General features: G+C 43.5%; 1 protein-coding gene across 1 annotated transcript; it reads right to left on the reverse strand.

The window, feature by feature from the left end:
- Positions 1–51,516: 51,516 nt before the first annotated feature.
- AVL9 (AVL9 cell migration associated) lies at positions 51,517–107,632 on the reverse strand. The gene is made up of 16 exons (XM_075826951.1): positions 107,261–107,632; positions 90,765–90,885; positions 82,635–82,720; positions 82,188–82,259; positions 79,283–79,372; positions 78,512–78,578; positions 71,739–71,779; positions 69,802–69,840; positions 67,936–68,005; positions 66,365–66,876; positions 65,200–65,334; positions 64,724–64,943; positions 62,466–62,583; positions 52,267–52,320; positions 52,076–52,164; positions 51,517–51,963 (listed from the first exon to the last, which is right to left on the reverse strand). Exons 1-16 carry the CDS (start codon positions 107,354–107,356, stop codon positions 51,857–51,859), a joined length of 1,917 nt encoding a protein of 638 aa, XP_075683066.1. The 5' UTR covers positions 107,357–107,632; the 3' UTR covers positions 51,517–51,856.
- Between the last annotated feature and the right edge of the window lie 36,547 nt (positions 107,633–144,179).

A 144,179-nucleotide genomic window follows, 5' to 3' on the forward strand; every position in this document is an offset into this window, starting at 1 on the left:
AAAATTTTGAGGCAATTTTGAAGTTGTATAGGGCTGTTTTCACACACACACACACACACACACACACACACACACACACACACACACACACACACACACACACTAGCGTTTTTGCTAGTGGCGTTTTTATTGCATTTTTCTGGTCAGTAGCATTTTTTTCCAAATGCAGCATGCTTTGGGTGTGTTTTTTTCTTCTGCCGTTTTTCCCCCCCTAAAGGCTACTCTACAGGGTTTCTAAAATGGCAGAAATAATGTATGTAAAAAATTACACTATATGAAAAATGCAGGTGTTTAAGTATATGTAGTATAAAACGGCAGAAAAAAAAAAGCCTAATGCTTGTTCCACATACCTAAAACCCTGCCTTAAAACAATATTGTATTTTAAATGCGATATCCATCATATTACATACAATTAAGAATTATTCTATTTTGATAAACTTTTACAGCCCTCTTTAAAGCTTATGGCTTTTTTCCCCAGTTTTTGCTAATATTCTACTAGTCTGCTTAGAATTTACTTTATCCATGTCTTTAGAATGCACATTGTTCCAAGTCTTACTAACAAAATCCTTATGAATACGTGGGAACATTTTTCCTGTTCTATCAATTCATAGTACATAATACACTTCACAGTGGGAAGATGCAATGGTCTGTCTTAACATATTGTATTAATTTAATTTCTGGACTGCACAAACCATATGAAATATGTTTTACATGTATATCTTCATAACTGATCAAATACACACAAAGAACACATTAAATCAATAAATTATAGCAAAACTGGCAAAGGATGATTTTAATTACAGTTAAATAGATAGGATACTTGCTAGGATATAATAATAGGAAATAATTAATTATATTCAGATAGTTACATACAAGCATATTACCTCTCTGTGTCCATAGATATTTATACAGATTTGTCAGATTCAATAAATAGTGATTCACTTATTTAATGGTGTACATATGTTATATCCTTAAGATTATTCACAGTACAGAATACAAAACAAAAAACACTGTCATCCTGAAATAAAACTTTTGCTACGGTTTAACAAGTGTTGTAGTACGAGTTGCCTGTTCATAAGGCGGGATTCACACGACCGGGTCCCGCCCGAGCCCAAGTGTCGGCCGGTAAAATCGGCCATTTTTCCCGGTCGGTTTGCATTATTTTTGCATCCGTTCCGGGCCGGGCAGATATGGACAGTGACATCAGCGGCAACTCCTGAAGGGGAATCCCCATGTGTTCGGGGATTCCGCTTCAGGAGTTTCCCCTGATGTCACTGCCCAGATATGGACAGAGACATCAAGCGCTCTGTCCAGGAGCGGATTCCCCAAACACACGGGGATTCCGCTCCTTCAGGGAGCTAAAATGGAGCTAGCACATAGCAGAGCGGGGAGATACCTCCCTGCTCTGCTATAGTGGCGTCGCTACAGCAGCCGCAGCAGCAGCAGCAGCTGCTAGCGGCGTCATGGAAGGTGTCGCCGGGCCAGGGCGCTTTTAAAACAAGCAGGGGAAGGGAGCCAGCGCAGCGCTCCCTTCCACCGGCTGTACACCCCGGCCCTGCCACACAGTGTACAGCCATTCGTCCGAATGGCATAAACTCCTCCTCCTCACATGCACTCTGCGCTGTGAGGAGGAGGAGATAGAGCGCAAGCGACGGAAAACCCGGCCATCACTCGGGACACATTCCGGTGATGGACGTGTATTACCCGGCCCCATAGACTTCTATGGGAGCCGGGCGGCCGGGTACCCGGGCGAAAATAGAGCATGTCCTATTTTTTGACGGCCGGTTTTCCCGGCCGTCAAAAAAATCGGTCGTGTGAATAGCCCCATTAGGGGTCTATTATTCCTAATGCAGCCGGGTGCCGGCCGATTTATGGACGGCCGGCACCCGGCCGGGAAACCCTGTCGTGTGAATGAGGCCTAAGGAGTTCATAATGAGTTTTTTTTATTATGCTTGGATCCAGGGCTGGCCTTAAGGATAGATATAACCCCTTCAAGGACACAGTATTTTGTCCTCTAATTGTGAGCACACAATATTATGCCCCCTAAGTGCCACACACAGTATATTGCCCCCTGTAGTGCCCCTATACAGTATGTCCACATAGTGGCTTTCACACAGTATAATGCCTCCCTCCCCTGGCTGCCACACACAGTCCCCCCTTTTAGTTGGAGGCCCCCCTGTAGATTGTGCCGTATAGCCTCCCTGTTGACAGTGCCATACAGCCCCCCACATTCCCCTTGTAGGTAGTTCCACACAGCAACCTTGTAAGTAGTGCCACACAGCCCCCTTGTAGGTACTGCCACCCCCCCTTGTAGGTAGTGCCACACAGCCCCCTTGTGGGTAGTGCCCCCCGTCCTGTACATAGCGCCACTGTAGCTCCCTGAAGGAACGGAATCCCCCTGTGGCCGGGGATTCTGCTCCTGGTCGGAGTGCTTGATGTCTCTGTCCACATATAGCGTTGCCGATGCTGTGACCGGGGATTCCACTCCAGACAAAGCCCCTGACGTCTCTGTCCATTTATGGACAGTGATGTCAGGGGCTTCTCCTGGAGGCGAAATCACCATGGCAGCAACCTTGTGGAAGGGGATTCTGCTTCAGGAGTTGCCCCTGATGGCATGGTCCATATATGGACAGAGACATCAAGCGCTCCATCCAGGATCCTTCAGGGAGCTACAGTGGCGCTATGTACAGGAAGGTGGGGTGGGGGGTGCTATCTTCGGAGGCTGCAAAATGTCTCCTCCTCCCCACATGGATTTCACGTTGTGAGGAGGAAAGTAAGCAAGTCCGTCAGATACTATTGAATATGGAGTCACTACCGGTGTAGCAGCCACAGCGGCAGCTAGCAGCGCCGCCGGCCATGAGGGAGGGACCATCCTGCAGGGCAGCACAGAGGCGCCCTCATGCCTAGTGTATCCGCTAGCAGCTGCTTTAGCTGCTACAGTGGTAGCGACGCCACTGAGAGAAGAAGCACCCAGGTGGAAAGGCAGCTGCTGAGTCGCCAGGACCGGGCGCTTCTGAAACACAAGCAGGGGAAGGTAGCCAGCGCAGGGCTCGCTTCCACCTGCTGGAGTGATGCGCCCTGTGCAATGGTACAGGTCGCACACCCCTAAGGCCGGCCCTGCTTGGGTCAGCAGAAGAGAATGGTGAGCTGTTAGTACTCACCCTCCACCTCAGCAGATTCCCTATCGCAGAAACCTTTTAAGTGAACCTCTAGTTATAGGAAACTTCTGATACCTCATAGAGACATATCAGAATTTTTGTTTTATAATCTCATACAACACAGGTTCTAGAAAATAAAGTCTAGTAGACCACAATCATTCAGATCAACAATTTATTAATATACAAAGATTTATCAAAACTAGTGCAAAGGAAAAGCAGGGGGGCTATACGGCACTATCTACAAGGGGGAGGTGGGGGATGCTATCTACAAGGCGGGGCTGTATGGCACAGTTTACAAGGGGGCAGTATGGCACGGTCTACAAGGGGGCTATGGCACTATCTACGGGAGGGCTGTATAGAACTGTCTATACGGGGGCTGTGTGGCATAATTTACAGGGGGGCTGTATCTACAAGAAGGGGTTGTGTGAGGCACCCAGGGGAGGGGGGCAGTCAAAACTTTGCTATGGGGCCCAGTCTTTACTAGTTACGCCCCTGGTCCTCATCCACCCATTTCAGGAAAAGAGCCCAATGGAGCCTTACATAGTTACATAGGTTGAAAAAAGACAGAGGTCCATCAAGTTCAACCTTTCTCAATCAATTGCACTGCATTTATTGCTTGATTAATTATAACCTCCAATGCCATTTGTCAGTAAATGATCATCTAGCCTTTTTTTAAATGCTGATATAGTATCTGCCATTACTACCTCTTGGGGTAGGGCATTCCATGGTTTGACTACTCTAACAGTAAGTAAACCTTTCCTATGTTAGTTTCTGAGATGTCTTTCTTCCACACGCAATGAATGTCTCCTAGTCCCAGAGACCTTAGAAAGAACCGATTATGTGCAAGTACTTTGTATTAATCACACATATACTTATACATGTTAATAAGATCACCTCTAAGGCTGGGTTCACACGACCTATTTTCAGGCGTAAACGAGGCGTATTATACCTCGATTTACACCTGAAAATACGGCTCCAATACGTCGGCAAACATCTGCCCATTCATTTGAATGGGTTTGCCGACGTACTGTGCCGACGACCTGTAATTTACGCGTCGTCGTTTGACAGCTGTCAAACGACGACGCGTAAAATGACTGCCTCGTCAAAGTAGTGCAGGACACTTCTTTGGACGTAATTTGAGCCGTTTTTCATTGAATTCAATGAAGAACAGCTCAAGATTACGGGCGTCAAAGACGCCTCGCAAAATGCGAGGACGAGCAATTACGTCTGCAACTACGGAGCTGTTTTCTCCTGAAAACAACTCTGTAATTTCAGACGTAAATGCAGTTTACGTGTGCACATACCCTAAGGCGTCTTTTTTCCAAGCTGAATAAGCCCAATTTCTCTTGCCTTTCATTGTAAGGGACACCTCCCATCCCATTTAATAATCTAGCTGCCCGCCTATGAACCCTCTCTCTAGTTCTCCTATATCTTTTTTACAATTTGGAGCCCAAAACTGAATTCCATATTCAAGATGTGGCCTTACAAGGGATTTATTAAGGGATAATATTACATTTAAATCGTGGGTTGTTGTTTTTTTTTTTTATACACCCTAAAATCTTATTTGCTTTTGTAGCTGCTGCTTGACATTGAGTACTGCTGCTAAGCTTATTTGTAACCAGAATACCCAGGTCCTTTGATTGTTCCAGTTTTATTTTATTTAATGTATACGCATTAATACTATTATTTATTATAACTTAATTTAATTTTTTACCTTTCCTCAGCCTACAATGTTTTGAATGCTTTTTGTGTTTGTCTTATTATATTCAGTACTTCCCTATTCTTCCATATTGGTCTCTTTTTATTCCTAGAGATTTTGTTACCAGAGGGTATAAACTTACTACACGATTCATGTAATATACAGTGCATTCGGAAAGTCTTCAGACCCTTTCACTTTTTTCACATTTTGTTATGTTGAGGCCTTGTGCTAAAAAAAATAAAAATCCCCATCATTCTGCACTCATTCCCCCATAACGACAAAGTAAAAACAAAATGTTAGAAATTCTTACAGATTTATTAAAACTGAAAAACTCAAATTTAGCATGGGCATAAATATTCTGTAAAGGATCTGCCAGACACAGCTTCTGTGTCGACGCCCGTGGTTAATCAGTCTGCATCTGCTCCTAGGTCTGATAGAGTGACTCGATCTGCTACCACTCAGGCTGGTAGGCTGAGGAGTGGGAGAACCTATCACAGCCTGGCCAGACGGAGCTAGCTCCCGCCCTCGGTCTATTTATACCTTCATTTCCTGCTCTTCCTTTGCCTGTGATTCTGTCTGGTTTCCTGGCTCTGCTGTACCTGCTGTACTATTGACCTCTGCTTCTAATTGACCCTGGCATTACTGACTCTGCGTTTGGTACCTCGTACACTCCTGGTTTGACTCGGCTCGTTCACTACTCTTGTTGCTCACGGTGTTGCCGTGGGCAACTGCCCCATTTCCCTTAGCTTCTGTGTACCCTTGTCTGTTTGTCTGTCGTACACTTATTGAGCGCAGGGACCAGTTGTACGCCGTCGCCTAGGACGGGCCGTGCATGTAGGCAGGGACTGAGTGGTGGGTAGATTAGGGCTCACCTGTCTGTCTCCATACCCCGACATTACATTTTCAGAATCTTTTCTATGACACTTGAAATTTAGCTCTGGGGGCCTCCCATTTCTTTAGATAATCTCTTAAATGTGTCTACACCTTGATTGGAACCCACATGTGGTAAATTCATTTGATTGGACATGATTTGGAAAGACACACCCCTGTCTATATAAAGGTCTCACAGCTGACAATGCCTATCAGAGCAAAAACCAAGCCATAAGGAGAAAAGTAGTGCCTGTAGAGCTCAGAATTGTATGGAGGCACAGATCTGGAGAAGGGTACAATAAATTTCTGCTGCACTAAAAGTTCCCAAGAGCACAGTGGCTTCCATAATTCTTAAATGGAAGAAGTTTGGAACAACCAGGACTCTTCCTAGAGCTGGTCGTCCCACCAAACGAAGTAAGAGAAGGTTCTTCGTAAGAGAGGTGACCAAGAATCCAGTGGTCACTCTGGCTGAGCTCCAAAGATCCTGTGTGAAGATGGAAGAAACTTCCAGAAGGTCAACCATCACTGCAGCACTCCACCAATCTAGACTTTACGGCAGAGTGGCCAGAAATAAGCCTCTCCTCAGTAAAATACACACGAAAGACCACCTGGAGTCTGCAAAAAAGCACCCAAAGGACTCTGACTGTGAAAAACTACATTCTATGTGTCCATTTGTAAGTATTGCCTTTTTCGGTGTTTTTGTATATGTCCCCTTGTTTTCATCGGTTCTGTTTGTGCATCAGGAACGTTCTGTTCCAGGTTAGGAGTTAGGGACTCGCAAGTCTGGGGATCCTTGTCGTGGATTGCGAGCTTGCGTCCTTTTGGCCAAAATGATTACCAATGCCCCAGGTATTTTTCATTATTATGTATATTCGCTTCTCTTGGACACAGCCGGGTCTTTGATGCTGGGAGAGCATGGTGTGTTGTTGTTTGGCATAGCAAGCAGGGTAGCCCGCTCTATGAATTATCAAGGCGTCACAAATAGGCTTCTACCTGGCTATACACGTTGTGCCTCATGACGTACACACTATCCCTCCATGTTTCACTCACTTGCACCCCATTATCCATTTATTTCTATTGAGGCACTTCACTCATTACTGCCCCCTATATTTCACTTATAGTATTACACTTGCACACACACTATTCATTTATTATTTCTTACTACACATCCCATGCACCACACACCACTCCCCTCAAGACTAGTGGGAGTGGCTATTATTATTTAAAGCACCTGCTCGCCCTTTCATCAGCGTTTCTGACCTGGCTGTGTCCATTTGTAAGTATGGCCTTTTTCGGTGTTTTTATTCTATGGTCTGATGAAACTAAGATTTAACTTTTTCTCAATTGTCTGGAGGAAACCAGGCACTGATCATAACCTGCCCAATACCACCCCTACAGTGAAGCATAGTGGTGGCAGCATCATGCTGTGGACGTGTTTTTCAGCAGCTGGCACAGGGAGACCTGTCAGGGTTGAGGGAAAGATGAATGGAGCAAAGAACAGAGATAGCTCTCCACATTAGGTACCCAATTATGGCTCTCAACCAGCCGGGCTTCTGTTATGGCCACTACATCATAACTCTAGAGCCACAGACTTAGAGCTTTAACCCCTTAGTGTCTAAGCCTGTTTTGGCCTTGTGGACACAGCCGATTTTTGCAAATCTGACGTGTTACTTTATGTGGTAATAACTCCAGAATGCTTTTGCCTATCCAAGTGATTCTGAAATTGTTTTCTCGTGACATGTTGTACTTTATGATACTGAAAAAATTTGGTCGTTAAATTCAATATTTATTTGTAAAAAACACCAAAATTTAGAGAAAATTTGCAAAAATCTGCATTTTTCTAAATTGTAATGTATCTGCTTGTAAAACAGATCGTAATACTACACAAAATATTTACTAGTTAACATTTCCTATATTTCTACTTTATGTTTGCATCGTTTTTTGAACGTCCTTTTATTTTTCTAGGACGCTACAAGGCTTAGAATTTTAGCAGCAATTTCTCATATTTTCAAGAGAGTTTCAAAAGGCTATTTTTTCAAGGACCAGTTCAGTTCTGAAGTGGCTTTGAGGGCCTTATATATTAGAAAGTCCCCATTTTAAAAACTGCACACCTCAAAAGTATTCAAAACAGCATTCAGAAATTATTTTAACCCTTTAGGCATTTCACAGGAAATAAAGCAATGTAGAGGTGAAATGTACAAATTTCAAATTTTTTTTTACGAAATTCATTTGTAATACAGTTTTTTCTGTAACACAGAAGGTTTTACGAGAGAAACGCAACTCAATACTTATTGCCCAGATTCTGCAGTTTTTAGAAATATCTCACATGTGGTTCTAGTGCGGTAATGGACTGAAACACCAGCCTCAGAAGCAAAGAAGCCATTTTGGGGCCTCTATTTTATTAGAATATATTTTAGGCACCATGTCAGGTTTGAAGAGGTCTTGTGGTGCCAAAACAGTGGAAACCCCCCAAAGTGACCCATTTTAGAAACTACACCCCTCAAGGAATTTTTCAAGAGGTATGGTTAGCATTTTTAGCCCACAGGTTTATTGGAACTGGTCTGTGAAAATGAAAATCGACTTTTTTTTCTGAAAAAAACATACAATGTTTTAGTTTTTACAAGGAATAAAGGAGAAAAAGCACCCCAACATTTGTAAAGCAATGTCTCCCGATTACGGCAATACCCCATATGTGGTAATAAACTGCTGTTTGGACCCACGGCAGGGCTCAGAAGGGAACGAGGGCCATTTGGATTTTGGAGCGCAGATTTTGCTGGAATGGTTTTCGGTGCCATGTCGTGTTTGCAAAGCCCTGGAGGGACCATAACAGTGGAAACTCCCAAAAAGTGACCCCATTTTGGAAACTACACCCCTCAAGGAATTTTTCTAGGGGTATAGTTAGCATTTTGACCCTACACGGTTTTTGCTGAATTTATGGGAATTATGCTGTGAAATTGAAAATCTAAATTTTTTCTAATAAAATGTAGTTTTAGCTCAGATGTTTTCATTTTTACAACAGATAAAGGAAAAAAAACACCCCAATATTTGTAAAGCAAACTCTTCTGAGCACAGCAATACCCCATATGTGGTAATATACTGCTGTTTGGACACATGGCGGAAGTTAGAAAGGACGGAGCGCCATTTGACTTTTGGTGCTCAAGTTTTGCTGGAATGGTTTGCGGCCCCATGTCACATTTGCAAAGCCACTGAGGGGCTAAAATAGTGCAAACCTAGCAAAAGTGACACCATTTGGGAAACTATACCCTTCGTGGAATTTCTCTAGCAATATAGTGAGCATTTTGACCCCACAGTATTTTTGCTGAATTATTGGAATTATGCAGTGAAAATGAAAATCTACGTTCTTTCCACTAAAATGTTTAATTTTTTTCATTTTCACAAGGAATAGAGGGGATAGAGCGCCCCAACAATTGTAAAGCAATTTCTCCCGAGTCTGGCAATACCCCGTATGTAGTCATAAACTGCTGCTTGGATACACCGCAGGGCTCAGAACGGCAGGAGTGCTACTTGGCCTGTAGGTTTTGGTTGATTGTTTTTTGGGCGCCATGTCGCATTTGCAGAGCCCCTGAGGTACCCGTACAGTAGAAACCCCTGAGAAGTGACTCCATTTTGGAAACTATACCCCTCAGGTTAATCATCTAGGGGTGTACTGAGCATTTTGAAACCATAGGTGTTTCATAGATTGTATTAGAATGAGGCAGTGAAAATGAAAAAAAAAAATTTCCCCAAAAACATGCAGTTTTGCACCCAATTTTTTTCCCACAAGGGGTAATAGGAGAAAAAACAATACATAATTTGTTACCCAATTTCTCCCCGAGTACGGCAATACCCCATGTGTGGCCCTAAACTGCTGTTTGGGCACATGGCAGAGCTCAAAATGGAAGGAGCTCCATTTGGCTTTTAGAGCGCTGATTTTGCTGGACTGGTGTATGAGCGCCATGTCGCATTTGCAGAGATCCCTTAGGTACCAGAGTAGAGTGTAAAACCCTGAGAAGTGACCCTATTTTGTAAACTACACCTCAAGGCATTTATCATTTGCCTGGACATATGACAGGGCTTAGGAGTGAAAGGCGCATGTGAGGCTTATTTTTGTGATTTTCGCAGCATTAGCCCACAATGACAAGGCTCTGGGGTCAAATAGTAAAACAAACCCCCAAGTAGTGACCCCCATTTTGGAAACTGCACCCCTTAAGGCATTTTATTAAGGGGTGTAGTTCAGCATTTTGACCACACAGGTTTTTTTTCTCTATTAGAAATGAATGCTCAGTGGATGGCGCAAAGTGAAAATTGCAAATTTCCACAGGTATGTGCCATTTTAGTGCACAATATTTTGTGCCCAGTTCGTGCCACTGAAGACAAATACCTCAAACTGTTAAGCGGGTTCTCCCGGGTATGACGATGCCATATATGTGGACGTAAACTGCGGCTTGGGCACGCTGCAGGGCTCAGAAGGGAGGGAGCGCCATTTGGCTTTTGGAGTGCAGATTTTGCCTAGTGGTAGTTTTGTTTGGGGTTTTGCTGGTATTTCAGTTTATAATGTGGGAGCATATGTAATCTGTGCGGGGTACATCAGGGCATAATAAGAGGGTATAATAATGGGGTAAATAAATAATATTTCACAGATGTGTGGCCGGTGTCGCACTGATAAATGGCGCCAGATCTTATCCGCTTTTGGACACTTTGCACATTTTGCATCGCCATATTCTGAGAGCCAGAACTTTTTTAATTTTTCTCCACCGGAGCTGGGTGAGGGCTTATTTGTTGCGGGACAATCTGTAGATTTCATTGGTACCATTTTGGGGTAAATGCGATTTTTTGATCACTTTGTATTTCATTTTTTTGGCAAGCAAGGTGACCAAAAACCTGCAATTGTGATGTTTTTTTTACGGCGTTCGCCATGCGCTATGAATGACAATTTTTCTTTATTCTGCGGGTCGGTATGATTACGGCGATACCATATGTATATAGTATCTCTTATGCTTTGCAGCGTCTGCACGATAAAATCACTTTTGTTTCAAATTTATTTTTTGTGCCACCGTATTCTGAGAGCCATAACTTTTTTTTTTTTCCGTCAAAAAAGCTGTGGGAGGGCTTGTTTTTTGTGGGACGGGCTGCAGTTTTTAATGGTATAATTTTGGGGTACATGCAACTTTTAGATCCCTTTTTTTATTCTGTTTTGCGAGGGGTAGTGACTAACAAACAGCGATTCTGGAATAGTTTTCTTATTGAATTTTTTTACGGTGTTTACCGTACGGGTAAAAAGGCGTGATAGTTTTATAGTTTGGGTCGCTACGGACGCGGGGATACCACATATGTGTACTTTTTTTTATGTTTTTTGGTTTTTCCTATAATAAAATACTTATTATAGGAAAAAAGGCTGTTATAGTGTTTTTTAACATGAAACTTATTTTTTTAAACTTTTTTACAACATTTTTATTAACTTGTTTTAATTTTTTTTGTGTGCCACTATGGAACTTGAAGGCATGAAGCCCTGATCGCTATTCTAATACACTGCACTACCTACATAGTGCAGTGTATTAGAGCCGTCAGCTATTCACTGACAGCAAGCCTATTAGGCTTCGCCTCCCGGCGGGTTCTAATAGGCTTCCGTACTAGGAAGCGATTGTTAGGCTACGGTTGCCATAGCAACCATCAGAACACCCGCGGGTGCCGATGGTTGTCATTAGCAACCATAGCGTGCGATCTAATCACTTAGATGCAGCGATAGCTGCATCTAAGAGGTTAATCGGCCGGATCGGAGCCTAGCTCCGGTCCTGGCCGTTAGAGCACAATGTCAGCTGTGACAAACAGCTGACACCCGCGCCCGTGGCAACCATCGTGGTTGCCGACAGGCTACAAGACACTTCGATGCATCAATCGCGTTGATCGATGCATCGAAGGAGTTAATCGGCCGGATCGGAGCCTAGCTCCGGTCCTGGCCGTTGCAGAGGGGTGTCGGACAGCTGATAAGCGGCGGTGATAGCGCTGGCTCAGCTTCTGAGCCAGCGCTATCACATACACCACGTCATAGAGCTGTGATAGGTCAGTCTGCTTTTACTGACCAATCACAGCGATCGCCGGCAGGAGACCGCTGTGATTCGTCCCCTGCCGTCTTACTGTGCCGATCGACTGTCAAACAGTTGACGGCACAGTTCTGTCACCTTGTCCTTTGACAGGGTGACAGTTTTTAGCCAGGACGCACCGGTACACCCCGGTGCCTTAAAGCACTGCAATACAGGACGTCCTAGTGCGTCCTGGTGTGGTAAGGAGTTAAAGGGGTTATCTGGGGGACCAAAAATTAAAAAAATTGAATTTTTACTAATGTACTTTAATAAAAAATTCAGTACTAAATGGTGGTGTTCAAACCCAGGGGAATTGTTCCTGAAAGTCCTGGAGCTTTTCTAATATTGATGACGCGCCGACACGGCCACACGTTACTGGAGGGCTTGCTTCCTGTGCTGTTCGTGTCGGCATGTTATCAATGGCATGACCGCAAGCGGCTGTCACATTGACTATTGCTGGAGTCCCTGAGCAGAGCATCAGCTAGCTCTTTGCTCGGGACTCCAGCCCTGGTCCCGACATTTGGCCAGTGACTTCAGGGCTTTCATACAACTGGAATTCCCAAGCAGAGCATCAGCTGATGCTCTGCTCTGGGACTCCAGCACTGCTGCCAACATCACGGTCAATATATGGGCAATAACGTCAGAGCATATGCTCTGCCTGGGGACTCCTGTACTGCTGCAGACGTCACTGTCACTTCACTGTCCATATATAGACAGTGACGTCGGCAGCAGTACTGGAGTCCCCGAGCAGAGGATGATGCTCTGACTGGAGACTCCAGCACTGCTGCCAATGTCACAGTCCGTATATGGACAGTGACGTCGGCAGCAGTGCTGGAGTCCCCAGTGAGAGCATCAGCTGATGCTCTGCTCGGGGACTTCAGCGATAGGAAACCCCTGAAGTCACTGTCCATATATGGATAGTGATCTTGGCAACAGTAGTGGAGTCCCAGAGTAGAGCATCAGCTGATGCTCTGCCAGGGGACTCCCGTACTGCTGCCGACGTCACAGTCCATGAATGGACAGTGACATTGGCAGCAATGCTGGATTCCCTAGGCAGAGCATCAGCTGGATGCCTGTGGCAGGGCTTAACAGATGCCTGTAAAAATGATCGCTGGTTCAAGTCCCCTAGGGGAGCTAATAAAGTATATTAAAAAAAAGTGAAAAAAAGTTTTTTGTAGTGAAAAAATATATATTAAAAGTAAAAAAAAACCTTTTGCCATTTTCCCCCTAAAGTATTGTAAAATATAAAAAAAAAGTAAACAAAATTGGTATCGCTGCATCCGTAAAAGTCTGAACTATGACAATATAGAATTATTTAATGTGCACGTTGCACGTTGATCGCTGTAAAAAAAAAAAAGTAAAACGCCAAAATCGCTGTTTTTTGGTCACCTTAGCTTTAAAAGAAAAATGTAATAAAAAGTTATCAAAAAGTTCTATGTACCAAAAAATTGTGCCGATAAGACCCAAAGGGGTTAATTTTATATTTTATTTACCCCATTATTACACAACCTTATTATGCCCTGATGTACTCAGCACAGCTTACAAAAACAAAACTATTACTTATTATACCCCTAGACAGGGATGCTATAACGGCTGAATTTTTAAAAATGGGGTAACTTCTTGTGAGTTTTCACTGTACTTGTACCTCAGAGGCTTTGCAAAAGCAACATGGCGCCCCAAAAAAAAAACAACATTCTAGCAAAATCTACTGCCCAGCAGTGTAAATTCACATATATGGCATTGCCCTACCCAGAAGAACAGTGCAAATTAGGAGTTTTGGGCCCTTTTATGTCTTTTCTATGCCAGAGCACTGGCGTAGAAAGGTTGACAAATTCTCCTATAGTGTCATGATAAAAACCAATCTCAGAATCACTAAGTAAATGCATTGCAAATGTATTATCACATTGAGGCTGTGTCCACACGTAGTGAATTTGCTCCAGAAAACTTCACTAAATTGTGCAGACTTTGGTGAAGTTTTCCCTATAGCAAGTGTCTGAAAAAAACCAAAAAACAACAAACCCTAATATACTCAACCAGGGCCGGCCCTAGGATAGATGGCGCCCTGTGCGAAATGATCTTTCGGCGCCCCACCCCATCATTAAAAAAAAAATGCCCCATAAAAAAATTATAATGCCCCTTTAGTGCCCCATACAGTATAATAATAATATTTAATAATATAATATATTACAACCTCTTCAAGGACACAGTATTTTGTCCTCTAATTGTGCCCATAGTATTATGCCATCTGTAGTACCCCTACACAGTATAATGTCCGCTTAGTGGCCCCCACAAAGTATAGTGCCCCCCGGTAGATTTTGCCATACAGCCTCCCTGTAAACAGTGCCATAATTCCCCACCTCCTTTTTGTAAATTGTGCCATACAGTCCCCCACCTCCCCCTTGTAGACAGTGCCATACAGTCCCCCACCTCCCCCTTGTAGATCGTGCCATACAGTCCCCGCACCTCCCCCTTGTAGACAGTGCTCCCAAACAAAAACAAAAATTGTACTCACCTAGGCCCCGTTCCCATGACGAACTGAGCTGCTCCATGACGGGACCCTGTAGCCTAGTACAGAGTTTCCCAACCTTTTCGGACTTGAGGCAGCACTGGAAAAATAGAATTTCCTCAGGATCCCCCTACCAAAAATTGTTTTGAGAAAGACAGAAAATGGCTAAGAACAAGCACTACACTCGTAGGGTACGTTCACACACGTTTTTTGTAAGGCAAAAAAAATCTGCCTCCAAATTCCTTCAGCAACTGACAGCATTATGTGACCTTTTTTTTGTGTTTTTTCTTAAGCTGTTGAAGCGAATGCAAAAGACGCAGGAAAAAAAGCTCCAAACGGGCGCCGCAGGTATTTTCTGCCTCCTATTAATTTCAATTGGAGGTCAGAGGTGGAAACCACTTGAAGACCATCAGCCCACCACTCACAGATTCCTCCTGCAGGTAGCGCCACACAGCCCCTTGTAGGTAGCGCCACACAGCCGCTTGTGGGTAGCGCCACACAGCCGCTTGTGGGTAGCGCCACACAGCCCCCTTGTGGGTAGCGCCACACAGCCCCCTTGTGGGTAGCGCCACACAGCCCCATTGTAGGTAGCGCCACACAGCCCCCTTGTAGATAGCGCCACACAGCCCCCTTGTAGATAGCGCCGCACAGCCCCCTGTAGGGAGTGCCGCACAGCCCCCTATTAGGAAGTGTCGCAAAAACCCCTGGTAGGGAGTGCCACACAGCCCACAGCCCCCTGGTAGGGAGTGCCCCAGAGCCCCCTGGTTGGTAGTGCCCCACAGCTCCCTGGTTGGTAGTGCCACACAGCCCACAGGTTGGTAGTGCCACACAGCCCACTGCCCCCTGGTTGGTAGTGCCACACAGCCCCCTGGTTGGTAGTGCCACACAGCCCACAGCTCCCTGGTTAGTAGTGACACACTGCCCACAGCCCCCTGGTAGGTAGTGCCACACTGCCCACAGCCCCCTGGTAGGTAGTGCAAGGACTACGAAATGACCCTGATAGCTGGCGGGCAATAGACATACAAAAAAGGACAACTGTGCAGGAGCACACAAAATACCCAGCTTTCCCAGCTATCACATAAATGTGTGGAAATAAACTAAGATATAACTTTTATTTAGTCTGAGTAAAGGATTAATCCTTTTAGTTAGATAAAGTAAAAGTTATATCTGAATTTATTTCCACACTTTTTTTTGATACCCGGGAAAGCTGGGTATTTTGTGTGCTCTGCACAGTTGTCCTTTGTAGGTAGTGCCACACGGCTAACAGCCCCCCTGTAGATAGTGCCACTGTAGCTCCCTGAAGGAGCGCCTCTGTCCATATATGGACAGTGACATCAGGGAAAACTCTGGAGGCGGAATCCCCGTCCACAGACGCTATGACCGTCGACTCCACTCCAGGAGAAGCTCCTGTCGTCTGTGTCCATGACGTCATTGGCTTCTCCTGGAGTGGAATCCCCGGTCATAGAGTCTGCAATGCTGTGACCAGGGATTCCGCTTCAGGAGTTTCCCCTGATGTAACTGTCCATATATGGACAGAAACATCAAGCAGCGCTCCAGGAGCGGAATCCCCGGCCACACAGGGATTCCGCTCCTTCAAGGAGCTACAGTGGCACTAGTAGACAGCAGAGCAGGGAGGTACCTCCCTGCTCTGCTATAGTGCCGTCGCTACCGCTATAGCAACCACAGCAGCTGCTAGCGGCGCCACCGCCCTCATGCCCCGTGTCACCGCTAGCAGCCGCTATGGCTGCTATGGCGTTAGCGACAGCTACTAAGTGAAGAAGCGCCCGGGTGAAAAGGCGCCTGTAGTTAGTGGGTGTATCCCCGCTGGTAGTTGCAATGGCGTGGGATACACACACCTGCTGGCGCCCCTCTTGCAGTGTGGCGGCTGGCGCCCTGTGCGACCGCACTGGACGAGCATAGCTAAGGCCGGCCATGTACTCAACTCCCCTGCTGCACTTGCGGAAATACTTCCATCGGTCTCTGTGCACCTAGCGGTGACATATCAACATGTAATGGAATAGTGTTTGGATATGTCGGTCTTAGGGTATGCTCACACGCAAACTCAAAAACGTCTGAAAATACGGAACGATTTTCAAGGGAAAACCGCTCCTGATTTTCAGAATTTTTTCGAGCAACACGCGTTTTTCGTGCCGTTTTCGCTGCTTTTTTACGGCTGTTTTTCTAGCTGTTTTCAGTAGAGTCTATCATAAACGGCTCCAAAAGCATCCCAAGAAGTGACCTGCACTTCTTTTTCGCAGCAGTTTTTCAAAACGGCCGCGCGAAAAATAAGAGCCCGTCTGAACAGAACGCCGTTTTTCCCATTGCAATCAATGGGCAGATGTTTGGAGGCGTTCTGCTTCCGATTTTTCGGCCGTATGAACATACCCTTAGAGAGAAGTTAAGGAAACACATCTATATGCCAAAAGGACAATACTGTGGTATGCTAGAGTGTTACAGCACAGAAACTACTATATTAATGTGTTCTACACTATGAACAGTAGGTGGCAGCAAGTTTTCAGACATATTTTACTTGAGAATCACTGGAGTTCACCGGATGTGGTTCAACTGTTTGTGTTTTCTTATACATATAGAATGTTTTACTAATGAAGCATTATGAATTTTTGCTTAACTTTTGTTCATCCTCGTGTCTGATTTCTATAACACCTCCAAGAATGTTAAGTTTGTTCCCTATATACACACACACTATATTGCCAAAAATATGTGGACACCCCTCCTAATTAAGTGCAGGTGTTTCAGCCACACCTATTGCAGGTGCATTAAATCAAGCACACAGCCGTGCAATCTCCATCAACAAATACTGGTAGAAGTATGGGTCATACTGAAGAGCTCAGTGACTTTAACCCCATCCCACAAAATGATGTGTGTGGTACGTCGGCATTGCAAGTAACTTACTGCAATCAGACGTACCAGACACGTCCTGTAGATGAAGTGGGCACACTAGCGGTGCTCGCTGCATCTTCAACGGGTGTCAGCTGTAATATACAGCGGACATCCCGCCACAACGGTGGTGATCGCAGTTACCACCGATCGCCGCCGTTTAACCCCTTCAATGCAGTGGTCAATGGCGTCCGCATCATTGCAGTGATTGACAAGGGGAGGGGGCTCTGTACCCCACCGGTAAAGCCACCCCTGCGAGTGATCGCGGGTGCCAACAATTGCTATGGCAACCAGGAAGCCTAGCAACGGTTTCCTGGTCGGCCAGGTACGGAAGCCTATTAGGCCCAAGGCAGGACCTAATAGGCTTAACTGTAAGATGAAAAATGACAGTTACAATACACTGCACAAATAGTGCACCGTATTGTACAGGGGATCAACAGATCAGATCTTCAAGTCCCCAAGTAAAAGTGAAAACAAGAACATTTTTAAGAAAAAGAAATAAGAGTTTAAGTAATAAAAACAACAATCGCCCTGTTTCCCTGATCAAGTCCTTTATAATTAGAAAAAAAGTGAAAAAGGCCTGAACTATAAAAATATCACGTTATTTTTACCGCATAGTAAACACCGTAAAAAATTTTTAATAAAAAAACGAATGAAATGTTTTGGTCACCTTGTCTCAGAAATTACAACCACAAAAACTACAGTTTGGCATGCAACAAACAAGCCTGCCCACAACGATATCAACTGAAAAATAAAAAAGTTATGGCTGTCAGAAAATGGCGACAAGTTGATAGATTTTTACTGCTCAGACGGTTGTAGATGTAAAGTCTGAAGTGTTCATCAAGGGTTTCCTTCCCCCAGCTTGCATGCAGAAAAAATGATCCAAATTTCCACCGGTGTGTATATCTCCCTGGTACCTGTGGTTCCACACAGTAATGCAGCAGCTTGCTGTGCAAATCCTCTTAATTGGTCTATATCGCCAACAAGGGAGAAAAAGGAGATAGTGCACTACCTTTGGGAAATTACAACTCCACATGTTTATTCCATACTTACAAAACAGACATAGATTAAAAGCGTAAGACAATCTCTTGCAGCACGCCAAATAATGCAACCCAACCGTGGGTTTCGCCGTTTCCGGCTTCCTCTCAGAAAATGGTGACACTAAAACATGATTTTTTACAATTTATTTTTAGAAAATAATATTTTTATTGTGGGAAACTATATAAATTTGGTGTTGCTGTAATCATATCGACCCACAGAATAAAGTTAACATGTTGTTTATACGGGTGTGGCTTAGGTATGGCGGAGTGAGCACGCGTCTTGGGGGAACTCCGTGCAGACGAGTTCACTACTGCAGCTAGATCCCGTTTAGAAAACGTCGGGGACCAAGTGCTACACCCTCCCGAACCTTACCTCGCTCCCTGACACATAGCGCCAGCATGGACAGCTTCCTCTCTGCGTCGCCAGCCGCACCGGTGCCTCCAGGTGTCATGGCGGACCTCGAACCGACTTCATCCTCGTGGGGGCCCCGATAGATCCTCTGGCCCGTCTGCTGGATCCGATCTGCAGGGACCGACGACCGCTTCCTCGTCTGGGATCAGCAACTCTGAGGTACCATCTGTATCCCCTGCCCTCTCCCCGTCTGTACTGCCGTCAGCCATTTCACCCCTGACAAGAATCTCAGATGAACTGCCTCTGCAGCCTGCGCTGCATGCGGATTTGCATTTACTAAGAGAGTTGATTCAGGCTCTCCCTACCAAACAGGATTTAGACTCCCTGGTTACTAGGATTGAGCAATCCCATCAATAAGATATTGCTGATTTGCGCCAAGAAGTGGATAGAGTGGACACTAGGATTAACACCACGGAACACACGGTTTCTACTATTGACTGATTGAGTGATAGACCTGGAGCAGGCAGCCATTTCGAACAGGTCACACATGCAGTCCCTAGCACTTCAACTGGATTATCAGGAAAACCAGGGTCGTAGAAATAATGTCCGCCTGAAAGGACTCCCTGATCTTGGGTCAAGGGATTATCTCTCTGCGAGGGTTTCCGCCATCTTTAACACGATCACCAATAGACCCTTGGAAGCTACTTTCTTAATGGTCCGTGTTCACAGAGTCTCCCGTCCTGGTCCGATCGACCCATCAAAGCCCCGTGATGTTCTGTGCCACCTACACTACTATTCCGAGAAGGATTTAATTGTCCGAGGAGCGTGGTTGCATGGTCCGGTATCCACTGATGGCAACAGGGTCACCGTTTATCCTGATGTTTCTCCACGAACACTGTATATGAGACGTCTCCTACACCCGTTATTGGAAAAGATCAAGGCAGCGGGAGCCACTTACAGATGGGGTCACCCTTTCCACGTGGTTATCGGGAAGGAATCAGCCTCCTTTCTGTTGCCCCATTTCTCAGACTTGGATGGCTTATTTAGATTCTTACGGATCGATCCTTTCCCAGTCCCGGATTGGTTGGCACTGGACAGGCCTGACGGCGCAGTCGGCGCCCTAGTCAACCCTTCAACAGGCCCCCGCTTAGGGAGTCGCTACAGTCTCATCCGGACCGCTCGCTGAGGCTCCCCCCCAGAGGCCTGAGTCGGACTACCTTATGGGTTCACACCTTGAAAACGTGGTAACACAATGGTTTCACCTAATGTCTCTATATACCGTATAGTGCCTAGCGGTTTTTTTGTTTCAGGTTCTTGTAACGACACCAACGATGAGTGCCCCCTTCTGCGGAACTTTTTGAGAAGATTTCCTATTTCTCGCTTGGATTATTTGTATGCACGTGGGTCCCACAATGCCAACGTGGATTTCACAGACACTTCCGTGACAGTAGATATTCCCATACTTGTATAATACCCTTCTTCTGTTACATGTCTTCCTCCCCCTTCCCTATTTTCACAATGTCCCTTCCCTAACATGTTAGTCTCCCCCCCCCTCCCTTACCCCACCCCTCTTCCCCTTCCCCCTATACTCTCCCCTTCCTGTGATCTGTCTGGTAGATATTCAGTGTCATGGGACCCTACAGTCTTGTTGCTTCGGTCTCCACTTCACTCTACATGTGTATTGTCGCATACTTTATAGGTATGCATATTCTTCAAGTGGTCTTACAGCATATAAGGGTGGTCCGCGAATACATTATTGCGTGAAATATTTTTGTCTGCCTCTACCTTCTTTCCCAGCTCTATCCCCCCCTTTACTTTTCCCTCACTCTTTCCTATCCCAGTCTGCTTCTTTTTCTCTCCCTCTCCTTTCCCCTCCTACTCATCTCCCCCTTCCCATCTTTTCCACCATCCTCTTCCCCCTATTAAGGGCCTACTTGATCGAATGGCCTCTTCTCAGGTAGCTGTAACTGCTGGATATTTCTCTACTGCGCTATTTTAGCTTTGTTTTTTCCTTGATCACCTTTTACTGTAATCGGGAAGTGGGTTGCTACTGTTCTTGTTATCTCGTCCGCAGAATCAGGATGTATAAGTGTTTGTGCCTCCCTTGCTCACCCCGTGGTGGGTGCCAGAAGATTTTGTTTGTTATGTTCTTCTGCTGCTCGCTGTATGGGGCTCCCCCTCACCCCTGTGGTTTTCCTTGTCCCCGTTCATTTAACAACTTTTTCTCCACAGGTTTTCTTACCGTCAAGGAGTCGGCCTTTGGGCCTCTTTTCTGTCTACTTTTTCTACCTCCCCCCGGCGGTCTTTCGCTTGTCTTCTTCCTGGTGTTCCCTCTCCCCCCCCTCTTCCCACCGTGGACATGGCACGTCACTCCCAGACAGACCTGCGGATAGGTTCGCTGAATGTCAAGGGTCTCCATGGACCTGGGAAGCGATCCATTCTTTTGAACATGTTGAAGATTAGACACTTGCACGTTGCTTTTCTTCAGGAAACGCACTTGAGTGAGCAGAAACCCTTCAAGCTGTCTAACCTGTGGTTCCCTCACGCTTATCATAGTTTCTCGCCTGACCTGAAATCCAGAGGGACGAGTATTCTCCTCTCTCGAACTCTTCCGTGGGAGTTCTTGGATTCTCGCAGTGATGATATGGGGCAAATGCTTTTAGTCAAGGGCTGTATAGATACTCAGATCTATACCTTTGCCTCCTTCTATCTGCCCAATGTGGGACAGGGTACGGCCCTGATTGGCTTTTTGGATGTTCTGGAGGAGTTTGGAGAGGGCACCATTGTTCTAGGGGGTGATTTCAATGTTGCATTGAAGCCCACCAACGATGTTTCTACTGGATCGTCGTCAATCCCATACTCTCAACTGCGCCGTATTAAACATGCGTTACAGGAGCATCATCTCGTGGATACTTGGCATTTACTACATCCGGCAGACAAAGACTTCTCCTTTTACTCTCCTGTTCATGACACCTACTCCAGACTTGACTTATTCTTTATCAAACACCATTCCCTTCCAATCCTCCCTACATTGACACGATCTCTTTCTCGGATCATGCCCTTGTCACGCTGACATTATCTTTGCAAACTCCGATATTCCATCAATGACTCCTTAGTCTCATCTGATGTGCAACGCGCACTTGATGACTACTTCACTAACAATATCTCTACAGATACGAATCCACGAGTACTATGGGAGGCTCACAAATGTGTCATACGTGGCACCTACATTAAACATGGAGCTCAGTTGAAAAAGGAGCGCTTCGCGGCCATCGTTCAACTTCTTTCGGAGATTAAGACTTTGGAGCCCGCCATAAACGATCTCGCGAATTGTAATGTAAAATCGCGCTACTTCAGAAGACCTTTGTACCCTGTTGCTGTCCAAGGCCAAAGCCACACTCTCTAAGTGCAAACGCCATTTTTACGAATACGGCAACAAATGCAGTAAGTCACTTGCCAGAGCACTGCGACTCCAACAAGCTCGCACTTATATACCCTTTATTGCATCATCCCCCTACTACTTGTGTTCATCTGCCCCTATACAGAGCATCGAAGTTCCGCGACTTTTATGCTTCTCTTTACGATTCCACCAATCCGGCCACGCTATCTAGAGATTTCCGTTCAAATATCAAGTCCTACATTGAGGACTCGGGCCTTCCCTCCCTATCGGAGGAGGTCCTTACTGCTCTGGAAGCTCAAATTACTGCACAAGAATTAACCTCCGCTCTCAAGAACTCATCCTCTGTAAAGGCCCCTGGACCTGATGGATTTACGCTTCCTTACTACAAAAAATTCCTCGACATCCTGAGCCCACATTTTCTATCTTCCTTGAATTCTTTTTCCTCCGCTGCTCCCGTCCCGTCTGATGCGCTTAGGGCCCACATTGGCGTGATTCCTAAGCCAGGGAAATATCCTTCCCAGTGCGCGGGTTATAGGCCAATTTCTCTTCTTAATGCGGACATCTAACTATTTGCAAAGATTTTGGCGGTACGTACGGCCCCGTTGCTAGGAGATGTCATACATGCTGACCAGGCGGGTTTCATGCTGGGTAGAGAGGCCCGTGATAACACCACAAAGGCGATTCATCTAATCTATAAGGCTAAGCTGTCCCATACACCACTCATGCTCTTGTCCACAGACGCTGAAAAAGCCTTTGACAGAGTCAATTGGACGTATATGGAGGAAACTCTTCTCCGACTTGGTCCTCAAATGATCGGATGGATAATGTCCTTATACTCCTGCCCCTCTGCCAGGGTCCGTGTGAACGGAATCCTCTCGGACAAATTCACCATCCGCAACGGGACCAGTCAGGGCTGCCCCCTGTCCCCCCTGATTTTCATCCTGACACTGGAACCATTTCTTCGCCATGTCAAAGCAAACTCTGATATTAAGGGCTTGGGTGTGGGATCTAGGGTCGAAAAGGTTGCAGCGTATACGGATGACTTGTTGTTTTTCTTGTCCAATCCGATCATCTCCCTCCCAAATCTTATGCAGGCGTTTCGTCGCTTTTCCATCTTATCCAACTTCAAAAGAAACTTTTCTAAATCGGAGGCCATGAATGTCTCCCTGCCCTCCACCCTACTACTCACATTATAACAATCCTTTAGCTTTAAATGGAATTCGGTGGCCCTCAAGTACCTTGGAGTGCACAACTCTTTAATCTGAACTTCATCGTTTCTTGCAGACGTCAAAGCGGCTTGTGCGAGGTGGTCGGGGGGCACATTCACTTGGATGGGTCGCTGTACTATCTTTAAAATGAACATTCTTCCTCGACTACTCTACTTACTCCAAGCTCTTCCTATAGCAGTCCCAATGTCGTTCTTCAAAGCAATCAACTCCCTACAAATCTCTTTGGTCTGGAATAGTAAATCTCCGAGACTTAAACGTGTGCTCCTGTGTCGTGCTAGGGAGGCAGGGGGGGGGGGGGATTGGCACTTCCGGACATCCGTTCGTACTACATAGCATCCCATTTGTCGCGCGTTGTGGACTGGTGTAGGCACGCCCCTTTCAAGTCATGGGTGGGTCTTGAGCAAAGCTTCTCCGCGGTCCCCCTTGCGGTGGTTCCGTGACTGGATCGTAGCCATCTCAAACCCCTTCGCCAACACCCCACTATTGGCCCCACGCTGAGGTGTTGTGCCCTTTATACGGTAAGATCAAGTTTACTTCCTCTCTGCTCCCCCATGTTTCCAATCCTGGGGAATCCTTTTTCTTCTGGGTTGACAGATCCAGTTCTCCGTTCCTGGTTCACGTCGGGTGTTTAGGGCAGCTCAATTCCTGAAGGACTTGGAGTGGCTCTCCCTTTCTGAGCTGGCACGGATGCCTGACCTCCAACCTTTGGGTCATTGGAGAATATTACAACTTTGCCATTTCTGTTCATCACTATCGCCCCCTGCCTTATACCAAGCTCCTAGATCTCCACTGGAAGATATGGGTGTTGGCACAGATCTAGCACGTCACACATTGTCCGCAATCTACCACCTCCTTCTGAACCCGCCGGACCTTCCCCTCCCTGACTACGTTGCTAAATGGGAGTTGGACCTGGGTATTTCCTTTACCGCCAGTCAATGCACTCGCATCCTCACTTTAGCCCATAGAACATCGATTAGCTCGCATTACCAGGAAGCAAGTTTTAAATAGCTTTCTCGTTGGTATAGGACACCGGTTCGCTTGCACCGTATTTTCCCGACAGTGTCCCCCCTTTGTTGGCGGTGCGGATTGGATAATGGTACCCTTCTCCACACCTTTTGGTCCTGTCCGCTACTCACAGAGTTCTGGGGAGGGGTTAAGAGGGTGATTTGCGAGGCAACAGATACCGGCCTTGATATGGATGCGGCCTTCTTTCTCCTTCATCACTGCGACATTCCAGCAAATATATACAAATGCTCCTTGCTTCACTTTTTAGTGATGGCCGCTCGACACTGCATTCCATTGAGATGGAAGAGTTCCTCTCCTCCTACATATGGAGGATCTGACCTCTAGCGTTCATGACTCTCATGCGAAGTTCTCAGTGGCGGATTAAGTAGACTATGGGCCCTGGGCTGTTACCCAAACTTGGGCCCCCCTTCTCCCCCGCCGAGCCGTAACACTACCTTTTTGTGCAAGCATTAACAAATGGGTGTTACGATTCGCCTTGTCAAAGGGCTGTGTCCCTACATACTGACAGTCTCCAACCATCGCTGACAGTATCACACTGTGCAGGGACACATCCTCCTAACAAGGGGAATGGTAACACGCATTTGTCTATTAGTCCTGGGTACACAAAGACTTTTAGTGAAACACAAGGATTTCCTATAATAAACATGTCAGGAGAGGTGACAGATTCTCTATAAATCTAGTGACTCACATGTGACGACTCCTCAGATTCTGGTAACTTTTTTCCTCTTTTCTTCTCCATCCGGTCTGCAGAATTTGCCAATTAGATGTCTTCTGTTGCTCACTTTTCCAACATTTCTACACCTATAAACGAAAACAAAATGATCATGGTGCCACAGACTGTGTCTCTAACTATAATAGCACCAAACACTGCGCCCCTGAATATAATTGTGTCAAACACTGTATAGTAAAGCACCACGTGCACAAAGGCCCCTGTATATAGCGTCACACACATCCCCCTGTATAGAGCGTCACACACACATCCCCCTGTATAGAGCGTCACACACACATCCCCCTGTATAGAGCGTCACACACAGCCCCCCCCTGTATATAGCGTCACACACAGCCCCCCCCTGTATATAGCGTCACACACACACACAGCCCCTGTATATAGCATCACACACACACACACAGCCCCTGTATATAGCATCACACACACACAGCCCCTGTATATAGCATCACACACACACAGCCCCTGTATATAGCATCACACACAGCCCCTGTATATAGCATCACACACACACAGCCCCTGTATATAGCATCACACACACACACACACACACAGCCCCTGTAGATAGCATCACACACACACACACACACACACACACACACACACACACACACACACACACACACACACACACAGCCCCTGTAGATAGCATCACACACACACAGCCCCTGTATATAGCATCACACACACACAGCCCCTGTATATAGCATCACACACACACCGCCCTTGTATATAGCATCACACACACACAGCCCCTGTATATAGCGTCACACACACACAGCCCCTGTATATAGCATCACACACACAGCCCCTGTAGATAGCATCACACACAGGAGGGAGTGAGTTATGGAAGAATGAAGGGAGGGAAGAACAGATGGAGGGAGTGAGTGATGAAGGGATGGGGGTTTGGAAAAGCACTCACGAGCCTGGAGCGCTGTGTAAAAACTTGACTGGTGGGCGGGCCTTCTTCCCTGCAGATATTCTGCTCCTTCACTGTGATAGACGGACCCGATTGGTGGGCGGGGTTCACATGGGCACAACGTCATCAAAGGTCCTTTAGCCTTCAATTCGGAGCACATTTATGTAGAGGTAACGTTCACTATCCCGGCTAAGCCCGCCCCGAATTGTTCTGCCTGCACCTTCTCTCTGCAGTGACAGTTAGCGCTGCATAGTTTTTACGATTATGTGCAGTTCGGGAAGCAATGGGCCCCGAGTGCCTCGGGCCCCGGGTGACCGCCCGAAACGCCCATATGATGATCCGCCATTGGAAGTTCTGCCTAACGTGGTCTCCTTCGATTGTTTTCCAGGAATCTGACTCCTACAAAGACATTTTTCGAGAGATGGACACTGTTCAGTAGCCCGTTGAGGGCTCTCTCTGGAGATGGAGGGATTTCCTCGGTGGGAAGTGCTGTCTTTCCCCCTCCCTTCCTTATACTTTTTTCTCTTTCATTTCTTGCTCTGCTTCCTTTGTGTCTTACATTTTGGGGTATGTTTACCAGTTAGGACATTGTTGTTAAAATCCATGCTATCTATTGATATGTTTACAGTGCACTGTTCAGTGAAATCCGTCTGCATTTTTGTCTATGTTTTTCAATTTCCCTTAAGTACACGCTGTACTTTTAGTGTTTGGAAAATGTGGCTGTTGGTCACAAAAATAAAGAATTTAAAAAAAAAATATGTTGTTTATACTACACGGTGAACACTGTCAAAAAGAACAACCAAAACAGTGCTAGAATTGCTGTTTCTTGGTTTCATCGTCTCCCAAAATATGGAATAAACAGTGAAAAAAAAATAAAAAAAAATCGCATGTACCCCAAAATGGAACATATAAAAATTACAGCTCGTTCCACAAAAAACAAGCCCCCACACAGCTCAGTCAACGGAAAAATAAAAACATTATAATGCTCAGAATGCAATGGGAAAAAAAATGACGGCACAGACAAATTTTTTAGGTCCAGTAGTTTTTCACTAAAAACCCCACATCATCATTTGCTAGACCCCACAGGTGGACCACGTAGATGCAGCGGAGATGAGGAAACTTTAGGGCCTTATAGGGCTAGTGAAGAAGTCAAAGATTAGGCAATACTGGAGTGCAGATATTTTGTATAACCTAAAAACACGGCCTGTGCATAAAGGATTGGTTAAAAGCGTACCACGCCAATCCATGGATTATTCATTTTATTATTCATTCACCCCATTATTACATTATCCTATTATGCCCTGATGTACTCTGCACAGCTTACATATGCCCTGATGCACTCCACAGAAAACACATACCCTGATGTACTCCACACAGATTACATATACCGATATACTCCTCACAGTTTACATATACCCTGATGTACTCCGCTCAGTTTACATATAAACGAAAACCTATTCGTACAAAAAGGGGAAAAATGATCTTGTTTAATGAATGTAAGGAATCATAGCATCAGTGCTATATACAAGATCTAACGTAAAACCAAGTAAATCTTGGTGCATTGACCCTCAACAACTGATATAACACCTACAAAGAATTGGGTACAATTAACACAAAAAGTGAAGCAAAATAATCACAAACTTTATTGAGACAAATTTAACATGATAAAAAATGAGTCATGCAAAGCATGAATAAAAACGTTCAAAAATTACAGGGAATAAGGTACAAAGAAATGGGAATAGAGTGTAATGACATGAACTCAGGTGGGGCAACAAGACTAGTTGGTAACGTGATTGGAGCAAAAGTACAGCATAGGTAATATATTGTAGTCAAATAGCATGTATTGATGCTGATGTGTATATAGCGATTCTGTTGCCAAACACTCATCTACCATGAAACAGTTACGAGAATAAGAACAGATGGATACATGATACTTCAGGTGAGTAAATCATAGAGTAAGTAAATAGACATGACATACCCATAGTAATGAGAGACCCTGTAATGAGAGACCGTCAGACCCGACGCGCGTTTCGGCGGGATGCCTTCGTCCGGGGGTGGCGTCTCTCCAGCTGGTAACTCCCCTTATCTATAAACCCCTGTCCAATCATGTGCTAGTACACAGGGTAAACAAGCAACTTGTCAACGGCGTCATGCGCCAGGTGTAGATGAGACCGCTTACGAAACTCCGACAGCACGTCATCAGAGTGGTAGCGGAGCAACGGCGTCTGACGCCGAGGTACCGTTCCCACTCCGATACAGACACACCAATCGGAGGGAAGCAGAGGCCCATCCCCCTGACGTAAGCGCACAGCTCAAGTGCCAGTGCAGGTGATAGGATGTACAGAAAATGCACATGATTGGATAGAGCAGTAGAGGACGTCGAGACGACATAACATCATAATGTAAAAAACTACTGTGAATTCATTAAGCTTTATAATAGAAATCCATATGTATGTGTAAAAACATTTAATGCTATAGCCATTAAAGGTAGTGTAGCTTATACAGTGAAAGCAAATCGGTTGGAAATCGATGTATAAAACTATATGTTTATGTTTAATGTGAAAGACGCAACAGTGTGAACAGGGATGTATCCAAAGTGACAGGTAAACATTTACAAGAAAAAAAAAAAAATTATATACTGAAAAATAATAAATAAACAGTAATCATAATGAATTGGAATGTGTTTAATAAATAATGTGCTATACAAAGACATTAATACTCATATAATGAAAAGAATATATGAAGAAGGTGTGTAGTGCAGCATGGGAAAAAATATAATTAAAAAATGTGAAAAATATATATATATATATATATATAAATAATATAATATACATGTATACATATGAATATGTGTGTTAAAACAAAAAATATTAAGATTAATAATCAATAAAAAAATAAAAAATTCATTGATTAATAAACGTTACATAAAGAGTGAGTAGTGGGTAAAAAACAGTGATGAATAATGTATCCAATGAATACAAATTGTATGTAATATATATGTGTGTATACATCACACTCAATAAACCCACATGTGCAAAAATATATACAAACATTTACAAAAAGAGTAGTTTTATATACATTTGGGTACAGTATATATACATAAATATAAATATATAAAAATACACATGGATGATGTATATAATGATACAGAATAAAAATTACAATAAATAATCAAACAGTAGTATATTATTATTATATGAAAAAAGGAAGTTTCTTCGAATACTTTGTAATTTCCATGTCTCTGTTTCCTCTAGCTATAAAGTACTTGATTGGTTCTATATGAAAGGGAAGAAAGTAATAAGTTAGATACACAGTAACATAAATAGTTAAAAAATACTTAAAAAATGACCCGCTGGAGGTCAATGGTCAGAGAAACGGAGCAAAATTAAGATTTTCATTGAGACCCAAGGGGCGCATTGTTCTCAGAGTCCAGATCCATTTTGCCTCACATTTCGCCAGATTTTTTGCAACTTCACCTTTACGGATATTTTGTTTAATACAATCTATCCCTTTTATTTTCAATTTAGTCGAATCACAGGAATGGTGAGTTTTGAAATGTCTTGCAATGGGTTTTAAGGTCTCAATCACCTCTATCTCTTTAGCCATTGTGATGTCACGTATATGTTCCCTTACTCGTATTTTTAATTCTCTCGTAGTCAAACCAACGTAGATCTTAGGACAGGGGCATGTTGCATAGTAAATAACCGCTTTCGTGGAGCAGGTAATTGAGTGTGTAATATTATAAGAGTGTTCCCCAAACCTAAAAACAAATCCGATACACAGGTGAGATTCATTACAGAATACCATTCACATTGGCATCAGATGAAAGGAATTTTAAAACAATTCTGGCCTATCTTACTCACAGATTCGACCATCGCAAAATATATTCCTACATACCCCTGTGTTACAGCAAGACGGTCTAGGAATCTTAAAGATTACCTGGTGAGAAGCCATTATCAGAATAAGAACTACAGATTCCCGTTCGGAACTAAAGGCCCTAAATGGGGATGTAAGGCATGCGGGCACTGTCGCCTGCCCTAACATTGAACAAGCGACATCCTTCTCCGACTCGACAGGTAAACACTCTTATAATATTACACACTCAATTAACCGGCTCCACGAAAGCGGTTATTTACTATGCAACATGCCCCTGTCCTAAGATCTACGTTGGTTTGACTACGAGAGAATTTAAAATACGAGTAAGGGAACATATATACGTGACATCACAATGGCTAAAGAGATAGAGGTGATTGAGACCTTAAAACCCATTGCAAGACATTTCAAAACTCACCATTCCTGTGATTCGACTAAATTGAAAATAAAAGGGATAGATTGTATTAAACAAAATATCCGTAAAGGTGAAGTTGCAAAAAATCTGGCGAAATGTGAGGCAAAATGGATCTGGACTCTGAGAACAATGCGCCCCTTGGGTCTCAATGAAAATCTTAATTTTGCTCCGTTTCTCTGACCATTGACCTCCAGCGGGTCATTTTTTAAGTATTTTTTAACTATTTATGTTACTGTGTATCTAACTTATTACTTTCTTCCCTTTCATATAGAACCAATCAAGTACTTTATAGCTAGAGGAAACAGAGACATGGAAATTACAAAGTATTCGAAGAAACTTCCTTTTTTCATATAATAATAATATACTACTGTTTGATTATTTATTGTAATTTTTATTCTGTATCATTATATACATCATCCATGTGTATTTTTATATATTTATATTTATGTATATATACTGTACCCAAATGTATATAAAACTACTCTTTTTGTAAATGTTTGTATATATTTTTGCACATGTGGGTTTATTGAGTGTGATGTATACACACATATATATTACATACAATTTGTATTCATTGGATACATTATTCATCACTGTTTTTTACCCACTACTCACTCTTTATGTAACGTTTATTAATCAATGAATTTTTTATTTTTTTATTGATTATTAATCTTAATATTTTTTGTTTTAACACACATATTCATATGTATACATGTATATTATATTATATATATATATATATATATATATATATATATATATATATATATTTTTCACATTTTTTAATTATATTTTTTCCCATGCTGCACTACACACCTTCATATATTCTTTTCATTATATGAGTATTAATGTCTTTGTATAGCACATTATTTATTAAACACATTCCAATTCATTATGATTACTGTTTATTTATTATTTTTCAGTATATATTTTTTATTTTTTTCTTGTAAATGTTTACCTGTCACTTTGGATACATCCCTGTTCACACTGTTGCGTCTTTCACATTAAACATAAACATATAGTTTTATACATCGATTTCCAACCGATTTGCTTTCACTGTATAAGCTACACTACCTTTAATGGCTATAGCATTAAATGTTTTTACACATACATATGGATTTCTATTATAAAGCTTAATGAATTCACAGTAGTTTTTTACATTATGATGTTATGTCGTCTCGACGTCCTCTACTGCTCTATCCAATCATGTGCATTTTCTGTACATCCTATCACCTGCACTGGCACTTGAGCTGTGCGCTTACGTCAGGGGGATGGGCCTCTGCTTCCCTCCGATTGGTGTGTCTGTATCGGAGTGGGAACGGTACCTCGGCGTCAGACGCCGTTGCTCCGCTACCACTCTGATGACGTGCTGTCGGAGTTTCGTAAGCGGTCTCATCTACACCTGGCGCATGACGCCGTTGACAAGTTGCTTGTTTACCCTGTGTACTAGCACATGATTGGACAGGGGTTTATAGATAAGGGGAGTTACCAGCTGGAGAGACGCCACCCCCGGACGAAGGCATCCCGCCGAAACGCGCGTCGGGTCTGACGGTCTCTCATTACAGGGTCTCTCATTACTATGGGTATGTCATGTCTATTTAATTACTCTATGATTTACTCACCTGAAGTATCATGTATCCATCTGTTCTTATTCTCGTAACTGTTTCATGGTAGATGAGTGTTTGGCAACAGAATCGCTATATACACATCAGCATCAATACATGCTATTTGACTACAATATATTACCTATGCTGTACTTTTGCTCCAATCACGTTACCAACTAGTCTTGTTGCCCCACCTGAGTTCATGTCATTACACTCTATTCCCATTTCTTTGTACCTTATTCCCTGTAATTTTTGAACGTTTTTATTCATGCTTTGCATGACTCATTTTTTATCATGTTAAATTTGTCTCAATAAAGTTTGTGATTATTTTGCTTCACTTTTTGTGTTAATTGTACCCAATTCTTTGTAGGTGTTATATCAGTTTACATATACCCTGATGTACTCCGCACAGATTGCATATGCCTCCACATTATAAAATGAAATACCAGTAAAACCCCAAACAAAACTGCTACCACGCAAAACCTACGCTCCAAAAGCCAAATGGCGGTCCTTCTGAGCCTGACAGTGTTCCCAAACAGCAGTTTATGACCACATATGGGGTATTACTGTACTCTGGAGAACCCACTTAACAACTTATGGGGTGTGTGTCTCCAGTGGCACAAGCTGGGGACAACATATTGGTCACTGAAATGGCATATCAGTGGAAAAATTGCAATTTTCAACATCCACTGTGCACTAATTTCTGCAAAACACTTGGGAGGTCAAAAAGCTCACAATATCTCTAGATGAATTTCTTCAGGGATGTAATTTCCAAAATGGGGTACTTTTTCTGGGCTTTCCAACGTACTGGTACCTTAGCTCAATGCAACATGGTGTCAGAAAACTAATTTAGTAAAATCTCCACTCCAAAAACCAAATTGCGCTCCTTCCCTTTAGAGCAGGGGTCTCACACACGGCCGGGTAAGTGGGCCACGTATAGAAAAAATTATAAGTTGACGGGCCGCATTTCAACAATCCAGTTTTCCAGCTTAAGTGTCGCTAAATGCAGTCTGGCAGCTCAGTTGGCAGACACACAAATGTCAAGATTGGGCAGCCCCCTTTAAGATACTGCCACAGTGCCCTCAGTAGAGGTGCTGCCACAGTGCCCTCTGTAGAGGTGCTGCCACAGTGCCCTCTGTAGAGGTGCTGCCACAGTGCCCTCTGTAGAGGTGCTGCCACAGTGCCCTCTGTAGAGGTGCTGCCACAGTGCCCTCTGTAGAGGTGCTGCCACAGTGCCCTCTGTAGAGGTGCTGCCACAGTGCCCTCTGTAGAGGTGCTGCCACAGTGCCCTCTGTAGAGGTGCTGCCACAGTGCCCTCTGTAGAGGTGCTGCCACAGTGCCCTCTGTAGAGGTGCTGCCACAGTGCCCTCTGTAGAGGTGCTGCCACAGTGCCATATATGGACAGTGATGTCAGGGGCTTGCCCAGACCTGGAGTCTCAGAGCAGAGCCGCTTCTAGCACTCTGCCTGGGACTCCAGCTGTGCTCCTGACATCACTGTCCAGCTCTGGGGAAGCCCTAGACATCGCTGTCCATATGTGGACAGCGATGTCAGGAGATTCCACAGAGTACCAGAGCAGAGCCTATACTAGCGCTCTGCCCGGGACCCCGCTCTGGGGGAGACCCTGACAACACTGTCCATATATGGCCAGCGATGTCAGGGAATTCCACAGAGTCCCGGAGCAGAGCCTATACAAGCGCTCTGCCCGTGACTCCGCTCTGGGGGAAGACCCTGACAACACTGTCCATATATGGACAGCGATGTCAGGGAATTCCAGAGTCCCAGAGCAGAGCCTGTACTAGTGGCTCTGTGTCTCGTGGGCCACAGGTGACAGCCTCAGGGGCCGCGTGCTTGAGACCCCCGCTTTAGAGCCTTGCTGTGTGTGCGAATAGCAGTTTATGACCACAAGTAGGGTATTGGCGTACTCGTGAAAAATTGTGTTACAAATGTTAGTCAGCTTTTTCTCCTTTATACCTTGTGAAAATGAAGAAATTCAACTTTTTAGTGGAAAAAAACATTGATATTAAATTTTTACGGCCGAATTCCAATAAATTCTGCAAAAGACCTGTGGGGTCTAAATGCTCACTATACCCCTAGATTCCTTAAAGTGTGTAGTTTCCCAAATGGGGTTACATTTAGGGGACTCCTACTGTTTCGGCCCCACAGGGGCTTTTGAAACGGGACATGGCACAGAAAACCATACCAGCTAAATTTGATCTCCAAATGGCGCTCCTTCCCTTCCGAGCCCTGCAGTGTGTCCAAACAGCAGTTTATGACCACTTATGGGGTATTGCCATAAATCGGCAGAAATTGCTTTTCAAATGTTGCGGTGCTTTTTCTCCTTTATTCCTAGTGAAAATGTCCACGTTTTATCTGAAAAAAATTGAGCTTTTTAATTTCATGGCCTAATTCCACTAAATTCGGCAAAAAAACCTGTGGGGTCAAAACGCTCCCTATAGCCCTTGATAAATTCCTTTAGGGATGTAGTTTCCCAAATGGGGTCACTTTTGGGAGTTTTCCACTGTTTTGGTCCCACAAGGGCTTTGCAAATGCATCATGCCACCTGAAAACCATTGCAGCAAAACTTGAGCTCAAAAGCCAAATGGCCAAATGACTGTAGTTTGTCAAATGGTGTCTTTTTGGGAGTGTTTCCACTGTTTTGACCCCACAAGACCTCTTCATACCTGCCATGGTGCCTAAAATATATTCTAATAAAAAGAATGCCCCAAAATCCTCTAGGTGCTCTTTTGCTTCTGAGGCCTGTGTTTCAGTCCATTAGCACACGAGGGCCACATGTGGGATGTTTCTAAAAACTACAGAATCTGGGAAATAAACAGTGAGTTGCTTTTCTCTGGTAAAACCCTCTGTGTTACAGAAAAAAAAAAAAAAACAGGATTAAGGCCACATGCACACGACCGTAGCCATGTGCACGGCCGTGATTTTCGGGTCAGCCGGCCGCGGAGTGTCACCCACGAGCCGCCCGCAAATCGCAGGCCGTGCACATGGCTGCGTCCATTTTTTTCTATGAACCTGGACCGCAGAACACGGCTGTAATAAGACATGTCCATTCTCTCTGTGGTCCAGGCTCCTGGGCCATGCACGGACCGTGAAAACCACGGTCGTGTGCATGGGCCCATAGAAATCAATGGGGCCGCCATTCTCCCGTGGATTTTTGGGGGAATTGCGGCCACAAAAGAACGTTCGTGTGCATGGGGCCTAAATATGAATTGCTGCAAAAAAAAAAAATGCAATTTGTAAAATATCACCCTTATTTTGCTCTAATTCTTGTTAAACACCTAAAGAGTTGAGACACTTTCTTAATGCTGTTTTGAATTATTTGAGGGGTGCAGTTTTTAGAATGGGGTGATTTATCAGGGTTTCTAATATAGAAGGCCCTCAAAACCACTTCACAACTGAACTGGTCCCTGAAAAAATTGCCTTTTGAGATTTTCTTGAATATGTGAGAAATTGCTGCTTAAAGGGGTTGTCCGATTTTATTTTAAGTACATTTAAAAATACATTACACATATTAAAAATTGCATAATATACTTACCCGTGCAATCTTGCTTCTGTTCTCCGCTCTGGCTGCTTCTTCCTTCTGGTCACATGAGCTCTGACGTCACCTCTTCAGCCGCCTCCACTGTCGTGTCCCGATCACATGGTCTCGTACCAGAGAGATTTCGGATGGTATACGACACGTCAATGGTGACATGTCGTATATCGGCTTCTTCTGCTTCACATCCCGTAACAGGCATGCGCTGTCACTGCTGTTCTCGCGGTCCCTGCTGTTCTCGAGATAACAGCAGGGACCGCGCATGCGTGTTACAACAGAACAAGCAGATATAAACCACGTCACAAGTGACGTGTCGTATACCCGGCAAGAATTCAAGATCAACAAAGCGGCAGAGCCAGAGCAGAGAGAGACATCAACAGTCAAGTTCCCGACGGCAGGATCTAGAAACGGGGCCACTTTGGAAAACGTGAGTATATTACAAATTTATATTTATAACTTAAATGATTTAAAGGTGTTATTAAAAATATTATGTTATCTCGGACAACCCCTTTAAGTTCTAAGCCTTGTAACGTCCTATAAAAAGAAAAGAACGTCCAAAAAAAGATGCAAGCATAAAGTAGACATATGGGAAATGTGAAATAGTAACTATTTTGTGTGGTATTATGATCTGTTTTACAAGCAGATACACTTAAATTTTCACTCAATTTTGGTGTTTTTCACAAATAAATATTGAATTTAAAAAAAAAAAAAAAAAAAAAAAAAAAAAAAAAAAAAATCGACCAAATTTTTACACTAACATAAAATGCAATGTCACGAGAAAACAATCTGGATAGGTAAAATAATTCCAAAGTTATTACATTAGGGGACACGTCAGATATGAAAAAAAATCGGCTTAGTCTTTAAGGCCAAAACAGGTGTCCTGAAGGGGTGATTCATGGCATTGTCAAAAGGAAGCCACAAATCAGTTTGTGAAATCATTGATCTGCTAGATCTGTCTAAGTGCTATTATTGTGAAGTAGAAGCGTCTAGGAGTAACAGCTTAGCCACGAAGCAGTGCACGACGCAAAACACACAGAGGTGGACCGCCATATGCTGAAGCACATCCACTGTTGCTTCACTCACTACAAATTTATATTCTGCCTCTGAAAGTGACAACACAAGGACTGCAAAATCCATAGTCGAGCAGCTGCAAGCCTACGATCACCATGCTCAATGCCAAGCCTTGACTGGAGTAAAGCACGCCACCACTGCATTCTGCAGCACTGGAAACTTGATCTCTGTAGTGATAAATCCCTTTTTACTATTTGCGAATATGGTGGACAAATCTGGGTTTGGCAGATACCAGAACGACACTACCTACTGTAATGGATAGTGCCTATGGTAAAAATTTATTTTATTTTAGTCAATTGTATAATTTCAACCTTGTGGTAACAGTTTGGAGAACTGTTCCAGCATGACTGTGCCCCTGTACTCAAAGTGAGATTCATAAAGACATGGTTTGACGAGTTTGGTTTGGAGAAACTCGAGTGGCCTGCACAGAATCCTGAGCCCATCCCCATTGAACAATTTTCATGCAACATAATTTCCACCTCACAAATGCTCTTTTGACAAAATCAGCAAAAATTTCCACAAAACAATCCAAGTTCTTGTGAGCGGCCTTCCCAGAAGAGTGGAGAATGTTATATGTACAAAAGAGAGCTCAATTCCATTTTAAACACCCATGGTTTTTGATGGGATGTTCAACAAGTGTGATGGTCAGGTGTCCACATACTTTTGGCCTTATAATGTATGCTTTTCGAATACCTGAATGAAAAGGAATGCACTAATTTAGATGGGTGCATTTGCAAATTGCTAGATGTGACCGAGTCTTGAAGAGGACTTACAGCCCATTATCTGTACTGTGGGAATACTCCACCCCATTCCAATTTTGCTTAAAGGGCTCTATGAAACTGTAGGGTGAAATCTTGTAAAAGGTATAAAAAAATCTTGATCTTTAAAGGGTCAATTCAAAGAACAATTAAAAATGACTTTTGGTGATACAACATCCCCCACCCCCGATATTACGACATTTTGCTGGCCCTTACTTCTGCAGACAGACTGACCCAGCTGCTGGGTAGTCCACAAAGGAGCATGTCACGTGAATTATACACAATACATAAAGCGTAGACACGCTGACACGTAGAGCTTGAAGAAGGCCAACACCGGTACTGCGGAGGAAGGTATGGAGCAGAACATTTCAAGTAAAAGACTAGAAGCAATGCCACGAAAACTCAAATGTTGCATTTTCCCCACAATGTATTTAACAACTTTATTTTCTCTATATCGAAATCTAAAACTAAAATAGAGTATAATAAATTGTTGTAAAGAGTCTGGACAATTGAAATCATTAACCCCTTCCCGACATTTGCCGTACATGTACGTCATGGAAAGTACTGACTTCCCGCATCTTGCCGTACATGTACGCCAAATGTTTGGGACCGGCTCAGAAGCTGAGCCGGTGCCATCATCACCGGATCTCAGCTGTATCTTACAGCTGACATCCGGCTGTAACGGCGGGGACCGAAATTAGCTTCGATCCCCGCCATTAACCCCTTAAGTGCAGCGCTCAAACGCGATCGCTGCACTTAAGGTGTTTGCAGCTCATCGGAACTCCAGTAATGAAATTGCCGGGGTTCCGGTGGCTGCAATGGCAACCGGAGGCCTAATACTGGCCTCCCGGTCTGCCTAGCACCGAAGCCGGTCAAGATCCGCCCGGCGGCGGAGCCTGATCGGCTTCCGTAGCTGCCGGCAAGATGGCGCCGGGTCAGGAGCTGATCCGGCGTCATCAGCGGTGGAAGTCAGCTGTACTGTACAGCTGACATCCACCTGTAACGGCAGGAACCGGAGCTAGCTCCGATCCCTGCCATTAACCCCTTCGATGCAGCAATCGAAAGCGATTGCTGCATCGAAGCGGTTACTAGCAGATCGCCAGCCCTGACAGGCAATCGGGACTGGCGACTGCTGTTATGGCAACAGGAGACACAATGGTCTCCTGCTCTGCCATTACGGAAGCCGATTTAGGCCCCGCCGGGAGGCGAAGCCTAATCGGCTTGCTGTCAGTGAATGACTGACAGATCTAATACATTGCACTACATAGGTAGTGCAATGTATTAGAAAAAAAAAAATCTGACCGTTGGAACTTCAAGTCCCCTAGTGGGACTTGCGAAAAAGTGTAAAAAAAGTATAAAAAAAGTGTAAAAAAAAGTGCAAAAAATAAAAGTTTGAAAACAATAAAAGTTTCAAGTAATCAAATAAAACACAATCCCCTTTTACTCTTATCAAGCCCTTTATTATTGAAAAATAATAATAAACCATATGTATTTGGTATCGCCACGACCGTAGGTATCAAAATATTATATTATTTATTGCACGCGGTGAACAGCGTAAAAAAAAACGTAAAAAACGTTACCAGAGTTTCTGTTTTTTGGTCACTTTGCCCTACAAATATTAGAATAAAAAGTGATCAAAAAGTCGCACGTATCCAAAAATAGTACCTATAAAAACTACAGCTCGTCCCGCAAAAAACAAGCCCTCATACACCTCCGTCGACAAAAAAATTAAAAAGTTATGGTTCTCACAACTTGGCGACAGAAAAAATACATTCTTTTTACAAAAGTAATTTTATTGTGCAAAAAGTTGTAAAACATAAAAAAGTGCTATAAATTCGGTATCGCCGGAATCGTACTGACCCACAGAATAAAGTTAACATGTAATTTATAACGCATGGTGAACGCTGTATAAAAAAAAAACGAAAAAAGCTGTGCCAGAATTGCGTTTTTTTGTTTACCTGGCATCCCAAAAAATAGGATAAAAGGTGATCAAAAAGTCGCATGTACCCCAAAATGGTACCAATAATAACTACAGCTCGTCCCGCAACAAACCAGCCCTCATACCGCTACGTCTATGAAAAATAAAATTAGTTATGGCTCCAATAAGTCAGGAAATAAAAAAATATGCAGTTGTGCCCGAGGGGAACATTTCTTCTGTTTGAAGAGGCGATTTATCAAGGACCTAAAATTAGGGAACCAGGAAAGGGAGGGCCCAAACATATCCGCTGGAAGCGACGGTGCCCGTATTATACCAGGACAACACTTTCCCAGCAAAATTCCCCAAACTACAAAGGTGCGGAGTGTGGACCAAAAGGGGGATAAGAAATGACACCATTTATCAGTGCGACACCGGCCTGTGCGGAAAGGATTGCTTCACAGCGTAACACACATCTATGGATCATTTTATTGTTTTTTTTTACCCCGTTATTATACCACCTGACTATGCCCCTTATATACTCCGCCCGGCTTACATATGCCCTACATTATAAACGGAAACACCAGTAAGACTCCAAACAAAACTACTACCAAGCAAAATCCACGCTCCAAAAGCCAAATGGCATTTCCTCCCATCTGAACCCTACAGCGTGCCCAAACAGCAGTTTCCTTCCACATATATGGCATCGTCATACCCGGGAGAACCCTTTTAGCAATTTTTGGGGTGTGTGTCTCCAGTGGCATAAGCTGGGCACGACATATTTGCCACTGAATGGCATATCTAGGGAAAAATATAAATTTTTAATTTGCACCATCCACAGCGCATTTATTAATGGAAAAGACCTGTGGGGTGAAAATGCTCTCTACACCCCTTAATAAATGCCTTGAGGGGTGCAGTTTCCATAGTGGGGTCACTTCCCAGGGGTTTATTTTTATTATTTCACATCTGAGCCTCTGCAGTTGTGAACCAATACTTTGTAAATCGCCAAATTAGGCCTCAATTTTACATGGTACCCTTTCACTCCTGAGCCTGGTCGACTGTCCAGGCAAGAGATTAGGGCCACATGTAGGGTGTTTCTAAAACCAGGAAACCCAGCATAATAATTAGAGAGCTGTCTCGTTATGGTGGCACAAGCTGGGCACCACATATTGTCCACATATCTGTGGAAAAAATCCCATTTTCACTCTGCAACATCGAGTTCACACTAATTTCTACAAAACACCTGCAGGGTTAACATGCTCACTACACCCGTAGGTAAATGCATTGAGGGGTGTAGTTTCCAAAATGGGGTCACTTCTGGGGGGTTTCCACTGTTTTGGGCCCACAGGCGCCCAGAAACCAATCCAGAAACATCTGCACTCCAAATGGCGGTCCTTCCCTTCTGAGCCCTGCCGTGTGCCCAAACAGCAGTTTATGACCACATATGGGGTATTGCCGTACTCGGTAGAAATTGCTTTACAAATGTTGGGTTCTTTTTTTCCTTTATTTGTTGCGAAAATGAAAAAATTTGCGCTAAAGCTACGTCTTATTGAAGAAAAAGGATTGTTTTTATTTTCACTGCCCAATTCTAATAAATTCTATGAAACATCTGTGGGGTCAAAATGCTCACTACGCCCCTAGATGAATTCCTCAAGAGGTGTAGTTTCCTAAATGGTGTCACTTTTTGGGCGTTTTCATTGTTTTTTCCCCCCAGGGGCTTTGCAAATGTGACATGGCCGCCGCAAACCATTCCTGCTCAATGTGATCTCCAAAAGCCAAATAGCGCTCTTTCCCTTCTAAGCCAAGCCGTGTCTCCAAACAGCCGTTTATTACCACATGTGGGGCATTGTTTTACTCGGGAGAAATTGCTTTACAAATTTTGTGGTGCTTTTTCTCCTTCAGTCCTTGTGGAAATGAGTAAAAATAAGCTAAACCTACATTTTCTTTGAAAAAATGTTGATTTTTATTTTCAGGGCCTACTTCCAATAATTTCTGCAAAAAACCTGTGGGGTCAAAGAGCTCACTATACCCCTAGATAATTTCCTCAATGGGTGTAGTCTCCAAAATGGGGTCACTTGTGGGGGGTTTCCACTGTTTTGTCTCCTCAGGGACTTCGTAAATGTGACATGGCCTCCGCAAACCATTCCTGCTAAACTTGAGCTCCAAAAGCCAAATAGCGCTCTTTCCCTTCTCAGCCTCGCCGTGTCTCCAAACAATCGGTTATTACCACATGTGGGGTATTGTTTTACTCGGGAGAAATTGCTTTACAAATTTTACGGTGCTTTTTCTCCTTTAGTCTTTGTGAAAATGAGAAAAAAAAATCGCTAAACCTACATTTTCTTTGAAGAAATGTTGATTTTAATTTTCACGGCCTACTTCTAATAATTTCTGTAAAAAAGCTGTGCGGTCAAAATGCTCACTGTACCCCTAGATAATTTCCTTGAGGTGTGTAGTTTCCCAGATGGGGTCACTTTTGGGGGATTTTGACTGTTTTGGCACCGCAAGAGCCCTTCAAACCTGACATGGTGCCTAAAATTTATTCTAACAAAAATAAGGCCCGAAAATCCACCAGGTGCTCCTTTGCTTCTGAGGCCGGTGCTTCAGTCCAGTAGCACGCTACGGCCACATGTGGGATATTTCCTAAAACTGCAGAAACTGGGCAACAAATATGGAGTTGCATTTCTCTGGTAAAACCTTCTGTGTTATAAAAAAAATTGTACTAAAAATTTATTTCTGCAAAAAAATATGAAATTTGTAAAATTCACCTCTACATTGCTTTAATTCCTGTGACATGTGTAAAGGGTTAAGACATTTTCTAAATGCTGTTTTGAATACTTTGAGGGGTGAAGTTTTTAAAATGGGGTGACTTTTTGGGGGTTTCTAATATATAAGGCCCTCAAAGCCACTTCACAACTGAACTGGCCCCTGTAAAAATGGCCTTTTGAAATTTTCTTGAAAATGTGAGAAATTGCTGCTAAAGTTCTAAGCCTTGTGAGGTCATAGAAAAATAAAAGGATGTTCAAAAAACGATGCCAATCTAAAGTAGACATATGGGTGATGTTAATTAGCAACAATTTTGGGTGGTATAACTGCCTGTCTTACAAGCAGATACATTTAAATTGAGAAAAATGCAAATTTTTGCAATTTTTCGCTAAATTTTGGTGTTTTTCACAATTAAATACTGAACATATCGAGCAAATTTTGCCAGTAACATAAAGTCCAATGTGTCACGAGAAAACAATCTCAGAATCGCTTGGATAGGTGAAAGCATTCCGGAGTTATTACCACATAAAGTGACACATGTCAGATTTGAAAAATGAGGCTCGGTCAGGAAGGTCAAAAGTGGCTAAAGAGGGAAGGGGTTAAAATGTCCATAATGTGCACCAAAATGTATTATTATAAGGAATTAAAGGTTTGTTTACCTTTGCAAGCTATTTTTCTTGTACTGCTCCATAGCTTCAAAAATAAAAACAGAAAATTGTCGGGATTATAAATATTCTACCATTGTATGTCAACTGCTCCTATACATCACTGTGTATCCAGAGTAACGTACCACAAACAAATCCTGTGCCGCGTGATCCTGCAGTCACACACTCTTCCATCTGTTCCCTACTTCTTGATAACTTACCTAGTGTACATTAACAAGTAGGGTACAGATGAATCACATTACATAGGTTTTGTTTGTAGTCTGTTACCATGCGACACGCACAAAATGGTAGGATATTTTTAATAAATACTATTTTATTTTAGATGCAGTGGAGAAATAAAAAAATTGGTTGTGAAGACAGACAAAAGCTATCAACCCTTCCATTGCCAAATATGTATGTAATTGGTCATGACTTTAAATGTCTGCCGTGACAAGAACGTAAGGGCTAGAATCTTAACTTTTACACAATATCAGGCTCAAAGTTCTGGTTGCAATATTCGGGGGGCAGCACTTGTTTTACTTGCTGGTTCTGTAGGAGGTAGGACGCTGTAAGTGCAGGAAGATCACAGACTGTTACTGTAATCTCTTCCCCTATGCAGCTTTTTAGTGACTTCAGGGGGTGGGGGTGATACATGAACTATCCCTCATATCACCCCCAATGAGAGAAGATAGGTGCTCTCAGATTGTTACATTAAGGGGGCGTTTTTTTTTTTTTTTAATATACCCGGTCTCAAAAAAGTCTCTGAAGTAGTTTGAACTGTATAAAGCAAGTTTACACCACGTTTTTGTATCCTGTTGAAAGGTGTTTTTTTTTTTCTTCAAGAGATTGAGATTATATATATATATATATAATAAAAAAAGTATCTTGGAAACAACTTTACCTGTCCTGTTGCCATTGAATTCTATTGAAAAAAAATAAAAAAAAGGGACACATACCAGACCGTTGGGATCCTGTTCTTTAGCAGGACAGTAAAAAGCAGGCTGCATCATTTGTGTCCAGTTGCATTCTGTTTTAAAGGTAAATTTGACCAAAAAATAAACAGTACCTTTCAACAGGACGGAAAAATGTGATATATACAGAATATAACCCATTTAAGACATGTTAACATGTGTGCAGACGAGTTTAAACGATAGAGTTTTCTGCTCCTATACTCCTCCAGAACTCTGCAAAATCAGATCCCCTATTGCTGGTTCCAGGCTCTAGAGCAGGGGTCGGGAACCTATGGCTCGCGAGCCAGATATGGCTCTTTTGATGGCCGTATCTGGCTCGCAGACAGGGCTCCTACCTGTCTATGGGAGGGATGCACGTTGCAGCCGCACAGCTCAGTATAGTACACATGACTATGAGAGCGGGGCTGCGGCTGTGTAATTCAGCCACAGCCCCGCTCCTGAGTCCTGACATATGCGCGCGGGGTCAGCATCATGTGATGCGGCCGGCGCTGCACTAATGATCTGCGGCATTGAAGACAGAACATGGCGGGCGCGCTACAAAGCACCCCCATGTTGTCTTCAGTGCCTGAACTGCCGCTCATTAGTGCAGCGCCGGCCGCATCTCCTCATGCTGACCGCGCGCGCACTTCCTGTCAGGAGCGGGGCAATGGCTGTATTACACAGCCGCAGCCCCGCTCTATAACGCCGGAGATCAGAGAACCTCTCATCTCCGCCGTTATTCCCGTGAATGCTGCGATCACAGCTGACTGCAGCATTCAGGGGAAAGTGAGAAGGGGGGATGCCCCTGGATCGCATCACAGGGAATTCCTGTGACGCGATCGAGGGCCATACCATATATGGGCAGACAGCCCAGGGTCTATTGACGGACCCCAGGGCTGTCTGACCATATCTCTTGTTGTTAGGATATACCCAAGTATGTCCTAACAACAGCCTGTGTGCTATCTGTCCACAGGCTAATGTACTGGCACATATCTGATATATGTCAGTACATTAAAGTTTAAAAATAAAGTAAAAACAAAGTATGGTTACATTTTTAAAAAATATACACCTTCACCTTTTTTACAATAAACATTAAAATAAGTCTCAATACATAAAATACACACATTCAGTAATGGCGCGGACAACAATGTTTTTGCATCATTTATGATGTGTACGCTGTAAAAAAATGAAATAAACACGGCTTTCATTCACTTATTAATGTGAGGCGCGAGGTGCGATGAATTTACCCTCCATGTTCCTCACATTAATAGTAATTAACCCCATCATGTACCTCGCCTATCTGCGCATGCGCGAGTTCAAAGAGACAGAGAGTCCTGGGTCCTGCCGCCGATGGCCATAGTGAAGCGCTCCTGCACGAAATGGTGAGTATATCTTAAATTCTATATTTTAAGGGTAAAAGTTGGGGGGTCGTCTTATACGCCCAGTCGTCTTATACGCCGACATATACGGTAGTTCTTTGATGGCCTGATAAGCATTGGCGGCAGTGGTGAGCGGCAGGGAGCATGGACTACATTTCCCATAACTCCCTGCATAGCCGCGCCGTCTGCAAGCACGCACCTGCGTCCCCTAGTGAAGCGGCATCTGCCTCCTCCCTTGTGTCTCCCTTGGACGTTCCAGAAACCCCTGGCTGTGCTGCTGCTTTGAAGGTGAACATTATAACATGGAAATTGTTACACAGCCTCATGGTCAGCAGCAGTGAGCTGCATCAATAAAGGGGCTGTGTAATACTGGCTTTAAATTAATCTCTTGTGGGCATAAGAAACTGATTTAAAGGACCACTATCAGGGCAAAAATCTGTTCTGAGCGCTTTATTACAGCTCTGGAGGTCTCCCAGATGGGTCTGAGCCTCTCTTTTTTGTTCATTTTCTGTAAGACCAACACTTCTAAAAGGGCCACTGACAGATACAATTGCTCCAGCGGTCACTTAGTACACAAAGGAGTGTTCCTCTCTGCTGCACTAAGCCACCGCTGGACCTAAACAATAATTCGCTGTAAAATAATAAAATAGATAATTGACATAACTGACAATGCGTTGTGTGACATGTCCAACATTCCAGCTTCTTTCTTCTGCGAATGCCTCAAAGCTGGCATTCTCTCAACATCAGGTGGGAAGAATGCCAGCTTCCAGTCATGCGCAGGAAAAAGAAGAAGCCAGACTGCTGGACTGATGTCATGCATCGCAAGCTCACAATGTAAGTTATTTATTTAATTTTTTTACTGCTAATTACCATTGTTTCAGTCCAGTTGTGGCTTTATACAGCAGGGAGGAGCATTCCTTGCTGTACTAAGTGAACATTGGAGCGATTGATCTGTCAATGGCCCTTTAAACATATTGTACGGCTCTCGCGGAATTATATTTCAAAATATGTGGCGTTTACGGCTCTCTTAGCCAAAAAGGTTCCTGACCCCTGCTCTAGAGCATTTCTGTCAAATACTACTTTATCTATCGAGAACAGACCACTACATCAGTCAACTATGTGTCTCTCTATGGATGAAGAGTAGGAACTAGATTCAGAATTGAACCCATTACTAAAAGTACATATTGAGAGAAGGTTCTTTACACATTTAGCATCCTAGATTAAATTGACATGTTTCAGGCGTACACATTTTGCAATTTGTAAGTAAAATATATTTATGTCATTCATAGGATTTAATATTGGAGCACATAAATCAGACATGAGTTAATCAATTCTTTGTTGTAGACAACGGAGTCAACGGACTTGATAAAAAGGGAGGCATACGTTATCAAACTCTTCTAATCTTCATATAGCTGTAATAAACAACGGACGTCAGAAACCACAGTAGAGATACAGCTCCTAGATATTGGCTGTTACCAAACAATTATATTTCAGCTCACATTGTTTCTGTACTTTTCTATGTACACAGACTAATTCACACATATACAAACTAAAACATTAAATATATTACTTTAAAAAAAAATGTACAGCCCATTCTATAAATCAGATACATTTTGGAATGAAAGTGAACCGGTCACCAAGAATTACCATTTCATTAGCCAGTATAACATTATATATCACATCGGATTCATCACGGACATACATGCAATAAGAGTGCAAGGTGCAACATGCACAGAAGGTTGGTTTGATCTCTTGCTTTTGGGGATTTAAATCAATATAATACTTATTTTAAACCAATAGATTTTCTCCAGCCCTGATGATTGAAACACTACTTTGGTGTCAAACTAAGAATACATTATAGTGGGATCATCCGACTGGTGGTTTGGATTGAGGGACAACCTCGTTCTGACCCTACTGCATATCACTCGTTCAAGGATGGGTCCAGCGATGCTCCAAATAGTCCTAGTCTTATATAATGTGAAATGGAACGTCATAAAAAAAAAAAAGATCAAACACAAACATTTAAAAGAAAAATAGCAAATTCTTTTAGGAAAGCAATAAACACAGTAGATCAGTATACAGCTGATGTATAGGTTTTCTGCAAAAAGAACTGTACTCCTAGTTTATAGCAGCAAAACAGATCTTTCTTCCTCAGAAAACACACCATGGAAGCACAGCATACCTCACAGGTAGCATACATGTTACAGTAAAACAGTATCAAGTCCCAATGATTAAAAAAAAAAAGCAAAGTGGCTGCAAAGAGAGCAATTGGTCTGTTTTATACACCTATTCCTGTATCTAAATCATTAAACCTTCTATCGATGTTCTATTATGTGATTTGTCACTGGTTACGGATGGGTATATACCCACTCTAAATTCAAGAGTGAAGTATAAAGGAAAGCTTTATACCTATTATTTGTGGTTACATTTTTGTCTTAAAGGGTACCTCCAATGTTGCTGATGTTCAGTTTCCTGACAGAAGTTGAAATCGGACAACGGGAGACGCAGATCGGGCAGTATGAACGTCAAGGCAACTGTACGACACCTGAGTAGGCAACAATACTTCCATCCTGATCTTCCTGACAAATTTAAACTTCTGGCAGGAGACAGAACACCAACATTGTAGGTACCCTGTAAAAGCATGTATACAAGAACTGCACCAATAAAAGGAGTCTAGACAGAATCCATTTAGGGGACGTTAACAGATGCCTTTTTAATTCGTTTGGCTGACATTAATTTACCACAGCAGCCTGATGTGAATTTAAAAAAATAAAATGAATAAATATATATATATAAATATATATATATATATATATATTTATTTTGGTTCTTACAAGTGTCTGAAAACTGCATGAATTTCAGGGAATGCTGCAGTCGTTTAAAACCACAGCATGCCCTATTTGTCGTGGTTTTGTCACAAATTTGCTGTATTTTATGTCACAAAATACCACTAGCTATACCACTTCCAGTAATTGTGATTTTTTTTTTTTGCTTTCTCCTGTATCAACAGGAGTTAACTAGAATTTTCTTTTCTCCTCACTACTTTCACTCCATGCCTTAGATGCCCTTGATGAACTTATTTTTTAGCCATACTATGAAATACACATTATTAGTGAATGGTACTAATGTTTTATTCTTAGCTTAAAGAGGCTCTGTCACCAGATTTTGCAACCCCTATCTGCTATTGCAGCAGATAGGCGCTGCAATGTAGATTACAGTAACGTTTTTATTTTAAAAAAACCAGCATTTTTGGCCAAGTTATGACCATTTTTGTAGTTATGCAAATGAGGCTTGCAAAAGTCCAAGTGGGTGTGTTTAAAAGTAAAAGTCCAAGTGGGCGTGTATTATGTGCGTACATCGGGGCGTTTTTAATACTTTCACTAGCTGGGCGCTCTGAAGAGAAGTAACATCCTCTTCTCTTCAGAACGCCCAGCTTGTGACAGTGCAGATCTGTGACGTCACTCACAGGTCCTGCATCGTGACGGCCACATCGGCACCAGAGGCTACAGTTGATTCTGCAGCAGCATCAGCGTTTGCAGGTAAGTCGATCTTACCTGCAAACGCTGATGCTGCTGCAGAATCAACTGTAGCCTCTGGTGCCGATGTGGCCGTCACGATGCAGGACCTGTGAGTGACGTCACAGATCTGCACTGCCAGAAGCTGGGCGTTCTGAAGAGAAGAGGATGTTACTTCTCTTCAGAGCGCCCAGCTAGTGAAAGTATTAAAAACGCCCCGATGTATGCACCTAATACACGCCCACTTGGACTTTTACTTTTAAACACACCCACTTGGACTTTTGCAAGCCTCATTTGCATAACTACAAAAATGGTCATAACTTGGCCAAAAATGCTCGTTTTTTTAAAATAAAAACGTTACTGTAATCTACATTGCAGCGCCTATCTGCTGCAATAGCAGATAGGGGTTGCAAAATCTGGTGACAGAGCCTCTTTAAAGAGGCTTTGTCACCACATTATAAGTGGCCTATCTTGTACATAATGTGATCGGCGCTGTAATGTAGATTACAGCAGTGTTTTTTATTTAGAAAAACTATTATTTTTGACGTTATGATCTATATTAGCTTTATGCTAATGAGTTTCTTAATGAACAACTGGGCGTGTTTTACTTTACAAGTGGGCGTTGTACAGAGGAGTGTATGACGCTGACCAATCATCGTCATGCACTTCTCTCCATTCATTTACACAGCACATAGCGATATAGCTATATCACTATGTGCAGTCACATAAACACACTATAATGTTACTCATGTGTCCCGACAATGAATATACATTACCTCCAGCCAGGACGCGATGTCTATTCAGAATCCTGTCACTTCTGTAGCGTCTCTGTGAAATTTACAGCAAGGCAAGCGTAATCTCGTTTGAAATTACAGGTTACATCTTAATCTCGCGAGATTACGCTTGCTGTGCTGTAGTGTCGGTATTGTATTAGCGAAGTGTCAGGATTCTGAATACACATCACGTCCTGGCTGGAGGTGATGTCTATTCATTGTCAGGACACTACAGTAACGTTAATGTGTGTTTATGCGGCTGCACATAGTGATATAGCTATATTGCTATGTAAATGAATGGGGAGAAGTGTATGACGCTGATTGGTCACGGATTGGTCAGCGTCATACACTCCTCTGTACAACGCCCACTTGGCCAAAAAGTAAAACATGCCCAGTTGTCCATTGAAAAATTCATTCGCATAAAGCTAATATAGGTCATAACTCAAAAATTATCGTTTTTCGAAATAAAAAAAACACTGCTGTAATCTACATTACAGCGCCAATCACATCATGTACAATATAGGCCACTTATAATGTGGTGACAGAGCCTCTTTAATCTGAAATGAATGCATATGGTTAAAAAGTAGGATGTTCTCTATGACAAAAAAATATTTTACTGAAGAGGGTGACCCTTACGTATAAAAACTTGTGCAGAAAAAAAGTGGAGCAATTGCCCATAGTAAGCAGTCAGTGTGTGCGGTCATAAAAAGTGAAAACTGAACTCCGATTGGTTGCTTTGTACCATCATGTCACTTTTTTGTATTGTTTTCATACATGAGGCTTAGTTAGGTCGCTTGAAGAAGCTATATTAGCTCCAGATAAGTCATTTAATTATGAAGTTGGGCAGTCCAAATAACAAGTGATCATTACATAGGACAGATAAGGGATATATTTTCTTTGGTGAACCCTCAGTACTTTGAGATCAAACACAAATGTGTATCATCATAAATGACAGGCTATTAGTGATATTACATGGCCCGTCCTCGGCCGTGTAAACGAGCGCCCCCCAAAAACGTGACAGCTCGTGTTGATCGGTGCTAGTTAGCTCCTTTCACAAGGAGCTAGTATGGAGAGGAGCACTCGTTACTCCAATCGCTCGGCCCTATAAACTTTTCATCATGTCAGCAGCACATTTCCGGAAGATGTGCTGCCGACAACGATGATTGTATCGTTTTAAATGCCAAAACTATCAGCCGATGAACGAGCATTTGCGTGTTCATCGGCTGATGGTTGCCTTGTTTACACAGGGAAATTATCGGGAAAGAGAGCTGTGAATGCTCATTTGCCCAATAATTGGCCATTAGGCTTTGTTCACACCTATTAGGTCGGGTATTCGTTCCCTGACCATATTACTTTTTTCTATGTGTATACTCCAAAAACATATACCGGTTAATACAGTTGGGATGTGGTTTTTTTTGTTCTCTTGATAACCCCAGGAGGTATGAATAAAAGATGAATGCATTTATAAAAGCAGGTATATAAGGCTAGTGGTACTAGTCTGTGGTGCCAGTCAGCAGTATCTCGGACAACATAATATGGTGAGAGGCAACACAGCAGCCACCTTGCACTTAAATTCAGAGTACCTTGCTGTGGTGGACCTGTCCTGTATTACACGGAGAACCTAATACACAGACAACCCATTGATATGATTGGCCACTGTGTAGTAATGTTTTTTTCCCCCTGTAATGGCGCTGCAGGGAAGACAACCCTTCTATAAAGAAGGGCTTGTCCAAGGTGGAAAACCACTTTAAATTAAAAAAAAAAAAAAAACGTACCAATATGCAAGGTGCAGGGCCTATAGAGGACACTGCGATGGTTTCTTTAGCGTTCTTTGAATGCGTGTGACATGCACATCCAACCTTGCACTATGCATTACACAATGCATACATTTTGCCCAGGGTGCATCTTTAATGATTGTATAATGAGAAGTTCTCCAACTTTAGAACATACTTGTTTGCTGCCAGTGAAAATGTTATCTTTCTTGCTTACATTGAGGACATGGACACAAGCAAACAGCTGGTTTGAGAGCGCTGATACACTGTAACGAGATGTGCACCTGTGTGAACAGCATATTTCACAACAGGTTTTCAATATCGGGGTAGAAGAAGGATTTTTCTTTTGACTGAGAAAAATTCATAGAAAGTTACAGAACCTTTCTTTATACAACAAATAAGCTTTACTTGCATAAAACTGGAAACCCCCTTTAAGCCCACTGGCGGTGGAGCTGCAATGGTTTGAAATTATGTACTACCAGTAAGTCCGGGAGTGGTCACTAACATATAATAAATGTGGGATAGAAAAATTAAATAGCGGATTGCTGCATACGCTTTTTGCTCAGACGCCAACTGGGACACAGTGTACATTGCCCAAGACACAAACAAAACACAACAACAGGGAGGTGTGGAAATAAATATAGTGGATTCACCCGTCAACTTATCAGACAATGTGCAATGTAAACGCTTCAGAGACAACTCCATTACTGTTCCTTGTGATTTCAATACTTGGAACAATTACTCCAGTCTAAGACTGTGTACACATCACCATTAACAATTGTAAGGACTGTATATTTTTTGCCAAAAACAAGGTGTGGGTCCTATCAGAGGAAGGCAAGTCATAAATATACACTTCCCACAAAGACTTTTACAGAGGTGTGAATGAGACCTTATACGAGAATACGAATGAATAAACATCTGTTGTAAATATAGGAAACAGATCGAAAATCCACATCAAGGATGTTTTATTTAGTGCTTCTCTTCCTGCTGTTCCTGGGTTAATGGCTGAGAGAAGGTAGAAAGCCAGGAGGACATTGCAGATTTCGCACTGATCAGAGCTCCTCCAACAGACTGACCTGCAGAAACATAAGCACGCTAGGTCACGGCTTAGGACAAGAGTTGTGTTTTTTCTTTATAGCACTCAGTCTGGGCACAAATGGATAAGAACATCAGAAGATTTCTGCTTACCTACGGCTTTACCAGTCTGCACCATGTTCCTGCTCGTGGTGACAACAGCATTGCCAATCTTCTTTCCCCTTTCACTGGTCTGCACCGAACTTTAAAAGAACACTCATATGTTAGTCTTTGTAACGGCAGTCAATAGGTGTTATGGTTGTATTCTGGTGCGAATGAATCAAATACAGAAAAACAATACTTACTGTGAAAGCCTTAGCTTCACATCTGATACACTATATTGGCCCTGGAATGGATGGCTGAAAGACAAAACGCTATAGGTGAAATACAAATTGGAAATCTTGGGGAGATTTATTTTTATAGTCTAAAAGATACAGTATAAAACTAGACCAGACAGACAAAAAATGCCCCAAATGTATCACAGTGGATATAGGAGAACTGGAGAGGGTTCAAAGGCGCGTAAAAAAGATCATTAATTGGGATGGGAGGTGTCCCTTACAATGAAAGGCTAGACAAAGGCTTGTCCAGTTTGGAAAAAAAAAAGACACCTTAGGCCTAGTTCACACAGAGTTTTTTGCAGGCAGAAAAAAACAAACAAAAAAAATAAATAAATAAATCGGATTTTGACCTGCCTGTGCTTTTTTGCCCGCAGCCATGGAGGACTGCGAGCGAAAAACGGAACCACGGCAAGGACATGCCACTTTTTCCCGGGAGCATTTTAATGCTGCCCTGGAAATACAAAAACTCCTCGGCCGTTTTGTGGCGCTCATTCCGAAGCGGTTTCCGTGTCAAAACCAGCGCCCAAAAACTCCATGTGAACTGGGTTTTATAAGTATATGAACTGGGTGATCTTATAAGTATATGTGTGGTCAATACAAAGAATCAGCATATAATCTGTTCTTTCCAAAGACTCTGCAAAGGACCAGGGGACATTCATTGCGTGCGGAAGAAAGACGTTTCAGACATCAATATAGGAAAGGGTTCTTTACAGTTAGAGTGGTCAAGCTATGGAATTGCTTACCCCAAGAGGTTGTGATGGCAGATACTATGTCAGCATTTCAAAAAAGGCTAGATGTTTATTTACTGAAGAATGGCATTGAGGGTTATAACTAATCTAGCAATGAAGGACGTGTAATTGATTGAGAAGGGTTGAACTTGATGGACCAGTGTCTTTTTTCATCCTATGTAACGGTGGCACACGCTGTATGATAAAATTTGCACATCCTGCTAGACATGTTAGACACTTTTCCTTACACCAACTCATGGCTGGCATACTTTACACATCAATATTATGCACAAAAAAATGGCATGCGGTGTAATTAAATTGGCGCATTACCTCTCTTAGCCCCACCCCTTTTTCTAAATACTTTTCTCAGATTTCTAGACAGTTTTGAAAACACATTAAATTTGGAGCATACCATGGTGAATTTTATGCCAGAATTCTGGAGCATTTTGCTTAGTAAATCTCCCCCATTTTTATCAGAGATGATAAATGAATACAAATACAAGGTCACAGTGGCATCAGTTTTCCTCAGAGAAATTGTCTGCAGGACATTAGAAGAACAGTGTTCATACATAAGAAACCAGATATTTGTTAAAGACAAAAAGTGGCCATGATGCATACACAACCTATTAGAGGTCAGTTTTCATTCTTTAAAGTCCAATGGAAATCTATAGGAGGGAATTTATTAAGGTTTTCATCTGGACTTTTGATAGATTGAAATGGAAGCTTGATAAATCCGAATGGATCCTATATACTTTAATGGGATCTATCAGGTATTTTTTTTACATGGTAGAATTGCGCAGCAGACTGTCAACATAAGGGTATGTTCACACGCAGTGTTTTCAGGCGTAATTCTATCATTTTACGCCTCAAATTACGCCTGAAAAAACGCCCCTAACACGCCTACAAACATCTGCCCATTGCTTTCAATGGGAATTACGATGTTCTGTTCCACGAGCCTTTATTTTACGCTTCGCTGTCAAAAAACGGAGCGCAAAATGACGCTCCGTAAAAAGAAGTAGCATGTCACTTCTTGAGGCATTTTTTCGAGCTTATTTTCCATTGAACACTATGAAAAACGCCTCAAAAAACGTCTGAAAAGAAGCTCCAAATTTCATTCTCCGCTTCAAAAACGCCTGAAAATCAGAGGCGGTTTTCTCTGAAATTAGCTCCGTATTTTTCAGACGTTTTTTGTTAAGCGTGTGAACATACCCTTAGGCATCATTTACACGAGCGTAATATACGTGCGTGCTTTTCACGCGTGTCGTACGCACCTATATTAGGCTATGGGGCAGTGCAGACAGTGAGTTTTGCGCAGCGCGAGTGCATTGCATAAAACTCACGACATGTCCTTTCTTTGTGCGCTGTTCGCGCATCACGCACCCATTGAAGTCAATGGGTGCGTGAAAACCACGCAGGTCGCAAGGAAGCAATTCCGTGCGAACTGCGTGGCTCGCGCAACAGCTGTCAAACTCTGAATGTAAACAGAAAAGCACCACGTGCTTTTCTGTTCACAAACATTCAAATGGAGTGTCATAATGTTGGCGGCTGCGCGAAAATCACGCAGCCGCGCATCATACACTGATGACACACGCAGCTGTTAAGTGCCTTTTGCGCACGCAAAACGCCGCGCTTTTTGCATGCGCGAAACGCACACGCTCGTGTAAATCAGGCCTTAGGGTATGTTCACATGCTTAGCAAAAAACGTCTGAAAATACGGAGCTGTTTTCAAGGGAGAACAGCCCCTGATTTTCAGACGTTTTTTGAGTAACTCAGGTTTTTCGCTGCGTTTATGGCCGTTTTTGGAGCGGTTTTCATTGGAGTCTATGAGAAAACTGCTCCAAAAACGTCCCAAGAAGTGTCCTGCACCTCTTTTGACGAGGCTGTTATTTTACGAGCCGTCTTTTGACAGCGACGCGTAAAATGACAGGTCGTCGGCACAGAACATCGTAAAGCCCATTGAAAGTAATGGGCAGATGTTTGCCGACGTATTGGAGGCGTTTTATCAGATGTAATTCGAGGCGTAAAACGATTCCAATACGTCTGAAAATAGGTCGTGTGAACCCAGCCTTATAGGAACCTGACTGAACAGAACCTAGCTAAAACCAAATGATGGTGTAACAAATTTTTGAAATCATTGTCAGAAACACTCAGGCCCCATGCACACTACCGTATTTTTCATCAGTTATTACGGATCATGCAATTACGGATGAAATTGCAGACCCATTCATTTCTACAGGCCACAGACACCTTTCCGTATATTTACGGATGTGTGTTCGGGACGTAGAAATGATCCGCAAAATATAGAACATGTCCTATTCTTGTCCGCAATTGTAGCAGGGACTCACCCATAGAAGTCTATGGGTGCTTCCGCAATTACGGACACCTACAGATGTGCATCCAAATTTGCAGACAGTAAAAACCATTACGGTTGTGTGCATGAGGCTTAAACCAAGAAATGAATGAATGATCAGCGTAGACAGAAGAAAACCTTCTGCACAGTGTTTTTGCAGTCTGCAAGATTTTTTGAACACTCCGGAAAGAACGTTCAAAAAGTCCTCTATAAATCTTGTTCAGAAAGTCTGATAGAAATCTTGCAGAATACACTTGTTGATTTCCTCCGAGATTCCTTAAATTTTCAGCTGGCAGGTGGTGGAGCAGGTGGAGCGTAGAGTTCTAAGTCCCCTGTTGCAGACAGAGCATGGGGGGGGGGGGTTCTTCTTCAGACAAAGGTACTAAAGGGGTTATTCCATGAATCCTTTTCGTACCATGAGTAATTTGCAGTGTTTCTAGCATAAAAAAAAATTACTCTTTTCATAATTTTTTGCTCTCATTGTCCCCAGCACTCAGCTCATTAGGTGGATGTGCACATTGCTATATATTCTGAACACCAGGCGGCGCCACACTATCTAAGTAAGTGTCAAGGGAAGGGAAGACAAAACATCTTTAATTTTTTTTATGAACTAGACTATACAATGAATATGATATTTAATGATGGGACAACCCCTTTAAAAGCCAGACACAGGTTTGTGGAAAGTAGGAAGGGGAAATGGTGGATCCCCTGGGAAACATATAGTAGAATTCCTTATAAATTTCTCAGAATTTTGAGAATGCAAATTGTTAATAGGAGACAGAATAAGATAAAAGTAGAGGAGAATATTAATAGATGAAATGCTGAGATGGTTACATTTGTGTGGATTTTCAATATTTAAAGGGGGAATTTATTAAGACTAGCGCTTCATACGCCAGTCTGAATATAAAGAGCCCTGGAGTGAAATGCGCCCAATTTGTTAGGGAGCGCACGCCTCCTAATAAATCTTGTGCATCTCTGGCGCTCTGTGCTCCAGAAAGAAAAATTGATGCCAGCTAAGAGCTGGTGTAGATTTCGGATAGAATTGTTTTTTGTTTTTTTTAAAGTGCAAGTAGTGACGTGAAACTGCAAAGTCTTAAAATTATTGCGCAAATACTGCGTGTGCCATATTTTGTGACTTTATTACACCATTACACTGGGTGTATAGTGATAAGTTGCCCCTAAGGCCTTGTTAAGGCCTCATGCACACGACCGTAGCCGTGTGCACGGCCGTGTTTTTCGGGTCGGCCGCCCGCAAATCACGGGACATGCACATGGCCGCCGTCATTGTTTACAATGAGCCCGGACCGCAGAAGATGTCCGTAATAGGACATGCCCGTTCTTTCTGCGGTGCGGGTTCCCGGGCCAAGCACGGACCGTAAAAACTACGGTCGTGTGCATGGCCCCATAGAAAAGAATGGGGCCGCAATTCTCCCGTGGATTTTCGGGGGAATTGCGGCCGCAAAAACACGTTCGTGTGCATGGGGCCTTACACAGGTGCAGATTTTGCATGCATTTTTTAACCCCTTACCGACATCCGCCGTATATATACACGGCGCTGTCGGGAAGGGTTCTTACAACGTGCAGTATCATTACGTCGCCGTGATAGTAGAGGCTCACAAGCTGAGCTTGCACCATCACCGCCGGTTATCAGCCGTGTGTTACAGCTCATAGCTTGCTATAACGGCCAGGACCGAAGATAATCTGCGATTCGGCCGATTAACCCCCCAGATGCTGCACTCAATAGAGATCGCAGCATTTGAGAACTTTTTAGCCCCCAGCAACCCAATCGCTGGGGTGCCGATGGTTGGTATGGCAACCAGATGCCTAACAATGGCCTACGTGTCTGCCTTGAACGGAAGCCTAGGAGGACCCGCCTCCGGCGGGTCCTCCTAGGCTTGCTGTCAGTGTATGGCTGACAGCTCTAATACACTGCACTACGTATTAGAATAGCGATCAGAGGTGCAGGCCTTCAAGTCCCCTAGTGGGACACAAAAAGTAAATAAATAAATAAACAAAAGTTAATAAAAATCTAAAAAAAAATTTAAAAAACTTTCAAGTTAAGAAAACCCCAATTATCTTTTTTTTCTCATAATAAGGGCATGTTCACACGCTTAACAAAATACGGCTGAAAATACAGGAGCTGTTTTCAAGGGAAAACCGCTCCTGATTTTCAGCCGTTTTTTTAAATCAAACTAGCGTTTTTTGCAGCCGTTTTTGGAGCTGTTTTTCTATTAAATCAATGAAAGACGGCTCAAGAAGTGACATGCACTTCATTTTATGGGGCGCCATTTTACGCGCCGTTTTTTGAAAATGAGGCGTAAAAAAACACCCCGTCGGAACAGAATTTCTGTATGAAGTCAATGGGCGTTCTGCTTCCGATTTTTCAGCCTTTTTTCCGGGATGTTTACGTTCCCAAAAACGGCTGAAAATAGCCCGTGTGAACATTATTGGAAAAACGTAAAAAATAAAAATGATACATAATTGGAAAATCGCCGCTTCCGTAACGAACCAAACTATAAAACGATTACATAATTTATCTTGCATGGCATCTATTAAATGTCGTAAAAAATAATATTATATATATATATATATCTCTATCTATCTATAAAACCCAACGCCAGAATCGCTGTTTTTAGGTCACATCTCCCAAAAAAATGGAATAAAAAGTGATCAAAAAGTCACATTTACCCCAAAATAGCACAAAGAAAAAAAAGTCAGCCCGTCCCGCAAAAAAATAAAATAAACCTTGACACAGCTTTGTCCACGCAAGAGAAAAAAAAAAAGTTATGGGTCTTAAAATATGTAGACACAGAAAACTATTTTTTTTTAAAAAGCTGCAATACATGGGGAAAAAAAAAAAACTATATAAATTGGTATCGCCGTAACCATATCAACCCGCAGAATAAAGTTAACATGTAATTTACGGTGCATGGTGAATGCCGAGAAACCCCCCAATAAAATGAAATAAAACAAGTGATCAAAAATGTGTCCCAAAATAATAATACCAATAAAATCTACAGCTTGTTTCACAAAAAACAAGCCCTCACACAGCTCCATCGACCAAAAAAATAAAAAAGTTATGCCACTAGTAATGCAATGTTGAAAAAACATCCCAATGTACAGGCCGGAGGGGAAGATTCCTTCAGTTTCAGGGCCCTAGTATTTAGGAACTAGCAGGGACACAGCACATCCGTATTACGCCAGGGCAACACTTTCCCAGCAAAATTTTCCAAACTACAAAGTCCCCAAAAGGTGAAGTGTAACGCCGGATTCACACGAGCGTGTTCTGTCTGTGACATACGGACCGTATGTCGGCTGCATTTCCCGGACCTAACACACTGCAAAATGCCGGGCTCCGAGTATCATAGTTATATGACGCTTGGTGTCCCTGCCTCTCCGCGGAACTACTGTCTTGTACTGAAAACATGATCACAGTACGGGACAGTTTTCCTGCAGAGAGGCAGGGACTCCTAGCATCACATATAACTATGATGTTAGGAGCCCAGCTCCCTGCAGTGTGTTCGGTCCGTGAAATGCGGCCGGCATACGGACCGAAAACGCACGTGTGACTCTGGCCTTACAAAAGGGGGATAAGAAAGAATTCCGTTTATCAGTGCAACACTGGCATGTACATAACGGATTGCTTCACAGCGTAACACACATCTATGGAGAATTGTATTATTTGCTGCATTATTATACCCTCTTCTTATGCCCTGATATACTCCGCACAGATTACATATGCCCCCACATTATAAACAGAAATACCAGTAAAACTCCAAACTACCAAGCAAAATCCACGCTCCCAATGGCGGTCCTTTCCTTCTAAGCCCTACAGTGTGCTCAAACAGCAGTTTATGTCCACATGTAAGGCATTGCCATTCCCGGGAGAATCCGCTTAATTTATGGGGTAAGATTGTCCAGTGGCACAACATATTGAGCGTTGAAATATCGTATCGGAAAAATTAAAATTTTCACTTTGCATCATCCATTGCGTATTCATTTTGGAAAAACACCTATGGGGTCTAAATGCGCACCACACCCCTTGATAAATGCTTTTAGGGGTGTAGTTTCTTCATAGGATGGAATACAAGGGAGACTACGGTTGTTGCAGTTGTGAGGAGGGTGAAGCTGATCTAATGCATTGGACAGGTATACAAGTGTAATATGAATTTGGATCAAATTGTCTTTATCCTCAGATATACCTCTGCTATACCTGTGATGGAGGGTCAGAAACTGGCAGTTCTAAGACTTCTATATTAGGGCCGTAAGCGGATAGCTGCACACTGGAAATATACGGATTCCACAGGGGTTAATACTCTATTACGTATGGAGAAATTTGTATATCTAAAACGGGGGAAAACTAAAAACATTTTGAAGAGATTCGTTGTTTTTCTGCAATGTTTCTATTAAAACTTCTTAAAAATTATTTTATTTAAAAAAAATCTGAAAAAAAATATATAAAATTAAATTTGTAAAGTTCACCTTTATTTTGCTTTAATTCCTGTGAAATACCTAAAGGGTTAAGAAACTTTCTAAATGCTGTTTTGAATAGTTTGAGGGGTGCAGTTTTTAAAATGGGGTGATTTATAGGGGTTTGTAAAGTATGGGCCCCTCAAAGCCACTTCACAACTGAACTGGTCCCTGAAAAGATAGCCTTTTGAAAATATGAGAAATTTCTGCTAAACATATAAGTCTTGTAACATCCTAGAAAAATTAAAGGATGTTCAAAAAACTATGCCAATCTAAAGTAGACATATGGGAAATGTTAATTGGCCACTATTTTGTGTGGTATAACTGTCTTACCAGCAGATGTATTTAAATGGATTTAAAAAAATGCACATTTTTGCAATTTGCTACATTTTGGTGTTTTTCACAATTAAATGCTGAATGTATTAACAAAATTTTACCAATAACAAAGTCCAATGTGTCACGAGAAAACAATCTCAATCGCTTGGATAGGTAAAAGCATTCCGGAGTTATTACCACATAAAGTGACAAGTCAGATTTGAAAAATAAGGCTCTGTCAGGAAGGTCAAAACTGGCCGCAGCGGGAAGGGGTTAAAGAGGCTCTGTCTCCAGATTATAAAATCCCTATCTCCTATAGAATGTGATCAGCGCTGCAATGTAGATAACAGCAAAGTTTTTTTTTTTTTGAAAAACGATAATTTTTGCCCAAGTTATGAGTAATTTTAGATTTATGCAAATTAGCTTTTCATGGACAACTGGGCGTGTTTACTCGTTTTACCAACTGGGCGTTGTGAATAGAAGTGTAGGACGCTGACAAATCAGCGTTATACACTTCTCATCGTTCCCACCCAGCTTCTTTCACTGCAGACACACAGCGTGACGTCGCCCACAGGTCCTTCAACCTTGGCGTCGGACGAGAGAAGACACATCGGCTCCAGGCGTTCGAGAGGGTACAGTTGAATCTGCAGCAGCATCACCATGTGCAGGTAAGCATAGTAAATTCCCTAGAGACGAGCATATTACCCCCTCGGACGCCTGGAGCCGATGTATCTTCTCTTGTCCGACGCCAAGGTTGAAGGACCTGTGGGTGACGTCACGCTGTGTGTCTGCAGTGAAAGAGGATGGGTGGGAACGATGAGAAGTGTATAACGCTGATTTGTCAGCGTCATACACTTCTACTCACAACGCCCAGTTGGTAAAATGAGTAAACACGCCCAGTTGGTAAAAACACAATACACGCCCAGTTGGTAAAACGATAAAACACGCCCAGTTGTCCATTGAAAAGCTCATTTGCATAAATCTAAAATTGCTCATAACTTGGGCAAAAATGATCGTTTTTCAAAAAAAAACAAAAAAAAACGTTACTGTTATCTACATTGCAGCGCCGATCACATTCAATAGGAGATAGGCAAATGAGGGCATGTTTTTTCCGGGACGAGTTGTCATTTTTTATGGCACCATATATCGTACTATATAATGTCCTGGGGGACTGTAAAAAATTTATTTGGGGATAAGAAAAAAACCAAAACAGGGATTCCTTCATTTTTTGAAGGGTTTTGTTTTTACAGTGTTCAAGGTGTGTTAAAAACAACATTTTACTTCACTCTGTGGGTCAATATAATTACGGCGATACCAAATTTATTTAGTTTTTTTATGTTTTACTAAATTTATGGAGTTTAGTTTTAAAGGAAAACAGACTGGGGTTTTTTTTTTCCAGGGTGAAACATGACGACTTTTTGATCACTTTTTATTTAATTTTTGTGGGATATGAAGTGACCAAAAAACAGCGATTCTGGCATTTCACTTTATAGCGTTGACCGTGCGGGTTAAATAATATTATTTTGTGATAGTTCAGAATTTTATGGATGCAGCGATACCAGTTCTGTTAATGTTTTTTTTTTAATATTTTTTTAACATAATGTTTTGGGGGAAAAATTGAGTTTTTTTTGCACACACATAAAAAAAAAAAAGTTTAACTTTTTTAATATTAATCCTCCTAGGGGACTTGGAACCATACTAATGTATTGCAATATATCGTTATAACGGACAGTCTTCTATAGGAGTACAGAGATGGCAGACCTGGGGGCCTTCATTAGGCCCCCAAGCTGCAATATCATAGGGGGAACCCCATTTTTAATGGCTTAGATGTCAGTCGCTTTTGACCGTGGCATCTAAGGGGTTAAAATGGGCGGGATGCCGCTAGTTACAGCCGACACGCTCGTTTTATGGAGCAGGCTCTGCCCGTGAGCTCCCATGCTCCTCCACCTGATCTCTGTCATAGATATATGACAGATTTCGGGGAGGGGTTAATGGAACCGTTTGTGTACTATTTTCAGTAAAAATGAAGGAACAGAAAAATGTTGAGAAAAGCATCAGCGTGAAGAGCTTTAGATATGAAATCCAATATTTATTATTTATGCTTCATACACTACAGAAAGCTACTGCACAAATGAGATCTTGAAAACCATGAGGAACATATTCAGAAATATATTAGAAAATAATATAACTGTTATACAAAGAATATTTTATTCTTTATTTTCTGATATTAGGATATAGTAGTATATAGTTTTGCTACCTTCAAAGATGACTGATGCTTATTTTTCTAAATGATCTAATCTTACCTTGGATTTACCTCTGCAAGAGCAGGGTGTTTATTGCTGTTCCATACTCTATAGTTGTGTGTTATTTTCCACATGGCAATAAATGCTGATCCATAGTCTGACAACATCTTCTCATTTTCTGCAAAGAAAAAATAAATAGCTTGAGCATGGGTAATACAATAGAAGATATAAGGGCCTGTTCACATCACCGTTGCCCTTCAGTATGAGGTTTCCGTCGGGTTGACCCCTCAACGGAAAAGCAAATGGAAACCTAAGCATCCGTTTCCCTCACCATTGATATCAAACGAGACGGAAACCTAGCTAATGGATTCTGTCTGTCACCGTTTTGACAGGGTTCGGTTGTTCTTGACGGAACCAATAGCGAAGTCGACTGCGCTATTGATTCCATCAAAACGACGGTACCCTGTCACAATGGAGACAGACGGAAACCATTAGCTAGGTTTCCGTCACCATTGAGTTTAAGGCCTGATTTACACGAGCGTGTGCGTTTTGCACACACACAAAAAACGCGGCGTTTTGCGTGCGCAAAAGGCACTTAACAGCTGCGTGTGTCATCAGTGTATGATGCGCGGCTGCGAGATTTTCTCGCAGCCGCCATCATTTTGACACTCCATTTGGATGTTTGTAAACAGAAAAGCACGTGGTGCTTTTCTGTTTGCATTCAGAGTTTGACAGCTGTTGCGTGAATCACGCAGTTCGCACGGAAGTGCTTCCGTTTGACCTGCGTGGTTTTCACGCACCCATTGACTTCAATGGGTGCGTGATGCGCGAAAAACGCTGAAATATAGAACATGTCGTGAGTTTTACGCAGCGCACTCACGTTGCGCAAAACTCACGGACTGTCTGCACTGCCCCATAGCCTAATATAGGTGCGTACGACACGCGTGAAAAGCACGCACGTCGCACGCGCGTATATTACGCTCGTGTAAATGATGCCTTATGGTGAGGGAAATGGAAGCTGAAGTTTCCATTTGCCTTTCTGCTGAGGGGTTAACCCGACAGAAACCAGAGACGGTGATGTGAACACAGCCTAATACTCTGCCATTCAAAAGGTCACTAATACAGTATGCCGTTGCAGCATACGTTACGCTCATATCAGAGAACATTAAAACAGGGATTACACCCATAGCTATGTAAATCTTTGAACCCCCTTTTTTTTTTAAATAAAACAATGTATTATGGTGTTTTAAGCAACTTTGTAATTGTTTTTATTACATTTTTTTTTACTTTTTCAGATACAGATTTTATGTATCCTGGATACATAGAAGCTGTATCTTGCACTGAGTGCAGAATCCATCAGGTCTGCAGTACTGATGATTTCGGTGACAGCGGGTCTCTGAACTGCAGTATTCACATGTTATCGATCACATCTAAGTTATAAACTTAGATGTGATCAATAACAGCTGGATCTTGCATGTCAGAGACACGCAGGACCCGCTGTAACCAAAGCCATCAGTCAAGCTAATTTGACGGATTCGAGTTTGAGTGCAATATACAGCCTCTGTATCCAAGATACATAGAAGTTGTATCTTAAAAAGTATTATTTTTTTTTATATAAAAAACAATTACAAAGTTGCTTAAAACACCATAATACATTTAAAAAGAAAAAAGTGTTCAAAAGGTTTACTAAAAATGTTTTCAGGACTAACACTATTCAGGAATTATCAGGGTATGTGCACACGAGAAGTGTCTTTTACGTCTGAAAAGACAGACTGTTTTCAAGAGAAAACAGCTGCCTCGTTTCAGCCGTAAATGCTCCTCCTCGTAATATACGAGGCGTCTGTGACGCTCGTAAATCTTGAGCTGCTCTTCATTGAGTTCAATGAAGAACGGCTCAAATTACGTTGCAAAGAAGTGTCCTGCACTTCTTTGCCGAGGCAGTCCATTTACGCGTCGTCGTTTGACAGCTGTAAAACGACGACGCGTAAATTACAGGTCGTCTGCACAATACGTCGGCAAACCCATTCAAATGAATGGGCAGATGTTTGCCGACATATTGTAGCCCTATTTTCAGGCGTAAATCGAGGCATAATACGCCTCGTTTACGCCTGAAAATAGGTCGTGTGAACCCAGCCTTACGGTTGTCCCAAGCAAAGCCGGCTGGCACTCTTGAAGGCTCTCATACTTGCCACGGTGTCAGGATCTCTGCGCTGCTGATAAAAGGGCTTGTTGTTATATAGGAAATGTAAAACTTCAGGGAAAGGTAGGATATCCATTTTACATGTCTTTGGAAAACATGGTGCTTACATGTACACTACCTGGTTGTGCAGAGGCAGAAAGCAAAGAATGCAGGTAAAGTGCAAACTGTGCCCTGATCCATTCATCACCACCCTCCCAGCCTGTGCCATCAAGAAAGACATCATCCCTGTTTTCAGTGACATGCTTCACTAAGTGGTCAATGAATCGGAGGTCAGCTGTTGTAGGGTTCAGTATCTTTCTCAGCTCAGGGTCATGGATGTTAAGTCGTGCATCTTCTACCTTAAAAAGCAGAATTAACATTGTTATTATCCTGTACTAGTATTATCCTGTACTTCATCATGCAGTAAACCTATTCGTGCAGAGGAATAGCAGCAGTGTTATCCATACAAACCCAATCAGATTTCAGTATCCACACTTTGTTGTACAGGAAACATTATAATCTTATGTTGTACATTGTTAAACTGATACAATGCCTACACATTTGAAAATGCCAGAAAAAGTATGTACGCAACCGGGGTATATGCATATTACTCACTTCGACAATGGCATCACTTAGGTGTTTCTGTTGCCGAAAGAGGATGTTGGTGGCTCCCGCTACAAAACCACGGACACTAACATCAGAGAGGAGGTGATGCTGCTGCAGGGCCATGTATGGTAAACACAAGTATCCCTGAAATAATAGAATAGAAAAAAAACCAAAAAAAAACGTATTACTTTCCCATCTCAAAACTGATAATTTTTTACTTACCTCAGTTCAGGTTCTTAAATCTATTTAAGAATGAAAAGGGGGCCTAGAACTTTCAATCAAGCACTTAGCCAAACGCTATGCCGCGCTGCCTGCACTGCAGGTAATGGAAGTGAATCTTGCGACCTGCAAGTTGCTGCGACACAGTCACAAGAAGTCCAGCAGATTTGGATCCCTTGCGACTGTGTTGTAGTTAAAACTTGCGGGTCACAAAATTCACTTTCGACATAGCGATCTTTGGAGTGTGCGACCTGTGTTATTTGAGATGTCATTTAAGATGTCCGGTTATTGGTCTAATTGTTAGGCCCCGTGTAATCTGCCTCAATTTCCACATGGAAATCTTCCAAAGCGTTTGGATGAGATTTGTTAACTTTGTGCTAAAATAAAAAAAATCACGTTTTCCCCCATTATTCTGCACTCAATACCCCCATAACGACAAAGTGAAAACCGAATTTTAGAAATGTTTGCAAATTTATTAAAAATTAAAAACTCAAGTTTCGCATATACATAAGTATTCAGACCCTTTGCGATGACACTTGAAATTTAGCTCTGGGGGCCTCCCATTTCTCTAGGTCATCTTTGAAATGTTTCTACACCTTGATTGGAGTCCACCTGTGGTAAATTAATTTGATTGGGCAGGATCTGGAAAGACCCCCGCATCTGTATAAGGTCTGAGGCTTTGTTCACATCTGTATTGCGACTCCGTTCATGAGTTCTGACGAACCTTTTCATCAGGGGAACCCTTGAACGGAATCCAAACTGAAACAAACGGAAACCACAGGTTTACGTTTGCATTACCATTGACTTCAATGGTGACCAATCCGGTGAAAATGGTTTCCGTTTGTCACCGTTGTGTAAGGCTTCTGTTGTTTTGACGGAATCACTACCGTAGTCGACTACGCTATTGAGCCACACTCTATCGACCTGCAGTTCTTCCATTCACCATCAATCTTACCTTGGTAAAAATTGCCAATGGCATTCCATACTTGTCTTCTTCTAGTCCAGATATAAGTCCCGGAGTAAATACAACCTGTCCCGTTTTAGGCTGAGGCTGCACTGTTATGGGAACACTTCCTGAAGCAATTGTCTCGTTAGTAAGAAGCTCACAATGGATTGGTCCTAAATTCCACACTTCTTCATCTGTTGTAATAGATTCCTCGAGTATGCTTGGATCTAATGTCTCCCAGTCACTCTCAACAGATTCTGGAGATGTGTGAGATGGAGGCCTTAGATACTCTATACTGCCATTAACATCCACTTCAGGTTCAGTAACTGGAACTTCTGGTTTGCTGGGTTCTACTAAAGAGTCTTGTCTGACATCTGCGTCCTCATCTTTAGGACAAATATTTAGAGAAGACGTTGGACTATCGTCACGCGAGTATGAAACAGCAGGAACGTCCCCTTCTTCTGCAATGCTTTGCCGAGGCCTGTAGTGTGAACTGTCTGTGAGCCCATGCTCAATCATGCCTGTAAGATAGCAAGAAAAATCTATTAAAAAAAGCAGTTTTTAGAAAGACATAGCAAGTATACGGGAGAGTTTCATTTATATTCCCCCAACCCATATCAGACGAGCTATTAAAGATTGAGCTTTGGATCAATAATACGGTATCAAGAGCGGTAACTGACATAAGACCCACCTGTTATTCTGACTCAAACTCCCTAAACATACTTGGTTTACAGCCCGTGTGCCAATATTAAGCATATTTTGTTTGTTTTAATTTGTTAAACTTATAGTAAACTTTAAAAATGTAATTTGTTTGCTGCAGTCATCCTTCCTCTTATGGACTTTTGATGACCAATTTAGTTTCTGGAGGATGACTTGGTGTCAGCAATATAATATTATTTCCTTGGGGCTCTCATAAGCAGACATGTTCTATTAAGTTTCTAATTATATGTGGGTCTAGCCGATTTCAAGCTGGACAAATTTTTTTCCTTTTATATTGACAATGTTTGTTGGCGAGGGGGGTTCCCCTCCCTACACTTCCCTCATCCCGATTACCTTCTCCTTTCCCACTTCCTTCAGCTGTGCTTATCATTTATATAAGATTATCTTTACTTGACTCACATGTCTACAGCTTCCTCTTTGTTGTAAAAAACAAACAAAACAGTACAAGTCTGTTGTGTATCTGATTGTTGGAAATGTTCCCTTTTCATGTTAAACATGTAAAATGTTATATAAGAACAAAGTTTAAAATAAAAAAACAAAAAAGTCGCCCAAAAATAATTATGGGGTTCTACAGAAACAGGGCCTGAAAAGTTATATCAGAAGAGAATCCTATTTTAAGCTGACTGTCCATATAGTCTATTTTTTTTCTTTAAGATTTGACTGGTGTGTGAAACAATAACGGTATAGTATATGTGGCCGGGCATATGTTCTGTACAGCTGTAGCGTAGTCCTTCATGATCATTTTCTCTGGTCGGCACACAATACACCAGTTTGACAATTATGCTGCACAGACTTTATCCAGATTCACAAATATTTTAAACAGTGGGAAAATGAAATATTAGTTTTAAATCATATCTGACCTGGAAACAGAGACAAGACCGTCATCAATGCACCCACTAGTCTGTTAACAGGAGACACATAAAATAGGACCTATAGAGGAAGTGAAGATCATTAATCACACACATTTTAGATGTTAAATTTAAAAAATTAAGAATTAAATTGATTGTATTCTTTTGAAAACCCATTTCTATATGCTTTGGAAGACTGCGAATTCATTTGCACTACTTAGGCTATGGACACCTTTACCAAATAATAATTTTAAAAAAATCTGTATGTATTTTATGAAATAAAACATTTAAAATTGGTTTTAATTTAAAAAAAAACAAAAAAAAAAACGGTCTTCTGCAGATTTTATGTCTTACAATACAATACAAGCTGCTGGATGCCATTCAGAACCACAAGCTTGGTATTCCCTTTCCAAAGTTTGATCCATGTTCTATATAACATAAGAACCATGTGCATATGGTGTGTTAGATATGAGTTTTTGGTGACAGCTGCTTTACATATTGTATGTTCTGTGAATAGAACACAGGGTCGGACATTGCACAGGGCGCATCTCTGCAGCAGGTGGAAGGGTGCGCTGCGCTGGCTCCCTTCCCCTGCTTGCGTTTCAGAAGCACCCAGGCCCGGCGACTCAGCAGCCGTCTTTCCGCCTGGGCGCTTCTTCCCTCAGTGACGTCGCTACCGCTGTAGCAGCCATAGCGGCTGCTAGTGGCAACACCGGGCATGAGGGCGCACGTGCCGCCCGCTGGGATGGCTGGCGGTGCCGCTGTCACTGCTACAGCAGTAGCGACACCACATTCGATAGTTGAATACTATTCAACAATATTGAACACTATAGCAGAACGATGATGTATCTCCCTGCTCTGCTATCTACTAAGCCAGTGGTTTCCAACCGGGGTGCCCGGCACTCCTCTGAACCACTGCGGTGCCTTCTTTACTCCTCCTCACAGCGCAAAGTGCATGTGAGGAGATTTTTTGCAGCCCCCTTGTAGATAGCACCCCCACCCCGTAGATGGCACCCCCCCCCCCCCCCCGAATGACCGGCTACAGCACCAGCAATGCTGTGGACAGGGATTCCGCTTCAGGAGCTGCCCCTGATGTCCCTGTCCATATATGGACAGAGACATCAAGCGCTCCGTCCAGGAGCGGAATCCCCGGCCACAGGGGGATTCCACTCCTTCAGGGAGCTACAGTGGAGCTACCTACAAGGGGGAAGTATGGCGCTACCTACAAGGGGGCAGCGTGGTGCAACCTATAAGGGGCATCTGTGAGTAGTGGGCGGATGGTCATTTTAGTGAGAGTGGCGAGCTGATGGTCAACAGAGGCTTGCGCGATGACATCACTGGATCACGCCGGCTTTCGCAAGGATCCCGTCGTCGGCGTTGTGCAGCAGCTCTATTTTTCGTGGGAATGGGGCCTAGGTGAGTACAATTTTTTTGGGTTCGGGGGGCACTGTCTACAAGGGGCAGGTGTGGGGCTGTATGGCACGGTCTACAAGAAGGAGGTGGGGGATTATGGCACTGTCTACAGGTAGGCTGTATGGCACAATCTACATGGAGCATTATACTGTGTGGAGGCCACTAAGCAGACATTATACTGTGTAGGGGCACTACAGGGGGCATAATACTGGGTCCTTGAAGGGTTTATAATATATCATATTAAAGTATTATTATACTGTATGGGGGGCACTAAAGGGGCATTATACTGTGTGTGGGGCACTAAAGGGGCATTATATACCGTGTGGGGGCACTATATAGGGCGATATACGGTGGGGGGCATTATACTTTTATATAGGGCATTGTTTTATGATGGGGTGGGGCGCCAAACGATAATTTCGCACGGGGCACCATCTATCCCAAGGTCGGCCCTTAAAGCACACTTACCTTTTTCTCAAGAAGAATGAGTTTAAACAAGATTAACACCTGTGAAACAAGAACATAAAAAAGAAGATTAAAAAAAACTACATGAAAATTTTGCACTTGGCTGATTTTGCTGGTACTATAAGGCTGGGTTCACACGACCACATTAACGTCCGTAATGGACGGACGTATTTCGGCCAGAAGTCCCGGACCGAACTAAGTGCAGGGAGCCGGGCTCCTAGCATCATAGTTATGTACGATGCTAGGAGTCCCTGCCTCTCTGCAGGACAACTGTCCCGTACTGTAATCATGTTTTCAGTACGGGACAGTAGTTCCACGGAGAGGCAGGGACTCCTAGCATCGTACATAACTATGATGCTAGGAGCCCGGCTCCCTGCACGGAGTTCGGTCCGGGACTTCCGGCCGAAATACGACCGTCCATTACGGACGTTAATGTGGTCGTGTGAACCCAGCCTTAGAGTATAAAGCAGTTATCCTACAGTCACACAACGGACGAGAACCACATAGTAATTGTAACCACACTCAATTCACAATTTGCAGCCGGCAATCCCCTGTTCAATAAAAGTCTATCAGAGATACAGAAATAGTTTCTAAATCTCCTGTAGACTAAGGGAAAAATGCCATGTGCATGCCTGGCCTCTGCTCCATTTATCTCCTCCTGGCCTGATTAATGATTATAGAAAACTTGTTTAGACATATTGTTTGACGGCAAAATAACGAAAGAGAATTTGAAAGGTAAATATACTATATTACAAAGTTTATTGTATTCTCAATGAAGAACAGAGTGCTCCTACTGTTAGAAAACCCCATTAACAAATGGCAGTACACAGCCTGATTATTGCCCAGATGGCTTGGACATTAAATTCTGAGTGGTCCCCTTTAGAGGGGATCGTCACCAGGTTCATGCTGTCCGAGGGCAGCAAAAAATACTGCCAGAGACCCCGATTCCAGAGCTGTATTACTTGTCAGCGATCAGTAGTTGTCAAAATCTAGCCCAGCCCACCGGACGTAGATTGGCAGCGTTCTCCCTATATTGTGCGTTGGGAGAAAGCTGCCAATCAGTGGAGGGTGAGCACGGCTAGCCGCAGCTCATGAATATCGAGGACTCCGCTACATGAAAAATACAGATTTTGACAAAAACTACTGATCGCTGACAAGTAATACAGCTTTGGAATCAGGGTCTCAGTACACAGAAAGAGCAGCATAAACCTGCTGACACATTACCTTTAAGTGGCTACTAAGAAGTCTCAATGATTCTGACTTACACCTTATGAAACCATCAGGGCAATCTTGAAAATGTGATCTGGTGGTTTAAGCACGCTGGAATTTTCACACTTTTCTCTTCTTTAGAATCCATAAACAGCCCAAGTCTGAATCAGATTATTATTTATGTCATGGCCACCCTTATAATACTGCCACATGGTAATTTAATCGTTTGGGAAGTAGAAATATATACATTTTTTAAAGCAAGTCTCTAAAGGGGCCTGTTCACATCAGACCTGTCTGTCGGAGGAACCCATTAACTGCAAGCCAAATGGAAACAATAGCTTCCGTGTGCATTAGCATTGATTTCAATGATAATGCTTCCGTTTGTTTTGGTTCCGTACGGTTTCCATATTTTTTTTTAACGGAAACAATAGCGCAGTAGACTACGCTATTGTTTCCACATAAAAACCCGGAAACGTTACGGAACGAAAACCAATTGCAACGGAAGCATTATCATTGAAATCAATGGTAATGCACACAAAAGCTATTGTTTCCATTTGGCTTGCAGTTAATGGGTTCCTCCAACGGGAAGGTCTAACAGGACCCATGAACGGAAAGGTGACGCTGATGTGAACACACCCCAATTCTCGCTAAAGAACTGAAGGAAAAAAAATTAGAACTATATAGTCTATAGCACACAATAAAATAAAATTACTGATATACAAAATAAATACCTTATGTCGAAATTGAAGTACCAGATCACGCGGAGAAAGTCCTGGAAGGGTTATGGAATAAAATATATTTCAGTTTAACTGTATAACGTGTTACTTTTTGCCCATTGGAACTATATGCTTTATTTGTATAAGGAAACTTTTCTGCTTCAGGTTACTATTACACTGTGACTGGGGAAGTAGCACAAGCTCATTTAACTGCATGGTAATAAATCACTTGGGTGGGGCAGTTTATTTCTCTATTGCATAGATATTGCAAGATGCTGCATAACTAGCATTTTAGCAACATATCATGTATTCCTCATTTAAAAGAAATTTCAGGAATTTTTCTCTATATTATATTTCACATCTCCAACATGTGCCTCAATAGTGTCATCTTAAAGACACTAAATGTACATCTTTGAGGGAATATTTTTTTTATAAATAGATCAGTCAGTGTGTTTAGTGTAACTTTGAAATGTCTTTATTAAGAAATAGTTTTACTTTTGGAGATACAACTGTTCTGTATCCTGTATACAGAGTAGCTGTATCGCTCATTTTAAACTGAATCCGTCAGTCCCGCGGACCTGATGGGTTCAGTGTCGGCGGGTCCTGCGTGTCGATCCACCTGTAAATCAGTGTCGGCGGGTCCTGCGTGTCGATCCACCTGTAAATCAATCACATCTAAGTTCATAACTTGGATGCGATTGTTTACAGGTGGATCCTGCGTGTGTCACGGACACGCAGGACCTGCCTACACTGAACCCGTCAGGTCCGCGGGACTGACTCAGTTTAAAATAAGCAATACAGCTGTTCTGTATAAAGAATATCTGTATCTCCAAAAGTAGTCAAAGTAATAAAAACTAAAATTACAAAGTTTCACTAAACACACAAAAATAAGAATATGCCTATAAGAATATGCACTTCTGACAACTAGACACCATTGTACTACCAGCCAGAGGCCACTGTACTACCAGCCAGAGGCCATTCTACGTGCTTAGACTTCCGTGTAACATAAAGGGAGCAATTTTTTGCCTATAAAATGATGTAGGCACAGACAGTAGTTTCTTCCTGTGTAATGAATGATGCTGCAGCCGTCTCATTCATTTACACAGAATTAAAGGCAAACCGGATACACACTTGGAAAGATTTACTATTCAAAATGCACCAGAATTTTGGCTAAAATGAATTGCTCAAATTGAGCAAGAATTCTGGCACACATGCCATGCACCACATATATTAGGTGTTTTAGACACACTTACCCGACAAGGGGCGTGCTTTAGCAAAAAAGGGGCGTGACTTTAGACCACATTTTTGTGCATCTTAAGTAAGCCAACCAAGAGGTGGTATAAAGTTACACGGAAGTGTCTAAACGCGTGCCAAATTTCTTATCCATTATGAGCCACTGTGATAAATTTGACGCATTTAGTCTAATTCTAAATGTTAGTAAATCTGCCTCTCTGTGTTATGCCTTGTGCAGGGCGGGCAATACACAGGGATTCTTTAAAAATGATAGCCCATCAAGAAATTAAAACAGGAACAGGGAGGAAAAACATGACAGTTTGGCTCAGAAAATCGAGAATATTTCAGAAAATAGCAATTAGACCTATCGGTAATTGTATTTCCAGGAATCCATCATGACAGCACTACAGGAGGTTGCCCTATTGACCTCTGTAGGGACAGGAAGACAGAGAGGTTAAAAGGCCCCTCCCACCCCCTCCCACTTGCCAGTGTTTTTCAATTACTACACCAGGATGGATGCAACCCTATTTTATTTCTAGGGATAATAACTGACATGTTAATTGCACAAATCAGAATTCAATAAGGGAGGGATGTAATGGTGCGGTCATGATGGATTCCTGGAAATACAATTACCGGTAGGTCTAATTCCTATTTTCCATTACATCCCTCATGACAGCACTACAGGAGCAATACCAGATTATAATGCTCAGGGCGGGACTACGGATTGAAGGACTTTCCGTCCAAAACTTAAATCCGTATCGGACAGAACATCGAGCCTATAATGTTTGCAAAACGTATGATGGCTTGACCAAGTGGCAGCTCTGCAGATTTGGTCCATAGAGGCTTCTCTTCTTTCTGCCCAGGATGCCGAAACTGCCCTCGCTGAATGGGCTCTGATGCCTTGTGGGGCACATAGTCCTTGGGACTTGTAGGCTTCTTGTATGGTAGTTTTTACCCATCTCGCTAGAGAGCCTTTTGAGGCTTTCTTTCCCCCAAACAGGACAAATAGATTTTTATCTTGTCTCCAGGAGGAGGTTCTATCCAGATACTGAAGAATTGTTCGCCTGACATCCAGGCAATGGAATTTTTCTTCTTGTTGTTTTTTTGGATCTGGATAAAAGGAAGGTAGAATTATTTCTTGTTCTCTATGGAAAGCAGTAGATACCTTTGGAATAAAGGAGGGATCCAGCTTTAGAATGATCTTATCCTCTTGTACTTTTAGGTACGGTTCTATGACTGACAGAGATTGGGTTTCTCCAATCCTTCTTGCTGAAGTAATAGCGACTAAGAATGCAGCTTTTAGAGTTAAAAAGTGCATACTAATTGTGTCGAGCGGCTCAAAGGGGGGCTCACAAAGAGCCGTTAACACCACATTCAAATCCCAGGTAGGAACGGATTTCTTTAGGGAAGGTTTCAGTTTAGAGACCGCTTGAGTGAATCTTCTGATCCACCGATGTTCAGCCAGAGGAGTGTTAAAAAAATTACCTAAGGCTGAAATCTGTACTTTTAAAGGTACTAGGACTAAGCCCTTTCTTGAATCCCGATTGTAAAAAATCTAGGATTTTCGCGATGTTCGGAGAAAAGGGGTCTGGTCCTGGGTCTCCATACCAGGAACAGAATTTCTTCCAAATTTTTTGATAGATTTTTGAGGTAACTTCTTTATGACTTGATAAGATAGTTGAAATTACCTCATCTGACAGACCGTGGTTCCTCAAGATCTGCCTTTCAGGATCCAGGCTGACAATTTCAGAGTTTCTATTCCTTGAAAGAATAAGGGACCCTGGGATAGAAGATTCTCCTTGACTGGGAGCATGATAGGGTCTTCCAACGCTAGGTATTTTACGATTGGAAACCAACTTCTTTTTGGCCAATAGGGAAGAATAAATCTTCCTGGATTTTTCTTAATACGATTGGTATTAGAGGAAACTGAGGAAAGACATAGGCCAGATCCATGTCCCAGGGTTGGGACAATGCGTCTACTCCCAATGGGCTGTCTCTGAGATTTAGGGAGAAGAATGTCTCTACTTGAGAGTTTTTCCTCGTGGCAAACAGGTCTATTTGTGGATAACCCCATTTTCGGGTTAAGGACAGAAAGACTTCCCTGTTTAGGGACCATTCTCCAGGGACTCCCTTGTCTATGTTGTTTGTGCAGAGCCACCACAGGAGGGATGATTTCACAGTCTCGGAAATTTGAATTTTTGAATTCAGGGAGTTCTGTTTTCGATCCCACTGGGACAAGATCAGATTCTGTAAGGGTCTGGAGTGAAATTGGCTCCATGGAATAGATTGGATGCAAGACGTCATCATTCCCAACATCCGCATACATTCCCTTATGGAACAGGCGTCTTTCCCCCAAAATTTCCTTACTTCTGTCAGTAGGAGTATTTGTTTCTCTCTTGGGAGGAAGGAATGTTGAAGGGAGGAGTCTAGTAGTACTCCTAAGAAGACCTTCTGTTTTTGGGGAGGAAGACTCGACTTCTGAAAGTGGATTATCCATCCCAATTCCTGTAGTAGGGAAAGAACCTGTGACCGATGACTGTCTAAAATAGACGGAGTATCTGCCGTCAACAAGAAGTCGTCTAGATATGGGATAATTACTATGCCCTGACTTCTTACGAATGCCATGATCTCTGCCATAATTTTTGTAAAAATTCTGGGGGCGGAGGAAATGCCGAAAGGGAGGCAGACAAACTGGAAGTGGAGAATGGAAGGACCGTCCTGAATTGCGAATCTGAGGAATCTCTGGTACGCGGGGTGGATAGGAACGTGATAATACGCATCCTTTAAATCGATCGTACACATTGATGCCTCTTCCCTTATTAGAGGAATAGTCGATCTGATAGACTCCATCTTGAATTTTCGATATTTCACCCATTTGTTTAGGACCTTCAGGTTGATTATTGTCCTGTAGGAACCGTTTGGTTTTTTGACTAAGAAGATTTTTGAATAGTGGCCTTTGCATATTTCGTTGTGGGGAACTGGAGAAATGGCTCTCAATTTGAGTCGTTTCTGGACGTCCTGGATAAGGATCTGATGAAGGTCTTTTGCTTGGTACTGGGTTATTAGAAATTTCTCTGGAGGAATGGAGGAAAATTCTATTTTGTACCCTTCTTCTATGATCTTTAGAACCCAGGGGTTCTGGGTTATTCTCAACCATTTGGGATAAAATTGTAGGAGTCTTCCTCCTATGCTCTTGGCGTCATTGCTTTGAGGGCTGGAATGAATTATTTGGGTTAAGGAGATATCCTCGACCCCTTTTTCCTTTGGGGTAACTCCAGCGACCGGACTTCCCTTTCCCGCTGTAGTTCTGTAAGGTAAGATCCCTCTGTTGGCGAAATCTTCCAAACTGAGGGGGTTATTTTGGTTTCTCTTCAGGAAACCCGTTTTTCTTATCTGCTGCACTCTCCAGCATGTTATCGAGGAGAGGACCGAACATTAGAGACCCTGTAAACGGGATAGAACACAATTTGTTCTTGGACTTCGTATCTCCTGACCACATTTTGAGCCATAATGCTCTTCTAGCAGCATTTGAGAGAGCCCCATTCCTGGCAGCAAATCTGATAGATTCCGCTGAAGCGTCTACCAAGAATCCGGTTGCCATTTTTAGTAAAGGTAGAGATTCTAATAGATCTTGCTGTGATGTCTTCATCAAATGGGACTCCAGCTGGTTTAACCATATAAACATTGCTCTTGCTACTGATGTGGCCGCGATATTAGTCGAGATCAAAGCAGAGGAAGATTCCCACGCTCTTTTCAGTAGCCCGTCTGCCTTTCGGTCCATGGCGTCCCTCAACTGCGAGGAATCTTCAAATGGGAGTGCGTTTTTTTTTTAGCAACCCTGGCTACTGGGACATCTACTTTTGGGATCTCATCCCAAGGTTTAGTGTCTTCTGGATCAAAGAGAAGTCCATTTTTAAAATCTCTTGAAATGAAGAGCCTTTTTTCTGAATCTTCCCATTCAGTTGTCACCATTCTTTTGAGATTTTCGTTTACCGGAAAAACCTTTGTTTTCTTTTCCGTTAGACCTCAAGACATCTCATCCTGGTTGGTATGTGGTTGGTCTTCTTCGGGAATATCCATGGTTTCCCGTATTGCTTGAATTAAGTTATCAGACATCTCGGAAGAGAAGAAATTTTTTTTCTCTTGAGTGGAAGAAGTTGAAGGCAAGAGTTCCTCTCCTTCTTCTAACTCACCCTCCGATAGGTAATAACACTCCTGCTCCTAGTCAGACCCGAGAGGGAGGACAATATTTTTGATCCACTTCCATCCGTGGTCTTTTTGCCCGGGAGTGGGAGGGAGTTTCTTGAGGAGGGGCGAGGGAGGCTACTGACTGTTTCCTATGGGACTCTGGCAATTTTTTTGCACAAGTCGCACATTTTTTAACCTTCTTTTTATCAGTTTGTCTCTGAGAGGAATCTTTATCCTAGAGAAAACAGAAGGTAGGTAAAGTATGGTGTGCATACATAAGGGGTCATAACCCTTACCCCAAGGGTGAGACTCACGTGACGCTGGGACATATCTGGAGTTCCATCAGGACGAGGAAGTTCCATACCGCGACAGGTAACAGGCAATGCAATATGCAATCCACAAAAATAATCCAAGTTAGAGTTATCAGCTCTAACTACATACCTGTGCGTGTCCCTTTAAATGCGGGCGTTTTGAATTTCCCGCCTTCCAAGATGGCCGCGGACCGGAAGTAGCCCAACGTCATTTCCGGTCGGCTATTCGTCTCCAGCATGTTTTCCTTTGGAGTGCAGCCGCCATAGCCAGCGACTGAGGCTTGCTATGCGGCGCAGCGAGGATCCCTGCCGATGCGTCCACGTTTATGGAGCTGCCGGTCCCCGCCTGGTCCGCGGCCAGGCCGAAGCCTGCTTGGGAATCCCCAGCCCCCACACACTACCCGAACCCTGCCTAGGATTCCTCCGGTAGGTGTCTCAGGGTGGGAGCTAAGGGACCCCTCGTTCGAGGGGTGTTAGCCTGGGCTTTAGGGGGAAGAGAAGAGGGTAGTGCACGGACCCCCCGATCTTGCCCCCTGCCCGAGTTTCTTTTTCCTGCCGTAATACAGGAGCGACGTCTCTCTGCTCCTGACCCTGTGGGGACAGGAAGAACACTGGCAAGTGGGTGGTGGGAGGGGCCTTTTAACCTCTCTGTCTTCCTGTCCCTACAGAGGTCAATAGGGCAACCTCCTGTAGTGCTGTCATGAGGGATGTACTGGAAATAGATGTTATGAAAAATAACAGTGAACATCAATATTTATCTATTAACTGTCAAAATTATTGAAGCATGATTGTTTTTGTTAATTCAGCCATATGCTGATACTATTGCAGAAATATTGAAGGTAAAAGGATATTTCATATGAAGGGGTTTAAGAAATAAATGATTTCTATGAGCTATTTTGGCCCATTTTCTAAATATTCTCTAAACGCCTAGTAGGCAAAATACTTCATGCTGTCAAGTATCCTGGCATTTGTGTCTTGTGCAATAAAGATCTGCATCATGAATGATGAAATGCAAGTTGACATCCTCTGCAGAAAAAAGAACAAAAAGCAACTTACCAAGATATAACTGTGATACCTCTAATGCACTTCCACCTAATGAACCATTCATATGTTCATAGAGTTCCTGTAGGAAAAAAATGTAGACGTGATCTCAGAGCGCATGGTGACTTCCCTTTCATAATGGGTTAGTTGCCGTTATCTATCTTGCTTATAAACCCAATGTTCTTCCAAGGGCACTCCTTTAAAAGGTTTGCGTTTTTGTTACGTTGGAAAATTGCAATATTGTTAAGGAGTGTACTGAACAACAGTAAGCAGATAAAAACATGTATAGCACTTTAAAGATTCAAGCTGCCTTTGAAAAAAATAAAAAAAATAAAAAAAAGCCTCCCCATGAAAAAAAACCCTTCCTGGCATTTTGGAATTCTCATAGGGATTAAGGCTACATTCACACGAGCATTACAGATTTAACACGCGTAAAAAAACATGAGTAAATCTGTCTGTGTGCGCTGCGTTATACATCAGTGTGATTTGCGAGTGGCATGCGTATTTCACGCACTCGCAAGCACTTGTGAATGAGCCCTAAGTAGATCAAAATCTCCCCCCACCTTATTGGCCAAATTCTAACTCTTCTATATAGTACTAGATATTATATAAACATTTATGTGAACGGAGATTTGGATTAATACTATGACCTACAGTAAATGGGTTGTCCCATCTATCCATAGAACTCTGGTTTGGCCACTCTATGAGCCAAAGTAGGGAGCTGCTGGACAAAACAATACTACGCTCCTGTGAGCTTCATATTTCTCATTACCACATTGGACATACCTTAAGAATAGAGATTTGTGAAAAATCCTTTTCTTCAAAATAGGCATGTGTAATTAATTGAAGCTTTGCTTGAAGTAATCCATACAGGGGCTTAGGAAGACAATAAACGTCAAACATGTTGCAAACACTTCTAGCATCTTGTCAAATTTCACACATATAATGTAATAAATTATTTTTGGTTGTAACCTGTGGGGGTGGGGGGGCGGGAGTTTTCATTGTACGAATTAGTTGTTTTTTTTTTTTTTTTAAAAAAAGCAAAAATAAATAGACACATATACTGTCATGTAGTGTGAAAATATACAATTATCTGCCTGCCTAAAGTACCTATTGATGTTTTTACTGGTGCTCAGACAACAAGCGGATGAAACATAAATTGTGTTATGGTTATATAGGCTAAAAGCTGCTAAATAAACAGCCCTGCTATATGAAATTTAAGTGCTTAACCCTTTAGCCCACTCTCTTGACAGTGGTCGGTGCAGGTCCCGAGTCTACAGTGATGTCTTTTGGAGTCGCTGTAGAAAAGGCTAGAAAGCGTTACAGTGAGCACTCCTCCTCTAAACTGGAACAGTTAGTTAGAATAGCGCCTCTACTTACAGAGTAGTCTTCAGAATACAGCGGGATCCAATCCAGGCTGTAAATCAAAAGGGGACTCCCCTCTTAAATTGAGTCATCAGGTTTCCCGGTGACACGAATATAGACTGGGGAACGTCTCTGCAGTCCTAAAAAAGACCCCAGCGTTTTTTGTTCAGTAAATCTGCTTTTAGGGCACACTAAGTATTGTCCTAACAGTAGCCTGTGTCATAGTGACACAGTATGATGTATTAGCATACAGGACAGGAGTATGCTAATACATTATAAGTATAAAATAAAGTTGTAAAGAAGTAATCTCTTCGGATGAAAAAATCTCCACTGTGGGAACCCAGCCTAAGGCCGGGGATTCCGCTACAGGAGAAGTGAGTGACTACACTGTCCATATATGGACACAGCGACGTCACTCACTTCTGAAGCGGAATCCCCGAGCCTGTGGCTGGGGATTCCGCTACAGGTGAAGTGAGTGACTACACTGTCCATATATGGACATTGAAGTCAGTGACTTCTCCTGGAAAGGGGGGGATGGGTGCAACCTACAGGGGGCTGGGTGGCATTACCTACCAGGGGGGCTGGGTGGCATTATCTACAGAGGGCTGTGTGTGGCAACAAATTTAACAGAAATTCATCTGATTTTAAAACAGACAGGGAAAAAAACGGATGCAAAACGGGTCAAAAATCGCCCGTTAAAAACGGCAACACGGCCCGGAACAGAATCGGAACGGATGCAAAACGGCCCGGAAAAACGGGCGTTTTTAATCGGCCGACACTCGGACCCTGTCGTGTGAATAAAGCCTACCTCTACCGCTCTCTGCTCTGGTGGCAATGTGGCACCTACAGGGGGGGGGGGGCTGTGTCTGGCGGCACCTACAGGGGGGGCTGTGTCTGGCGCCATCTACACGGGGGGCTGTGTCTGGCGCCATCTACACGGGGGGCTGTGTCTGGCGCCATCTACACGGGGGGCTGTGTCTGGCGCCATCTACACGGGGGGCTGTGTCTGGCGCCATCTGTGATATCCAGACAATCTAGAGATCCGCAGTGAGAATGTGCGCGCGTTATTTGCAGAAGGATCTGGCCGTGATTTGATGTGTTTATGCGGGATATTGGGTGTGGTTAGGGGCGTGGCTTAAAATGTCCCTCTTTTCCGAATTCAAAAGTTGGGAGGTATGATTTACCCACTAGATGGGTCTGCAGTTCAGATTGCTTTAGTTCTAGAGGTCACTATGTTAGTGAATAGCATTGTAGCTACTTTGTAATTATATGTTTCATCAACTGAAAAAGAACCTGAAAAAGCTCCCTTCTAGTTAACTATGATGGCATAAATTATACAAGCAAAAAAAAAATGTCTTAGGGCCTGTTCACATCAGCGTTCGCTTTCCGTTCCGGGGTTCCGTCGGAGGTTTCCGTCGGGTGAACCCCGCAACGGAAAGTGAAACCACAACTTCCTTTTCAGTCACCACTGATATCAATGGTGACGGAAACATCGCTAATGGTTTCCGCTCGTCACCATTCCGGGAGGATTCCAGTTTTGGGACGGAATCAATAGCGCAGTCAACTCAGCTATTGATTCCGTCGTTAAAACAGAAACCTGCCGGAATGGTGACGAACGGAAATGATTAGCGATGTTTCCGTCACCATTGATATCAATGGTGACAAACTGAAGTTGTGGTTTCACTTTCACTTTCTGTTGCGGGGTTCAGCCGACGGAAACCTCTGACGGAACCCCGGAACGGAAAGCGAACGCTGATGTGAACAGGCCCTAAGTGCTCAATGAATAAGTAGATGTCCTATTAAGGCGTAATGCACACAACCACATTTCTTTGTCCATGTGCTATCTGCAATTTTGCGGATAGCACACGGACCCATTCATTTATATGGATCCATGCCCACGACTGATATTCAAAGATTCGTGTGGGGGCCGCAAAAACTGAGGACATGTAATTTTACTGTCCGTATTTGTGGATTCAGGGGGTTGGGATAAACTGGTGACATCAACTCCAGCCTCTCTGTTTTGCGGATCCGTGAATCCTGGTGACACACGGATGAAGCACGGAAGGTTCTTTTGCGGACAAATGAACCGCAAATACAGGCAAAGGATCCGCAAAATCACCACGGTCGTGTGCATAATATTTGAGGATCATATTTTCTCTGCCTCTTTCAATCCAATTACAAGCATTTGCTGTATTTAAACTACATGTACAGAAAGCATTAAGCCTTTCGCTGCCCTGGCTAGCACAATTGTCCATGCGGTTGAGGCTCTAATGTGGCTGAATCACTTCATTTATTTCCTGGGCACGGTATAAAACCAGCATCTTACCAGCTGACTCAACACACAGACACTTTTCTGTACAGTTTCCCGGGTAACATCCGCTTGACGCACTTTCAAGGCCTGTAAAACACAGCATTGATTCTGATAACAGTAAAGGCTTCAAAGAAAGAACAGAATAACACATTAGGATGAAACCATATAAAGTCAACTTTAATCTAGCAGATCTTAAATTATATAATAAAATCTCATTAAACGAGAAAATATTTTACATTAAAAAAATAAATAAATCATGTTTATTTTGGTAAGCATAGGTGCACACATTAATTCATAATAATATTCTCGCATTAGCTGACTTGTCATGTTATAGCATTATCAGTTGTCAAATAAACATTCCCAATTCCTGACATGGTAAGGACTAAAGTTTGTGGAAATGCCCAGTGTAAGAATTGCTTTATGTAGTGGGATACAGAAAACTCAAACTGAACTGGGCCATACCTTTGCTTCAATCTGTCTGTAACAAGAAACGCCATAGACAGTCTTCCGCTCTCCGCTTCTTGGTGGGAGGTGAAAAAACACTGCATCTATGAAAAGGAAATAATGGGTCATCAGAAGGCAACAAGAAAGGAGAACAAGTCTGAGATAGTGGAGGGGTCATACACATTAGATGAATGTCAGCTGAACGCAGATGTGGACAAAGCTTGAAGTGTGAACAGAGCCAAAGACAAAATTGATGAATATTCTAAAAACTTTTCCTACAGACAACAACGTACAGCAAAAGTCTTTTAATCCAGCATCACTGGAACCCAACAGCTGCAATAGTCACAGCAACTCCAGAATAGTAGACAGAGAAGTTTAGGGCCCTGTTCACACTATTTGCTGCGGTTTTTGCCGTGGAAACTGTGACACAAAACAGCCGAAATTGACTTCCATTGATGGGAGGTGGAGGCTTTTTTGTTACCGCAAGCAAAAAAAAACGCTCGTGGGAAAAAGAAGCAACATGCCCTGTCTTGAGGCATTTTCCGCCTCAAAAACCCCATTGACATCAATGGGAGGCGGACATAAACACGTTTTTTGCCGCGTTTTTCTGCAAAAAAACGCTCGCAGTTATTCCATCTTTCTGTTCGAGATGGCTAAAAAAAACGCGTCAAAAATTGCGTGTGGTGCAAAACCACTTAAAAAAAACCGGAGCCGATTTTTCCAGGCAGAATTTTCTGCCTGCAAAAAAAACTCTGTGTGATCATACCCAAAGGGGTAATCCAAGATTGAAAAAACATGGCTGCTTTCTTCCAAAAACAGTGCTGTCTATTGCAGCTTAGCTCATTGAAGCAAATAAGGCTGCAATAACACAAACAACCTGAGGACAGGTGTGGTGCCTTTTAACCCCTTGAGTACCCAGCTCATTTTGGCCTTGAGGACCAGACCCATTTTTTCAAATCTGACATGTATCACTTTATGTGGTAATAACTCCGGAATGCTTTTACCTATCCAATTGATTCTGAGATTGTTTTCTCATGACATATTGTACTTTAGTTTAGTGGAAAAATTTGGTCGATAAATTCATTGCTTATTTGTGAAAAACACCAACATTTAGCGAAAATATGAAGAAATTATGATTTTTCCAATTTTAAATGCATCTGCTTGTAAAACAGATGGTAATACCACACAAAATAGTTACCAATTAACATCTCCCATATGTCTACTTTATGTTTGCATCGTTTTTTGAACATTCTTTTATTTTTCTATGACCTCACAAGGCTTAGAACTTTAGCAGCAATTTCTCATATTTTTAAGAAAATTTCAGAAAGCGATTTTTCCATGGACCAGTTCAGTTCTGAAGTGGTTTTGAGGGCCCTATATATTAGAAACCCCCATAAAACACCCCATTTTGAAAACTGCACCCCTCAAAGTATCCAAAACAGCATTCAGAAAGTGTTTCAACCCTTTAGGCGTTTTACAGGAATTAAAGGAAAGTAGAGCTGAAATTTTCAAATTTCATTTTTTTTTACAAAATTCATATGTAATACATTTTCTTCTGTACCACAGAAGGTTTTACCTGAGAAACGCAACTCAATATTTATTGCCCAGATTCTGCAGTTTTTAGAAATATCCCACACGTGGCCCTAGTGCGGTAATGGACTGAAACACAGGCCTCAGAAGCAAAGGAGCACCTCTTGGATTTTGGGGCCTCCTTTTTTCAGAATATATTTTAGGCACCATGTCAGGTTTGAAGAGGTCTTGTGGTGCCAAAACAGTGGAAAACCCCAAAAGTGACCCCCATTTTTTAAACTACACCCCTCAGGGAATTTATCTAGGGGTATAGTTAGCATTTTGACCCCACAGGTATTTTGCTATATTTTCTGGAGTTAGTCTGTGAAAATGAAAATCTACTTTTTTTCTGGAAAAACGTAAAAATTTCTAATTTTTTCAAGAAATAAAGGAGAGAAAGCACCCCAACATTTGTAAAGCAATTTCTCGCGATTACGGAAATACCCCATATGTGGTAATAAACTGCTGTTTGGACCCACAGCAGGGCTCAGAAGGGAAGGACCCCCATTTGGATTTTGGAGCTCTGATTTTACTGGAATGGTTTTCAGTGCCGTGTCACGTTTGCAACGCCCTGGAGGGACCTAAACAGTGGAATCCCCCCAAAAGTGACCCCATTTTGGAAACTATACCCCTCAAGGAACTTTTTTAGTGGTATAGTTATCATTTTTACCCCACAGGTTTTTTGCTGAATTTATTGGAATTAGTCTGTGAAGATGAAAAGAGACTTTTTTTTGGAAAAAACACAGAATTTTCTAATTTTTATAAGGAATAAAGGAGAAAAAGCACCTCAACATTTGTAAAGCAATTTCTCCTGATTACGGAAATACCCCATTATGTGGTAATAAACTGCTGTTTGGACCCATGGCAGTGCTCAGAAGGGACGGAGCACCATTTGGATTTTGCAGCTCAGATTTTGTTGAATTGGTTTCTGGGGGCCATGTCGCATTTGCAGAGTCCCTGAAGTACCAGTACAGTAGAAATTCCCCAGATGTGATCCCAATTTGGAGACTATACCCCTGAAAGAATTAAATTAGAGGTGTAGTGAGCATTTTGAGCCCTCAGGTGTTTTATAGATTTTATTAGAATTGGTCCGTGAAAATGAAAACATTTTTTTTTTCCAATAACCTGTAGCTTTAGCTCAGAATTTTTCATTTCCACAAGGAATACAGGAGAAAAGACACCCCAAAATGTGTTACACAATTTCTCCTGATTACGGAAATACCCCATATGTGGTTGTAAACGGCTATTTGGACATACGGCAAGGGTCTAAACGGAAAAAGTGCAATTTCGTTTTTGGAGTGGAGATTTTACAAAATTTGTTTTTGACGCCATGTTGCATTGCGCTGAGGTACCAGTACAGTGAAAACTCCCGAGAAGTGACCCCATTTAGGAAACTACACCCCTCAAGGAATTCATCTAGAAGTGTAGTGAGCATTTTGACCCCCAAAGGTTTTTCAGAAATTAGTGCACAGTGGATGTTGCAGATATAAAATTGACATTTTCCACATATATGCTATTTCAGTGCCCAATGCGTTGGGCCCAGCTTGTACCACCGGAGACATACGCCCCATAAATTGTTAAGCGGTTCTCCAGAGTACGGTAATACCCCATATGTGGTCATAAACCGCTGTTTGGGCACACTGCCAGGCCCAGAAGAACCGCCATTTGGCTTTTGGAGCGCAGATTTTGCTTGGTAGTAGTTTTGTTTAGTGTTTTACTGGTGTTTCAGCTTATAATGTGGGGGCATATGTAATCTGTGCGGAGTACATACATTTTTTGCGTGACACACTGTCGTTTTTATTGGTACCATGTTTGGCTACGCGCGACTTTTTGATCACTTTTTATTCCATTTTTTTGGAAACAACGTGACCAAAAAAGGAAATTCTGCCATTGTTTTTTATGGTATTTTTTTTACGGTGTTCACCATGCGGGATAAATAATATGATATTTTTTTAGGTCAGGCCGATACGAACGCGGCGATACCTATTATGTCTAGTTTTTGTCTTTTTTTTCATTTTTTTTCTAATTATAAAGGGCTTGATCAGGGAAACAAGGCGATTATTGTTTTTATTACGTAAAACTTGTATTTATTTATTTATCTAAAACTTTTTTTTTCACTTTTTATTTTACACATACTAGGGGACTGGAAGATCTGATCTTCTGATCCCCTGCACAATACACTGCACTACTTCTGTATGTACTGATGTAGTGCAGTGTATTGTAACTGTCACTTTACAACTGACAGTTGAGCCTATTATGTCCTGCCTTGGGCAGGACCTAATAGGCTCCCGTACCTGGCAACCAGGAAGCCATTGCTAGGCTTCCTGGTTGCCATTGCAACCATCCGAACCCCGCGATTTTTCGCGGGGGGGACAATGGGGTGCAGAGGGAGCCCCCTCCCTCTGTATCAATCACTTAAATGCCGCTGTCGCTATTGACAGCGGCATTTAAGGGGTTAAACTACAGCGATCGGAGAGGACAGTGATCGCTGTAGTTGCAGTGGGATGTCGGCTGTATATTACAGCCGACATCCGATGAAGATGGAGCGAGCACAGCTCCTGTGCCCGCTTCATCCTCAGGGCGTTACTATACGCCCATTTTCGGGAAGGGGTTAATAAAAATAGTGTTTTTTTTTTTACACCGCTTTCTCTGATCTCCTCACGTATCTCACAGAAGTGAGGAGATCAGAGAAAGTGACAGGAGCTTTCTCCTGCAGACGACGTCACAGACGGCTGTGATTGGTCAGTCTTCAGAGACTGACCAATCACAGCAATCGCCGGCATTGGGGACTGCTAATTGGTCCCCAGGCCGGTAGCAGAGACGGTTAGCTGTCAATGACAGCTGCCGCCGCTGTTCTGTCACTATGTGATTTCACATAGTGACAGTTTATTCCTGCGCCGTAATAGTACGTCGAAGGTACGCTGGAATAAGCGGCCAGCGACGTACTATTACGTCGAAGGTACGCAAGGGGTTAATAAAGAAAGCAGCCATGTTTTTCTAATCCTGGACAACCCCTAAAGGAGATCAGTCACCGGGACACTTCTTTATCAGTTAGAAAATCTGTTATAAGTGCTATTAAAGCTATAATTTAACCCCTTCCCATCGTAAAAAAAATAATTCAGATTTCGATTATTGTTTTTTCCTCCCCACCTTCAAAAAGCCATAACTTTTTTTATTTTTCCGTTGATAGTCCTATGAGGTCTTGATTTTTGCGAGACGTGTTGTAATGTTTCATTGCGCCATTTATTGTGCCATATAATCTAGTGATATGAGGGCTTATTTTTTGCGGCATAAGCTGTAGTTTTTAATGATACAATTTTGGGTACATGCGATCACTTTTTATTCCATTTTTTGTGGGAGATTAGGTGACCAAAAAAAATAGCGATTCTGGAGTTTACAATTTTACGGCGTACACCGTGCGGGTTAAATAATGATATATTGTAATTGTTCAGACGTTTACAGATGCGGTGATACCAATTATGTTTATTTTTTTTTCTACGCTCTCGGGCATATTTTTTTTTTTACATAAAAAAAACAAACTTTATTTTACTCATTTTTACTTTCTTTTATTAGTTCACCAAGGGGACTTTAACCAGCGATTTTTGGATCGCTTGCACTATATACTGCAATACTAATGTATTGCAGTAGATCGTCTTTCTGACAGACTTCTATTAAGTCCTGCGTGAGCCTGTTCCATACTTCTCCTGCCCGGCTAGGACGTATGGATACATCATATGTCGGGAAGGGGTTAAAAAGGTTGCACCCACTAACTGGTATCCCAAACGAACAATTAGGAATCAGAATAAATAGGTTGTACGTAATACAACATAAAGAGACTCTGTCACCACATTATAAGTGCCCTATCTCCTACATAAGGAGATGGGCGCTATAATGTAGGGGACAGCAGTGCCTTTTATTTAAAAAAAACTATCTATTTTTACCACTTTATTCGCGTTTTTAGATTTATGCTAATGAGTTGCTTAATGCCCAAGTGGGCGTATTTTTACTTTAGACCAAGTGGGCGTTGTACAGAGGAGTGTATGACGCTGACCAATCAGCCTCAGGCACTCCTCTCCATTCATTTACTCAGCGCATAGGGATCCTGCTAGATCCTTATGTGCTGTCTTATACTAACACATTAACAATACTGAAGTGTTTAGACAGTGAATAGACCTTCCACGGGATGTCTATTCACTATCTCTGCACTTCATTACCGTTTCTATGGTAGTTACAGCAGAGGAAGCGTGATCTCGTTGTAACCTGTCATTTACAGCGAGATCTCGCGAGATCACGCTTCCTCTGCTGTAACTACCATAGACAGAGTAACGAAGTGCAGAGATTGTGACTAGACATCCCATGGTATGTCTATTCACTGTCTAAACACTTCAGTATTGTTAATGTGTTAGTATAAGGCTGGGTTCACACGACCATGTTATGTCTGTAATGGACGGAACGTATTTCGGCCGCAAGTCCCGGACCGAACGATGCTAGGAGTCCTTGCCTCGCTGCAGGACAACTGTCCCGTACTGTAATCATGTTTTCAGTACGGGACAGTAGTTCCATGGAGAGGCAGGGACTCCTAGCATCGTACATAACTATGATGCTAGGAGCCGTGCTCCGTACAGCGTGTTCGGTCAGGGACTTCCGGTTGAAATACGTTCTGTCCATTACGGACGTAACATGGTCTTGTGAACCCAGCGTAAGACAGCACAGGAACCCTATGCGCTGAGTAAATGAATGGAGAGAAGTGCATGAGGCTGATTGGTCAGTGTCATACACTCCTCTGTACAACTTGGACTAAAGTAAAAACACGCCCACTTGGGCATTAAGCAACTCATTAGAATAAATCTAAAATCGCTAATAAAGTGGTAAAAATAGATCGTTTTTCTAAATAAAAAGCACTGCTGTCACCTACATTATAGCGCCGATCTCCTTATGTAGGAGATAGGGCACTTATAATGTGGTGACAGAGTCTCTTTAAGTGGAAAGTGCCGTCTCATCAGTGACCCCTCTTTGGAAAGGACATGCTGGCAGACTAACTAGAAACTTCCTGGAATAACAAACAGAAAATCTGGGAGAACACAAAGGATTGGGCAACATAAAAACTCTGCTTATGGTGCAGCTGATCACTTTATTAACCCCTTAATGACCAGCCTATTTTAAACCTTAATGACCAGGCCATTTTTACGTTTTTCCATCGTCTCATTCAAAGAGATATACACTTTTTATTTTTGCATCGACATAGCTGTATAAGGTCTTGTTTTTTGCGGAACAAGTTGCAATTTTTAATAGCACCATTTTGGGGTACATAGAATTTATTAACTTTTATTAACTTTTTTGGGGGGGGGGGGGAATAGAAAAAAAAACATCAATTCCGCCACACTTTTTTGCGTCCTAAATTTACGCCGTTTACCGTGTGGTAAAAACAGAATAAATTTATTCAGCGGGTTGTTGCGATTGCAACGATACCAATTTAGTATAGGATTTTGTATGTTTTACTACTTTTACACAGTGAAAACACTTTTTTTCAAAATTATTTGTTTTTGTGTCTCCATATTTGAAGTGCCGTAACGTTTTTATTTTTTCGCCGATGCAATTGTAGGAGGGCTTTTTTTTTGCGGGACGACTTGTAGTTTTTATCGGTACCATTTTGGAGTAGATGCAGCTTTTTTATCACTTTTTTTAAGGCTGGATTCAAAGAAAACAGCAATTTTTGCATGTTTTTTAATTTTATTTTTTACGACATTCACCGTGCGGGTTAAATAATGTAATAAGTTTATAGTTGGGGTCGTTACAGACGCGGCAATACCAAATATGTGTAACTTTTTTACTTTATTTTGTTTGTTAATAATAAAGCAGTTTGTAAGGGGGAAAAGTGGGTTTTTCATTTTTGACTTTTTATTAAACTTTTTTACTAGTCCCACTAGGGGACTTCACTATGCGATTCTCCGATCGCATTTATAATACACTGCAATACTTTTGTATTGCAATGCATTATGCCTGTCCGTGTAAAACGGACAGGCATCTGCTAGGTCATGCCAAGTAAATACCCTTCTAGAACATGTACAAATGTAGGTTCATTTAATACATATCTAAAGAGGTTGGATTGCTCATTTTCGTTACCAAATCCGCCCTATAGACAGTTACATGATAAAATTCTGGCTCCTTCCAGACAGAATTGTTCTGTGTAACTCTATGGCTGTGTAAAAGGAAGATGGGGATTTGGACATCTGTAATCAGAAAAAATGGGGCTCTGACCCCTTTATAGATTCCTATTTAGTTTAAAAAAAAAAAAATTGTTCAAGTATAGACATCCACTTTGAGATTACATGCTGGAAAATCCCCACGAGTGAAAGCTAAAGCTGTTAATTCTCACACTGGGCAAGACATGGCACTGTATATGGCCAGTCTATTGTACTATATAGGTGGTTTGGTTAGGTTCCTGTTCACAATGCATCTTTTCAGGTAATGATAGAATTGCTGAATTTTTGTATTACATTGCACATTTGTTACTGTGCACACAACTAAAAAAAAATTGTCACATGTATGCAAAACAAACGCAACTGGCCAATTTCATACCTTCTTGGAAGTTGTGGGCACCGTCCGGCAATGCAAGAAATGGCAGATACTTCCATTCCCCTGGTAAGACATGGCTGTCGTGTCCCTCTTCAGGAATCAAAGGAGGGTAAGAGAATTCCACCTTAGAAAAAAAATAAAAAAATAATAAGTTATTTGTTCCGAAATTACTGCAGAAATTGCTGCAAATGTGTATTAAATGGTCTCATCTTCTCCTACGCCTCACTATGCCATGTTGAGCTGCCAAAGGCAGTCCCCTTTCTATTATCCAGAACCTAGGCCTGCATCCAGTGTGGCTCCGGATGACCAGCTGGCTCTATTGAAATGAATGAGGGACTATTGCTCTAAAAATAAACCATATTCAAGAGAGGACACCAGGCCGGACAAAACTGAGCCCGGATCGGTTGAACACTCACCAAATTTGTGCAATTTACGGTGCAGCCAAAAGAATGTCTAAGAACCAACAGAAAAACCAGAGAGAGTTTTGGGATTATTGGGGCATTTTTTTTTGTTTTTGTTTTATCCATATAACAAAACCTCGCCAGAGCTACTTCCTTTTTTCCACCTCCAAACTTGCCTTCATTTGCTAGTTTACACAAAGGTTTTGCTTGACCTAATACACAATGAACAATTGAGGACACAAGAGGTCAATGTGTCACTTCAGTAAAGGTCGCCAAGGCTTTAGAATATTTTGGTTTAAAGCTGTACAAACCATTAAACCTAGATCTCTATAAAACGAGAATGAGTTCTCAATTCTCAATGGGGAGTTTCCTCAAAGCCGCATGATTGATCATATTTATTTTGCCATGGGGTTAAACGATGCAGCCAAAGAACTTGCCTTTTTAGGCCATACAAAACATTACGTTTTTTTCTTTTTACATGCAGTACCACAGCGCTATTTTAAATAGAAACAGTTCTGGAACAAGTAAAGCTGCATTTACTTGATTAGCTCTGCTACATCGATATGCTTTTTGTGTGCCAATGCAACATTAGGTTAAGATATGCTAATGTCTCGTGGCTTTCATTATATAAGTAAATTCTATGGCTATTATGTTTCAAAATGACAGAAACAAGACAAGAAACCTATGATTATCTTCAGAAAGGCTTGATGCGGAGCAGAAGGAATACGAATACAAGGAATCCAATGTCATGACAGGTGGCGGTTGTGGAAAGGTAACTTCAATAGCCTTTTCACCTGTTATGGAGGTAACTGAAGACCCCTACCAGTATGAAAAGACAAACATCTTTGACTAGACGGAGTGCCTTGGGTTATGCTCTTCATAAAGGCAGGCATTATAGAAAATACATGAGGATCTTCATTACATACACGCTGAAATTGGCGTCTGTAATTCTACATCGATTCTTTTTCTAGCAGGACAGACATAATAGCAACAGCCCGCACTAGTCACAACCCATTGGAATACATGAGTTGTGCGTTATTCACTTGTACATGAATCTTTCATGTCAATGCCAGAAGGAGCAACTATGCAAACATTATTATTCTATACATTGTGCCAAATTATTACATTGTAATTAGCTTAGAATTTAGTTTAGTATTTTGTATTTTTTCTGAAGAAGTTTAAAAAAAAAGGGGAAAAGAAAGGAAATCCACCGAAACAGAACATCAAAATCCCACTGCATGTTAAGCCTGATTCAAACGAGCGTGTCTGTTTTGTGTCCGCACAAAACAGTCCGCATTTTTGTTCCGCGTGGCATCAGTTTTTCAGGTCAGTGTTAGTGCACATTTTTTTATTCATTTATTTTCTCAACATTTCTTTAGCAACTGTTGAGTGAAACACTGACAGCACATGGATGACGTCCGTGTGCGGACCATGATTTTCACGCACCCATAGACTTCAATGGGTAAATTGGCACGCAAAATGGACCAGAATAGGACATGCAGTGAGTTTCACGCAACGGAAACACGCTGGATGAAAAATCACTGAGGTCTATATAGCCCCATTAAATTGCATAGGTCCGCGTGCTGTCCATTTTATTTTTAACAGATAGCACACGGACGTATACAACGTTCGTCTGAATAAGGCCTAAACCGTCAGAGGCTAGGATTTGTGCCACAATTAGGAAAAGTATAAGGCTGGATTCACATATTGCATATTTGTTGCAGAGTTTGGTGCAGTTTTGTTGTTCTGAAAGCCAGAACTGGATCCAGAAGAACTGTAAGTTTCTCCTTTAGATTTCACATTCCTTCTTTTCAACAAGTTTTTCACTACTGGATTCAGCTAAAAAATCAGCATCAAAATCAGCAACGAATACGCAAAGTGTGAAACCAGCCTAAAGGAAAGACTGAGGTCTCCTCTCTTTTGTATCCATTCAGTCTCAAAAACGGCGAATACTGCTCAAAAAGGTTATCTCATCAAGACAAGCCCTTTCCAGGGAATATGGTGATACGGTCAGAAAAGAACTAACAAAGAAACTCTTGCTCTGGTAGATTATTAATTTCTGGGAAATTCGTGTTTTGTTATAATGGACAACGTTTGCGATTTTCTATTGACATCTTTAGTCACGTGTCCATCTATTGCCATGAGGTCATGTAGAATTATTTTAATATATACATAGGCATGGTTAAACTCACTGCTAGCCTCATACTATAATCCGGGATCATATTTGCACATACATGATGAAGTGACCTGCTATAGGTAATCTGTCCATACAAACGTTAGTAAACAAGGGATTGCCAACAAATTGTACGTGAACGCCTCACACATTCTCAGTACAAACTTACAATGTTTAAGGAGTTCGGTTGCAAATGTTTTTTTAAGGAAATGTGGAAGAGTATGGCCAAGAAAGCGCTGTATCTCCATATAAAAGTAATTTACATATCAATACTATTTTGACACAAAACTATATATATATATATATATATATTATAGGCCATAAAAGAATAATCTTATTTTCTATATACAGTGCTACTCTGTCAGAAGTATCTACTCTTATGTTGAGCATTTTCAGACTATGTAAAGCGAAGTTCACACTACTGTCATCTTCCATTTAGGTCTCCTCTGTCAAAGGAGGAGATGAACGAAATTCGAAACGGAACGCATCGCTTCCGTTTGAATTACCATTGATTTCATTGGTAACTATTTTGATTCAGATGCATTCCGTTTGCCTCTGTTCGGTAGGTTTCCGTTTTTTTCATGCAAGCAAAAGTGTAGTCTGCAGAACTTTTGATTACGTGAAAAAAAATAGAAACCTAGGGAACGGAGGCAAACGGAATGCATTTGAAACAAAAGAATTATCATTAAACTCAATGGTAATTCTAACGGAAGCGATACTTTCCGTTTGGACTTCCGTTCATCTCCTCCTCTGACAGAAAATATCTAAAATGGAAGCTGATGGAAGTGTGAACTTAGCCTAAGGGTACTTTTAACACATTTTAAGAGTAACCAAAGAACCAGTCCTAGGCTAAATTCACACAAGCATGAGCAACCTGGGATGTGAAAACCGGTAGTGCACCCGTGCGGGACGCGTTATCTCGGATCCCGCATATAGAGGGATGCGTGAAACGCAAGAAAACAGGACATGTCCTATTTTTTCACAGACCCTTAACACACTCCGTTGAAACGGTCGTGTGAATGGCCCCATTGAAATACATGTGTCCGTGTGACAGCCGTTGTTTTAACGGTCGTCTCACGGACGACTTATACGCTCGTCTGAATGAGCCCTTAAACGGAGTTCAACAGCAGTGCAATTATTCATGATTATCTTTCTATGGAAGGTGCCAAAGTGCAAAGATATCACACTAGTATACCGACACAAAATCAAGCACATCATTCACACCAATGTAAACGGCACACACGTCTGCAGAAGGGGACTATGAAGAAGGCCGCCTCAATAGCACAGTTACTGTACCATAACTGGAAATCCTGGGAAAACTATGTAGTGTATAAAGCAAGCTTTTAAATTTAAAGAGCCTATTGTTATGAAGGGTGTGACAGTAGTGTGTTGTGGTTGCGTTTTTAACCCCTTCCCGCACCTTGGCGTAACTGTACGTCCAGGTGAGCAGTAACTTCGCACACCTGGGCGTACAGTTACGTCCGCGCTTTAACAGTTAACCGCCGCGCGGCGCTACACCGCAGCGGCGGTTAACTGTGCAGGGTGTCAGCCCTGCTCTCCCCGTTGCCGATCAGCGGCCTGTCGCCGCTGAAATCGGCAATTAACCCCTTCGATGCGGTGGTCGATTGCGATCACCACATCGAAGAGGTTTACAGCGGATCGGCAGCCCCCCACATGTATTTGCGGGGGCTTGCGATCCTTATCATGGCAACCAGAGGCCAGACAATGACCTCCGGGTTGCCATGTACGGAAGCCTCGGAGGATCAGCCTCCGGCCGGTCCTCCGATGCTTCCTGTCAGTGTGACTGTCACGTCACAATGACAGTTAGAACACATTACACTACGTGTGTAGTGTAATGTGTTCCAGCAGCGATCAGAGCTGCCAGTCTAAGTGTCCCCTAGTGGGACAAGTAAAAAAAAAGATAATAAAAAAGTTTTGAAAAAGTGTAAAAATAAAAGTTATAAGTGACATAAACAAAGAATGCTTTTTTTCCTATAATAAGTCTTTTATTATAGGAAAAAAATTAACACGTTAAAAAAAGTACACATATTTGGTATCACAGCGTTCGTAACGACCCCAACTATAAAACTGTAATATTATTTTTCCCGCACGGTGAACACCGCGAAAAAAATAAACGAAAAACAGTGCCGAATCACAATTTTTTGGTTACCAACCCTCCCAAAATATGCAATAAAAAGTGATCAAAAAGTCGCATGTACGCCAAAATGCTACCAATACAAACTACATCCCGTCCCGCAAAAAACAAGCCCTTACACCGCTTTTTTGACTGAAAAATAAAAACGTTATGGCTCTCAGAATATGGTGACACAAAAATGTATTTATTTTATAAATAAGTGATTTTATTGCACAAACGCTGCAAAACATAAAAAAATTATATACCTATAATATCGCCGTAATCGTACCGACCCGCAGTATAAAGTATAATGGTCATTTATAGCCCAGGGTGAAGGCCATAAAAAAACGAATAAAAAACATTGTCAGAATTGATGGTTTTTGGTCAACTTGCTTGCCAAAAAATGGAATAAAACGTGATCAAAAAAATTTCTGGTACCCCAAAATGGTACCAATGAAAACTACAGATTGTCCCGCAAAGAATAAACCCTCACACGGCTCCAGTGGTGAAAAAATAAAAAAGTGCTGGCTCTCAGAATATGGCGATGCAAAATGTGCAGAGTGTCCAAAAGCAGATAAGATCGGGCGCCATTTATCAGTGCGACACCGGCCACATATCTGCGGATTATTATTTATTTACTGCATTATTATACCCTGATGTACCCCGCAGATAACATATGCCCCCACATTATAAACTGAAACACCAGTAAAACCCCAAACAGAATTACCAAGCTACATCTGCGCCCCAAAAGCCAAATGGCGTCCCTCCCTTCTGAGCCCTGCAGCGTGCCCAAACACCAGTTTACGTCCACAGATATGGCATCGCCATACCCGGGAGAACCCGGTTAATATTTTATGAGGTATTTGTCTTCAGTGGCACAAACAGGGCATAACATATAGTGCACTAAAATGGCATATGAGTGGAAAATTGTAATTTTCACTCTGCACCATGCGCTGCGCATTAACCCCTTCGTGCACCACAACATAGCATGTCGTAGTGTGGGGGGTGATGTATGGAGCGTCTCACGTGAAAAATAAAGAATTTAAAACTGCAAAATCGCAGTTTTTTTGGTCACCTTCGCTCTACCTAAAAATGTAATAAAAAGTGCTCAAAAAGTTGTATGTACCAAAAAATGGTACCAATAAAAACTGCAGCTCGTCCCTCAATAAATAAGCCCTCATACCGCTCTATTGACTGAAAAATAAAAAAAAAGTTGTGGCTCTTGGAACGCGGGGAGGAAAAAACAAAAAAGGAAAAGAAAAAAAATGGATCAGTCCAGAAAGGGTTAATTACTTTCTAATGAAAACCCATTTATGCCCACACGTGGGGTATTGCCGTACTCGGGAGAAATTGCTTTACAAATGTTGGGGCGCTTTTTCCCCCTTTATCCTTTGTGAAATTGAAAAAAATGCAACATTTTAGTGGAAGAAATGTTGATATTCATTTTCATGGCCTAATTCTAATAAATCCTGCAAAAGACTTGTGGGGTCTAAATGCCCACTATATCCCTAGATAGATTCTTTAAGTGGTGTAATTTCCACTTTTGGGGGGTTTCCACTGTTTTGGCCTCTCAGGGGCTTTGCAAATGCGACATGGCACCCAAAAACCATTTCAGCTAAATTTGAGCTCCAAAAGCCAAATAGCGCTCCTTCCCTTCTAAGCCTTGCTGTGGGTCCAAACAGCAGTTTATTACCACATATGGCATATTTCCGTAATCGGGAGAAATTGTTTTACAAATGTTGGGGTGCTTTTTCTCCTTTATTCCTTGTAAAAATTAAAAATGGCTACCTTTTTTCAGAAAAAAAGTCGATTTTTACCTTTTACAGAATAATTCCAATGAATTTAATTCCAATGAAAACAACCGTGGGGTCAAAATGCTAACTTTACCCCTAGAAAAATTCCTTGATGAGTGTAGTTTCCAAAATGGGGTCACTTTCCGGGGGTTTCCACTATTTTGTTCCCTCCAGTGCAATTCAAACGCGACACGGCACTGAAAACCATTCCAGCAAAATCAGAATTTCAAAATCCAAATGGTGCTCCTTCTCTTCTGAGCCCTGCTGTGGGTCCAAACAGCAGTTTATTACCACATATGGGGTATTGCTATAATCAGGAGAAATTGCTTTACATATGTTGGGGTGTTTTTTCTCTTTTATTCCTTGAAAAAATTTAACATTTCTAAGTTTTTTCAGAAAAAAAGTAGATTTTCATCTTCACAAACTAATTCAAATAAATTTAGCAAAAAAACTGTGGGTTCAAAATGCCAATTATACCACTAGATAAATTCCCTGAGGGGTGTAGTTTCCAAAATGGGGTAACTTTTGGGGGGTCTTTATTGTTTTGGCCCCACAAGACCTCTTCAAACCTGACATGGTGCCTAAAATATATGCTAAAAAAAAAAGGAGGCCCCAAAATCCACTAAGTGTTCCTTTGCTTCTGAGGCCTGTATTTCAGTAAATTAGCGCACTAGGGCCACATGTGGTGTATTTCTAAAAACTGCAGAATCTGGGCAATAAATAATAAGTTACATTTCTCGGGTAAAACCTTCAGTGGTACAGAAAAAAATGTATTACAAATGAATTTTGTAAAAAAAAAATGAAGTTTGTAACTTTCACCTCTACTTTGCTTTAATTCCTGTGAAACGCCTAAAGGGTTAAGAAACTTTCTGAATGCTGTTTTGAATACTTTGAGGGGTGCAGTTTTCAAAATGGGGTGATTTATGGGGACTTTCGAATATATAAGGCCCTCAAAGCCACTTCAGAACTGAATTGGTCCTTGTAAAAATCGCCTTTTGAAATTTTCTTGAAAATATGAGAAATCGCTGCTAAAGTTCTAAGCCATGTAACGTCCTAGAAAAATAAAAGAATGTTCAAAAAAATGATGCAAACATAAAGTAGACATATGGGGGATGTTAACTAGTAACTATTTTGTGTGGTATTACTATCTGTCTTACAAGCAGATACATTTAAATTGAGAAAAATGCTAATTTTTGCAAATTTTCTCCAAATCTTGGTGTTTTTTACAAATAAATATTGAATTTATCAACCAAATTTTTTCACTAACATAAAGTACAATATGTCACGAGAAAACAATCTCAGAATCACTTGGATAGGTAAAAGCATTCCGGAGTTATTACCACATAAATTGACACGTCAGATTTGAAAAATCGGCTTCGTCCTAAGGGTATGTTCACACGGCCAAATTTCAGACGTATACGAGGCGTATTATGCCTCGTTTTACGTCTGAAAATACGGCTCCAATACGTCGGCAAACATCTGCCCATTCATTTGAATGGGTTTGCCGACGTACTGTGCAGACGACCTGTTATTTACGCGTCGTCGTTTGACAGCTGTCAAACGACGACGCGTAAAAATACAGCCTCGTCAAAATCAGTGCAGGACACTTCTTTAAGACGTTTTTGGAGCCGTTTTCTCATAGACTCCAATGAAAACAGCTCCAAAAACGGACGTAAAAAACGCCGCGAAAACGGCGCGAAAAACGCGAGTTGGTAAAAAAACGTCTGAAAAGCAGGGTCTGCTTTCCCTTGAAAACAGCTCTGGATTTTCAGACGTTTTTGTTGACTACGTGTGAACATACCCGGAAGGCCAAAACAGGCTCAGTCCTGAAGGGGTTAAAATGGGTTTTTTGGTTTTGGTAGATAGGCTCCCATGTCTCTCAATGGGAGTTCTTAAACCAAAAACAATAAAACGCAAGTTTATATAATTTTCAGGGGAATTAAAGATTGTATTTCAGTTATGTAACTGCTATACAAATGTTTGCATAGAATGCCACATTAGAACAAGTAGGCTCTCTCTATGCTGCTGTATGGTGTGTAAGAGGCACTGTAATCTGCTCTAGAAGGAATGATTCCAGGGGAGAAAACCTCCATAATACAGCTCTGGTCTAAAAATAAAATAGGAGGCACACAAAGATAGAGTATAGGCCCATAGCAGGCTATGGGTGTTGTATTACTGATGAGTACAACAGAAACTCATTCCACTACCGTGTGCATGAGGACTTAAAGGGGTTATCTGGTGACATAAAAGTGATGGCCTACCCTCAGGATAGGCCATCAATATCAGATTGTTGGAGTCATGGCAACCCCACCAATTTGATGGGGCTTCGGTGAGCGCTGCTTCCCTTACATTGTGTGTACCGCTCCAGAATGCAGAAAGCCGGCACATTCTTAGCGGCTGTGCACAGTATTAAAGCTTCCCCCATTGACTTGAATGAGCGGAAGCTGCAAACCCATGTACAGCAGCTACCAATGTGACGGCGTTGTCCTGAGGATAAGCCATAATTTTACGTCAGAGAATAACCCCTTGAAACTATTTACATTAAAGAGGCTCTGTCACCAGATTTTGCAGCCCCTATCTGCTATTGCAGCAGATAGGCGCTGCAATGTAGATTACAGTAACGTTTTTATTTTTAAAAAACGAGCATTTTTGGCCAAGTTATGACCATTTTCGTATTTATGCAAATGAGGCTTGCAAAAGTACAACTGGGCGTGTTGAAAAGTAAAAGTACAACTGGGCGTGTATTATGTGCGTACATCGGGGCGTGTTTACTACTTTTACTAGCTGGGCGTTGTGTATAGAAGTGTCATCCACTTCTCTTCACAACGCCCAGCTTCAGGCAGTGCAGCACTGTGACGTCACTCACAGGTCCTGCATCGTGTCGGCACCAGAGGCTACAGATGATTCTGCAGCAGCATCGGCGTTTGCAGGTAAGTCGATGTAGCTACTTACCTGCAAACGCTGATGCTGCTTTGGGCGGGACTCCAGTAGCACCAGCGGCTTCAAATACCTGTTTGCTGCTTTGCAATGGCATTTTAGCAGCTGCTCTCCTAATCCTATTAATTTGTCTGGCAGAAACCTTCCTCATTATGCCTTTATCTGAACGAACCCGTCTGTGCTCTGAATCAGCCACAAATCTTTTCACAGTACGAGGATCACGCTTAAGTTTTCTTGAAATATCCAATGTTTTCATACCTTGTCCAAGGTATTGCACTTTTTCACGCTTTTCGGCAGCAGAGAGATCCTTTTTCTTTCCCATATTGCTTGAAACCTGTGTCCTGCTTAATAATGTGGGACGTCCTTCTTAAGTAGTTTTCCTTTGATTGGGCACACCTGGCAAACTAATTATCACAGGTGTCTGAGATCGATTACAATGATCCAAAGAGCCCTAAGACACAATGCTATCCATGAGTTTAATTGAAAAACGAATAATTAAATGTTTATGACACTTAAATCCAATGTGCATAATAATTTGGTACACGGTGTAAACCCCTCAAAAGATTGAGGAATCGCAGTTTCCCAATACATTATATGGTACAATAAATGGTGCCGTGTGAAACTACAACTCGTCCCACAAAAAACAATCCCTCATATGGCTTTATCGCCGGAAAAATAAAAAAGTTATGGCTTTTGGAAAAATTTTGGAAGGTGGGGAGGAAAAAATGAAAATCCAGAAAATGGCTGAGACGGGAAGGGTTTAAAAGTCGCTAACGCTCTGCTGACTCAATAACTGTAGAGTTCCAAACCTGCTCTGGCATTATCACAAAAACCACGCTGGTTGTACATGGCATGGGTTTCCATGGCCGAGCAACTCCTTGCAAACCTCACATTACCAAGTGCAATGCCAAGCGTAGGAAGGAGTGGTGTAAAGCATGCCGCTACTGGACGCTGGAGAAGTGGAAATGTGTTTTGTGTACCCCAGTGCACAAAGCAAAGTCTGTAAAGGCATGGTTGGGCGAGATTGGTGTGGAAGAACTTGACTGGCCCGCTAAGAGCCCTGACGTCAACCACATCGAACACTTTTGAGATGAATTGCGAGCCAGGCCCTCTTGTCCAAAATCAGTGTCCGAATCTTTCTTGATGAATGGGCAAAATTCCCAGACACACTAGTAAATTCTTGTAAAAAGCCATTCCTGAAGAGTTTGAGGGACAAACTCCATATGAATGGCTATGGATTTCGAAAGGGATGTCATAAATGCTCCTTTAGAGGAAATTCTGCAGCATTCACAGTAGCAGCAAAGTGGATGAGATTTTGAAAAGCTCATGCCTACACTGCGGAGAACAAACACAGCGAAAACGTTAACAAATTGACCTGCTGTGCAGAATTTAAATCCGCAGCATGTCAATTTATGCTGAATTTTGTTGCTTTTCAGTTGTGGGTTCTCCCGCAGAATCGCAGCGATTCCGCTGCAAATATCGCAACTCAGAAAAAAATTGAATTCATACTTACCCAGAACTCCCAGCTTCTTCCTCAAGACCAGGCCCCTGGGATGACGTTTCATCCCTGGTGACCGCTGCAGCCAATCACAGCCTGCAGCGGTCACATGGGCTTTAGCGTCATCCAGGGAGGCGGACAGGACAGCCACGGAGGGACGCGTCACCATGACAACGGCCTAGGTAAGTATGGACATGTTTGGTTTTTTTTAATTCTATGCTGCTTACCGCAGCGGAAATTTTTGTCCGAATTTTTGCAGGTCGGATAAGCTGCGTGGTTTATACGCAGCGCATCCGACCCGTGGGAACCCAGCCTCAGGCCTTATTTACATGGCCATGTTCAGTCCACGATATACGGACCACATGTCGGCGCATTTCCCGGACCGAACACAGTTTAGGAAGCCAGACTCCTAGCATCATAGTTATGTATGACACTAGGTGTCCAGGAAATGCGGCCGACATGCGGTCCGTATATCAGGACCGAACACAATACTTTATATACTTTTGCCCATATAGTGTTTGTATATAAATGTACACACACAATAAATGTTTTTCAGCCTATTTACTATTGTATTGTGTTACTGTATATTATATTATATACTACTCTTTGGCTAAAAGTACTCCTTAAAAAAAAAAAAAAAAAGGAGTATTTTTACTCTGCCGAAAAATATATAGTGCAACTTCCTTGTGAGCAGATGCTAAAATTATTTAATTCTACAGTACTGTTCTGAGGTACAAAAAAACAAACAAAAACCAATGCAGATGAAACTTGTGCAACACAGCAACGTTATGAAATAAACCTTTACATGAATAATAAGGCTATGTTCACACGGGGTCTTTTGCCGAGTTTATTGACGCGGAAACCGCGTCGCAAAACTCGGCAGAAACGGCCCGAGAACGCCTCCCATTGATTTCAATGGGAGGCGTCGGCGTCTTTTTCCCGCGAGCAGTAAAACTGCCTCGCGGGAAAAAGAAGCGACATGCCCTATCTTCGGGCGCTTCCGCCTCCGACCTCCCATTGACTTCAATGGGAGGCAGGAGAAAGCGTGTTTTCTGCCCGCGGCGCTCAATGGCCGCGGGCGAAAAACGGCGCGATCATTGCTATTCACACGGAGTATTTTGGGGGAGGAATATCTGCCTCAAAATTCCGTTTGGAGCTTTGAGGCAGATATTCCTCCCCCAAAATACTCCGTGTGAACATAGCCTAAGAACATCATGTTATTCATGGACTGGCAGACACTAGAAAATGTTCTGCAAACACGATTACTACAGATAACAAAAGACCAGACCAGCATAAACAATGTGCCCGGGGGTAAAAAGCATGCTGGAGGGTAAAATGAAAAAGAATGTGGATATACAGTAGGGTCCTGATCACTTTATTTTTTAAGAGCATGTTCACCTTTGAATAGCATTTTACAGTTTATATCATTGTAGACACTAGGAGCCAGTTAAACCACTCTAGAAACCAGTTATCTTGTATTTGTCCTGCGTTGCAGTCATAGTCAAGCTGTCAAACTGGACAACAGACACATCCTTAGGCCTCATGCACACGACCGTAGTGTTTTTCTGGTCCGCAAATTCCAGGACCGTGTTCCGTGAAATGTCCTCCGCAGTTCATCGGTATGTAATCCGCAGTTCATCCGTATGTAATCCGCAAAATGCGGATAAAAAAAAAAAAAGCCTAGGTAAAACAGGAGGACGACAGAACTCATTCCCGGTCGTCGCCTAGCAACACTTCCGAAAATCCGCAAACTGCGGTTGACACACGGAGGTGTACCCGCATTTTCCACGGGCCCATTGACTTCTATGGGCATGTCCGCATCTAATTTGCGGGCCGTAATAAGACATGTCCTGAGTTTCTGCGGCACGGATTTGCGGACATGCGGAGACCCGTGAAAACATGGATAGTGTGTATGGGCCCATAGAAATGAATGGGTCCGCAATTCTCCCGTGGATTTGCGTGGGAATTGCGGACGCAAAAACACGTTCGTGTGCATGGGGCCTAACATGTTTGCGCCTGCATTATAGGAGAACAAGTTTTCAGGGGATTCTGGGAGATTTCAGCTCCGAAGCCTGCAGAACTTATCTGGCAAACTCGTGCAGTCACTCATATCAGAGCACTTCTGTGAACTGCAGCTGTCAAGGGTATATTCACACGCAAAAGTAAAAACAGCTGGAAAATACGGAGCTGTTATCAAGGGAAAACGGACGCTGATTTTCAACCGTTTTTTAAGCAAACTTTTTTGATGAGTTTTCTGCGGCTGTTTTTCTATTGCACCGTATCCGCCCTGTACGCCGCAGGGAATTCTGGGCGAAAAACTGCACCAAACTGTGGTGCAGTTTTTCGGCCAAGATGTCCATTGCGTAGAGCTGTAGCACTAAGCCGACAGGCTGGCCTCCTGGGATGACGTTTCACCGCAGCAAATCGATACAGCGGCGGTCACATGGGATGAAACGTCATCCCAGGAGGAAGAAACACAGACTCCTGGGTAAGTATAAGATTTTTTTTCGAGTTGCGTTTTTTGCGGCAGAATCGTCGCAAAAAAACCGCAACAATTGCTACTTGTTGCAGGGTTTACTTCCCCATTGAATTCAATGGGGAAAACCAGCAACAAATAAGCAGCGTTTATGCAAATACAATTGACATGCTGTTTTTTTCCGCTCAGTATTTACGCAGTGTTTGGACGAGATTTGTTTTATCTCATCCACTTTGCTGCTACTGTACTTGCTGCGGATTTTCTGCAACGAATTCCATTGCAGAAACTTTGCAGTATTTAGGCAACGTGTAAGCCAAACCCAGAACTGGATTCAGGAGAGAAGACCTATAAGGCCTTTCTTTATATATTTCCTCTATTTAGGTTCTGTTCCTGGTTTTGGCTCAAAAACCGCATGCAAAATCTGCACTGTGGGAACCCAAGCTTAGAGTATGTTCACACGGAAAATCAAAAATAGCTGAAAATGACGGAGCTGTTTTCAAGGGAAAACAGCCTCTGATTTTTAGTCGTTTTTCCATTGACCGGATGAAAAACAGCTCAAGAAGTGTCATGCTCCTTTTTACGTGCCTTTTTGAAAACAGCGGCGTAAAACGCCGTCTGAACTAAACGCAGTCTTTTCCCATTAAATTCAATGGGCAGATGTTTGTAGGTGTTTAGCTAGCGTTTTTCAAGGCGTATGTCGAGCCATTTACGCCCCAAAATACGCCTGTAAAACTCTGCGTGTTAACATATCCTTAAAGAGACTGTCACCACATTATAAGTGCCCTATGTCCTATATAAGGAGATGGGCGCTATAATGTAGGTGACAGTAATGCTTTTTATTTAGAAAAACTATCTATTTTAAACCACTTTATTAGCGATTTTAGCTTTAGGCTAATTACTTTCTTAATGCCCAAGTGGGCGTGTTTTACTTTAGACTAAGTGGGCGTTGTACAGAGGAGTGTATTACGCTGACCAATCAGCGTCATGCACTTCTCTCCATTCATTTACACTGCAGATAGCGATATAGCTATATCACTATGTGCAGTCACATAAACACACTATAACGCTGCTCCTGTGTCATGACAATGAATATGCATTACCTCCAGCCAGGACGTGATGTGTATTCAGAATACGGACACGTCTGAATCTTTTCTGTGAGATTCCAGCAAGGCAAGCGTAATCTCGTTTGAAATGACAGGTTACATACTAATCTCGCGAGATTACGCTTGCCTTGCTGGAATCTCACAGAAAAGATTCAGGGTATGTTCACACGAGGGTGTCCGTTACGGCTGAAATTACGGGGATGTTTCAGCCTGAAAACATCCCCGTAATATCAGCCGTAACGGCATGTGCAGGCGCTTGAACGCCGCGTCCATTACGGGCGTAATTAGCGCTGCTATTCATTGGAGTCAATGAATAACGGCTCCAATTACGGCCAAAGAAGTGACAGGTCACTTCTTTGGCGCGGGCGTCTATTTACGCGCCGTCTTTTGACAGCGGCGCGTAAATTACGCCTCGTGTGAACAGACAAACGTCTGCCCATTGCTTTCAATGGGCAGATGTTTGTCAGCGCTATTGAGGCGCTATTTTCGGACGTAATTCGGGGCAAAAACGCCGGAATTACGTCCGTAAATAGGCCGTGTGAACATACCCTCAGAAGTGTCAGGATTCTGAGTACACATGACGTCCAGGCTGGATGGTCATGTGTATTCATTATCAGGACACTAGTAATGTTAGGGCTTGTGTATGAGGCTGCACATAGTGATATATCTATATCGCTAGTGCAGTGTAAATGAATGGAGAGAAGTGCATGATGCTGATTGGTCAGCGTCATGCACTCCTCTGTACAACGCCCACTTGGTCTAAAGTAAAACACGCCCACTTGGGCATTAAGAAACTCATTAGCATAAAGCTAAAAATCGCTCATAACGTGGTAAAAATATAAAGTTTTTCTAAATAAAAAGCATTACTGTCACCTACATTACAGCGCCCATCTCCTTATGTAGGAGATAGGGCACTTATAATGTGGTGACAGAGTCTCTTTAAAAATGGAAAATCTATGTGTAGCCTTGGGCCTTATAGTTCTACCTATGGGTAGACCGTTAGGGTTATTTCGCACAGAGATTTTTGTAGGCAGAATAATCTGTCTCAAAATTCCTTAAGGAATTTTGAAGCAGATTTTTAACTGCAAGCGTTTTTCTTCAGCTGCGTTTTTTGCCCGCGGTCGTAGAATCTAATGCAAGAACCGTGGGCAAAACGCTCGGAAACGAGTGCTGCAGGTTCTCTCTGCCTCCCATTGATTTCAATCGGAGGACAGAGCCGGACACTGCGGAAAGTAGGAACACGTTTTTTTTTTTTAGGAGAGCGGCCAAAGGCTGCCCAGGAAAAAAAAAAAAAACACTTCTGCCTCCCTTTAAAATCAATGGGGACGATTTGGGCCGTTTATTGGTGCCGATTCCGATGCGGTTCTTGCGTTAAAAACCCCTCTGTGTGAACTACCCGCAGATATTGGACTATGTATACATGATAGCAGCATGAATAACTGCCTTTACTTCAATACATTAGTAAAGTAGCGTCATTGTATAGATACTGCACAATTATGTATCATTCAAAAACAAAAAAATATATCTAAAAAAAAAATAAAAAATGCATTCCTAGAAACCCCTTTTAAATTGTGTATTCACTCCATCGGTTGAGATGGTCTGTTTACTATTGCATTGCATTTGAGCAGATGGGAAATAGACAATTACAGATTGAAATCCGAAATCAGTTTATAATTAATTTCATTAGGAAATTAGAAGAAAACCGCTGCAATGGATGACAGCTAACTAACTCAACAATCATTCTTATAGAAGAGAAATCGAAAACCTGAAAAGCGAAAAAGTCCAAACAAAGATAAAGTGGCACACCAGGAATGTACTAGATGTATAGAATGGACATATACACAGGGCAGAAGTGCTACAATGTGGGCAAACTCCTATTAGCAGGTGAAGTAATAGGCGGGCACAGCAGCAGATGTAGACACAGACAGAATGCACATGTAACAAGTAGAGGAATAGATAAGCGTCACTGAGTGGCAAGTCTTACCTGGCAGCCCTTTTTATGATGGAATCCCACCACCACAATATGCAGCACAGGCCCCGCTCTGCCCCCAGGGTTCTCTTGCCCAACCTGGGCATCCATGCGTGACGTCACGAGGCACAGTCCGTTTTGCCACGGCCACCAGGGGGAGACCTGAGGCTTTTAGAATTTGCGTCTTTCTGACGTACTCTATATGATTATAGGGGCCGTATACCCGCACTATTACTAGAGTATCCAAGTCACTGTGCGTGTATTGCCCTGTGTTCAGTCCACGCCTCTCCCTCCCATACAGACCTGCCTGTTTCCCTCCTTCCTTCCAACTGTTAGCCTGCAGTCACATGTCAGTGACAGGCTCAGGGTGACGTCGGGCGCCCGCCCCCAAAAATCAACGTGCCGTGTGACCGCAAATCAGTGACCGGATTGGCTGAAGGCAGAGCGGGGTTTAGGGGATGTACGTGTAGATGACACGGAAGAAGCCATTAGTCTGCTTGGTCTGTGTCACTTGGCTGTGTCTATATACGTACACAGTCACATATTTTCTGTCAGAAATAGTTGAGTTCCCTCATGAAAAGTGTTATGAGTCTTCACATGAATGCTCTGGAAAAAAAGAAAAGCTTTGACTTTCTCGCTGACCTATCTGAGGGAGGCTTGTAAGGGTATGTGCACACACACTAATTACGTCCGTAATTGACGGACGTATTTCGGCCGCAAGTCCCGGACCGAACACAGTGCAGGGAGCCGGGCTCCTAGCATCATACTTATGTACGATGCTAGGAGTCCCTGCCTCGCTGCAGGACAACTGTCCCGTACTGTAATCATGTTTTCAGTACGGGACAGTTGTCCTGCAGCGACTCCTAGCATCGTACATAACTATGATGCTAGGAGCTTGGCTCCCTGCACTGTGTTCGGTCCGGTACTTGCGGCCGAAATACGTCCGTCAATTACGGACGTAATTAGTGTGTGTGCACATACCCTTAGTCTACGAGGGCCAGCCAGAGGCTGATCCTCATAGGCTTACTGACATGGGGGCCGTTGTCTGGCCCCCGGGTGCCATCACAAGCATCAGCAGCCCCCAAAATTGCATGGAGGCTGCTGATGTGCTACAAACCCTGTACATGCGGAGATCGCAATCGAGCCCCGCGTGTAACGGGTTAATTGCCGAAATCAGCGGCAATGAGCCGCTGATCGGCAACTAGTGGAGTGTCAGCTGTCAGGGACAGTTGACCTCCCGGTTCCCGATGCACACTGTCACAGACACGGTCATCGACAGTGTGCATCGCCAACGGCAGTGACGTCCTGTCACTCTGACAGGAAGTCTATCAGGAGGCTGATCCTGATAGGCTTCCGTACATGACAGACACGGAGGCCATTACTTGGCCTCCGATCGCCATGCTAGCCATCTGCAAACCTCACGATTTCATCGTGAGGTCTGCCGATGAGCTAGAAATCCCTGAATGCGGTGATTGCAATCGATCACCGCAATCAAGGGGTTAATTGCCGGAATCAGCGGAAATAAGCTGCTGATCGGCATACAGTGGAGTGTCAGCTGTCAGGGACAGCTGGCCTCCCGGTTCCCGGTGCACACTGTCGCCGACAGTGTGCACCGGGAACCACGGCAGTAACTGTATGTCCCTGTGCACTGGCCACATGGAGGTACAGTTTAGTCCTGGTGCGCCTAGGGGTTAAAGGGGTTGTCCAGGAAAAAAAAAAATTCGAAAAAGTGTCCCCCAGCCTTGATTTGCCTTCCTTAATACCCCCTATTAACTGGTTGCCGACACAGGACGAGTATGCTCGTCCTGAGCGGCGAGCACTTTGCGCATTAGGACGAGCATACTCGTCCTGTGTGACAGCCATCTGTGCGCGCGATCGAGAGCGGGGCAACGGCTGTAATACACAGCCACGGCCCCGCTCTGACAGCGTAGAGAGAAGAGAAACATCTCTCCGCCATTAACTCTTTGAACGCCGCAATGAAAGCTGATTGCGGCGTTCAAAGAGGGGGGACTGCACATTGATCGCGTCACAGAAAATAACTGTGACGCGATCAAAGCCCACAACTCGTATGCGCAGACAGCCCAGGGTCCATTGAAGGACCCCAGGGCTGTCTGAACATTTTTCCTCTTGTTATGGCATACTGAGGTATGTCCTAACAACTGCCTGTGTACAATCAGTAAGGGTATGTTCACACGGCCAAATTTCAGACGTATACGAGGCGTATTATGCCTCGTTTTACGTCTGAAAATACGGCTCCAATACGTTGGCAAACATCTGCCCATTCATTTGAATGGGTTTGCCGACGTACTGTGCAGACGACCTGTTATTTACGCGTCGTCGTTTGACAGCTGTCAAACGACGACGCGTAAAAATACAGCCTCGTCAAAAGAAGTGCAGGACACTTCTTTGGATGTTTTTGGAGCTGTTTTCTCATAGACTCCAATGAAAACAGCTCCAAAAACGGACGTAAAAAACGCCGCGAAAACGGCGCGAAAAACGTCGCGAAAAATGCGAGTTGGTAAAAAAACGTCTGAAAAGTAGGGTCTGTTTTCCCTTGAAAACAGCTCTGGATTTTCAGACGTTTTTGTTGACTACGTGTGAACATACCCTAACAGGCTAATGTACTGGCATATAGATCTATGCCAGTACATTACAGTTACAAAATCAAAGTGATAAATCCCTTTATGGGATTAAAAAAAGAAGTTAAATGAATGAAAACATTTTTTATTATAAATAAATAAATAAAAAGTAAAAAAACTACACAGAAACTCACATTTTTTCCCAAAACATGAAATAATATAGACATATTTGGTATCGCCACGACCGTAACAACCTGTACAACAAATGTATAACATTATTTATGATGATCGGTGTATGGTGTAAAAAAAAAAAATATTAAAACTGCAGCGGAACTGCTTTTTTTCTGCATTTTCACCAAAATAAAAATTTATAGAAATTAAACGATAATGTATTTGTACCAAAAAATGGTACCTACATAAAGTACAACTCGTCCCACAAAAAACAAAGTCTCATACAACTACGTCGTACAAAAAATAAAAGAGTTATGAGCGTCGGGATGCAAAGAGGGAAATGTAAAAAAAATTGCTCTGTCCTCAAGGCCAAAATTGGCCGTGTCCTTAAGGGGTTAAACTTCTAACCAGTTTCTGTTTGATCTCCATCATCACTGCTGCTCTTTCTGTTTGTTTACATCCCTTGCTGTTTGTTTACATCCCTTAGGGCAGATACAGACGGACGTTGCGTTTTTGCGCGCGCAAACAACGCAGCGTTTTGCGCGCGCAAAAACCATTTGACAGCTGCGTGTGTCATCCGTGTATGATGCGCGGCTGCGTGATTTTCGCGCAGCCGCCATCATAGAGATGAGGCTAGTCGACGCCCGTCACTGTCCAAGGTGCTGAAAGAGCTAACTGATCGGCAGTAACTCTTTCAGCACCCTCGACAGTGAATGCCGAACACAATATACAGCAACCTGTTAAAAAAAAAAGAAAAAGTTCGTACTTACCGAGAACTTCCCGGCCGTTGCCTTGGTGACGCGTCCTTGGTGACGCGTCCTTGGTGACGCGCCTCTCTTGACATCGGGCCCCACCTCCCTGGATGACGCGGCAGTCCATGTGACCGCTGCAGCCTGTGCTTGGCCTGTGATTGGCTGGAGCTGTCACTTGGACTGAATTGTCATCCCGGGAGGTCAGACTGGAGTTAGAAGCAGGCAGTTATCGGTAAGTCAGAACTTCTTTTTTTTTTTACACGTTCATGTATATTGGGATCGGAAGCCACTGTCCAGGGTGCTGAAACAGTTTAACTCTTTCAGCACCCTGGACAGTGACTATCTCCTGACGTCGCGTACCGGAAATTTTTTTGCCGGGTTCGGCCAAAACGAGTTCGGCCGAACCCGGTGAAGTTCGGTTCGATTGTCCGGGTTCGCTCATCTCAAAGACACTCCATTTGGATGTTTGGAAACAGAAAAGCACGTGGTGCTTTTCTGTTTACATTCATCCTTTTGACAGCTGGTGCGCTGTTTCAGTCGGTTTTCACGCACCCATTGACTTCAATGGGTGCGTGATGCGCGAAATACGCAGAGATATTGAACCTGTCGCGTTTTTTGCGAAGCAGACAAACGCTGCGCAAAAAGCACGGACTGTCTGTACTGCCCCATAGACTTGTATTGGTCTTTGCGTGGCGCGTGAAAACCACGCGGCCCGCACGGACCGAATACACGTTCGTGTGAATCCCCCCTTACTGTCTGTTTCCTGTCTTGTAACCAACCATACCCATGATCCCCTGCTGCATCTGAGGAGACAGTTGCATCCCCCCTTCCTCCAAAGCATCTCAGCTATTTGCATACTGCCACGCCCCTCTATGGTCATAGTGTCCTTCCCTGCTCTAATTACAAATTACAGGCAGACAGGTCCCTTCCTGCACACTGTCTGAGGCCGGATTTACACCAGCGTGTGCCTTTTGCATGCGCAAAAAAGTGGCGTTTTGCGCGCAAAAGGTACTTAACAGCTCCATGTGTGAGCAGCGTATGATGCGTGGCTGCGTGATTTTCGCGCTGCCGCCATCATTATGACACTCTGTTTGTATGTTTGTAAACAGAAAAGCACGTGGTGGTTTTCTGTTTTCATTCATACTTTTTACTGCTGTTGCGCGAATCACGCGCGTCACAAGTGCTTCTGTGTGCTGCGCGTGATTTTCACTAACCCATTGACTTCAATGGGTGCGTGATGCGCGAACCACGCACAAATATCGGACATGTCGTGAGTTTTACGCAGCGGACACACGCTGCGTGAAACTCACGGACAGTCTGCACGGCCCCATAGACAACATAGGTCCGTGCGAGGTGCGTGAAAATCATTACACGTTCGTCTAAATAAGCCCCTACACAGTAATAATCATCATTATCCTTTGTGCCTCCATCTATCCCTAATCTAAGTACAGGCACCCATCTCCCTCCCCCGCCCCTTTCACAGCCTGATAAATGTTAGGGTATGTTCACACGCACTAATTACGGACGTAATTCGGGCGTTTTTGCCCCGAATTACGTCCGAAAATATCGCCTCAATAGGGTTGACAAACATCTGCCCATTGAAAGCAATGGGCAGACGTTTGTCTGTTCACACGAGGCGTATATTTACGCGCCGCTTTCAAATGACGGCGCATAAATAGACGCCTGCGTCAAAGAAGTGACCTGTCACTTCTTTGGCCGTAATTGGAGCCGTTATTCATTGACTCCAATGAATAGCAGCGCCAATTACGTCCGTAATGGACGCAGCGTTCAAGCGCCTGCACATGCCGTTACGGCTGAAATTACGGGGATGTTTTCAGCACGGAAACATCCCCGTAATTTCAGCCGTTACGGACGCCCTCGTGTGAACATACCCTACGGGGATGTTTTCAGGCGGAAACATTCCCGTAATTTCAGCCGTTACGGACGCCCTCGTGTGAACATACCCTAAGGGTATTTTCGCTGCGTTTTTTACGGACGTTTTTGGAGCTTTTTTCACTACAGTCCATGGAAAACGGCTCCAAAAACGTCTTAAGAAGTTTCCTGCACTTCTTTTTCGCGGCCGTTTTTTTATGCGTAAAAAAAATGCATCAAAAAACGCTCCCTCGGAACAGAACGCCGTTTTCCCCATTGAAATCAATGGGCAGATGTTTGGAGGGGTTCTGCTTCCGATTTTTCGGTCGTATTTCTGGAGTTTACGGCCCGAAAAACGGACGAAAATAGGCTGTGTGAACATACCCTAAGTCTGCCCACTCCACCTAAGTCAGACATCTTGGTACACACAATCCAGTCAGCACATTTACCTCACCTGCTGCTGGATCTGTTGAGTTTTTTTGCTGGCAGAAAATTCTGCATCAAAATTCTGTCTTGAATTTGGAGGCAGATTTTGATCAGCCTGCACGCCGTTTGCCACGTTATTCTGCCCGCGGCCATTGAGGGAAAAAGAAGCGGCATGCCCTATTTTCGGGCGTTTACTCCTCTGACCTCCCTCTGACATCAATGGGAGGCAGAGAAAGCGTTTTTCGCAGTGTTTTTGCCCGCTGCGCTCAATGGCCGCGGGTGAAAAACGTGGCAAACGGTGTGCAGGCAGATCAAAATCTGCATCAAAATTCCGCTTGAATTCTGCCTGCAAAAAACTCTGTGTGAACAGGGCCTTACAGTGAAGCAAACTTCCGACTGTGTAGAGAAACGGCGCGTCATCAACTACCTTTAGGCTCTATTCACACGACAGGGTCCGAGTTTCGGCTGATAAAAACGGCGGATTTGCATCTCTTTCCGCTCCGGGCCATGCTTCAGTTTTTAAGCCGTTTTGCGCCCGTTTTTTTCCTTGTCCGTATTAAAAACGGATGAATTTAATTTGTACATTTTCTGCCACACACTGCCTTCTTTAGATAATGCCACACACTACCTTCTATATATAGCGCCACAGCCCCCTGTAGGTAATGCCACACAGCCCCCCTGTAGGTAATGCCACACAGCCCCCCTTGTAAGTAGTGTTACACAGCCCCCCTGTAGGTAGTGCCACACATCCCCCTGTAGGTAGTGCCACACAGACCCCTGTAGGTAGTGCCACACAGCCCCCCCTGTAGGTAGTGCCACACAACCCCCCTGTAAGTTGTGCCACACAGCCAGCCACCCTGTAGGTAATGGCAGATGGCCCCCCTGTAGGCAATGCCACACAGCCCTCCTTTAGGTAATGCCACACAGCCCCCTTGTACATAGTCACCCCCCCCCCTACTTTCCTGTAGGGGACGGCTCTCGGAGAAATCCCTCACTTTACTGTCCATATATGGACAGTGAAGGCAGAAACTTCTCCTGGAGCGGAATCCCCGGCCACATCGCCGGGGATTCCGCTTCAGAAGTCCCTGAGGTCAATCTGTCCATATATGGACAGTGAAGGCAGAGACTTCTCCTGGAGCGGAATCCCCGGCCACATCGACGGGGATTCCGCTTCATTAGTCCCTGACGTCATTGTGTCCATATATGGACAGTGAAGGCGGAGACTTCTCCTGGAGCGGAATCCCCGGCCACATCGCCGGGGATTTCACTTCAGAAGTCCCTAACGTTACTGTGTCCATATATGGGATTTCTCCTGGAGCGGAATCCCCAATCCCCGGCCACAGCTGTGGTCGGGGATTCTGCTCCTACAGGGAGCAAAAAACACCCTCCTCCTCCTCACATGCGCTTCGCACTGTGAGGAGGAGAAGGAGAGTGAGCGACGGAAGACACAGCCATCACACTACACACTGACACCACATTGTTCCATTGCGCATGCGCACATTTTAACTTACATGGCTGCTGAAGGCGCAGCCATATTATTTAACAGCATGCGTGGTGGAGTGTTTCAACCACGCATGCTCTAAGCAGAAACACGTGGTACAGTTACGTCATTTGTGACGTAACCTTACATTGTGACAGCCGGAAACCGGAAGTCAGGTAGTGGAGCGAATGGACGGGTCTGCACATGAAATGCAAATTTTACATTACCAAGCGGTCACGTGACGGAAAACGGGATACGACGCTACATTCATCTAATCAAATGTAAGTACATTACAAAGTTATATGTTTTCCATTGTTTAGTTTAACTAAAAGTAATTTTTTGCTTCCGGAAAACCCCTTTAACATTATTCTGCTGGTCAATACGATTACGGCAATAACGTATTTTTTTTCATTTTCAATGTTTTACTACTTTTACAAAGAAAAAACTTTGTAAAAAAAAAAATGATAGTTTTATTTCGCTGTTAGAATTTTTGCATCTATCAATGAGATTCAAGGAGTCATCGGAATAAATTGAAGTATTGCGGCCTTTTATTCTCGTTAACGAGGAGACTAAGCAACATCAGATTAAGTCATCTTTCAGCCTCTGTCTGCTGATACCTTGCGTATCATGGTTTTTATACATGGGATTAACTTATTTCTTATTCAACCAATTACAGACACACGATATATTCCAGATACATGATTATAATTCTTCACACATCAGGTTTGCAGGTGGCCTTATCTCTCTCTGCAAAAATATTCCTGTAAGATGGGGGAGGCACTCCCACAAGCATCTTTGCCCTCCTCCCATCTCACTCCCTGTGCCTTCTCTGCAAGCTTCGTATGAGAACCAAGGTCAAAGATAACTAACTTTAATAACATGAAAACCTGTCTTAAAGGAACAATGTATTTCTTCATTACAAAAGAAACAAGATGGGAAACCATGACAAGATGGCCGCTGCACAAAATTACACACATCATATAAAGGATAGAAAATGGAGACTGCCCACCACTCTCACACTTGATAGCATATGCAACACTTTGGCCCCCATCACATAAGCATACAATTGAAATAAAACTTTTCTAATATTCCCCCCTGTTGTAAATTTATCAAGAAATGTTCTGTGAGACATCTAAAACATTCTTTCTTTAACAGGTTCCCGACCGCTGGCCGTAAATATACGGCCAGCGGTCAGGGTCTCTAAAGTCCGGCGTATAGTATATATACGGCCGCACTTCAGAGACTGTGCACGCGCGATCGCGTGCACACAGCTCTATGCCCTGGCTGTTGCTAACAGCCATGGGCACTGGGCAGAATGTCAGGGGTCAATCTTTTGGCCCCTGAACATGTGATCGCTGTGACAACCAATCACAGCGATCACATGCATTTCTGCTTAGAAAACAGTGTGCACGCGATCGCGTGCACACAGCCCTGTGCCCTCGCTGTTACCAACAGCTCTGGGCACTGGGCAGAGTATCAGGGACCAATCTGATGGTCCCTGAACATGTGGTCGCTGTGACAACCAATCACAGCGATCACATGCATTTCTGCTTATAAAACAGTGTGCACGCGATCGCATGCACACAGCCCTGTGCCCGCGATCGCGTGCACACAGCCCTGTGCCCTCGCTGTTACCAACAGCTCTGGGCACTGGGCAGAGTATCAGGGACCAATCTGATGGTCCCTGAACATGTGGTCGCTGTGAAAATCACAGCGACCACATTTGTTTTATTTTGAGTTTTCTGGCAGTAAATCTCCGGCCTCTTTTCTTCTCCTCAAATATTGTTTCAGTTTGAGGAGAAAAAGAGACTCGGGAGAATTGCTGCCAGAAGATTACAGTGAAAAAAAAACAAACAGTTACACTATAAAACATTCTCTGTATAGATAGATTTCTATCTATCTATACAATCTATCTATCCATCTATCTTTTTTTCTATCTATCTACCTTTCTTTCTTTTATTCTATTAGAATAGGCAGGTAGGGAGTATATAATTATATATATATCCACATATATATAATATATATAGCAATAGCGGTTTATTTTTTTGTTAGCGGTAGTGTAGATATATATAGCAGTTAGGCCCCATGCACACGACAGCAAAAAACCTCCGTTTTTGCGGACCGCAACTGCGGTCCGCAAAAACTGAGCCATTCACTTTCATTGAACGCTGACACCTTTCAGTAGCACTACGGAAGGGTGTCAGTGCCGTGGAAATGTTCCGGGAATTATGGAACATGTCCGTTCTTTCGCATTTTGCGGGCCGTGCTCCCATACTTTGTATGGGAGCACGGCCCGAAAATGCGGCTGTCAGTCAGCGGCCGGCCGTGCCCGCGATCGCGGACAGCAATTGCGGGCACGGTCGTGTGCATGGGGCCTTAGTTTGTGTGTTTTATAAACAAAATAAAAAAATAAAATTTGTTTAGTTAGTGTTAGTGTTAGTTACGTTATGGCGAGGAAGTTGTTTAGCGCCGAGGAGGCATACGCCATGCTGTGGTCTGAGTCGGAGACCGCATCAGAGATGGCGTTCGAGATGGAACCTGTTTTAGGTAGTGACGATGACAGCGTCACTTCAGGTTCATCTTCAGGGGACGTTGTCCCTGATGCAGTCGAAACTGCAGAACATGAAAGCGCAGGGCCAAGTAGCGCTGTAGCACGGGACAGCCTGGTCCCTCCAGTCCAGGCTCTTGTATGGGCACCTGCCCCATCTTTTGGGCCTAGAATCCACGGATTTACTGCCACTCCTGGCATAACCGTGGACAATACAAATTTTGTCCAAATGGATTACTTCCATTTATTTATAACGGACGACATCCTAAATCAGATTGTCCACGAAACAAATTTATATGCCACGCAATATATAAGGCAGAAACCTTCATCCACCCATGCCAGAGATTGGACGCCCACCAATTTGCAGGAATTAAAAAAAAATTTGGGGCTCACCCTAAATATGGGTATTGTCAAAAAGCCCTCCATTAGGTCTTACTGGTCAACAAGACCCGCCCAAGCCACCCCAGTATATTCTGCAGTAATGCCCAGGTCTCGTTATGAGACAATAATGAGGTTCCTCCACTTCAATGACAACGCACAGGCCCCCCCAAGTACCGATGCAAACCGGGATCGGTTGTTCAAAATAAGACCGCTAATAAATTCCCTGAATAATTTATTTCTGCAACTCTACACCCCTGAGCAGAATGTAAGTGTGGACGAGCAGATATTTTGGAAGTGTTATAGAAACTCTGTTGAGTTTTGTAAAACCAGCTTTGAAAAAAAGCGATATGTGAAATAATCTTCTTCTATCGTCCGCCCTCCTACATCTCTATGTGATAAATAAGGCCACATATTTGGTATCCCCGTGCACGGGAGAAGTGGCAGAATGTGAACGGAGATTAATTTTGACCGTGGTCTATACCGTGTGTGAAAAATGCTGGTATAAACTGACGCATTTGCTAAAAAATTGCTAATTTTATTTTGTTCCATCTTATTCAAGAAACTTTCAGAAGAAAACTGGACTGTCTAAAAATATGATAAACCCCTTGAAGAAAACCTTGTGGGGTCTGCTTGCGTGAATGAAGTCATTTATGGGGTGATTCTAATCTTTCAGCAGCATTACACCCCCCAGAAAACAGTATGCGGCTATAAAGTCAAGTGCAGAATTCCTGGACCGAAAAGGCCAAAAAGCCTCCTTTTATGCCAAGCCCTGGCACATGCCCGCACAGTGAATAAGGCACACATATTTGGTATCCCATGCACGGGAGAAGTGGAAGAACGTGAAAGGAGATGAATTTTGGCCGTGGTCCATACCGTGTGTGAAAAATACTGGCATAAACTGACGCATTTGCTAAAAAAGTGCTGATTTTATTTTGTTCCATCTTATTCAAGAAACTTTCAGAAGAAAACTGGACTTGCTAAAAATATGATAAACCCCTTGAAGGAAACCTTGTGGGGTCTACTTGTGTGAACGAAGTCATTTATGGGGTGTTTCCAATGTTTCAGCAGCATTACACCCCCCAGAAAACAGTATGCGGCTATAAAATCAAGTGCAGAATTCCTGGACCGAAAAGGCCAAAAAGCCTCTTTTTATGCCAAGCCCTGGCACATGCCCATGAATAAAGCACACATATTTGGTATCCCCATGCACGGGAGAAGAGGAAGAATGTGAAATGCGATGAATTTTGTCCGTGGTCCATTTTGTGTGTGAAAAAGCTAGCATAAACTGACGCATTTGTTAAAAAAAAAAGCTAATTTTATTTTGTTCCATCTTATTCAAGAAACTTTCAGAAGAAAACTGGACTGTCTAAAAATATGATAAACCCCTTGAAGGAAACCTTGTGGGGTCTACTTGTGCGAATGAAGTCATTTATGGGGTGATTCTAATGTTTCAGCAGCATTACACCCCCCAGAAAACAGTATGCGGCTCTAAAATCAAATGCAAAATTCCTGGACCAAAAAGCCTCCTTTTATGCCAAGCCCTGGCACATGCCCGCACAGTAAATAAGGCACACATATTTGGTATCCCCATGCACGGGAGAAGTGGAAGAATGTGAAAGGAGATGAATTTTGTCCGTGGACTATACCGTGTGTGAAAAATACTAGCCTAAACTGACGCATTTGCTAAAAAAGTGCTGATTTTATTTTGTTCCATCTTATTCAAGAAACTTTCAGAAGAAAACTGGACTGTCTAAAAATATGATAAACCCCTTGAAGGAAACCTTGTGGGGTCTACTTGTGTGAATGAAGTCATTTATGGGGTGATTCTAATGTTTCAGCAGCATTAGGCCCCCCAGAAAACAGTATGCGGCTATAAAATCAAATGCAAAATTCCTGGACCGAAAAGGCCAAAAAGCCTCCTTTTATGCCAAGCCCTGGCACATGCCCGCACAGCGAATAAGGCACACATATTTGGTATCCCCATGCACGGGAGAAGTGGAAGAATGTGAAAGGAGATTAATTTTGTCCGTGGACTATACCGTGTGTGAAAAATACTAGCCTAAACTGACGCATTTGCTAAAAAAGTGCTGATTTTATTTTGTTCCATCTTATTCAAGAAACTTTCAGAAGAAAACTGGACTTGCTAAAAATATGATAAACCCCTTGAAGGAAACCTTGTGGGGTCTACTTGTGTGAATGAAGTCATTTATGGGGTGATTCTAATGTTTCAGCAGCATTAGGCCCCCCAGAAAACAGTATACGGCTCTAAAATCAAATGCAAAATTCCTGGACCGAAAAGGCCAAAAAGCCTCCTTTTATGCCAAGCCCTGGCACATGCCCGCACAGTGAATAAGGCTCACATATTTGGTATCCCCATGCACGGGAGAAGTGGAAGAATGTGAAAGGAGATGAATTTTGACCGTGGTCTATACCGTGTGTGAAAAATGCTAGCCTAAACTGACGCATTTGCTAAAAAAGTGCTGATTTTATTTTGTTCCATCTTATTCAAGAAACTTTCAGAAGAAAACTGGACTGTCTAAAAATATGATAAACTCCTTGAAGGAAACCTTGTGGGGTCTACTTGTGTGAATGAAGTCATTTATGGGGTGATTCTAATGTTTAAGCAGCATTACGCCCCCCAGAACACAGTATACGGCTATAAAATCAAATGCAAAATTCCTGGACCGAAAAGGCCAAAAAGCCTCCTTTTATGCCAAGCCCTGGCACATGCCCGCACAGTGAATAAGGCTCACATATTTGGTATCCCCATGCACGGGAGAAGTGGAAGAATGTGAAAGGAGATTAATTTTGTCCGTGGTCCATACCGTGTGTGAAAAATGCTAGCATAAACCGACGCAATTGTTAAATTCTTGCATTTTTTTCCAATTTTGCCCACTTTAGAGAAAAAAAAAAATAATTATATATACTGACAAATGCCACTAAAACAAAGCCCTATCTGTCCTTTAAAAAGAGTGTAAAATTCAAAGATGAACTTTATTCACCTGCTGAGTTATAGTCATCTAAAGAAGCGCATAGCAAAATTGTGAAATTTGCTCTGGTCATTTAGCTGTAAAACAGCCTAGTCCTTAACCGGTTAAAGGGAATGTGTTGCCAGCAAAACATGTTTTTTTTTTTTTAATTAAACATTTAGTGTGTAGGTGATTAAACATTGTTCAATTTTTTTTTATTTTTTTCACAAGTCAGGAAATATTATAAATTAGATTCTAATTTATAATATTTCCCATTGCTGGTCACTAGATGGAGCTATTCCCAAAATTGCAGCATTGCATGTGGTAAAGCAACCACATTGCTTTTTGCTGCAAAATTGGGAAAAAAGCATTCGCTCTAGTGAGCTCTGAGAATCCCCCCCTCCTTTATCCTGGCTAGTGCCGGGATAAACGAGGGGTTTGAACGGTCTAACCTCCTACACTGTGTCGCCATTTTTTGAGCTAACACACAGTGTAGTAGGTTTACATACAGTAGTAAACACACACAAACACGAACATACATAGAAATCTCTTACCTGCTCCTGCCGCCGCGGCTCCCTCCGGCCCGTCCGCTCCGTCTGCTGCCGCTGGTCCAAGTGCACAAGTCCGGAAGCCGCGACCGGAAGTAGTAATCTTACTGTCCGGCCGCGACTTCCGGTCCACAGGAAAATGGCGCCGGACGGCGCGCATTTCAAATTGGACTGTGTGGGAGTCCCACACAGACGGCGTACACAGAAGTGGATGGGACGGGACCCGTTCGCAGTCCCTATGGGACTGTGGCTGCCGTATTCCATGTCTGTATGTGTCATTAATCGACACATACAGAAATGGAAAAAAAAATGGCAGCCCCCATAGGGAAGAAAAAGTGTAAAAATAAGAAAAAGTAAAACACAAACACACAAATAAATATAAACGTTTTTAATAAAGCACTAACATCTTTAACATATTAAAAAAAAATTGTGATGACACTGTTCCTTTAAAGGCAAGGTGTCGCGGAATTTTATTTTTTTATATATAATATTGCTTTTAGTATGTCATTAAAATACATTTTATTTATTTGTGTTCTTGTGTTGTACTTTTTACTTTTTTCTTTCTTTTACTTCTCCTTGGGGGCTGCCATTTTTTTTAAATCTCTGTATGTGTCGATTAACGACACATACAGAGATGGAATACGGCAGCTACAGGGCATAGGAGTCAATGAACGGCTCCCGTCCATTACCTCTGCTCTCTGGCTCTGTACTGCGCAGATGCAGGTCAGAGTCACACAGCAGAGCAGCTGTTTGCAGGGAGATAGCAGGCGCCATTATGAAGACCAGCTGCACTGCAGGTAAGGTGTGTGTCTCTGTCTGTCCCTCTCTCTCTCTCACAGACCGCCACTCTCTTGAGCCCCTATCGCCCTCCCCCCAACGGACCCCCCCCCCACCCGACGGCCCCTCCCACCCGGCGGGGCCCCCTATAGTCGTGCAGGACTCTGTATAAAGGACACATGATGTAACTGTCCTGGGAAAGCTGGGTGATAAACAATATGCTGTGTGATAAACAATTAGTGTGGTACCCAGCTTTCCCAGACCCCTGAACGATAAATCTCTCTAGTTGTGCTGAGACTGAGAGGTTCATTAGTCACATCCCCAAACAGTCTCAGCACAACTAGAGAGATTTACCGTTCAGTGGTCTGGGAAGGCTGGGTGACCACCATTACCCCTCCTACTGGAGTGTGAGAGGTTCATTAGTCACATCCCCAAACACACTCCTGTAGGAGGGGTAATGGTGGTCACCAAGCTTTCCCAGACCCCATAACGATAAATCTCTCTAGTTGTGCTGAGACTGAGAGGTTCATTAGTCACATCCCCAAACAGTCTCAGCACAACTAGAGAGATTTACCATTCAGGGGTCTGGGAAAGCTGGGTGACAACCATTACCACTCCTACTGGAGTGTGAGAGGCTTATTAGTCACATCCCCAAACACACTCCAGTAGGAGGGGTAATGGTGGTCACCCAGCTTTCCCAGAATCAGATATAACAAGGAAGGGGCTGCATGGACGAGCTGAGGGTGCACAGGGTTTTTGGTGATCCCCCTCTGTCATGTGATCGGACCTAGGTTAGCGGTTCTGATGCAGACGGGGTTCATGTGACTATAAATCTGTCCATAACAAGAGACAGTGCACTCAGGACAAGCCCTGCCCTCATGCTGTAGTTGTGTGGTTCTGTCTGCAGTAATGGCGGTGGGTGGCTCTGACACCCGCCTCACCCGTCGGGTCATCTCAGGACAGAAGGAGTGTCCGGATTGGAGACACAGCGCCGCACCTGTCCTCAGGTTGTGTCTGGACTTGCAGTTCACCTCCATTGAAGTGAATAGGACAGCTGTAATACCACACACGACCTGAGGACAGGTGCGGCGTCATGTTTTCCTGGACGACCCCTTTAAGACTTTTCCCGTGTGTGCGTGTCAGAGCGGAGTGTGCACGGGCGCCGCTGATACTTCATAGCCGCTTATCAGCTGTTTTGGAGAATCAGCGGCGAGCACACACACACACACACGCAAAATCAAGAGTAATCAAGCGTTTCTTGATGTCGTTTTTGGCACGTAAAATGTGCAAAAAAAAAACGTGTCAAATACACGCCGTGTGAACCTGTCAACTGAAAAGTCATTTACTTCACTTTCATCATTCTAAGGGTATGTTCACACACAATGTTTTCAGCTGAAAAATCGGAAGCAGAACACCTACAAGCATCTGCCCATCCGCCCGGAAATACGGCGTTGTGTTCCGACAGGGCGTTTTTTACGTGGTCGTTTTCCAAAAACGGCACGTAAAAAGACGCCCACCAAAATGAAGTGCGCATCACTTCTTGGGACGTTTTTGGAGCCTTTTTTCATTGACTTTATAGAAAAACAGCTCCAAAATGGCCATAAAAAACGCGAGTTTGATTAAAAAATGGCTGAAAATCAGAAGCAGTTTTCCCTTTGTTTAGTAAGCGTGTGAACATACCCTTAGCCTTTTGGTGTGTCCTACAACTTCTGCCAGCTGCAGAATCACACCCAAAATGACTGCCGGACACTTCTTAGCAATTTGAAGACACCTTTTCCTGGCTTGTAGGAGGGGGGGTGAGATTCCCTCCCACATTTATGGCAGCTGTGAGTCAGGTTGCTTTGCCTTATTCACCTTGCTGCAATTCTGGGAAGTGCCCCCCCCCCCTGGTGGCCAACATAGGAAAACATGTCAAATTATTATTTAATTTTTAATACTTTCCACCATGTGGAAGAAAAAAAAAAAATACAGCAAAAAACGTAAAAAATATAATAGAAATAAGTAACGACACTTAAAAAAAACAGTTTCATTCGCGACACATTCCCTTTAAGTTTTCACCAGTCCTTCAGAATTTTGACAATCGTTATGGGGTGTTTCCAAGTCATGGTATACGTTCTTACTTTGAATCTCTTGGTACATTGTTTTTGTAATTGAAGTGTCAATGAGTCTTTAAATTAGTCCCCTTATGCAGGAAATGCAACAACATCCACGAGTTACAAGTATGGCTGCCACTGCTGCTAAGGAAATCCATAGACTGGATATGTGGTTACTCCATTTTCCAAACCATCCCTCAAGCCAATTAGTGAAGATGTCATTTATTCCAGAGTTTTCCGTAAGTTCTTCGGAGAGGGAATTGAGTCCTTCCATTGCCTTGGTAATACTGCCATCAAGAGCTGTATTATTGGAAATAAAAGTACTGTACAACAGAAGATACAAACACTTTGCAAACACCCCCTTTTTCTGCTAGTAACATATCCAGGGCCTTTCTATTTTAACATGTCATTAAAGATGTAATTTCCACCATATCTGCAATGTCCTTTATTGCATCTCTGGTATAATTAACAACTCTCTGTTGATTGTAATAAATATAATTAATCCAGTCGACATTAAGGGTGGAGACGGACACGGGGCAAATTTTACAAGTGTTTAAACGGTTTTATACTGACCTTTATACCTCAAGAGCGCATTACACTACACAGCAGCTGGAGGATTATCTGGGACACATTCACTTGTCTACTCTGGGTTCTAAGGCCAGAGACAGTTTGGAAGCACCTATTTCCCTGGAGGAATTGGAAAGGGCAATAAGGGATATGGCAAATGAGAAAGCTCCAGGTCCAGATGGTTTGCCTGGGGGAATTTATAAGGAATATGGGAAGGAATTGGCTCCGCAATTCTTAAACACTCTGCTAGATAGTTATGTAAGAGGCAAATTACCGGATTCCCTATATGAAGCAACGATAGTGGTATTACCTAAGGAGGGGAAAGATAGCCACTTACCGGAATCCTACAGACCGATATCTTTGCTGACATCAGATATTAAGATACTGGCGAAGGTTTTAGCGCTATGGCTAAATAAGGTGGTACAGCAGGTTGTGCACGACGACCAATCAGGGTTTATGCCATCCAAATCAACGGCTGTAAATCTTAGGCGGTTATTCCTCAATCTTCAGGCAGTACCGGACGACCCTGTGGGGAGGGCTGTGCTAACATTAGCTGCTGCTAAAGCGTTTGATTGTGTAGAAAGGGGGTATTTATGGAAGGTTCTGGGTAAGATTGGATTTGGCCCTAACTTTGTGAAATGGGTGCAGTTGCTATACGTGGCTCCTATGGCCCAAATACGGGTGAATGGAGCACTTTCTTGAAAGTTCCCGTTGGCTAGGGGAACACGCCAAGGATGCCCACTGTCACCATTACTGTTTGCTCTGGCGGTGGAACCACTGGTCTCTCAAACGGCAGGACGAACGCATACGAGGTTTGAAATATGGGGAAATGGAGGAAAAAGTCTCTCTATATGAGGACGATATTTTGATATACCTGACAGACACTGAGAACACTCTGGCGTTGGTACTGGACACTATCACTAGATTTGGCGTATTTTCAGGATTAAATATTAACTGGAACAAGTCAACTCTTATGCCACTTGACCCGGTCAATATTGTGGACAATGGAATAGGACCCCGTGTTCCAGTAGTATCGGAGTTTACATACTTGGGGGTTAAGGTGACGTCTCGGGTTAAAGACTATATGACTTTGAATGTTTTGCCACTGTTGCCCAAAGTTAAAGCTAAGGTGGAGACCTGGAATAGACTCCCTCTCTCTGCTCTGGGGAGGACCAACTTAATCAAGATGATTCTTATGCCCCAGGTGCTGTACATTCTCCATAATTCCCCGGTATGGATACCCAAACACTGGTTTAGACGACTGCATAATTTCTTTCGAGATCTGGTCTGGAAAAAGGGGGTGCCTAGAATAAAATTGGAGAAATTACAATTGCCAAAAGATGAACGGGGTGTTGCTTTGCCGAATGCCTGGATATACTACTTGGCTGCTCAGAGCCAACATTTTAAAGGGTGGGAGGACAAAGAGAATTGGGTATCTAGTGCACGCTTAATATCGTATATGGGGAGAGGGCTTATTCCGCTGGAGGGGCTGGAAGCGCATATCTACAAGAGATTAGCAAGTACTAAACCAACATTGCTCCTGATACATAAAGTCTGGTGGCAAAGTAAGAGCTTGCGTATAGGAATGTGTACTAAATACACTCCCATATGGCATAATCCGGTTCTGTTGGAATTGTACCAATTGGAGGACATGCAAAAATGGGAAATGGCAGGGGTTATACGACTGAGTCACCTGTATGATGATACTGTACTACAATCCTTTCAGCAGTTGAAAGACCGATTCCAACTGGAACATAATATGTTCTATCAATATCTGCAGATACGTCATGCCCTGCAGGCGCAGGCGGCTGTGGTGGACCTGACGGTCTGCGCGATGGGGGTCTTAGAACATGTGGTTTTAGGCGGACAAGTCTAAAGGTCTGATCTCGTTGGCTTATAAGAGCTTGCTATCCAAACACTTGGGAGATCCGATGGAGCTGGTGAGAGTGAAATGGGAGCGGGATATAGGTTCTTTGCCCAAAGAGGAGTGGGAGGAGATCTTGGGGTCATCGTACCATCTATCTCTCAGTATGGCGCAGAGGAGATAGCAACTTTTCTTGATATATAGCGTGTATCGAACGCCTTGGGTGCTAAAACAGATGGGGCTCCGCTCAGATGCTATGTGTCCTAGGTGTACGGAGGAGAAGGCGGACATATACCATATGTTCTGGACATGTGGGGCTTTGCGGACCTTATGGGGGGAGGTATTGGAATTAATAAACAAGGTATATGGTATGGAATTGGCGGTAGATCCAAAGGTATTGCTGTTGGGGTTTGTGGGAGAACTGGAGAGTGACAGGTTGGAACGTTTGGCAATTGCAAAAATTTTATATCAGACTAGGAAGTGTATCGCTAAACACTGGCTGGATGCGGAACCTCCCGTGCAGAGGGAGATTGTGGGAATGCTAAATCATAACATCCTGATGGAGTATAAAATATTTTCAAAAAGGGGCAATGTTAAGAAATTTGATAGGCAGTGGGGAAGATGGTTGGCCTGCCCTGGGGTAGTGTCATCTGAACTGAGCAGAATGCAGATGCAAGTCTTATGAGGGATCATTTGCAGTTACATTAGAAGGGAGGGAGGAAATGATGAGTCCTGTTAATGAAACTGTTTTTGTACCAAGTGTCACGGTTAGAGATGCTGTGAAGGGGTTAAGGGGGGGGGGTGTTATGTTGGGTTTTTTCTGTCATGCTGGACATGTTGTATATGATGCTACTACTGATGTTATCTGACTGTCATTGTATTATTGTTCTTGTTAATAAACATTGGATTGATTTAAAAATCCAGTCGACATTCTTATTTATCGTAGACCACCAGAAAAGTATAGGCTCGAACCCTGATGCAATCTGATTTCGGGCCTTAAACTCATTTGGCACCCCTCGGGGTACTCCTATTTCATCTATGTATATTCTATGGTCAAAGGAACCTCCAGGGATAGACAGCTTCAATGAGGTTCCCTACTTTCTTACCTTGCCCATTCCTCAGAAAGCAGGTGTAGTTGCCTGGGTAAGCAACTACTAAGCATACTGGGAGGTATCCGTGGCCAATAGAAGTTTATGGGCCCGTAATTACGGGCCGTAATTACCTGCCCGTGATTACGGGCGTTTTTACGTTCGTGTGCATGGTGCCTTAGTAAAGCCATATGCCGTGAACACTTTAGATATGATTTCTACCATCCCCCCTGTTGAGACATGGCTTGTACCAGGGGTCAAACCTGATGCTGTAGGAGTCACATGCATATTTAGGACTACTAACGGTAAACAATATACCCAATTCTTCCCAGTTTCTTCCATTGTGTTCTTGAGTTTGGTTTTTAGTATCCCATTATGTCTATCTACAAATCCCGCTGATTGTGGATGTACGCAGTGATTTTTTAATTCTATTTGTAAGTTCTGTGCTAGTAAGAATATATCATTATTCACAAAGTGAGATCCATTGTTAGGGCACGGCCAGACGTGGCGGCGTTTTGGTGCAGATTTGGGGCAATTACACAACGAATCTGCACCAACATTTGCATATTTGACAGGTAATTCAGACGTTGCCGAAAAGACAGCGGACTTGCCACAGATTTCAGTTTTTGCATTTCAAAGGCTGAAATCCGCAGTGAAATTCCGCTTCTTCTCCGCAACAGTCAGTGCATGCTGCAGAGGGAAATTTCCACACCGCAGCGGAGTTTTCCACAACGTCTGAACTAACTTGCCTCAAAATGTATTGAAACAACTGTAAAAACCGGCCGCAGGAGAATTCCACTGCGGACTGTCCGCAGCGGAATTCCAAAGCAATTCCGCCACGTCTGGAAGTGCCCTTTACTGTATATTTTCTCAGGTATCCCAAACCTAAGTATTATCTCCTTTACCAATGCTTTAGCGACTATGATAGCATCTGGGCTTTCTGCGGGGAATACTTCTACCCATTTAGTAAATGCATCAATAATCACTAAACAATATTTCTTCCCTTCAAATTTGTTTAATTCAATGAAATCCATACAAATATTGTGGAATGGATATTGTGGACTTGGGAACTGTCCTCTCTTTGGTCTTACATTCCCCTGTGGATTATGTTTTGTGCATATTAGACAGGTTAAACAATTTTTTTTAGCATAGTAAGGCCTCATGCACACCAACGTATTTTTTCCCTCCCGTAAATATTGGCGTAAATACTTGTCCTTGGTCACACGTATTCGACCCGTATTGCACCAGTATTTACGGACCCGTGCCCGTAAATACGGGTCCAGTGTCACCAGTATTCCACCCGTATTTACGGGCACGTTTTCGCTACAAAATTGCACTGCACTAATCGGCAGCCCCTTCTATCTATCAGTGCAGGATAGAGAGAAGGGGCAGCCCTTTCCGAGGTAAAAGTAAAATAAATTCATACTTACCCGGCCGCTGCCTTGGTGGCGCGTCCCTCTCTTGACATCCAGCCCGACCTCCCTGGATGACGCGGCAGTCCATGTGACCGCTGCAGCCTGTGATTGGCCTGTGATTGACTGCAGCGGTCACATGGGCTGAAACGTCATCCCGGGAGGCCGGACTGGAGGAAGAAGCAGGGAGTTCTGGGTAAGTATGAACTTCTATTTTTTTTACACCTTGATTTATATTGTGATCGGAAGTCACTGTCCAGGGTGCTGAAAGAGTTACTGCCGATCAGTTAACTCTTTAAGCACACTGCAGTGACTATCCACTAACGTTGCCTAGCAACGCTCCCGTAATTACGGGTTGACACACGTAGTCACCCGTAACTACGGGAGCCCCATAGACTTCTATGGGCCTGCCTGTGCCGTAATTACGGCCTAAAATAGGACATGTTCTATATTTTTCAATGGCCCGGGCACCTTCCCGTAACCATACGGGGAGGTACCCGTGTCCAATAGAAGTCTATGGGCACGTAATTACGGGCCGTAATTACGGCCCGTGATTACGGGCGTTTTTACGTTCGTGTGCATGGTGCCTTAGTAAAGCCATATGCCGTGAACACTTTAGATATGATTTCTACCATCCCCCCTGTTGAGACATGGCTTGTACCATGGCTCAATATAGCTGCATATCTGAATAAGTTGCTGGGTAGGATTTATTTGTTCTCTGCGGATATGTATAGCCCATTTTGAATTGTGGCTCCTTTATTTGTCCATTTATTTTGTTCTGACTTAGGTGAGGACTTTTGCATGTCTTGTAGTATTTAGAGATCTATAATTTGCAGTGTCTGTTGTATGAGTAGATGATCTTGTCCTGTAGCTGCATGTTTGCTGCTATGTCAGCTTTTTAATTTCCTTTTGAAATGGGGTCGTCTTTCCTTATGTGTGTGGTACATTTACATATTGCCACCGCTTTTGGTAGCTGAACAACCTCTAAGAGCTGTAATATAAAATCTTTGTGATTAATATATTTTCCTGTAGACGTTAACATGCCTCTATTTTAACATTGTTGGGCAAACACATGGATAATTGAAAATCCATATTGACTATCAGTATAGACGGTTACCATTTTATCTTTTGCAATTTTATACGCTTCAGTTAATGCTATTAATTCAGCTGCTTGTGCTGACAAGTGTTTAGGTAAAGCCTTAGCTAGTAATGTTTCCTCTTGTGTGACCACTGCAAACCCTGCGGCATTGGTGCCATCAGGATTTTTCTTACAAGATCCATCTACAAACAGCATGAGATCACTATTTGGTAGTGGAGTATCTTTGAGATCTGATCTTGGTTCCACTCCTTCTGCTATGGAGGATAAGGAATCATGTGGTTCACCATCCTCAAAGGCATCAAGGTTGAAGGATCTAAAGTGGTACATCTTTCTATCATCAAATGTGGTTGTGAAAGTAACAATGTCATCATGACAAGTGTCTTACAGCTACTGCGTGTTGTACTTTAAGAGTTAATGGATGAAATAACACTAACGTGGCGGAAGCTCTTATAGCGTCTGCGGCGGCTACAACTGATTGAGCACGGGGAGGTAAGGCTCTAGCTACTGGGTGAAGTTTTGATGAGTAGTAGGCTAGAGGTCTATCCTTTCCCCCACACTCCTGAGTTAGCACTGAAATTATGTATCCATTTTTATAATCTACAGTTTGAATAAAGGGTTTTGAATAATCAGGTAGTCCAAGCACTGAAGATCCTACAAGAACCTGTTTTATCCGAAAAAATGCCTCCTCAGCTTCAGGAGTCCATTTAATGAAATCCTGGGCTAGTAGGGGTTCCTCATAAATCAAAGACATCAATGGTCCTGTAATAGCAGGATAATTGGCTATCCAACTTCTGTAGAAATTACTCATACCCAAAAAGGACATCATTTTCTTTTTGTCAGAGGTTTCGGTGCTTGGAGTATTGCTGACCTTCTTCCTTCATCTAGATGTTTACCTTCTTGGGCAATATGGTGTATGGAATGCCTGTGTGATGACGAGGCCATCTGCGGCCCGCGGGACACAGAGCCGCTAGTATCCGCTCTGTGGAATTCCCTGACATCGCTGCCCATATATAGACAGTGTGTCAGGGTCTTCCCCAGAGCGGAGCAGAGCGCTGGTGTCGGCTCTGCTCCTGGACTCTGTGGAATTCCCTGACATCGCTGTCCACATATGAACAGCGATGTCTGGGGCTTCCCCAGAGCCGGAGTCCCGAGCAGAGCGCTGGTGTCGGCTCTGCTCCGGGACTCTGTGGAATTCCCTGACATCGCTGCCCATATGTGGACAGTGTGTCAGGGTCTTCCCCAGAGCGGAGCAGAGCGCTGGTGTCGGCTCTGCTCCGAGACTCTGGAATTCCCTGACATCGCTGCCCATATATGGACAGTGTGTCAGGGTCCTGCCCAGAGCGGAGCAGAGCGCTGGTGTCGGCTCTGCTCCGGGACTCTGTGGAATTCCCTGACATCGCTGCCCATATATGGACAGTGTGTCAGGGTCTTGCCCAGAGCGGAGCAGAGCGCTGGTGTCGGCTCTGCTCCTGGACTCTGTGGAATTCCCTGACATCGCTGTCCACATATGAACAGCGATGTCTGGGGCTTCCCCAGAGCCGGAGTCCCGAGCAGAGCGCTGGTGTCGGCTCTGCTCCGGGACTCTGGGGAAGCCCCTGACATCGCTGCCCTTATGTGGACAGTGTGTCAGGGTCTTCCCCAGAGCGGAGTCCCGGGCAGAGCTCTATTATCGGCTCTGCTCCGGGACTCTGGGGAAGCCTCTGACATCGCTGTCCATACATCGACAATGATGTCAGGGGCTTCCCCAGACAGGAGTCCCAGTGATGTCAGGAGCCCAGCTGGAGTCCCAGGAAGAGCCTACTAGCGCTCTGCCCGGGACTCCAGCTCTGGGGTTGCCCCTGACATCTCTGTCTATATATGGACAGTGATGTCAGGAGCAGAGCTGGAATCCCAGGCAGAGTGCCAGAAGCGGCTCAGCTCCGGGACGCCAGCTCTAGGCAAGCCCCTGACGGCACTGTGGCAGCATCTGCGGAGGGCACTGCGGCAGCATCAACGGAGGGCACACTGCGGCAGCATCAACGGAGGGCACACTGCGGCAGCATCAACGGAGGGCACACTGTGGCAGCATCAACGAAGGGCACACTGCGGCAGCATCATCAACGAAGGGCACACTGCGGCAGCATCATCTACGGAGGGCACACTGCGGCAGCATCTGCGGAGGGCTCTGCGGCAGCATCTGCGGAGGGCTCTGCGGCAGCATCTGCGGAGGGCTCTGCGGCAGCATCTGCGGAGGGCTCTGCGGCAGCATCTGCGGAGGGCTCTGCGGCAGCATCTGCGGAGGAATCTGCGGCAGCATCTACGGAGGACTCTGCGGCAGCATCTACGGAGGACTCTGCGGCAGCATCTACGGAGGACTCTGCGGCAGCATCTACGGAGGACTCTGCGGCAGCATCTGCATTTAGCGACACTTAAACTGGAAAGCCGGATTGTTGAAATAAGCACGTGGAGAAATATCTCAAATTTTAAACCTAGCGGTATTATTATAGTAATATAGTGTTATAGTAGTTCAAATAACTAATTGATTAACAATAATTTTGTATTGTATCAAATTTGAAAGTAATGCGGCCCGACCACTTCACATTTTTTCTATATGCGGCCCACTTACCCGGCCGAGTTTGAGACCCCTGCCCTAGACTTTCTCTTGTGAAGTGGGTTCCTCTATCACTCTCAATTACTTTAGGGACCCCATATCGGCATATTACTTCACCGAGTATTTTCCTATCAGTGTTTTTAGCTGTGGCTTTGGTTACTGTCTACCTCAGGCCAGTTTGAAAACAAGTCAGTACATACGAGGACATATTCATATACACCTACCTCGGGTAGCTGTATGTAGTCCACCTGCAGTCGCTGGAAGGGGTAATCAGGGCGAGGCCTTGTGCTTACTGGGTGTTTTTGTCATTTTACCGGGGTTGTGTCAGACAACCCTCTACATGTTGAGCAGCTGAGTTCTGAAATCCAGGGGCAAACCAGTGATGTAACACTGTGCTACTAATGACTCCTTTTGAGTTATGAACTGGGGAACGCCCTGGGGCGCACATCATTGGGAAAAGGCTACGTGGTAAACACGTTTTACCCTTTACACGCCATGGCTCTCCACCTCTGACAGCGCCGGCCTCCTGCCACAATTTCTGTTCAGGGGCCGGCGCTTGGGTCTGGAAAGCACACAGCAATTCCTCTGTGACTGGGCCCACTTCTTGGACTACCAACACGGGGAGGGTTGCAGCTGATTTTGCTGCTTGGTTAGCCCGTGCATTCCCTTCCGCTCCAGGGGTGTCTAGTCTTGTGTGCGCTTGCACTTTAATAATGGCTACTTCTATAAATAATGCTAAAGCCTCAAATTGTTATTGTACTGCATCAGCATTTTTGATTGATTTGCCTGCTGAAGTCAGAAAGGCATACCTTGAGTCTATATAGACACTCACCCTTTTACCTGTGCCCAACTTACATGCTTCTGCGAGTGCCATGAGTTCTGCCTCTTGGGCAGAGCTGCTGGAGGGCAGTGACTTTTGCAGCACTGTCTTACCTCCCTGGACTACTGCATACCCGGTGGGGAAATGTCCTGTCTACTCATTCCAGTATCTGGATCTGTCTACAAAATACTGAACATCATAGTAAGGGCGGATTTACACGAGTGTGTGCGTTTTGCAAGCGCAAAAGGCACTTAACAGCTCCGTGTGTCACTATATCACCATATGATGCGCGGCTGAGTGATTTTCGCGCAGCTGCCATCATTATGACACCCTGTTTGTATGTTAGTAAACAGAAAAGCACGTGGTGCTTTTCTGTTTTCATTCATACTTTTTACTGCTGTTGCGCAAATCATGCGTGTCCCACGGAAGTGCTTCCGTGTGGTGCGTGTGATTTTCACGCACCCATTGACTTCAATGGGTGCGTGATGCGCGAAAAACACACAAATATAGGACTTGTCGTGAGTTTTACGCAGCGGACTCACGCTGCGCAAAAATCACGGACTGTCTGCACGGCCCCATAGACTAACATAGGTCCGTGCGACGCACGTGAAAATTACGCGCGTTGCACGGACGTAATACACGCTCGTGTAAATCCGCCCTTAGTCAAAGGTACATCAGTGACACCTGGTAACCCTTGGGCTTCAAGTTGCATTAAACTGTGACAATCATGTTCATGTTTCATATCAAACAAGACATTGTCATTTGCAAGCCCGTACATTAAGGGTCTGGCATCCCCCCCTTTCCCCTCCTTTCTCTACAACCATAGGCATAGTGATAGTTGTGTGGGACTGGGTGGTCTTGGATAGCAGTAAACCTATATGTGAAAATTACAACAATAATGAGACTGTTTCCTGAGCACATATATCAACAGAGATACAACACAAAAATTATCAACGTAGTGCAATAGATAAGTGGTGAATTGTTTGGGGGACCACTTATCCAATAGTTCTTTCATTGCACGGATGATAATATCAGGGGAATTTGCTGCTATATTTATAACGCTAAAACCTGACTGTACAGAGATAATTTTAATGATTTAAAACTCATAGATAAGGTACATAAAAAAACCAACAACAAAACAGTCTTTTTACACAACATTATACTTAAGTTCATTAGCATTTTAACAAATGAAAGCCTATATATAGCCAAGTATGCAAAACAAAATAATTTGGAGCAGTTTGAAGTATGCGCGAAATTATCCCACCAGTCTTTGTTAACCTCTTGTTCTTGTAGCTACAATTCTCTGAAATCCGCTATTTTTGTTAGACTAGCTTTAACACATAGGTTGCCTGCAAGATGAATATAATGGCAACTGTTTATTATTATTATTCCCTTTCTCTTTGTTTCTTCAACTCCAACAATTTAGTACAAGTTCAAGGCTTTCTATAATCACCTAGACTTAATCACATTGGAGATATCTACATTAGTGTAACCATCAGTCATCAAACCTTCCTTTACTTGCTGTAACTCATTAACTGGATATATTCCCCCTGTTCTAGGCATTGGCATTCTACATATCATGGTTAGTATATCATCATCATCATCATGTTAGGTGACATGCAATACATTGGTGAAGCATGTGCAGTGGCGGATTATCATATGGGCGTTTCGGGTGGCCGCCCGGGGCCCATCGCAGCCCGAAACGCACATCATTTTAAATCGCTTAAGGACTCACTAATGGCCGTTCAGAAGAAGCGCCGCTAATGGCCGTTCAGAAGTAGCGCCGCTAATGGCCGTTGAGAGGGAGGGGCGGGCGGACTGCAACAGAATGCAGCCGCCAGCGCAGTGCTGATGAGGAGGGCGATGGTTATGGACTACTGCTAGTCGCGGTAGAACACGCCCCTCTGACGCTTCACGTACTGCCAGTGAGGAACAGACGAGAAGGGCGGTGGTCGAGCGACGAGAAGGTTAGTGTTCATGTTCGTCTCCATCTTCATTTACATCTAAGTGACTTCAGAGGACTCCATGAAGGGGGGAATAACCCCCCCATCCCCCATAGAGCCCTCAGTATTTATTATACAGCAGGGAGGGTTGAGCGTGTAACTCACTGCAGAGGACTCTATGGGGGGACAATAACTTCCCTCCATAGACACTCAGCAGTGAGTTACACGCTCAATCCTGCCTGCTGTATAATAAATACTGAGGGCTCTATGGGGGATGGGATAGGGGGGTTATTTCCCCCTTCATGGAGTCCTCTGGAGTCACTTAGATGGTTAGAGCCCGCCGACTTGACATTCCTCTAAAAGTTCCTCTGCAACACAGTATATTGACAACGGCTGCAGCGCACAGGAGACAAACCATGATAGAAACACATTTTCTTTTCCAAAACAAACCAGTGTTCTTTTCTGTGAGATTTATTTGCACCTGCCTATATAAAGTGTGAAAGATATATAGACATGCAATCAGTATTCAGAGCCTAAATATAGTGCATCTCTTTCTATATTTACACCAAGGCCGTCGCTTCTGCCAGTAGCCTCGCACCTCCACACATCAGCCTCTCTTCCCCTTGAAGTCAATTGTCTCAACCAGACCTCGGGACACTTTGCTATTCGTATACGTGTGGTTGAGTACTATAAGGCTATGTTCACACAGAGTATTTTGACGAGTTTTTTGACGCGGAAACCACGTCACAAAACTCGTCAAAAACGGGCCGAAAATGCCTTCCATGGATTTCAATGGGAGGCGTCGGCGTCTTTTTCCCGCGAGCAGTAAAACTGCCTCGCGGGAAAAAGAAGGGACGTGCCCTATCTTCGGGCGTTTCCGCCTCTGACCTCCCATTGACTTCAATGGGAGGCAGAGAAAGCGTATTTCGCTGTGTTTTATGCCCGCGGCGCTCAATGGCCGCGGGCGAAAAACTCCGCGAAAATCGGCGTGCAGGGAGAGGAAAATCTGCCTCAAACTTCCAAACGGAAATTTGAGGCAAATATTCCTCCTGAAAAATACTCTGTGTGCTTGCACAAAAAGGTAGTGTTAAAAATAGTTACGGCGCGACAGGGCGGTGGTGCGCAAGGGGGGCCCAAGTTTGGGTAACAGTCCAGGGCTCATCATCTACTTAATCCGCCACTGAGCATGTGTGTAATGATGGGGGTAGGGAAACGGACAAGTGAGCCCTAATCTACCCGCCACTCTGTCCCTGCCTACTTGCAACGACCCGCCCTAGGCGACGGGGTACAACTGGGCGGCGGTCCCTACGCTCAGTAAGTGCACGAGACAAACAGACAAGGGTACACAAAGCTAAGGGAAATGGGGCAGTTGACCACGGCAACACCGTGAGCAACAAGAGTGGTGAACGAGCCGAGTCAAACCAGGAGTGTACGAGGTACCAAACGCAGAGCAGGAGAGTAGTCAGTAAGCCAGGGTCAGTATGGAGCAGGATCAAATAGTTAGAAGCTGTAGCTGGGCCAGGAAACCACACGAGAAGAATCACAGGCAAAGGAGGAACAGGAAAGGCAGGTATAAATAGACAGAAGGCGGGAGCTAGCTCCGTCTGGCCAGGCTGCGATAGGCTCTCCCACTCTATAAGCCTGCCAGCCTGAGTGGTGGAAGCTGGAGTCAGTCTCAGAGACATAGACTCAGGTGCAGACTGATTACCTATGAGCGTATACACAGAAGTTGTGCCTGGCAGATCCTTTACAGTACCCCCCCTTTTATGAGGGGCCACCGGACCCTTTCTAAGTGGACCTGGTTTATTCGGGAAACGAAGGTGGAACTTCCTGACCAATACCCCAGCGTGAACATCCCGGGCGGGTACCCAAGTCCTCTCCTCAGGCCCGTATCCTCTCCAATGGACCAGGTACTGGAGGGAGCCTTGGACCATCTTGCTGTCCACAATCTTGGCCACCTCGAATTCCACCCCCTCAGGGGTGAGAACGGGAACAGGAGGTTTCCTCGAGGGAGCCAAGGACGGGGAGCAGCGTTTAAGGAGGGAGGCATGAAACACGTCGTGTATTCGAAAAGATGGGGGCAGCTCCAGTCGGAAGGAGACAGGATTGAGGACTTCAATGACCTTATACGGCCCAATAAACCGGGGAGTTTTTTGTACGCTCTGGGACGCCTCTAGGTTCTTCTGAACCTGGGCCCAGACTGTGCACAGTTCCCGATGAACGACCTCTACCTCGGGATTGTTGGAACTACCAGGTGAAACGGAGGAGAACCGTGGATTAAACCCAAAATTACAGAAAAAGGGGGAGACCCCTGACGAGTTACTGACCCGGTTATTAAGGGAAAATTCGGCGAGGGGAATGAATGAGACCCAATCATATTGACAGTCAGAGATAAAACACCTTAAATATTGTTCTAGAGATTGATTAGTCCTCTCAGTTTGGCCATTAGTTTCAGGATGGAAGGCAGAGGAGAAGGACAGATCAATCTCCAACTTTTTACAGAAGGCTCTCCAAAACAATGAAACAAATTGTATCCCTCTGTCCGAAACAATATTGACAGGGACCCCATGGAGACGCAGGATGTGTTTGACAAACAAGGTAGCTAACGTCTTGGCATTGGGTAGTTTCTTGAGGGGCACAAAGTGGCACATCTTACTGAAGCGGTCTACTACAACCCACACCACCGACTTGCCTTGAGATGGAGGCAAATCGGTGATAAAATCCATGGAGATATGGGTCCAAGGTCTCTGGGGAATGGGCAAAGAATATAGTAAGCCCGCTGGTCGGGACCTGGGAGTCTTGGACCTAGCACAAACCTCACAAGCGGCGACGTAGGCCTTAACATCTTTAAGCAACCCAGGCCACCAGTAGTTTCTAGCAATGAGGTGCTTGGTACCCAGGATGCCTGGATGGCCAGATAGTGCAGAGTCATGATTTTCCCTAAGTACCCATAGCCGGAGTTGCAGGAGAACAAACAGCTTGTTCTCAGGAAGGTTCCCGGTAGCTGAACCTTGATCAGCCGCAATTTCGGAGACTAAATCAGAATCAATAGAGGAAATTATTATACCTGGAGGCAAAATACAAGCAGGATCTTCCTCCGAAGGAGGGCTGGCCATGAAGCTACGCGACAGTGCGTCAGCCTTAATATTTTTAGACCTAGCCCTATAGGTGACGAAAAAGTTGAATATGGTAAAAAAATAACGCCCATCGAGCTTGTCCCGGGTTTAGCCTCCGGGCAGATTCTTAGAAAACCAGATTCTTGTGGTCGGTAAGGACCGTTACCTGGTGCCTAGCCCCCTCCAGGAAGTGACGCCACTCTTCAAATGCCCATTTAATGGCTAAGAGTTTGCGGTTGCCAATATCATAGTTACTCTCAGTGGGAGAAAACTTCCTGGAGAAGTAGGCACAGGGACGGAGATGGGTGAGGGACCTGGTACCCTGGGACAAGACAGCACCCACTCCCACCTCGGAGGCGTCAACCTCCACGATGAATGGCTCCATTTGGTTGGGCTGAACCAGCACTGGGGCCGAGATAAAGCACTTCTTAAGGACCTCAAAAGCCTGGACAGCCTCAGGAGGCCAGTGGAGGAGATCAGCACCTTTGCGAGTGAGATCCGTTAGAGGCTTAGCGATGACCGAGAAGTTAGCAATAAATCTCCTGTAATAATTAGCGAATCCCAGGAAGCACTGTAACGCCTTCAGGGAGGCAGGTTGGACCCATTCCGCCACAGCCTGGACCTTGGCGGGGTCCATGCGGAATTCATGAGGAGTGAGGATTTGACCCAAAAATGGTATCTCTTGCACCCCAAACACACATTTTTCGGTCTTAGCAAACAGTTTGTTTTCCTGAAGGACCTGGAGCACCTTCCTGACATGCTCAATGTGGGAGGACCAGTCCTTGGAAAACACAAGTATGTCATCAAGGTACTCTACAAGAAATACCCCCAGGTAGTCTCTTAAAATCTCATTTATGAAATTCTGGAAGACCGCGGGAGCATTACACAACCCAAAAGGCATGACGAGGTATTTGAAATGACCTTCGGGCGTGTTAAACGCAGTCTTCCACTCATCCCCCTCTTTGATGCGGATAAGGTTATAAGCCCCCCGTAGATCAAACTTAGAGAACCATTGGGCCCCCTGAACCTGATTAAAGAGATCAGGAATCAAAGGAAGGGGATACTGGTTCCTTACAGTGACCTTATTTAAGTTCCGGTAGTCGATGCACGGCCTAAGACCACCATCCTTCTTCCCTACGAAGAAGAAGCCAGCACCTACCGGAGAAGTAGAGGGGCGAATGTAACCCTTGGCCAGGCATTCCTGGATATACTCTCTCATGGCTTCACGTTCGGGACAAGAGAGATTGAATATCCTACCCTTAGGGAGATTAGCTCCCGGTACCAAATCGATTGCGTAATCGTATTCTCTATGAGGAGGTAACACTTCGGAGGCCTCTTTAGAGAAAACATCAGTGAAGTCCTGAACAAACTCAGGTAGAGTGTTCACCTCCTCAGGGAGAGAAATAGAATTAACAGAAAAACATGACGTCATGCATTCATTACCCCATTTGGTAAGATCCCCAGTATTCCAGTTAAACATGGGATTATGCATCTGCAACCAGGGAAGGCCTAAAACCAAATCGGACGATAATCCCTGCATCACCAGTACAGAGCACTGCTCCAAATGCATGGAGCCAACAAGGAGTTCAAAAACAGGGGTATGCTGTGTAAAATAACCATTAGCAAGAGGAGTGGAGTCGATACCCACTACCGGGACAGGTTTAGGCAAATTAATCAATGGCATAGCTAGAGACATATCAAATTCCACAGACACAATATTAGCAGAAGACCCTGAATCCACGAAGGCACTGCCGGTAGCAGACCTACCACCAAAAGAGACCTAAAAGGGAAGCAAGATTTTATTAAGTTTCATCTTTACGGGAAATACCTGTGCGCCCAAGTGACCTCCCCGATGATCACTTAGGCGCGCAAGATCTTCCGGCTGCTTATTCTTACGCCTAGGACAGTTGTTCACTTGATGCTTGTCATCCCCATAGTAGAAGCAGAGACCATTCTTCCTGCGGAACTATCTACGCTGTTGGGGGGAGACGGAGGCCCCGAGTTGCATAGGTACATCCGAGTCTTCCGTTGAAGAACGAAGCAACGGAACCTCGGGAGGCATCATGGGGGAGTCAGAGGAAAAGGCACAAAAACGTTCAAGTCGTCGTTCCCTGAGACGTCGGTCAAGTCGTACCGCTAAAGCCATAACCTGATCTAGGGAGTCAGCAGAGGGATAGCTAACTAGCAGGTCTTTCAGGGCGTTCGACAGACCCAACCTAAACTGGCACCTCAAGGCAGGGTCATTCCACCGAGAAGCTACACACCACTTCCTAAAATCAGAACAATACTCCTCTACAGGTCTCTTACCCTGACGTAAGGTCACCAGCTGACTGTCGGCAAAGGCAGTCTTGTCAGTCTCGTCATAAATGAGCCCGAGAGCAGAAAAGAAAAGATCAACGGAGGAAAGTTCAGGGGCGTCAGGAGCCAAGGAGAAGGCCCATTCTTGGGGCCCGTCCTGGAGCCGGGACATAATTATTCCCACCCGCTGGCTCTCAGAACCTGAGGAGTGGGGCTTTAAGCGAAAAATAGAGCCTACAACTCTCCCGAAAGGAGAAAAAACTCTTCCGGTCCCCTGAGAACCGGTCAGGCAACTTGAGGTGGGGTTCAAGAGGTGAGGTGGGGGGCACTACCAGGGTAGCATCATGCAGGTTTTCCCTCTGAGCCAGGGCCTGGACCTGTAGGGAGAGGCCCTGCATCTGCTGAGCCAGGGTCTCAAGGGGGTCCATAGATGTGTCAGGGACCAGGGTAGACTAGGTATATGGGCCTGTGATTATGTAATGACGGGGTAGGGAGACAGACAGGTGAGCCCTAATCTACCCGTCACTCAGTCCCTGCCTACTTGCAACGACCCGTCCTAGGTGACGGGGTACAACTGGGCTACGGTCCCTACGCTCAGTAAGTGCAAGACAGACAAACAGACAAGGGTACACAGAAGCTAGGGAAACGGGGCAGCTGCCCACTGAGACACCGTGAGCAACAAGAGTAGTGAACGAGCCGAGTCAAACCAGGAGTGAACGAGGTACAAAACACTGAGCAGGAGAGTGGTCAGAAAGCCAAGGTCAATAACAAGCAGAGGATGAGTAGTACAAGCAGCAGCAGCAAGGCCAGGAAACAAGCAGAGCTAAATCACAGGCAAAGGAGGAACAGGAAAGGCAGGTATAACTAGACAGTGGGCGGGAGCTAGCTCCGTCTGGCCAGGCTGTGATAGGCTCTCCCACTCCTAAGCCTGCCATCCTGAGTGGTGGAAGATGGAGTCAGTCTCACAGACATAGGAGCAGGTGCAGACTGATTGCCCACGGGCGTCGACACAGAAGCTGTGTCTGGCAAATCCTTTAGGGTATGTTCACACGTAGTCAACCAAAACGTCTGAAAATCCAGAGCTGTTTTCAAGGGAAAACAGACCCTGCTTTTCAGACGTTTTTTACCAACTCGCATTTTTACCAACTCATTTTTTTACCAACTCGTTTTTGGAGCTGTTTTCATTGGAGTCTATGAGAAAACAGCTCCAAAAACGTCTGAAAGAAGTGTCCTGCACTTCTTTTGACGAGGCTGTATTTTTACGAGTCGTCGTTTGACAGCTGTCAAACGACGACGCGTAAATAACAGGTCGTCTGCACAGTACGTCGGCAAACCCATTCAAATGAATGGGCAGATGTTTGCCGACGTATTGTAGCCATATTTTCAGACGTAAAACGAGGCATAATATGCCTCGTATACGTCTGAAATTTGGCCGTGTGAACATACCCTAAGGGTATGTTCACACGTAGTCAACCAAAACGTCTGAAAATCCAGAGCTGTTTTCAAGGGAAAACAGACCCTGCTTTTCAGACGTTTTTTTACCAACTCGCATTTTTACCAACTCATTTTTTTACCAACTCGTTTTTGGAGCTGTTTTCATTGGAGTCTATGAGAAAACAGCTCCAAAAACGTCTGAAAGAAGTGTCCTGCACTTCTTTTGACGAGGCTGTATTTTTACGAGTCGTCGTTTGACAGCTGTCAAACGACGACGCGTAAATAACAGGTCGTCTGCACAGTACGTTGGCAAACCCATTCAAATGAATGGGCAGATGTTTGCCGACGTATTGGAGCCGTATTTTCAGACGTAAAACGAGGCATAATACGCCTCGTATACGTCTGAAATTTGGCCGTGTGAACATACCCTTACAGTAACTTTGGTTGAAAGCCAAATTAGTCAGGTCAGCGGAACTGACGGGTTTGGTGACAGCGGGTCCTGCTTCTGTGACACGCAGGATCCAGCTATTATCGAAATAATCTATGGTCATAAACTTAGATGTGATCCATTAACCCCTTAATACTGAAGGTATTTTAAATCTTAGTGACCAAGCAGTTTTTCCATCGTCGCATTCAAGGACTTGTTTTTTGCAGTGCAAGTTTTATTTTTTTAATAGCACTATTTTGGGGTACTTAGAATTTATTGATTACCTTTTATTAACTTTTTGATCAGGTAATCGGGTAAAAACCTGAATATTTTGTCAGTTTTTTGTGCCTTAAATTTATGCTATTTTTTTATGTTGTAACACTTTTTTTTCCTAAATGACCTGTTTTTGTGTCGCCATATTTTAAGAGCCATAACTTTTTGATTCTTCCGACGATGTAGCTATATGAGGGCTTCTTTTTTGCAGGACGACTTTTATTGGTACCATTTTGGAGTACATGTGACTTTTTGATCACTTTTTATCAAATTTTTTTGAAGGCAGGACGAACAGAAAACTGCAATTCTGGCATTGTTTTTTATTTCATTTTTTACGGCGTTCACCGTGTGGGTTAAATAATGCAATTGTTTTATAGTTCGGGTCATTACGGACGCAGCGATACAAAATATGTGTAACTTTTCACTTTTTTTCATAAAATAGCGTTTTGTAAGGGGATAATGTGGGTTTTTAATTTTTTTTTACTTGGAACTTTTATTTACTTATTTACAAATTTTATTAAACTTTTTTTGCCTCACTAGGGGACTTTACTGTGCGATCTTTTGATCGCTTTTATAATACACTACAATACGTCTGTATTGCAGTGTATTATGCCTGTTAGTGTAAGGCCTGATTCACACGAACGTGGCGTTTTTGCGCACGCAAAACACGCGGCGTTTTGCCTGCGCAAAAGCCACTTACCTGCTCCGTGAGGCAGCAGCATATGATGCGCAGCTGCGTGCTTTTCGTGCAGCCGCCATCATTATGACACGCCATTTGGATGTTTGTAAACAGAAAAGCACGTGGTGCTTTTCTGTTTACATTCATCCTTTTGACAGCTGTTGCGCGAAACAGGCAGTTCGCACGGAAGTGCTTCCGTGCGACCTGCGTGGTTTTCACGCACCCATTGACTTCAATGGGTGCGTGATGCGCGAAATACGCCGAGATATTGAACGTGTTGCGCTTTTTACGCAGCGGACAAACGCTGTGCAAAAAGCACGGACTGTCTGTACTGCCCCATAGACTTCCATTGGTCCATGCGTGCCGCGTGAAGACCACGCGGCCTGCACGGACACAATTCACGTTCGTGTAAATCCGCCCTAAAACTGACAGCCACCTGTTAGGCCATGCCTCTGGCATGGTCTAACAGGTATTTACTAAAGGCAGACCTGGGGGCCTTTGTTAAGCGCCCGGCTGCCATGGAAACCCAACGGCGCCCCACGGTTTCTTTGCGGAGGCGCTGATGGGGTGACAGAGGGAGATCCCTCCCTCTGCCATTAGGTGCTGCTGTTGCTATTTTGGCCAAAATATCTACTAATACTTCAAGTTTATCATGCATATTTATTCAGGATGCATCCAGGCTTTGTTAATGCTGGGGGAGAATGGAATGTCAGTGCTTGCTGTTGTGT

Source organism: Rhinoderma darwinii, chromosome 5 (assembly GCF_050947455.1).
Source record: "Rhinoderma darwinii isolate aRhiDar2 chromosome 5, aRhiDar2.hap1, whole genome shotgun sequence".
Lineage (NCBI taxonomy): Eukaryota > Metazoa > Chordata > Amphibia > Anura > Rhinodermatidae > Rhinoderma > Rhinoderma darwinii.

Coding starts and splice junctions, on each gene's coding strand:
- AVL9 (XM_075826951.1), bottom strand. CDS start 107,356: ATGGATGCCCAGGTTGGGCAAGAGAACCCTGGGGGCAGAGCGGGGCCT. Junction 52,321..62,465: donor CTTGCAGAGGTAAATCCAAG/GTAAGATTAGAT, acceptor TTTGTCTTTCAG/CCATCCATTCCAGGGCCAAT. Junction 51,964..52,075: donor GCAGACTGGTAAAGCCGTAG/GTAAGCAGAAAT, acceptor ATGTTTCTGCAG/GTCAGTCTGTTGGAGGAGCT.